Source organism: Schistocerca nitens, chromosome 2, assembly GCF_023898315.1.
Source record: "Schistocerca nitens isolate TAMUIC-IGC-003100 chromosome 2, iqSchNite1.1, whole genome shotgun sequence".
NCBI classification, from domain to species: domain Eukaryota; kingdom Metazoa; phylum Arthropoda; class Insecta; order Orthoptera; family Acrididae; genus Schistocerca; species Schistocerca nitens.
The window spans coordinates 1,467,960-1,612,138 of NC_064615.1; the positions used below are offsets into that span (position 1 = coordinate 1,467,960).

Here is a 144,179-nt window from a genome sequence, read left to right on the forward strand (position 1 = left end):
ACTCACGCCCCGTCCTGACAGCTTTTCAGTTGGTAGAGCACTTGCCCGCTAAAGGCAACGGTCCCGAGTTCGAGTCTCGGTCCGGCACACAATTTTAATCGGCCAGGAAGTTTCAGAATATCGTGTGTTGAATTGACATGCTTGCATGACTTTAGGGCGCGGAATCTACGACCAGATCAATTGCGTTTTAGGTGGACGACGGTCTAACAGAAAGGGTATTAAAGTACGACTATAATTTTCAAGATTCTTTATTCATTGTTTGAGTTGTACTAGCTTTGAATCCCTGTGTTCTTTGATTCCACATCTGAACGTTTAATTATTGTTATTTGACGAAATGTTTTGGTCTGACGTCACCAGTATTTGTCTGTCATGTGGAACATTCTTTACTTCTTCACACTCCTGAATGGTGCAATTTCCATGGGGCTGTTGCAAATAGCACTGAAAGTAGACCAAAAATTCCTGTTGTGTGAGTAATGTGGAAGAGGAAAGCATGTTAAGTATACTAGACTGGTTGCTGCTTAAATAGCACATCTCAGTGAATAATATGTCGAAAAGTGGACTGGGCACATTGTATGTGGAAAATATGTGGAAATAACAAGCAGGTTTCGACAAACATCCTTTGTCTTGACAACTCTCAAAGAGTATTTTCAAGTAGGGTAACTATAAAGAAGGTAAAGCGCATACCATGCTGGCTGCACCACGTATGAGATTCGTGAGTGGAAAAACCTATAGAGTTAATCATGCACCTGAGTGGCGCAGTGCAGTATGGATGTCTCCAGAACCTAGCGGGATGGTGATCGAGGGCAGAGCTGTCCTGAGGAAGGCTGAGGGGGAGCAGTAATTACTGTGACGTCACACGCTGCCGCCAATGTGACCCAGCGACTAGGGAGGTCCACCAGTGGGCCAGCAGTCCCACTCACAGCCTCACAACGGTCTGAGGCAGTTGTAACAGCGGATTCCTGACATGACGACACGGTGGTGCCAGTGGTGTCCAAGCGAACCACTTATTCACTCCGAATTGGCGATAAGGGAGGTGACTGGCTGCTGCCCTGTAGACAGCACTCAGTGAAATTTGCATCCAGTGAAATCTGCACCCAGGGAAGGTCCAATAATTTCCCCCTCCCCCCTTCCACCAGCGCAACTCCGCGACTTGCCCCGCAGGTAGAAGAGCTGAGGGCCTGCCCCTTCCCACCCATAGGGTCTACCAAGCAGTTACCGGTGTCCACACACAGCCGGATGGCCTGGCGAGTGGATCGGGCTGTCAGTGGGCGCCTTACGTGGTGTGCTGATGAAGAGGACTTGAACTGCTCGAACAAGAACTGTAATGCCAACATTTTTAAAATCGGACGTGATTACAGCTCTTTATTTTCTGTCGGAGCAAAATAATAATTTATTTCGTACTTACGTCCATATCTTCAGAAAATACGATGGAAAAGTTTAAAACTGAATTACAAAGACAAATTTTAAAAGTCGTTTCTCTTATAATCATACAATGAAGGCTTTCACGACCGGATGGTACTGTTGTTGATAATTCTTCCGGGTTACGTGGCCGTGGTCCATGGAATTCTTCTATACCTAACGTTAGTCCAATACTACGTTGGACATCCTCAGAGGTATGGCTGGTCCTGTTGAAGAATTATCAACAACGTTTCTCTTCTATACTACAAAACATACTTTAAAATGAAACATGTTCTATAGCCATGAATCAGCAAATGGTACGTGTAATATGCATAAGATGTCATTTTAAGGGGACGTTGTATGTATTATGCCGCCAATGTTAAATTATCGAATTTTGTGACGCATTATCTTGGAAACTTCTTAAGACACCAACTTACAGCGTAATTATTGAATGCACCTTTCTAGATACACTGAACTAGAATTATTACTAAAATTGTATTGTGGGGCATGTTATCTTTTTTTTTTCAAACATTAAAAATTTTGACAGAATTTTGTAAATAAATGAACATAAAAACAAAACAACTCAGGATATTTTAATTATTCTAGTTCCATATGTGTTGAAACTCACACTTGGCATGCTGTGAAAATTTCATGTCTGTACCATCAGTACTTTTTTAGAAAACGGCCATTTATTGTAAAAAATGTAGTTCAGAGATATTGAGGTTTAAAATATTTTTTGTTACAAAACTCTTATATAGACTTACATTTCTGCGTCTTTTATACAGTAGAATTGCCCTTCATCAGTGTCACAACAGACCAGTGCTTGCCTCCTCCTTTTCTTTTTTGCTTCTTTTGTCATTTGCCGAGCAGCCAACTCTTCTTCACACACTCTAAGCTCATCCAGTTCCCACAGTCCTTTGGCTGTGTTCTGTCCAAATCTTACCCATTACAGCATCAGACACTGCTAACGTTACAGTCATAAGGCCAACAAATACATTTTTAGGCAAACGGCACAACACAACGTTACTGAATGACTCATTCACATTCAGCATCTTGCCATGTAAACACTTCTTTAGTAGCTCAGGATTTGGCAAATCTCTGTAAATAGCTTTGATTGCCTCCATTACCGCCAAAGGAAGAGAATGTCACCCATTTCTAAAGTTACTTTCCTTTTCGATGCACTAGGGGGTGTGGTCACTTCAGAAACATTATCGTGGTGTTCTTCGCTACTAGCACACGTGTTTTCAAGTACTTCAGAAGAAAATGCAGGTCTCACATATCTGTTACCCGCAAATTTGCGTTTCTTGAAGTTACTTTTACGCTTAGTCATACATATAAAAAGCAATAGAAGTTACCTTACTACAAAAATAGCCGATAATCACACAACTTTCAACAAAAATAGTATCAGAAACAAAGGACTGGTTTGTTTATTCGTAATGCCAACTTCTGAGACGTAGCAGTAGGTACCAAACAAAGCAATTCACAGCCTTGTAGACTGTGTAGTTCCCAAACTATGACTGCTCACCTCTGGCAGTATATGTGTAGCTGCGAAATTTGACAATAACATGTCAACATTCAAAATATTGTTTGAAAGTCTCACAACTGTCTGATTTTAATGTATTATACACCAAAGTGTTAAGGAAAGTCCAAAGTACATTATGGAGTAGAAAACGGAAAATGTCAAATTCAACGAATTTCACATATAATGTCCCCTTAACGAAAAGGCCATTATGCATGTATACAGGATGAACCAGAACCTCGCCGACAAAATTTCGGAGGATTTTCGTGGATATCTTCCGAGAATTTTGATATAACGTAATCGTGATCTCCAGGGATTGATTTTCGTTTGATTTCTTACCCCTTGTATTCGTATTGTTTTGAAAAGATATGCACAATAGTGAAAATGTTGACGGTATGCACCGTGTATCTTATTTGGAAACGGACTTGCTCCGTTCACTCACGGTACTTTCTGTTGGCAACAGTAAGGCCTACTTTACTCTTGGCTCTCAAAGACTGCATTCGTAACTGATCGGCCAAGTCTCGGGTTGGTTTTTCCAGCAGTGTTAGTTCTACAGTAAGTATGAATAGGTTTACTGATCAAAAATCGGCAGTATGCATCTAGTATATGGGTTCAGTGAATGCAATGGAAAAACGGCAAGACGACGACATGCTCAGCTACTCTGTATGTGACGTAAACACGAAAATAATTTTTATAACAGTAATTCTACACCTAAACCATAATGTGCAAATCACTGTGGTGTGCATAACACAGGGTACTTTCCATTGTGACATTTATTAAGGTTCCTTATCGTTCCATTCACGTACGGAGTGCGGAAAGAAAGATTTCCTAAATGGCTCAGTGGGCGCTATATTAGTCTGAACTGTCGCGTTCCCTACGGAACCGATGCGTAGTAGACTGTAGTGTATTCCTAGATTCATCATTTAGAGCTGGTTCTTGAAACTTTCAAACTAGGCTTTCTCGGGCTAGTTTTCTCCTTTGTGTACTGGTTTCATTTCCCTAGAATGCTAGCAATGAGCCAAAGTTCGTCCCTTGTTTCACCTACGACGCAGCCTATGTCATCGTTCCACTTTATATCCCTGCGAAGTGCTACACCCACGTATTCGTATGTATTCACCGAGTCCAGTTGTGAGTCGTTAATATAGTAGTCACAGGATACGACGTAGTTTTCGTTTTGCGAAGTGCACAATTTCAAATTTCTGAACATTGGAAGCAAGGTGTCAATCTTTGCACCACTTCGAAATCTTATCAGGATCTGACTGAATATTTTTGCAACTTTTTTCAATCTCATTACAGATAACTACATCATTTGCGAAAAGTCGGACATTACTAAAACATGTCCGCAAGGTCACTGACCTACACAACATTAACAGCAGGAGTCCCAACACACTTCCGTGGGCATCCTCAAAGTTACTTCTACAGCTCTCGATGACTCTTCATCCAAGAACATTATGAATGACCTCCAAGAAAAAGACGCATTGACACATAGTCAGCACGGATTCAGTATAATCGTTCTTGTGAAACACGACCAGTCCTTTGTTCTCAGGAAGTAGTGACTACTATCGATAGGGGATCTGAAGTTGACTCCATATTTCCAGAATTGCAGAAGGCTTTGACACCACAGGAGACTATTATGAAATTGCTTGCCTATGGAGTATCGCCTCAGTTGTGAGACTAGATTCGTCACTTCCTATCAGAAAGGGAACATCTAGTAGCAATCGAAGGTAAGTCACCGAGAAAACAGAAGTAATGTCTGAAGGTCCCCAAGAAAGTGTTATAGGCCATCTGCTGTTTCCGATCTACGTAAACGTTTTAGGAGAGAATTTGCGCAGCCCTCTTAAATTGTTTGCGGATGATTCTGTCATTTATGATCCTGTGAAGTAATCAGATGATCAAAACCAACTGCAGTTTGCATGGTGCGAAAGCGACAATTGACTCAAAATAATGAAAAGTTAAAGTCATCCACATGAGTGCTAGATGAAATCTACTAAAATTCGATTACACGATAAATCGCACAAATGTAAAGGCTGCAAATTCGGCTAAATACGTAGGGAACTAAGTTACAAATATCTTCAATTGGAACAGTGGCACAGATAATGTTGTGGGGAAAACAAGCCAAAGACTACAGTCTACTGAAAGAACACTTATTGAAATGCAACAGGTCTCTTTAGTAGTCTGCTTATACCACGCTTGATAGCCTTCTGCTATAGTATTGCTGTACAGTGTGGGGTCCTTACGAGACCGGACTGACGGAGGACGTCTAAAAAGTTCAAAGAAGGACAGCTCGTTTTGTATTACGGCGAATAGGGGAGAGGGTGCCACGGATATGATACGCTAATAGGGGTGGTGGTCATTAAAACAAAGGCGTTCTTCGTTGCAGCGAGATCTTTTCAGGAAATTTCAAACTCCAGCTTCCTCCCACGATTGCGAAAATGTTTTGTTGACGCCCACCTACATAGAGAGCCATGATCATCGTAACAAATCAGAGCTCGTAGGTGACTTCTTTCTCGTGTGCAGTTAAATGTGAAGCCATAGAGAAATGGCGTGAAAGTGGTTCCTGCCAGGAAGTTTCGTATCAGCGCACACTCCACTGCAGAGTGAAAATCTCATTCTGGAAATGAAATGAAATGTCGTGTGGCTAGGTCCTCCCGTCGGGTAGACCGTTCGCCTGGTGCAGGTCTTTCGATTTGACGCCACTTCGGCGACCTGCGAGTCGATGGGGATGAAATGATGATGATTTGGACAACACAACACCCAGTCCTTCGAGCGGAGAAAATCTCCGACCCAGCCGGGAATCGAACCCGGGCCCTTAGGATTGACATTCAGCTACCGGGGGCGGACCTCATTCTGGAAATATCCCCAAGGCTGTGGCTAAGCCATGTCTCCGCAATATCCTTTCTTTCAGGAGTGCTAGTTCTGCAAGGTTCACAGGAGAACTTCTGTTTAAAGTTTGGAAGGTAGGAGACGAGGTACTGGCAGAAGTAAAGCTGTGACGACGGGGAGTGAGTCATGCTTGGGTAGCTCAGTTGGTAGAGCACTTGCCCGCGAAAGGCATACGTCCCGAGTTCGAGTCTCGGTCCGGCACACAGTTTTAATCTGCCAGGAAGTTTCATCACCTAAGTAGTTTTATTTCATATAAAGCACTATCCAAAGAAATGTTTAGTAGTTCAGAGCTACTTAATGAACATCACAAACGGATGAAAATCAGAGACAACAATGAAATGAAAGCTAACAGAGACATCATGAAATTCTGATTGATGTTATAAGTTTTTGTGTAAGCAGGAGCTAGCTTTGAGAGGTCATGATGACACAGAAAATTCCCTGAATCGCGGAAATTTCTGAGCCATTTTTAAACTTGTGCAAAACAGAAACGAAGATATGAAAGTACCCTGGAATAAAATGGATTGTTTCCAGGAAGTTTCAAAAACTATACGAAATGAACTGATTTAATAAATAAACGAGGAGAGTTGTGAGAATATACATCAAATTTGGATAGAATCATCTTTTATGTCTGCACTGTGGGCGAAGCAACAGACATTTCAGCCAAGTCACAATTATGTATTGTTGTCAAATTAGTGACTGAAATGGCGATGTTCAAGAACATTTCCTTGGTTTTCATGATGTTAGCGAAGCTACAACTGCTGCTGCTTTATTCAATGTGCTGAGTGGTGTGTTTTGGAATTATGATATGAAGAACCAACTGGACAAAAGACAAACAGGTGCACTTCAAGGTATTGGATACACTGCAACACAACTGGCAACAAGATTTTCATATTGACGGAAACTGCTACTTCTTAAATTAGGCGATAACAACTCAGTTCGCCAATTATGGTCAGCATTTCCCAGTAGATGGTGTCGATTCGTTATTAAAAATGTATGGAGCGTCCTTCAGTCGCTCTCAGTTGCGTGTAGAACCGGTGACTAAATTTCCTTCGCAGTATGAAGCAACATTTCACCCTGACAGTCTGCGAGTCGTTATCAAAAGAATGACTGAGAATGGAACGAACCAAATTCTTCCAGAAACATTCAAACTGTTTTGTCTAGTTGCTACCATTCCTGCAATAACTGCTTCGGTTGAAAGGAGTTTTTCTTGCCTAAAATGTGTAAATACGTATTTGAGAGACAGTGTGGCCCAGTATCGCTTTTGAGCTCTTGCTTGTACCTCAACTGAAAGGCAGTACTGCGAATACCCAAGCCGACACGCAAGATATGAAGATGTCATCGAAAGATTCGGGAAGACGGATCGTCGAGTCAACTTTTTTTTACAAGTAACAATGCTGAAACTCTCACTCTATTAGTTTGTTTGTAAATAAAAGTGTATGTTATTATTATTATTATTATTATTATTAGCAGTTGTAGTCGTCGCCTTAGTAGTAGTAGTAGTGGTAGTAGTAGTGGTAGTGACTAGTCGCTAGGAACGCTACGTGTTGTGTACATTAAAATGGAAGGAAGGGGATTTTTCCGATGTGTTTCCTAGTCTCTCCAGAATTTAGGCCTATAATTCGCCAGTGGTATCTACGTGATTTGTATAACGGGGAGCTTTAAAGGATTCAACTGAATTTTCACTCCTTTGTTCATTTTTCACTTATCTACAGTTTACATGTATTAATACATAAGGGGTTTCCCCAGTCGATAAAATATGTGGCAAATATTTCGTTGATCGCACGCGTGTACTAACTTCTGTGAGGTTAGAGTCGCGCTAGTAATCTTTGATACTGTTATTCCAGCCGTGTCTGAACAGAAAACTAGTCTCTTTCTTCCTCCTGGCTTGGCTGCTGCTGGACTTGGCGCCTTGCACGCGACACTTTGTTAGACAGCTTAGGGGAGCTGCAAGCATAGCGTGCAAAGCTAATGTACTCTGTTTATTTCCCAGTTTCACTGTTGTGTAGTAAAAATCATCCATCTTAACATAGAACGTAGTCAGAATCCCTTGTAACACCATAGCTTAGACACTACATACCTTTTGTTGATTCATTTAACTTTGTTTTGTTCACCATCCCATCGTTGAACTTCTGTAATCAGTGTATGATTAATTCGATACTCTAATGAAGTGTAATGTCTGTAATATCTGTAATATGCACAATATGAGCAAATGATATGTTTTGTCTTTATCACATAATCTCTTTGGTTGTCTTTAAAACTGAATAATTTTATTTAAATAATTTTGTGTAGAACTACCAATATGTGCAAATGATATGTTTTCTTTAAAGTGATTGTTTGCTGTTATGTAAACTGCTGACCTTCACTTAGGGTTCTTAGTTATTTTGCATGTAAGAGGTGGTGTGGTTCCCCTCCGGAACGTAACTTAGTAGCACGCGCAAGTTGTGGTTGGAATGGATAGAAAGGGGACAAGCTACCAAACTGCCAACAGCTTATGTAAAAGTCGTGTATCGTGCTAGTGCCGAGAGAGGCTTTTCGTGCCGTTTTCCAATGTGCCAAAGCTTCGTAGGGATGGATTTGTAAGCTAGCTCTGTTTTGGAAATGGTATCTATCATCGCCACCAAGAAACGACAGAGCTTTATCATTACCAACTGTAAATCCACCTGCCAAGATGCACTCGCCACCACACTGCTCAATCACTGAAAAGGAACAGAAGAATTATAGTAATGTGCAGTGAAGGATCAGCTGATTGGATATTTTAGTGTGTTCAAATATATGGTAACTTATACTCGAACTCTTATACCTACCTTGATTTTTTTATCCCCAGTCACACAACCATTTAGGGTCCTTCCGATGTCAAAAATGCTTACCGAGTGTCCATATTGTGAAAATACGAAAGCCCAGTTATTAATTCAATAATAACCACTTGAAGATAGTAAGAAGAAATTAACTTAAAGTTAACGTAGCAGAACTGAGTAATGTAGTAAATGATGTTTGCTGAAAATAATTTTTCTATTAAAACTGCTTATAAATATTTTATTGGCAACTTCAAAAGTGAATGTTCTCAAAACTGTGTCTCATAGAGTTTTGCAAATTAAATTATCACAGTGCAGCCTGCTGAAAATCACCCAAAGGTGAGCTATTGTCTTATAACCACGTCAAGTTGTGTTCTACTGCAGTAAAAGTTGAGAACTATTACTGTTGAAAGTTACATGTTCATGCTTGATAAGGGCTTGTTTCTCTAGTGTATTGAAAGTGTGTTTAGTTTGCTCTGCTACAGCGGTCAAGATTAAGTGCCCCCCTCCATTGAAAGTTGTTCAAATGCACAAAGTTACTTAATTATAGAAAGTTTCAATTACTCTAGCTATTCAAGTCAAATTCTGTACAATATTTGGTTCCTCTTGCGTATTAAAAGTGCGTGTTAATGGTGTAACAGGATCCACAGTTTGTCTATTGTGCTCTTGCTAGATAACGATTAATAGAAAGACCACTATCTATGAAAACAGTAACTTCTTTATTCAAAAGACAGTGGGAAGTAATTTGTTAGTAAACTCCACTTAATTTTCATTCTAAGTAGAAAGGTGTTTAGTAGTGACAGACTTGATCTATGCACAATAACTAATTTTGCTGTGAACCATATCCATAATTCATGTAGGAATATGTTTGAAAAGTAATATTGAACCTATGTCCAATTTACGATTCTACAGTGTATATTAACAGTAACGTTATTGAGACCATTCAGTTTGACTAAGTCTTCAATGTAATAGTGTGTTTCGTTATCTGTTATACTTATGCAGATAGTTTGTTCTGCTCTGTCAGCTCCAATCTTAACGTGAACATATGCAGGTGCCAGAGTTCCTTGCATTCTCGTGTGACAAAGTATAGGCTGTGTTTGGCCATTGAAGTTACTTATTTTCAGTTTCTTGAACACTAATGTTACTCATTCTCATGCCTAATTAGGCTGGCGACCGTTGTTATTATCATTTGGACACTGTGGATAGGTAAATTACTGTTTGTTACTGTTTAAATATGCATGTAATTCTAACTTTTACTTCCGATAAGCCACCTCCGTTAGGCATATCACGGTCAACACAACTAAATTCCTTTCAGAGTGTAACCCTGCTCTGCTTCTTTATGCTGCAATTGCTTTAATAAAAGTAATTTCATTATACGAACTTGCTCCAGCTTTAGGTTATGATATAACAGTAGCAGGCGGTAGTGTTGTATCCTACACTCTATACCTCTGCCCACAGGGATGGTTTAAGGCACCCTGAGTGGTCACTTAAGTATGTGCCATGTAACTCCTGATTTTTCCACATTGCCCTTCAGTTTACACCACGACAATGATTCTTCGTGGATCTTGTGATGTGTGTATTACCACAACGACGCAAACGATTATGGCTCGAATAAATATAGCATTCTAGCAAATGGTTCAAATGGCTCAGAGCACTATGGGCCTTAACATCTGAGGTCATCAGTCCCCTAGAACTTAGAATAACTAACCTAAGGACAGCACACACATCCATGCCCGAGGCACGATTCGAACCAGCGACCGTAGCGATCGCGCGATTCCAGACTGAAGCGCCTAGAACCGCTCGGCCAGCATTCTAGCAGTCTAAACCAAACGAGTCACTTACTACAATAATCACATTGCAGTAACAGGCCAAGAAATTAAATTTCTTATATGAAACTGGGTGCTTATTATTTCATTATATTTTTAATATTCCTTAAAGAGTTAATTGACAAACTAATAATAATGATGCTGGCTGAAGCAGAGAATTGAAATTTGTGCCAACACCAGCACTCGTGCAGAGATCTGTGGCTTACTAGGAAGATGAGCCACGCATTGCGCCACACTGGCGTTCCAGCTGCAGTACCTGCACTCACTACCATACCGTAGTATAGTATGTCCCCCTCCCCCCCCCCCCCTGACAAGCATTCCAGTTCACGCCCCCAGCCCATTCCTGTTCCCTTGTACACATGCATCAGTATTGCCAGCTGGTACTAACTTTAATTCATTGCGTCAGCCTACAACATTATCGTAGATACAGGTGGGACTCAGTATGTCTCAGGAACATCAACTGTATATGTTTAAATTACCAACAGATATGTACAATTACATGCTTACACACACACACACACACACACACACACACACACACACACACACACACACACACACACACACACATATATATATATATATATATATATATATATATATGTGTGTGTGTGTGTGTGTGTGTGTGTGTGTGTGTGTGTACACACACACACACACATATATATATATATATATATATATATATGTGTGTGTGTGTGTGTGTGGATCTTTAATGCCCACTACTATGAAAACTGTGCAACGAATATGTATTTATGTGCTAACTACAGAGGCGACAGGATGTTTATAAGGCAAAGTATATTTTATTGATATAACAAAACATCACAAATACTGTATATATGATGACAAAAATCGTTAATATACACATGGAAATGTTTGATCCATAGCAAAATAAGTTATAAAAATACTGTAATTTATAAATATCATATACATAATATAATTAACATATCTTCTTGATAAATAAAAACCCTTAAGTCTTCTTAGATATAAAAAATACAGCAGTGGGTATTTCTTTTTGAGATTTGTCCTGCAGTGAAAGCACATCAGAATAGAGTTTAAGAATAATACAATTACATTCTTACCTTGTATCATCTTCAGTATTCAGTCTAATTAACGTAGAGCATAGGTCAGAATTTCGAAACTCTCTTTGGTCAGATGCTACATTGCTGAGAAAATAATGGAACAGTCAAAAGCTAAGATTAATCGATTAGATTCCCGTTACGTCATTACGATGGTAGATGACACTAATGGCCCAGTATTCTCATCGTAATTAATTTTTACTCCATATTCAAAACAATTTTAGCAGTTCTTGAGAAGAAGTGATTACAGGGAGCGACTTTCAGTGTCGTATGTCGCGGTTACCCTTACTTGATCGACACGTTCCGAATATCTGCCATGGCTCAGTTTGAATACATTGGACTGCATTCAGTGAAAATCTTCGAGAGTCATCATAGAGTCTTGTGAAGAGACTTTTACAGATGGAGACTGGATTATTTTGATATTTTCATCCTCTTAACTTCTCCTCTGTCATATAACGTATTCTGAGCTTAAGTGTAATAACTACAAATTATTTCTTGGCGCAGTTCGTCGTAGTACGGTAATACTTAAGTTCACTCTCTCGCACGTCAGACAAGTGTTCAAGACCTACGCCGAATGCCAACCCAAGCGCCTCCCTTGATCCCGAGCGACAGGTTGTTGGGTTGGATCACGAGCGGCACGGGCGTCTTCTCCACCACGCAGAAGCTGAATTGAGACAGCAGGTGCGTCATCACAACCTTGGTTTCCATCAGCGCGAACCTCTGGGCTGAAACACGACAGTTGTGGTAAGAAGCAGACTGTATAGTATTGGGAATTTTTTGCAAAAGTGAACATCGGCTTTGTAATCAACACCACGACACGTTTTCCGAAGTTAGTAAACAGGATATCCCAGGAGGAATGGTCGACGTTCAGCGACGTGACAGGAGCGTTCACTCGAAGCAAAGAAGTCCAATAAACATGGGCTCTAGAATTCAAACCTTAACAGCTACGAGTGCTTATTCATGTTTGCCACTGTGAAACACATCTGCAGAACAATTGTTCATACCTCTTAAGATACACACATTAGAGCCCACTTTTACTGCTTTTTTTTTTTTTTTTTCTTTTTTTTTTTTTTTTTTTGCTTTGTATTAGTCCATATTATCACCTCTCAAAAGGTAGAAAGTAAATAGCTTCCTGTAGAAGTAATTCGTTTCACAATATCGAAGATGAGTAGGTGTTCAGATTTGCAGTTAAAGTCAATGTTTACTACACTTTGTAACTTCGAATGATCGTTCCTGTCATTTCACAGAATACTCACCATTCCACCCCGAATTTTACAGACAATTATAGCAAACGAAAATGTAAATGGCTATACTAAACCTTGAAACAATTCTAGAGGAAACAATATTGGTCAGAAACGAATATCATTCTTACAATATTGGCCACGAACATTGGATACGGGGAGCAATTTCAATTACAGAAATGATAAAACCACTGGATCATGGGAATTAAATGTGCAAAACTTCACGTAGCACTACTGCTGCCCCCAAAATCTTTGCTCTTGTAATTGGAGCCCATTTGTTGAAAACCTGGAGGGAAGAGCAAAACCTTAAAAGCCTTTGGTGTGAGTGTGGTGATCGGCTGAAGGACACAGCTACAAATTTACTCGTCCTCGATACTGATCACGATAGACGCTCATTGAAGAGGATTGTGACGAAATATAAGAGTATATGTGGTGTCTATTCTTTCAGACATGTCGAAAAGAACAGACACCGTTTTGATCTTGCAGCTACAATAAATCAAGACTCAAAGGAATGAAAGACATCAGCTGCCAGTAGGCACTGATTTATATCAGTACGGCAAGTTGAAAATTTGTGTCAGACCAGGATTCAAACTGGAGTCTCCTGCTTACAAGGCAGATGCACGGACCTCTACGCCTTCTGGACACGGTGGTCAACGCAGCTGTATGGATCATTGGCCGTCATCGCCTTAGTTATGTGGTGTGTATTCTTTCGGGCATGTCAGAGACCATTTTGGTGCTACAGCCACATGAAAGGAACACCTCTGGCTTGCACTACACATCCCACACGCTGCACGTTAAACGATTCAGGTGGCCATCGGTGGTCTGGGACGCCTTAGATCATCACTTGAAAAGCAACATCGCGCGTCCAGCCTGCTACTGCCAAGTTTCTGTGTTGTTTGGACTATTGTAGCTTTGTGTACCACTGCGAACTAGGGCTGTCTGCGAGATATCCTGCTCCAGATGTCCACGGCATGCAATTCCCATCATAACATTTGCTCAGAAACTGGTTTTGATGGTTGTGCATTCGCTGACAGCAGAAATTGTTGTCGGGTTCGAAACCAACTGACTCACAAGACGTGATCCACTCGGCTAGGATATTACTATGACCGTTGTTGTTACATCATTTTAAATGACTGCGAGTTATATGCCACGCCTTGTTGGCAAGCTCAAGAGTCTGCCCTGATGCGCGAACAAATTTGGCAGTTTCATTCACAAAGTGTTCATAGACACATCTACACACGTGATCCTTAATGCCACTCTGTCATGACTACATGTGTGCTGAAGCTATACAAGCGACTGGGATGTCCACGACTATGTTCGCTTTGGAGCGTACCCGAGCATCTGGTACCAGTTTCTACAGCATCTGCAGTGTTCCGAAGAGAGCAGTATGGGGCTATATTTTGTTCAATTAGATTACAATAACGTAGATCTCTATATTTTGTTCAGTGAGGTTACTATAAGATAGTTAAACCAAGAAAATTAAACTGTTAACTATAAACAGAGTCACATGATTCGTTTTTACCTTGTAAAAGCTCAAGAGAGACAGTAACAGCGAGACACAACAAAGACTTACCGATGCAGACGCGAGGTCCGGACCCGAATGGGTAGTACGTGAACGGTTTGATGAGGTGCTTGTTCTCTGGGCTGAAGCGCTCGGGGTCGAAACGTTCGGGGTCCTCGTAGTTCCTGGGGTCGTGGTGAATGCCGTGGACCGGCACCCAGATGCCTTCTCCAGGCTGGATCTCCAGGCCGGGGCAGCTCTCTGTGGCCGGCAGCTTGTAGGGGCGCACGCACTTCCGGTCCAGCACAGCGCCGGGCGTGTACATGCGCAGTGTCTCTGTGTGCAGCAAGAGAACAACTCTCAGCTAAGCCAGTGAAAATACTGCTGCGGTCCACCACCGGTGGAAGGCAGCATGCGTCTTATTGTTATAACTTTCTTCCGTCCTCAAAAATTTTAAAAAAATTTCTTAAAAGTACTTAGTTTTACAAGCACAGACAAGGTTGAAAAAGTACCGCTGACAGAGCACGTTGAGTCTGTTTTGGGAATTGGAAAAAGCGTTGGCAAAAGGGAAAATCTTTCCAAAACTCTGAAATTCCTATAATTTTTGGACACACTCCGTATCTTAAGTGCTACATGTGAAGACATAATTTGTTTACTGTTTTGGGAATTCGATAAAGCGTTGGCAAAAGGGAAAATCTTTCCAAAACTCTGAAATTTGGCCAAAAACTCACTAACAAACAACGAAGTGAGTGCAGAGGCTTTATTTTTCTTCAAAAGCTATGACTTTTTCTTGCCACAAATCCGGGCGTTTATTTTTATTTTTTATTTTTTTCTGAGGCAAATGTCTGTGACCAGGCTGTTGGCTTGTCTATGGGTAGAGTTCAGTTTTCCTTCGCACTGGAAAAACGAACGTTTAAATCTTTGCGTGTGAGCTCTGATTTCTCTTCGCATTCGGAGGAGATAATTTGTGACAGAAATTTCATCAGAAAATGCTGCCGTAACAAAAATGCCATTGTTTTAATGATTGCCACTGCAATTCGCGTATCATGCGCGTGGCACTCTCTCCGCTGTTTCGTGACAATACAGAACGAGCTGCCCCTCTATGAACCTTTCCTATGTCCTCCGTCAGTTCTGCCTGATGAGGATCCCACACCGCGCAGCAATACTCCAAGAAAGATAAGTGTTCTGCCAGTAAGTCGCAGTCTTTGGTTCCCTTTCCCCACAACATTATCGATGTGATTGTTCCAGCTTAGGTTACTCGCAACTGCAATCCCTAAGTATTTAGATGAACTGGAAGGCTTGTGATTTGTGTGATTTATTCTGTAACCGAAATTTAGCGAATTGCTTTTAGTATTCATGTGGATGAATTCAAACTTTTTATTGCTTAAAGTCGATTGCCACTTTTCGCAGCATACAGCTACCTTGTCTATATCATTTTTGTAGTGCTTTTGATCATCCGATGACTTTAAAAGACAGAAAATGATAGCATTAGCTGCGAGCAATCTGAGAAGGCTGTTCACATTGTCCCCTAAATCGTTTATATAGATCACGAACAGCAGTCGGCCTACAACACTTCCTTGGGAAATGTCAGATATTACTTCTGTTTTCCTCAACGATTTAATTTGAGTTGCTACGAACTCTGACCTTTTTCACAGGAAAACACGAGTCCAGTTGCACAACTGCCCAGTCCCACAACTGAGACGATATTCGGTAGTCACACCATTCGTTCAGAAGTTGCTTGAAAGGAACAGTTTCCGAAGCCTTCCGACAATCTAAAAGTATCGAATCAATCCGAGATCCTCTATCGATAGCACTCGTTACTGCGTGTCGATAAAGAGCTAGTGATTTTCCACATTAACGATTTTTCTGAACACGTTTGACTATTTGTCATTAAATCGTTTCTTTGGAGGTAGGCTAATTTAAAATGCTCGAACACAATATATATCCCAAAATCCTACTGCGAATCGACGTTAGTGATAGGAGTCTCTTAGTCCTATTTCTTCTGATTCTTCTTATTGGCCGTTCGACCTAGTGGCAAGAATTCACGGTTAAGTATGTCATTAAACTCAAGGAACGTAAGTAGCTTTTCCTTCACATTTGATGGCACCTATCATGCTATTTTCCGTCTTGGCGATACAGAATGTTTTCACTGGGGCTGTCACACATTTTAATGATTCCACATTCTTGTGAGCAACATTTAACATTTCTGAACCTTCGCTGCACTCTCTTCCGTTCCTTTAGGAAAATTCAAAACAACTTCGCTGTTCCATTTTTATACAACATAAACAACCGCCAATACTTCAGTTGTAGAATTCTGGAACACGTTTTATGCTCACGTATTGTGACTTTTCCCGAGGCCGAAAATCTCCTCTGCAGCACCCCACAAGGGTTCCGGAAACAACTGTCGCCTGAAACCCAGCTCGCTCACTTCGTGCAGGAGACTCGGGCGCCCAGGTAGATGACGCGTTTCTTGATTTTCGGAAGTCGCTCTACACAGTTCCGCAAAACCGCCTGATGAACAAAATACGAACGTACGGAATATCAGACCAACTGTCTGCTTGGACGAAAGAGTTCCTAGCAAACAGAACACAGCATGTCATTTTCAAGAGACAGAAGTCGTCAGACGTAAAAGTAACTTCGAGTGCGCTCCAGGGAAACGTTAAAGGGTCATTTCCGTTCACAATTTATGCCCTAGAAGATAACGTCGGAAGTTCCATGAGGCTTTTCGCAGGTGATGCTGTTATATACAGAGAGGTCGCGAAGCTAGAAAAGTGTAGCGAAATGCAGAAAGACATGCAGAGGACAGACGCTTGGTTTAGGAAGTCGAAATTGACTCTCAGTATACATAAATGAAATGTAATACCAATATATAGAGAGAAAGACTCTTTATTGCATGATTACACGATTGCAGAAAAGTCACTCGAAGCAATTAATCCCACAAAATATCTAGAAGTATACGTACGGAACGAATTAAAATTAATCGCGAGTAACAGCAGATGCCAGATAGACTCACTGAAAGAGGACTCACGAGATGTAGTTCATCAACAAAGGAAGCAGCTCACAGACCACTCGTTTGACCAATACTGAAAACTGCTCGACAGCATGGGAGCCACGACAGGTAGGACTGACAGGAGGAAAAGAGATCCAAAGAACAAAACTGGAAATCTGTGGTAAGTTCCTAAGGGACCAAAATGCTGAGGCTATCGGTCCCTAGGCTTACATACTACTTAATCTAATTTAAACTAACTTACGCTAAGGACAACACACACACACACACAGCCACGCCCGAGGAAGGGCTCGAACCTCCGACGGCGGAGCCGCTCGAACAGTGGCAACACGCCTTGGACCGAGCGGCTACCCCGCGTGGCTCCAAATAAGAGCAGCGCGTTTCGTTACAGGTTCATTTACTAACCGCGAACCGCGAATGCGTCACAGAGATAATCACCGAATTTCAGTGGCAGGTGCTACAAGAGAGGCGTTCTGCATCGCGGTGTGGTTTATAGCTAGAGTTCCGGGAGCGTAGGTCCCCAGAGGAGTCAACCGATATGTTGCTTCCTCCGATTTATGTCTCCTGAAAAGACCAACGAGCCCACAGGGAGCCTTACCGGCAATCGTTCTTCCCGCGAATTATTCGCGACTGGAACAGAAAGGGAGAGAAGTTACAGTGGTACACAAAGTACCCTCCACCATTCACCGCAAGGTCGCTTGCCGGGTAACGCTGTGCAGGTACTTTTCAGACATGCTCTTCAACATAACAACGAAAAACTAGCTCGTATCGGACTAACATAACATGTGAAATTTTAAACTTCCTGCTAAGTTCTGAACACACTTAGTGTTACGTTAGTAATTTGTTGTGAAAGACGACGATCACACGTGGTTCTTACCCGAGATCACCATGTCGAGGTACTGGCAGCCGACCACCTGCTCGTAGCTGGGCTGGCCCCCGCTCTTCTGCATGAGGGCGTCGACGTCCTCCTGCAGCCGCCGCTGCACCTCCTCGTGGGTGGCCAGCAGGTAGCTGAGGAACATCAGCAGCGTGGCCACCGTGTCGAAGCCGCCGAAGAAGAACAGCATCGCCTGCGCCGCTATGTCGTCCTCACTCAGTTCTGTCACCACAGCAACCGTCGAAACAGTATTGTTAGTAAATAAACATTAACGACAGAAGAAGTTTGGAAGAGGTACATGATTAAGGAATTTGTTGCTAGCGCACTCGAGCAGATGTAATTTCGATGGATTGCTCACGCGCTGCCTGCGATATGTAAGGTATAAGAGAATCTCAGACCAGAGAGCAGCGTTGACTGCAGCAGGAACTGTGTAGCAGTAGCAGTAAGTTGTTGCTAGCGAGCAGTCTGGTGTATCGTGTTGGCTGGGCCGGTCGTGGTGGAGCGATGGCGGTGCCTGAGCGTTGTAGTATAAGGTAAAAGCAGCCTCGCGTATGTCTACTATTGTTATATCAAGTCCCATGTAAATGTTTTAAAAAGAAATCTCTTAATAATAATCTTTCTTATAAAAATTAACTTTTGACAATCATTCAACTCAATTTAAAGAATTTACTAATTTCACCAATCCATGGTCATCCTGATTATTGTAAAGAAAAATCAGTTGTTTCTTTTTATACATGACAACTCTATCGGCCAGCATTGCACTGGGCTGTGCCAGAAAAATCTCTTATGGGAGCAGATATATATACGGGTTATCCGGCGACCTCATTGTGGTAAGAATTTTCAATTTATTCAGAGTGATCTTTCAGGGCCATGACACAGCTCTGCTGACGTCCAAAATTTACCAGTTTAAATTCACAGTCAATTATTGAAAGGTTATAAGTGAGTCACAATTTTATTGAGAGGTTAGTCACGTTATTTATTGGTAGGTTACGGAATAATAAACTGTTGCTAGGTTACACTAAATGCCAATGCTATACATATTTTCACTGTTGGGTAGTTACGCTAAATGTGAATATTATTCATATTATATTTTTGTGGGGAGGTTACAAGTTGTACGCCAGTGTTTGGAGTCACTGAGGCATTTAGTCTCTTAATTCGGAAGAATATCTACCTTGCGAAAAGTGTCTCTTTTACCTTATGCGATGTGTGAATTTTGTGCCAAAGCGTATTCGTTTGTCGTTCTGCGTCTACACTCCGCAAGCGAACAGCGCGGCAGAGGGACTTAAAGGGCATACACAGGCTGTAATGGCGTACTCGTGTTACTAGCGAGAAAAGGGAGGTGGGTGAAACCCTACGCCGACACGTAACCTTGTTGCGTGGAACAATGCCGAGGAGGCCTGCCAGATTTACCAGTAGGCTAGATTCCTGTCGACACTACCACATTCCGTCACACCGTGGCTGCAGGTTTCGGGTTTGGAACAGGACACTGCCGCGTCGCCTGATCAAGAGTTGTACGCCAGGCGTCTTCCCATTGTCAGCCACATCTAGGTGATTGTGGTGTGCGTGCTGTAAGACCTTCGGTACACACACCATCAGATTATTGGACTTGTCGCTCTAACGAAGTAGGCGAGTGTCAGCAATATGTCTCGTGGTCTCATCGTGGCGTGTTTATCTTCTGCCACTTGCACTCTTAGAGTAGCAGATTGACGGTGGCCAACTTTAAACAGAACTTGATTAAATTTTCACACAAATTTATTAAAATAATAAAAATCATAGATATTACGTAACTTGATTCTGGATGCTGTTTACAGTTGACAATCTGAAGTTCCTTTGGTCTTGGTACATTAATCTTATTCTCACATATCTCTGATACTTGACAAAATGTCTATACATTCCTCTTCATGGCTATCTACAGGAATATGGTAATCTTATTAGGTGCAGACTGAAACTTGACTATAGACTGGTAGAGACTAATGCAGACTGGTACAGACTGGTGCAGACAAATGCAGACTGACTAATCGGAGGTCTGTACACTCGTTATAATACCTCGAGCGTTCAGGTATCACTGCGCGAGTGTGATCCGCGAGGAGAAAAGGTTCTACGTTAGCAGCAACCTCATTGGCTGCGTTACATATTAATACGCGGACCGGCGGAACCAGAATTTGGTCCGTCTCTAAGGCAGCGCCATCTCGTGGTGCGGAGACGGACGAGCGCTGCGCCTGCGCTGTTGTGCTTAGCGGGGCGCGCTCTAGTGGAAAGTTGTGTACGCACTGACTATGCGGAACTATGTACACAACAGTGATGAAACTTCCTTCTTCCACAGAGAGTGTAATTGGTCGACACTAGCAACTTCAGTTATGGGCTCCAGGTAGTTACCCAATGTTAGGATTCAAAAGCAGTTTTTTTTTTTTTTTTTTGCAATCAACAATTTATGTACTACCAGCCTAGTTTTCAATAGTTTCGGTATACTCATCCTACACCTTTTGCGACTCTTTACTGGCTGTATTTTCTCCTCCAGATTTTCTCGCATTTCATCCCTGTACAGTTTATTACAAAGCAGAACTTTTCTTCCTTCTTTGCATTTTACCAGATTACTTCATTCTTACATTTGATTGTCGACACATATTTGAAACAATAAGATTGAAAATACGATCTCCCTAGACCGGCCCATGTTGTTATCCCATTAGCGGACTGGTTCTGTCTGTTTGTGAAAAACACTCATTCTTCTTAATTACTTTTTCCAGGACTGTTTCAGCGCCTCTGTGGCACCTTCAGTAGGTCATTATTCTTACTGCATACTTGAAATTGTTAAATACGCTAACAATATGAGTGGTGACTGGAAAATTAGGTCTAAACATTTTACTGCTCTTGTTGCAATTTTTTGCGTTAACTGCAAGATTGCTTCGTTCAGAAGACATTCATCAGTTTTCGTAGAGAGCCAGTCAACTGAAAAGATATACTGTTTTAAGAGGGCGGTTACAAAAAGTCAAATTTCCTTCAATGTAGCTGTTGTTTGAATATTTTCGTAGGTACTGAAGGTGTTATACTCGGCAAAATTTTCGTACCATAACCATACTGAAAGGGATTTCGCTCAACCGCGACACTCGTACTACAACATCACGTTGTCGCAAATGACACACACACTGTCTGGCCAGAACAATCTGATGCGCCGAGCAAAAAATTATAATAATAATGACAAATGTGTTACCCCTATTTTTCCAGTCGTCATTGACCTTATTACGAGTTATAATTCTTCCATATTTATAGTAAAAGGAAGAACTGATGATAGCACAGCGGAGGCAAAACAAGATTGGGCAAATAAATTAAAAAGATTTTGTGTATCGTAAAAGCAAACATTCCGTCCCACTTTTTTCTGCAACCATGTCTATTTTAGAGCATCAAACACCAAGATCTGATTAGCTGTCATCTCATTAAATATAAGCAAATCTTGTGATGCCTAGTAACCAGTTAAAACTCGATTATATAAAAACAGTGGTATTATATTCACTGTTCGAACCTACTATTATGAATATGCTGCTAACAACATTTCTCATCTACACAAACTTGGTAACAGACGCAATAAAAAGTTTAAGAGGCTATATAGTGTATAAAAAATTTATCTTTCCAGTTTCTGTCTAGGTTTTCCATTTTCAAATTTTAACAAGACATTTGGCACATTAAATATGGTACTGCCCAAATGCTTAACGGCTTCAAATAAATTACCTGCAATTATATAACAATCGGTCTCTCAAAATCGTTTTACAAAAAAAAAAAAATCCTGCAAAAATAATGGTTTTCAAGCCATCGTTAAAAGTTCCTTTGAAAAATAAAATTAAGGAAAAATAAAGTTTACTCTGCGTTACAAATCAGTTTTCTTGTGGTTTCAATGTTACTCTTTAATACTGCTGTTGAATGTTGTTACTGATACTTTACAGTTTACTATGAATAACGTTACGTCCTACGTCTAGTTTACAGTCTGCATCAAGCAACATAGCATCTTACTATTGCCACTATTAGCAATAAACATTACAATTAGAAGAAATAAAATAAAGCATATAAGATAAAGTACGATAATTTATAACATAAAAATTCCTTATTCAAACAATGTGAGTATAGATGTGACGAAAAGGTGGCTAAGCCCTGAATTTTGAGTGTAGCACTTTATGGCTGAGAAACGCTGACAATTAGCAAAACCGAAATGAGATCCCTTGAAGTGTTTGAGGTATACCGCTGGAGTGCAGACTCAAGTTAAAGATAAACTGGACAGAAAAAAAAAACACCAACCAGAAATCTTGCAATTGTCTGACGAAGAGAGGCTATACAGGAGACAATACCAGGAAGAAGACTCCAGTGCATTCGTAATTAATACGACACAACCAGTTACTTGTTAATGTCCTACAAGGAACATTACAAGAAGAGATATCCCGCGGAAATTGCGACAGACAAGTTTTAAAATAAGCAGTAGTCCCTAATAATGCAGAAATGAAGAAAGTAGCTTCTAATAGGTCTAGGAGAAGAGGTGCCGACCAATTCAAAGATTTGTGATGAAGAAGACGATTAATGTTAACGATCTTTTAGGTAATTTAACTATTCTGGAAGAATTGTTACCTGCTGAAATTTGAAATACATTACTGAGTAATTTACAGTTACGGCTGCACGGAATACAGAGAAGCACCGTGTAGAGATGCACTGTCCAGACAAGCAGTATACAGCAGCTTGCCGAATACATACGTAGTTGTAGACGTATGCGATGAAGTTTCTCACATAAGCATTCTTTCGGTGGGGAACATAGTTATAGGAAAAATACACCCGTCTCATTTCCCCAAATAAAAACATTATTAACTTACAATATTTTTTAGGAGTGTAAACAAATTTATGCAACCTTTATCGACCCATTAGTTTCATCATATGCTCACAAAAGTAGCAAAGTAACTCGAAATGAGACCTATTTCATATAACTTTTCATATAAAATACTGTGTTCTGGAAATTGTTTGAAAACTTTTTGCTAGGAAACAGTGTAATGTTTCCAGACTGAGATTTTCACTCTGCAGCGGAGTGTGGGTTGATATGAAACTTCCTGGCAGATTAAAACTGTGTGCCCGTTGAGACTCGAACTCGGGACCTTTGCCTTCGCGGGCAAGTGCTCTACCAACTGACCTACCCAAGCACGACCCACGCCCAGTACTCACAGCTTTACTTCTGCCAGTATCTCGTCTCCTACCTTCCAAACTTTACAGAAGCTCTCCTGCGAACCTTGCAGAACTAGCACTCCTGAAATAAAGGATATTGCGGAGACATGGCTTAGCCACAGCCTGGGGGATGTTACCAGAATGAGATTTTCACTCTGCAGCGGAGTGTGCAGGAGAGCTTCTGTAAAGTTTGGAAGGTAGGAGACGAGGTACTGGCAGAAGTAAAGCTGTGAGTACTGGGCGTGAGTCGTGCTTCGGTAGCTCACTTGGTACAGCACTTGCCCGCGAAAGGCAAAGGTCCCGAGTTCGAGTCTCGGTTGGGCACACAGTTTTAATCTGCCAGGAAGTTTCAGTGTAATCAGTAATTAAAACTTCCGGGCTAAGAGGCCGTGGTCCAATAGTAGAAATACTTCTCCCTGACGTTTCGTTGCCAGCTGCGGGCAACATCATCTGAGGTGAGTCTACGACTGGCTGCTAGGCCGTGGAGGTCCTGTTTATATAGAGCGCGTAGAGGGCGCCACCACTCGTCACGTGTTGTCAACAGTAAAACTATCTCTGGCTGGCGTCATTACTCTCGATCGAAGGTAATCGATTGTCACATCTTTGGTACAGAGTCGATCGCCATATCTTATCTAGCTTCAAGCCATCTTCTTTCCTGTTAAAATTATTGTGGTGTTTTAACAGGAAAGAAGAAGGCTTGAAGCTAGATAAGATATGGCGCTCTATATAAACAGGACCTCCACGGCCTAGCAGCCAGTCGTAGACTCACCTCAGATGATGTTGCCCGCAGCTGGCAACGAAACGTCAGGGAGAAGTATTTCTACTATTGGACCACGGCCTCTTAGCCCGGAAGTTTTAATTACTGAAGACGCCGGCCGTGAAAGCCTACACGCTATGATTTCAGTGTAATGTTTGACGGAGGGGAAGCGAAGTGGCTCATGCTGTCCTGTCAGTATGTAGCAGCCATTAGCATAATACTGTACTAGTATGATCGTTATAATATTGAACCCACAGAACTTTCTCCATGGTACGTTAGCTCAGATGCGTGTACATTGTTAATAACAGCAGTTCAGTGTATTGGTTTTATTGTATTTATAAGTACAATCTGTTTACAGAGACTAGTACCCTCTACATCTATAACGGAATGCTAAGTTACATCAACCATCCACCTGGCTGACATTTGGCGCCATCTATGAACTATTTAGTAAATAAGAGGAACAACATTCCTGTCATGATGTTTAAATAAAGAGAGAAAATACAAAGATGAAAACATTTAAATCAGATCAACTCCAATAGTTGCATATAGCTTTCTTGTGTGTTATAACTAATTTTTTTTAAAAGGTTTTATGTATCTGAAGCTGCTTAGTTGTTTAAAGAATAAAACAACTTACTCACAAAGAATGAACCTGGAAATTTCTTATGTACCGGTATATTTCTATATTTACTGGCAAATATGAAATAAGTCAGACAGGAATTTAAAGAATTTTACTTATGTTTCATTTTTTGTAATTCCCATGCAAATTTGAAGTTTTTTATTTTACTCCTCTTAAATATTACTTACATAGTTCACATACATACAACCAGCCGATGTGTTCTCCACACAGCCTACCTTCTTCATACAGTAGTATTAAAAGAAATATGACTGACGCCCGAACAACAGGGACTTATATGCATCGTGAACAGAAAATAATGGTATGTAATATAGAATCCATATAAGTTATGGCATTACTTGTAACTTTTCATTATATCACCTGACTATCTACTTGTATTTTAGCACTGATAATGGCTGGCCACTAGCCGAAATCTGGATTTGCGTAATAAAATCTAAACAAGGACGGCTGATTGCTGCACTCTACAATTTATAAGCCACATAACAGTCGCTGAGTCAGACACTTTCCGAATGAAAGGTAACCTGGTCTATTTTCATGTTCAAGCAGCTTTTGCCTAAGCTTTTCGCAGAGATATAACAAACCAGCGGTGAAGTTTTCTACTCTACAGACAGAACTCTTTTACTGGCAGTGATACAGTATGTACTTACCTCTGCCCTTGGTCTCACTGACTCCGTTCTTCTCTCCATCGGGGGAAGAGAGTTCCCCCCGCCGAGACTGCATCAGCAGGTGAATCATGTCATGGCGGACGATGCCTTGCTTCTCCCTCGTCTCTATGGTGTCCGACACCATGGTCCTGAAGAATCCCACAGTCTTCGGATCGAAGAACGGTATTCCCAGTAACTGCCGAACATAACACAAAAGAGAAGTATTAGTCCCAGTGGAGGTGTTACCGCGGCAGACCCGTGTGACACCTGGCGGCAGGCAGGTAGGGCCCTCACCTCCATGAGCCTGGGGGACATCATGTAGCCGACTCCGACGAGCGGCTTGACGCTGATCAGGCTGCGGCCCATCCTGTAGAACTGGTTGTCGGGGTCCGACAGAGAGTCCACCTTGATGCCGAAGGCCGTCGTCGCGATGATGTCGTTGGTCACGCGCGTGAAGAAGTCCTTCATCTCCAGTGTCAGGGTTTTACCTTTGCCAGAAGAAAACAAACAAACGAGATCAATTACACTCACGTCTCGCTACGAACCGGAAAAGTGAATCAGGCCGTAACCTAGTTTTACATTTATCACGCGAGGCATCCAATAATGTTTCATCTACACACGGCATCTCAAACCTTCTGGGTCAGATTGAAATAGGTCATGGTAGGTCCACAGTCGAGTATATTGACGTATGGAGCCAATGCTCCGAAATGCATTATTTATTGTGTTATGGACGTACGTTAACGATGTATGTAGGCTGTTTAGCTTCTTATGTTGGTAACGCCATGTAGCGCTCTATATGAAAATCACTGACTGTATTGTGTGCAGTCTGTGGCTGGTTTGCATTGTTGGAATTTGCTATTGTAGTGTTGAGCAGTTGGCTGTTAACAGCGCGTAGCGTTGCGCAGTTGGAGGTGAGCCGCCAGCAGTGGTGGATATAGGGAGAGAGATGGAGGAGTTTTGAGAGCGGATGATCTGGATGTGTGTCCATCAGAGACATTAAATTTGTAAGACTGGATGTCATGAACGGATATATATATATATATATATATATATATATATATATATATATATATATATATATATATGACCTTTCAACACTATTAAGGTAAATACATTGTTTGTTCTTTATCAGAATCTTTCATTTGCTAACTATGCCTATCAGTAATTAGTCCCTTCAGTAGTTTGAATCTTTTATTTAGCTGGCAGTAGTGGCGCTCTCTGTATTGTAGTAGTTGGAGTAACGAAGATTTTTGTGAGGTAAGTGATTCATGAAAGGTATAGGTTATTGTTAGTCAGGGCCATTCTTTTGTAGGGATTACTAAAAGTCAGATTGCGTTGCGCTAAAAATATTGTGTGTCAGTTTAGTGATGATCAGAATAAGTAAAGAGAGAAATGTCTGAGTACGTTCAGTTTTGCTCAGCTGTTTGAAAGTCAAATAACGTAAGGGGTTTACCAGCACAGTAATTCAACAATTTTTCTAAGGGGACGTTTCAACGTGACAAAAGACATGGGAGGGAAATATGCACATCTACAGATGGTGATAGGGCTGTGTGTTGGGGGGAGCTACCATTTGTACTCAATTGATTCATGCAAAAAGATTTCCGACGTGATTATCCTCGCACGACGGGATTTAACAGACTTTGAAAGCGAAATGGTACTTGGAGGTAGACGCAAGGGACATGCAATTTCGGAAATCGTAAGGAAATTCAATATTCCGAGATCCACAGTGCCAACAGTGTGACGACAACACCAAATCACGGGCACCACCCCTCACCACGGATAGCGCAGTCGCCGACGGCCTTCACTTAACGACGGTGGGCAGCGGCGTTTGCATACAGCTGTCAGTGCTAACAGACAAGCAACAAGTAACGTCCCACCGGTTAGTGAGTAGTTAAACAGTGGTTTAAACGCCTGTCAATATCTTGCCTTCGGTGCCCCTCGACGACTGCATACACGAGCTAAAATATGCTTGTTCAATAAACACAGGATACCATAATGGATTTCACTACATTGATGTAGGCCACAACCGAAGTAAAGTAAGTACGCAGACTTATTCACTTCAAAACCTGTATCTTATGAGCTCATGATCAGTCTTCGGCGTAATAAGCCTCGTTGTTACTACTACAGCTAACCGATGGTAGCACATACTACACTGTCGATATTAAATAGTCCAGATACAGTAATTTGATAGAAATGCGTGTGTGAGGTCCATTGCATTGTTCAAGACTGATACTCAACAAAGTGCGAATATAAAGTCACATATCATTCTGCCTTTTGCGATATTAAATCAAACTGTTTAACACTCCGAAATAATCCGTCACTGCACTGATCTAATATGCTGTTCTGGACAATGTCCAACACACGACTTGCTCTATTGCAAATCCAAACCTGAATCATGCACCAAGAACTTACCTCAGCAGTACACACAGATCTGTCCTCTAGTGGATCCAACACTCATGTGTCCTAACAATACTCGAGGCCGAGTATTTATAGTCTTCTTACAATGTACTACTGGTTATAATAATGCAAAACATAATTTATAACATGAAATAGTTTAACAACATTGTCAAACACTCTACAATATTCCCTACTTTGCTAGAACAAGTTTAGGACATTTTTTAAACACATAAAAATCACATTATTATTGAAACTGCAGTAATAAGCATTTAACAATGCTAAACGATCAATTATCTATATTTTGTTGATTGGGCTCGAGATTTAATTCCTTCCGTTTGCATTATCCCGAACCGGGATAATGTACACAACTCAGCTCACAGCATACGACTCATGTGACGACCACATGCATTGTAGAGGCGCATTAACCTCTGCCGCACCACGAACATCACTATCCCTGCTTCAGTTGTCCATCGCGTCAGATAGCTTGTGATGTATCCTTGGTGAGGTGTAATACTGTGTGCAGTGCGTAACGCGTAGTCGAAGATTGGACGTTATTCGTCCAGAGAGTTGACAGACATGCATTTAATGCGCCCGTAAAGAACGGTTTCCCAACAGGTGTTATACTGATTGGAAGACGTTTATTTCCGTGTATATCAACTTACGAGAGACGGGCTCGTTCGTGGCACAGAGAGACGGCCAAGGTTCCCTCCAAAAGCGTGTTCCAACACCAGCCTTTCACGGGGCGGTGTTGGAACGATTGGGCGACCACTCAGCAACAAAAACCAGCAAACTTGCCCGTGAAACGCTCACTTCGAAGGACGCAGCGTGGGACGCACGGTGGAACCCCTACCATCAAAGAACGTGTGCAGGCAGTGGGACCCACAGATTTTGAGTCCCATGTTCACTTCTGTCAGTGGATTACCCAAGGCAGTACTGTTCACAGATGAGGCCTCATTCATCCGTTATGGAGTTTTCAACAGCCACGTCTAGAGTGAGGACAATCCCCACGCCAACCACACCGTTGGCCATCAGTAACGATTCTCCGTCAACGTATGGGCGGGCATTGTCCAAGTTCACCTAACAGGATCTTACTTGCTGCCTTCCCCTCGGATGGTCCACGTTACCTGGTGTTACTGCGAGTTGTGCTGTCGTAATTCTTGGAGACTGTACCCTCGCCTGCGAAAGGGTGTGGTTTCAACATGACAGTGCACCAGCCCACTTCGATGTTCACGTCCGCGAGTTCCTGAACAAGTGCCTCTTCGTTCGATTGAAAGGTAGGTCCCACCCCATGATCAGCACCATCACCGGATTTCATATTTCTGGACCCTTTCCTCTGGGGTTACATCAAGACATTGATGTATGAAACCCCCATAGAATCAGGTGAAGACCTGCTTGCTAGCGTCCAAGCCACCTTGAGAGGTGGCATGAGCCCCCTCTCATATTTCTATCTTACGATTCTCCTCTCTAGTTGCATGCGGTGGAGGGTTGCCTTTCCTTAACACGCGTACTTCCCACGCAGCGTCTCTCGTCACCCGGGTGGGCCGGTGACAGGCGGGCTCTGTGGAACTGGAGAGAGTTAAGCCGACGTGTGTGAGGCAGTCGAGTGAATGCTTTTCAGACGCCGACATTGTCAAGAGACACGCCCGCTGGGGTGTGAAGTAGCGGCTGGGCTAGAGGTTCCGTTACTTCAGAGAAACTTTGCGAAAACACTTTCTGGCGGGCTACCAGCGAGGCGTGGGAATGACTTGTGTACCCACGCAGTTGTGGCGGGAAAATTCCCGCACTTTCTGCAAAATCAGCACAGAAATTGGCGCCAAGAATCTCCATTGGTGGAATGGTAGTGCTCCGGCAATGGAGTGGAATTTCCGCCGGTTTTCGAGTTGCTGATTGGAACGTAACCACGGCCACTGTCGTGGGGGCGGGAATGTTCGGTGTTCGGCCTGTGCGGGTGCTCTGGGTAGTCGGCAGTCGCCTTTCGGTCGAGGACGTCGGAGCAACCAGCCCTCGCCTGCGGTACGCCAGATCGTGTTCTGGGAGATAAGAAGACTGTTGGTAATGTACGTCCGCAGCACCGGCAGATAGGGATTTTCCTAGGTGATAATCAGAGCTCAGCAGAGCGCGCCTGTTCATCCTTTTCTAACTTTGTTCAGTTTCGAGTAGCAGCAATTACTATTGGGTTAGCTGTGTGTCTCTCTTGAGATTTGAGTGGAAAGGAATTGGCTCCACATACCACTTCGTCTTAAACCTCACGATCTAAGTTAGGGACAACTTCACCTTTACTGTGTTTGTATGAATCTCCAATTTTAGCCAATTTGATGTTTTATATTTCCTGTGTCTCTTTTACTATTCTGCGTTTAATCTTAATAAATCATATTGTTATTTTGGACAGAACTTTCTTTCTGTTAATCAATAGAGCAACCCTATCATTCCTCACTATGCTAATGAAACCTTTGTTTATTTAACTTATTTATCAAATTAAATTATTGCAGGTGCCAAACTCTCTTCTACTCCACTAGCAGGGTTGATTAGAGTCAGTTCGCGTATTTGTTTTATCCTTGTGCAACAGCAAAAGTCGGAGTTAGAATAGGGGGGGCTTAGAGCATGATTTACACATGTGGATTCTAGTAGAATTTAGTGATAAATACACTACTAGCCCCGGCACCTCGCATAATATGGCGACCCTTGGCCTCGGATCTTTCCTGTGAATCTCTGATAAACAAACAGGATTCTTAGTAGGAACATTCAATTTTTTTTCTCTCTATTTTTTTTAATGATTAATACCCAAGTTTTTTTTGGTAGTTCCGCGTTTAGTTTTAAGTAGCGGCGCATGACTACAGTTTTTGTTTTCAGTGTATATATTTTTTGTTCATTGTTTTTTTTGTGTTTCGCTGATGTGGTGTCTGTACCGCATCGCACTTTGTCGGATTTGTGTGCGGTTTCTGTACCACATCAAATTGTGTTTGTGATTACAGCGTTGGAACAGCGTTGTTGAAATTTTATGTTTATGTGTAAAAAATATATGGAGTAGATTAATTTTATTGTGCATTTTAGATGAATTTGTTTTTATGAATGATAACGAGAAGTAAGGCACGACTATTATCGGGCGAAGCTAAAACAAAAGAGGATAGCATAATGGATAAGGGGCAGTTTACTGACGGGAATAGGTTCGGAGATGAGATGGGCACATTTTTAGCAGGACAGGACGCCAGGGGCATTGATGAGGAAGGTGATTTGGACGCGATCTCAGAGCTGCGTTGCGGCCGTGATTATGATAGTGAAGTAGAGGATGAAACAGAGACAGGCACACAGGTCGAGACGGTAGCAGAAGTTTATAGTCAAACGAACGAGTGCAGACAGAGGCCAGCTCGGTCACGTCAGAGCTCTAGCGCCCAGGTGTCCAGAGTTACATCGCCCATGTTTGAAGAGGATCAAGAAGATGACGTAAACCCAATACTGAGCTTCCTACGATCAATGAAAGAAGAAGCTGACGAACAGCGTAAGAAGCAGGAAGAAGCTGACGAACAGCGTAAGAGGGAGAAGGAAGAAGAGGAGAAACAACGTAAGAAGGAGAAGGAAGAAGCTGACGAACAGCGTAAGAGGGAGAAGGAAGAAGAGGAGAAACAACGTAAGAAGGAGAAGGAAGAAGCTGACGAACAGCGTAAGAAGGAGAAGGAAGAAGAGGAGAAACAACGTAAGAAGGAGAAGGAAGAAGAGGAGAAACAACGTAAGAAGGAGAAGGAAGAAGCTGACGAACAGCGTAAGAAGGACACGGAGGCAATAATTTCGCATATAGGGGAAATTCGTGGGGAATTATTAACAATAAAGAAAGAATGTGGAGAAGCAAAACAAATGTCAACGGTAGCACAAAAAGTAGCAGGCCTTGCCAAAACTGCAGCAACAGGGGCAATGAAAGTCGCGGAAGCAACTTCTAAACTCGCAGGGCGCTTGCGACGTACAACACAATCCCACTCAAAATCCCTAGCATTCTTAAAAACTCAAGGTAATATCGCGGTTGCGAACTCCACGAAACGAATGGAAGAAGTAGAGAGTCGGATAGCAAAACTAGAGCAAAACGGGCACACGAGCACTGCGCGTTCGGATACCCATGATGGAGTACACAGAATTGTGTCTCCGAGGAAAAGCCCGCCGTGCTCTAGCCCAGTGACAGAGTGCGGAACTAACAATGCACACGCAGAAACAGCAAGTAATAGCTCCAATAATTATAGCCCACTTAGGAGAGTGAATTCTGAGTGCCACTTCCACTGTGATACAGAGGTTGCACATCACAGTTATCAGCAAGATAGAACAGGACACTCAGCAGACGTGCAAGTATCGGAAACGAGTGACAACACCAGTGCGAGGATCAGACAGGATTTTGATCACAATCACTTCCTGTCGATACTGAAATTCCAGAAGTTCAAAGAAAATGGAGGGTCGATGCATCCGAAGAGCTGGGTGATGCAGTTTACAAATTCATTACCGGCATCATGGCCAACCCAGGCAAAATTAGAATTCATGTGTGGACACATCGAAGGCCAAGCCGCGGAAAAGATGCGGGGTGTGGCAGTGACGTGTCGGACTTATCAGGAATTTGTTGGTGCATTCCTGCGGACCTACTGGTCAAAGGAAACGCAAGATAGGATTAAAGAGGAAATAATATTTTGTCCTGAACTGGAAGTGTCCGGGCATAGGAGCGCAACCAAATTTCTTGATGATTTACTCAAGAAGAATCAATTTTTAGATAGTCCATATAGTAACGGAGAAATCATTAAATTTTGCTTTTCCAAATTGCCAGTTAGGTACCAACAGACACTTGTCGGCAAGTGTGGAGCTGACATAGAAGCATTCAAGATTCTATTGCGCGAACTCGAAGTAGTCTTTGATAAACAAGACGCAAAGGACAGGAAGAAGGGGCAAAGTAACAAATACCACCGGCCAGGAACAGAAGACGACAGCAGATTGCATAATCGCACTGGTCAGTTAGGAAACCAGGGTTACGGAAGTCAAGGTTACGCTATTCAAGGTTATGGAAACCAAAGACACGGAAACCAGAACGTCAGGGAGCAGGGTCAATCTAGACAAGGAATCTGGGATAGAAGGAATAACGAACGGCAAAGCGACCGTAATTGGAGAGAGCGAAACCAAGGACAACGGTGGAACCAGGAGATTGAAACCAGACCCGCAAATCCTAATGCACGTCAGAGGAGGGGGAGCCTAACTAGGGATTGACGCCAGACTAGTGCGAACACAGGCCGCCGGAATTTCGCACGTAATCTCGGACCTGGCCAACTACGGATGATACATTACGAAGATTTATCAGAAATCCTGCTCGAGGAACATAAAGCAACTCCTCGACATGATCGGCAGCCTCTTATCACAGTAGCAATAGCTGAAAAGAGTCTGAATGCGATAATAGATAGTGGAAGCTACATAACAGCAATATCTGAGGCAGCATACAAGAGGTGCTCTCAGGAGATGGACTGGCCTGTCCTATCGGTTAAGAAAACCAAAATAAAAGGGGCATTAGCGGGTAAATGTACGGAGGTCACCCAACAAACAAGACTGGAATTCTCCTGCCAAGGACACAAAATAGAGTCTAACTTCTGGATCGTGCCAAATCTGGCGATCGACATGATAATAGGAACGGACTTCCTAAATGAACATGAAGCGATAGTTGATCTAGGACGAGGTGAAGTGGTTTTGAGGAAAGGGAATCCCGTCCACATTAAGTTCGACGATCAGCTGATCCCAGCTCAACTACCGTCTAACTGTGTTCGGATAAACTATGCGTGTCTGAAAGACAGAAAGGAAGAACAGGACGACGTTGCGGATAGGGGAGAGGACACGGATGAGAATGAAGTCGGAATAATGGGAGAAATAAAGGAGAAAATAGGAGAAAAAGTGGAAGCAATAAAGAATATAAGGGGCGAACACCGCAAAGAACTTCATAAATTACTAGTAGAACATGCGGAGGTCTTCCTTCCCAAGACAGGATCAATAAAGAACTTCCAATATGAATTTCGTGTACGTCCGCACAACCAGTTTCGTGTGCCACCCTATCCAATCCCCTTGGCATATCGACAGAAAGTAGCAGCTGAAATTACGCGAATGCTGAGTGAAGGAATAATAGAACCTACGGCTTCAGCCTATAATAACCCGTTAAGAGTAGTCGAGAAGGCAGATGGTAGTATTCGTTTAGTCTTGGACTCGCGACAAATTAATACCATAATAGAACCCGAAACAGACAGACCGGAACGATTAGAGGAACTCTTACAAAACTTCCATGGAATATCAATCTTCTCATCAGTTGATCTAAAATCGAGTTTCTGGCAGATCGAGCTCCATCCAAATTGCAGACAGTACACAGCCTTTTTAGCATTTGGAAGATGTTACCGGTTTCGTCGTCTACCATTTGGTTTGAACGTTTCATCTGCCGCATTCATTCGGGGGCTGGACGGCATACTAAGCGATAATTTGAAACGTCATGTCACCAGCTATGTGGACGATTTGCTGATCGCGGAGAAATCTTGGGGAGAGCACAATGCGGTCCTCGGTGAACTCCTAGCGACATTCAAGGAATACGGTGTGACTATCAATATCGAAAAATCGAATTTTGGGACGTCCTCTGTGAAATTTCTAGGACATATCATCACGGGTGAGGGCATTGCGCCAAATCCCGAAAAGATCGAAGCGATTGAAAAGTTTCCCATTCCTACGACAAAGAAGCAGTTAAGGGGGTTCTTGGGGATCATAAATTTTTACAACCGCTTTATACATGTCAAAACTCAGAGCAGTCCTCGGTTGCATCAACTTACAGGAAAGAAGATTCCTTGGGAATGGGATGAGGCGGCCGAATCCGAATGGAAAACATTAAAATTCGCATTATTACAAGCACCCATCCTATCACACCCTAATTTAGCTGAAGAGCTTTGCATAGTAACGGACAGTTCATACTCCGGTCTGGGTGTCATGGTGTTCCAAGACTATGTACATGAAGGAAACAGGGTGTGGAAGACAATTGCGTTTGCTAGCAGAGTACTAGCCAAGAGTGAGAGGAATTACTCAGTAACCGAGTTAGAGGCGCTGGCTATTGTATGGGCGTTTGAAAAATTCAGATACCTTCTGTTTGGTCGCCAGACGAAAGTCTACACAGACCACAAGGCACTCGAGTTCTTGATGACTGCAAAGCTTAATCACAGGCGGCTCATTAGGTGGGCATCATATCTACAGCAGTACAACTTTTCGATAGAATATATCCCCGGCAGTCAGAACATTATTGCAGACGCCTTATCACGGTCACCGATCGGATTTGAGCACAACATGGAAGAAGATCTAGAGGAAAATCACTACTGCCTTTACTATATGCAGAAAGTAGCCTTTGAGAATTTTATTACCTGTAGTATGCAGGACATCAAGAAGGAGCAAGACAAGGACCCTGCCCTAGTGTTATTGAAGCAGAAATGGATAGACAGAAGACACGCCACCATCAGGCAGTTCTACCTCTTGCGTAAAGGCATAATTTTCCACCGAAATTATACCAATGACACTGAATGGGGGGTATGCATCCCTGAACACCTAATAAACAAGGTTATATGGCATACTCACCTTAGCTATGGACACTTCGGACCACGCAAGTGCAATCTCAAGCTAAGGACCATGTGTTACTTTCGAAACATGGAGCGTCGAATTCGGAGGGTACTGTCGGTGTGTAAAGACTGCCAAAAGGCTAAGCACACCACTGTGAGCATGCAGGCACCATTATACCCAATCGTACCGACCAAATTAAGACAATTAGCAGCAACAGATTTGATGGGACCTTTGCCAAGAACAAGAAGAGGATATACTTACGTATTAGTGTTTGTTGAACTAACGTCCAAATACGTTACCTTTACGCCACTGAAGAGGGCGACAGGACGAACTGTATCACGAGCCCTCATCCGGGATTTCCTACCACAGGTTGGTCATGTGAGTAGAATCATTTCTGATAACGGGCCACAGTTTAAGTCAAAAACATGGAAGGAGACGTTGCGTCGATGTAAAATTGATCCCATTTTTATATCTTCACACCATCCGAGCTCGAATGCTGCAGAACGGGTTATTAAAGAACTCGGAAACTTGTGCCGGTTGTACTGTAACAAACAGCACACGACATGGGACGTTTTCCTTAAAGACTTCCAGGAGGTGATCAATGAGGCACCCCATGGGATAACAAAATTGGCACCCATTACAGTACTAAAAAACTGGATTCCTAAGGACTTGATAACCAAGGTCGTAAACTTCCCACCAAGGGCGCGAACGCAGCACCAAGCCATAGTGGATTTGGCTCTCAAGAGGATACGGGCTGCAGCAGAGGTCAGGAAGAGACGTGCCGACAGGGGAGCTCGTCTACGACACTTCCAAGTTGGACAAAAGGTGCTCGTTAAGTCTTTCCGACTTTCGAACAAACAAAAAATGAAATGCCAAAAATTCTATTCTGTTTACAACGGCCCGTACCGTATAAGGAGAGCAGCTCACCACAATGCTTATGAATTGGAGACGCTGAAAGGAAAGAAGTCCATAGGACTCCACCACATATCTCACATAAAGGAGTTCGTAGAATAGTAGTAGTGTAAGAAATGTACATAGTAGAATAGGCAAATATATGAACCTTTGTTCGGGGAACAATAATCGTTACATTAGTAGATTAAGACTGCTAAAGTATTAACACGCTGCGTTGTCTTGCATAAGAATTTACTGCTGCTATCCTCTTTTTGTTTATGTTTGCGATCTCCAATGTCGATGGAGTAGGAGACACTACCTTTTCATGAGCAATGTTTTTGTCCTTTCCTATCTGGTGTCCATGTTAAGGGATAAGGATGAGTGACGAGACGTCGCACAAACGGGCGCATACAAGAACGTGCTCTTAGAAGCGTTCTGAGAGGTCGTGATACGCTCCATAGCGGCCACAACCAGTTCGTGAGACGTTCATACCAATGCTTGCAGGCACGCGTCAGTGCACTGCACGATTGTGGTATATTGCGCGATTTCGAGGGTGAATATGGGCAGTATAGTTTTTGCAGAGCTGCGCCGGTATCGTTGTCTTGCAAGTCGGGGTGAACCTGTGAGCATTTGACTCTAATGGTGCCCTAGACGAGAGAAATGAGGGCATAAAAGCCTACCATGCTAATGTGCTGGTTGGGGATTTAGCGTGCTGCTCGTTTTTGTCACAGATGAATCACCAAGGAATTGTACTTGGATATTCGTGACATACTGTGTAGCTGGCGTGTGTTGGGTGTCTGAATCCTCAACAGGAACCAGTCCTGGCTTGGTCATATTACATTGCTTCTGGAAAGGTGTACTTCGATCGCGAAAACCGCTTCACATAGAGAAGGAAGTTGCAACTATAAATTTATTGTCGTGTATAGCCATGGCTAACCCAGTCTCTGGAGTTTCAGTGAGGCGTAATGAAAACTCGGAGGTCATGTCGTACGGCGCGCACATCACTGTCGTCAATAGCGGCGAGCAGCAAGACATCTCAGCGTAACAGGAACTATGTAAGGGTATTGTATAAGGTAAATAAAAAATAAATAAATAAATAAATAAATAAATAAATAAATAAATAAAATAAATAAATAAATAAATAAAAGGGAAAGTACGATACTAGGATAAGTTAAACTGTAGGATTTAACAATAACTAGATTAATATTGTGGGGGTTTTCTACCACAAGTGTGGCGCGCGCCTGTTGAGTTGCTATTTTTCAGGTCACCAAACCACAGACCCGAGATGGAGGGACGACGGGCGAGCGAAAGTAGCGTAGTTGCATGTTCTTTATAGCACAGTAAAACTTAGACCTGCATAACAACATAATTTAATTAAAAGACGTAGAATGTAGATCGTTGGGATATGGTAGTTAATTCTTGAAGCATGTCTACTGTCGATCTATATAATTAATAGTAATATTAGTGCGGGCCCGCACATTTAGTTGTTCATCCATTACAAAGCATCAGTTATCACACACCATGTACTTACTGAGATCGGTCTCTACACGTATATCAAAATAAATTATTTCCATGTCTAGATTAGATGTTATAATGATTGCCATAGATTAATAACTATAAAAGTAAAATAAGAGTGTCTGAAATGACAGACCATCAATGTTTCATTAGGTAAATTTATTATAACATAGAAGGTCATGGGAAAAAGTTAGGCATAAGACTTTTGTAAGAATTGTACAGATGACGAGGAACGTGGCAATGCAGAGGCCAGCCAGCGCAAAAACAAGAGGTCTTCGGCTACCTGCTAGAGGGCGAGCGTCCCGTCCTACACGCTGACAGTCACCCGGCTGCCTACCTGAGGGATTACACGGGACCCTTGCCCCGCCACAAGCGAAAGTGGGGCTGGCCGTTGACCCTGACACGCGACAGCCTGCTAGCTCTCCGGACGCGGCAGCCGCTTGGAGGGATTCCCTGCGGCAGACCACGTTGTCGTGAGTACACGAAGAAGATCACATATCGTGTCAGAACCTGCGCCTCATGTGCCTCAGGACAGAAAGGGACGCTCTATACTCACCTGTTTGGGTTTTTACAACTCACTAGCATTGGCCGATCTGCATACACAAAGCAGTATCGTGCCACACTAACAAATGTATGGTCTCATGTCTTACTTCTCCTCTCTATTAGAGAGCAGTTTTTAACAATAGTCGCTCCTAGTTCGATCCTGTATGGATGACCTCACACACTTGTGGAGTCACTCCACGTGCCATCATCCCTCGTCGAACTGCAATATTGGGAAACATAAAGTTCTGTCCAGCGAGAGAAGAGACCTAGACTAGTGATGTATCCCAACGAGTAGACCTCAGAGACAATTAATCGACGTGAGGAGAGCCTATCACTGTGTCTTCCTACCGTACTGCCGTGATCATATGCGTGGGTCTGACTACAATCTCAACAGCGTACTGCAGACACTCCAGAACTCCCTATTGCTGTTGCCACAACGTAGCAACAACACCCGACGTTTAGCCTTATGTGATGTCAGTACTGTAGAATTTGTGAAGTGCTACGGATATTTCAAACAATGTGATTTAGTGCCTCATTCTCAGCACAGTCGTGAACTTTGTGCAATGTGCACGCACAATTTGATGCCCCATGAACCTTGTTTTTTTTCTTAAATTTCTTTTTCTTATGTTGTTTTTGTAATGTATGTTATACCTTGTATGCGTTTGTGTTTTACACTGTAATTCTTATTACAGATTACTGTATTGTTCTCCACACCATGTTTTTTTTGTATTTTGTGTTTATTGTTGTGTGTATGCAAACAGTGTGCCTGAAGTCCCCATAAACTGAAGCAGATACCACCACTGTCATTGTGAATGGACCATCAGTTCAGGGAACATTTTGTAAAGGTTATTCTTGCTGCAGGGAGACAGAATGAATCGGAGGTTGTAATTAGATTCTGAAAGCTCACAAAGAGATTGTTAACTTATATAGTATCATGTGTGAGTGAGTTCAGGTTAGTTTAATGATTAAAATTGTTGTAACATCTTGGGCATTTAATTGCGGAGCACTCCAACTCTGATTGTAAAGAATAAACTGCTCCATATTTGGCTCAGATGCCCGGGCCATATTTAGAGAGTGAATGTCTGCGTGAATCGGTGTTTGGGAAGGGGCTCCCTGGGTATGGATGTGTGATGTGAGTGTTAGTGTTCCATATTAAGAAGGTGAAGTTGGCTACATCATAAATAATCCTCCCTCTATGAGTTGCATTTTTCAGTTGCAATGATCTTTTTTATAGAGTGCGGTATGTGGAGTCACTTTGTAAGATTGTTCTTGGGCGATTGACTCACTACCTTGCTCCTAAGTGAGCCAACCGCTCACCAATTACAATCTAAAATGGCGTAGGGGCAATGAGAGGTGGCATGAGCCCCCTCTCATATTTCTATCTTACGATTCTCCTCTCTAGTTGCATGCGGTGGAGGGTTGCTTTTCCTTAACACGCGTACTTCCCACGCAGCGTCTCTCGTCACCCGGGTGGGCCGGTGACAGGCGGGCTCTGTGGAACTGGAGAGAGTTAAGCCGACGTGTGTGAGGCAGTCGAGTGAATGCTTTTCAGACGCCGACATTGTCAAGAGACACGCCCGCTGGGGTGTGAAGTAGCGGCTGGGCTAGAGGTTCCGTTACTTCAGAGAAACTTTGCGAAAACACTTTCTGGCGGGCTACCAGCGAGGCGTGGGAATGACTTGTGTACCCACGCAGTTGTGGCGGGAAAATTCCCGCACTTTCTGCAAAATCAGCACAGAAATTGGCGCCAAGAATCTCCATTGGTGGAATGGTAGTGCTCCGGCAATGGAGTGGAATTTCCGCCGGTTTTCGAGTTGCTGATTGGAACGTAACCACGGCCACTGTCGTGGGGGCGGGAATGTTCGGTGTTCGGCCTGTGCGGGTGCTCTGGGTAGTCGGCAGTCGCCTTTCGGTCGAGGACGTCGGAGCAACCAGCCCTCGCCTGCGGTACGCCAGATCGTGTTCTGGGAGATAAGAAGACTGTTGGTAATGTACGTCCGCAGCACCGGCAGATAGGGATTTTCCTAGGTGATAATCAGAGCTCAGCAGAGCGCGCCTGTTCATCCTTTTCTAACTTTGTTCAGTTTCGAGTAGCAGCAATTACTATTGGGTTAGCTGTGTGTCTCTCTTGAGATTTGAGTGGAAAGGAATTGGCTCCACATACCACTTCGTCTTAAACCTCACGATCTAAGTTAGGGACAACTTCACCTTTACTGTGTTTGTATGAATCTCCAATTTTAGCCAATTTGATGTTTTATATTTCCTGTGTCTCTTTTACTATTCTGCGTTTAATCTTAATAAATCATATTGTTATTTTGGACAGAACTTTCTTTCTGTTAATCAATAGAGCAACCCTATCATTCCTCACTATGCTAATGAAACCTTTGTTTATTTAACTTATTTATCAAATTAAATTATTGCAGGTGCCAAACTCTCTTCTACTCCACTAGCAGGGTTGATTAGAGTCAGTTCGCGTATTTGTTTTATCCTTGTGCAACAGCAAAAGTCGGAGTTAGAATAGGGGGGGCTTAGAGCATGATTTACACATGTGGATTCTAGTAGAATTTAGTGATAAATACACTACTAGCCCCGGCACCTCGCAACCTGTCTCCTGGTACAACAGACACTAGGGATCGTCGAATGCAGCAGAACCACATACGCCGTTGCCATGCATACTTTGAATAGTTACTATGAGTTACGTTGTTGTTATGTGGTGTATGCTGTGTATGTCCACAAGAAAATAAATATGCAATTCCGACCACTGGTTCCTTATCTCAATATAATGAATTGTGGACCAACTATCACCTGTTCCAATTTGACCCAAAAGGTTTGGGACACCCTATATGAACCTATATCCATTACACTCTCTTTTTAGTTTCAGAATATGAACTGATAGACCGGAACTTAATGTTATTTACAAGGAAACAAACAGGTCTTTTATTCACCAACATTTTTACTGAGGCCGTCCTCGAGTGTTTTCGTACTAGGATAACACCTTCATTTTTTCATTCCTTCTAGATCTTTCGAACCAGTTTGTACATGCACTGACCGAAATGAAACTGTTCCAACACGAGCACCTTAACAGAATGCTGCGGACTCATATTCTAGTGTTTCCAGGCCTGTGGAATACGTTGACTGAAATTTCGTCCTTAGTAGTAGGGCCCCGATTCTTTAAAGACTCGAACTCCTATCTATAAAACAGCATCAAACGTCGGGTTGCTTTACAAGTGAGTTAATGCGTTTAATATTATGACTCTAAGCATGTAAGCGAGGAAAAGTTTATGGAAGGCTTGAAATTATACTTAAATTTTGTTGGAAGTCACTAAGTGCTCTCATTATGAAACAGTGGATGAATATTATCTGCGTAATTGTTCGATGTGAGGTCCGCCAGTTATGCAAAACACCGTTTTTCTCAGTACCGATACATGTTTCGGCACCACTGTGCCATCATCAGTGGGTTTTCGTTTTTATTTACTCTTTATATTTGGTGTGCATGAGTTTTCTGGATCACTTGTGTGTTAATTACTACAGGTAGCTTGTCATGTTTTCGTGTGACAAGCACTTCCATTCTCCGCTTAATGCTGAGGTGTTGTTATGCGCACGTAACTGTAACAAGTATTTTCCACAAATAACGTAGTAAAACACTTTTCACTACACCAGAAAACAGTGTGATTGTTATAGTTACGTGTGCATCACAACTCCTCAGCATTATGCGGAGAATGGAAGTGCTTGCCACACGAAAACATGACTAGCTACCTGTAGTAATAACACAAAAGTGATCCAGAAAACTCATGCACACCAAATATAAAGAGTAAATAAAAACGAAAACCCACTGATGATGGCACAGTGGTGCCGAAACATGTATCGGTACTGAGAAAAACGGTGTTTTGCATAAGTGGCGAACCTCACATCCAACAATTTTAACTGCAAACACGGTCAATACAAGGAGCTGCAAATCAAAATGATGGATATAATCTGCATAATTTGCGCTCCATTTTAAGCAAAAACTAGTTTTTCGCCCATCTCCATGTTTATAACGTTATGTCTCCTGAACCAAGTGTCGTAGAATGATATAATTTTGCAGGTACATTCCTTGGTATATGTGGATACTATTTGCAAACTGTGTTCCGAACAGAGTCGGTAGTAAAGATGTAATAAATTAAAACGTGATACCCGATTCTGAAGTTTGATTGCATGACCGGCTAAAATGTAGTAAGTGGTAATTTTTTTCCTTTCATCGTTTTGTTGGGGGTATCAGCCAGAAAACTTTTGTAAAAGTTTGAAATACGTGTCATGTTTGTTGGAAGCAGCTAAGTGCTCACAATCTGAGGCACTGTATGAATGAAGTCCGGGTATTTGCGCGCTGTCAGGTACACTGCATCTAGACAAACACACAGTTTAGTCTTACTGTGTTAAACTATTAACGTAAGATTTCCCTCTTAATGAGTAGATAATGACGGGATTTTAAATTTTTAAATTCGATCGATAACTACGCGAAATATTGAAAATCAGATTTTTTGTCCTTGGAAGCCAATATATAGGCAACATGCATCTGGCTTCTGGAGGAGACGGTCACTACAAAAAAATCCTACAAATGAAGAATGGTGCAATTGCATGCCGGTTGCGGGGTGTGTCTAACTTTACTGCAACTTTTCAGGTGCGCATCAACAAAATGCGTGTCCAGATGACGTGCACTTGCAGTTAATCGCATCTTTCGGTCTTCGAAAGATATCGAATCATGGCATGAGGGACATCGGAACATCATACACGGTCCAGTCACATTAATGTGACTACCTGTCAAAGGCAGAATAAGGAAATCGTTGAGATTCGAGCTGACAAGCGTCGTTTACCGAAGACGCCACACCACAGACATCATAGTATTCCATGGTGTAGACCGAGAGTCAAGTGGAACATTGTGGGTCCTTCTGTTGTGTATGGAAGGTGGCTTTCACTTGTGATGTTCATTTCGCAGATTATTCTGCATATTGAATTAAATAAACCCATATAATAGTTAATTAGTCTTATTAGGTGGATTAGAAAGAGAGAGATATGATGATTAAACACATGTCTGAAATATACGGGCTTGGGTAAAGATAATATTTAGTTGCATGCAAGTATATTTGCCAGTGGAGGCGAGGAGTGGAAGGGCGCAGCCGGGGCGGCGAAGGCCGGCGAGCGCCGGAAGAGCATCGTGCAGGGGCCGGGGGTCCCAGGGGATGCGGGCACTGACCGGCAAGCATCAAAAGGAACATCGCCGAGTGCCTGGTGAGAGGGGGGAAATGGCGAGCAGACAGAGAGCGTCCAACGGACGCGCTGGCGCCGCCCGGGCGCGCGCTGTTTTAGCGGCAAATGGGCTGAGCTCTGACTGGGCAGTTCATAAGAAAGTGCGGGAAACACTGAAAGTCAACGCCCGCTGTTTGAACAGAGAAATTTTTGGATAGGTCGAGAAATTGTCTCACTCCGCGAGGGAGATGTGGGAGGCCTTTGCAGCGTCGGGATTGGCTGATTAGAGTTTGGAGGCAAGATTGTCGCAAGAGCATAGTAAAGAGCGAGAGGTGAAAGGAGAGCGTCTTGTGCCGTGAAAGCGGACAGTCGCAAAGTTCGGTAGCTCTGAGATAGGGACTTAGATTCTGAACACTGTGCTGTGTATGATCTAGAGTCTGCAGCTACAGTAGGTCATCGGCGTCGACGATAGGCATTGCATTGACTACTAGTATAATTGCAGTTGATTCCGCCTTATAGGCTGGCAGTCACCATTGAACGTAGTCAACCAGTGCACAGAGCTGTCATACTGGTATTGCGCGTTAATACAAGACACACTGGGCTGCACCTTTAAGGTTGTTGGGCCAGTCTTGAAAGCGTTGTATACCATTTAGAGGAAATATAGGACTTGTGGTATTAGCAGTTTCTGAGTAGTTTATTCTGCTCAAGATATTTGAGAGAGACCTATCTTAATTCAGCTGCAGTCGTCGCCCCAGCAGTATCGACGGAGCCAGCACGCTGGTAGACGATATTGTACAACTTGCAGCAGCGGCAGTAAAGTTCAGAAATAGTTGTTGGATCGTGTTCTTCCCATCCACTGAGCATCCGTGCAGTTTTTCTTAGGATTCGTTATTGGTTATTTGTCTTTTTGCATGTTGTTTGGTTTGTTTCTTGGTGGTGGTGTCCGAAGTACGTATTATTTCAGACACAAAAGAGATTATAGGAACGCAGTCAGATCGCATTTACCATTTGCTTATCCAGGGTCATAATTAAATCTAATTTCGCATCAACTTAACATTAAGAGCTGAGAGCCAATCTTACCAGTGTAGTATATCTAAGAACAGTGTAGAATTTGTTTAATTTGTTTTCATTCATGATTTTTTCAATATGACCTAATTTCTATCGTGAGATAATTTACAATAAATACAAGTTATTTACAATATCGCTTTTGATTCAGTAGTTAGTGGTAGTTAGCCGTGACTGTCACATTCATATATTTTATTCATGTTTAATATCGGCCACTACCGCAATAAGAAGACCTCCATGTTCAGCGATGAGACTCGACTCTGTCAGTGGTGGTCAGATCGACGCCAGAGTTCCAACCAGATGAAAGGTCACCAGAAGCCACGACTCTCAATACACATACCTCTTCACCCCATACCGCTTCACCACGTTGAAATGTTTTGCTCCCTTGTTTGGGGAGCAAATGGATACAGAAACAGGGCTGAATTAGAGATTGTTTATGACGCTCCCCAGTTTGTGGGGAGTGTGGTATCGTCCATTGATCGAGGAGCCACACCCAAATCGGCAATACATGTCGATATCACAGACGTTAGTGAGAGCTCGCTGCAATCTGCAACGATGTATGGAAAGCACTCCTGAAGACTTCGCCCCCCCACACAGCACTGCAGCGCCCTCATACTGAGGTCAATATAGAGCCGAGCATGGGAGGGAGCTACCCCAGCTAGTGCCCTCAGATGAAGCACTCAACACCACTGAGCAGGGCTGACGAGTGATTCAAAGTTTCAGATGGACTGGTATTTCTGTAAATGTGGAACATTGTACTTCAAAAAAATGGTTTAAATGGCTCTAAGGACTATGGGACTTAACATCAAAGGCCATCAGTCCCCTAGAACTTAGAACTACTTAAACATAACTAACGTAAGGACATCACACACATCCATACCCGAGGCAGGATTCGAACCTGCGACCGCAGGAACATTGTACTTCAAGAGAAGTTTGTTAATTAGTGAATGAAGAATTGCTTTGCTGGTCAGCGACAGTTGTAAATTATCCAGTACTCCTGTGGCAAAGAAGTGTGTCAGAGTTCATCAAATCTTTTATTCATCAATGTAAGAAATTGAACTAATATTTCATGAGGGGCAGTTCCTATGTGTCACCGCGCTGAGCAGTCAAAGAACCCACTGTTATGGCCAGACAAAAGGAGTTTCAGCTGCACACAACAGGAAAAAATCATGACCGACCCTATAGTCATACCCTCTGTGACCAGGGTAGCACATGGCATATTCCAATAGGATGATTCAGTTCACTGCACAAACACCTTATGGTATATCCTGATCCTCGACTGACCTACCCCGATCTCTTACTTATTATCTATAGGGAAAATATGGGATACGAAAACTCCTCTCCACCTGAACAGCCCACGAAAGGCCCAACGGTACCGACCGACCGCCCTGTCACGCTCAGTCGATGGCCGTCACTGACTGCAGGTAGGGGGAGCATGTGGTCGTCACACAAGTCTGCCGGCCATTGTCAGTTTTCGCGACCAGAGCAGCTACTTCTCTGTCAGGTAGCTCCTCAACTGGTCTGAGAAACCAATAGCACTTGGCAGGCCCGGTTGGTCACCCAGCCAAGCCCGACGGCAGTTAACTTCTGTGATCCAAAGGGAGGTTAAGTTTCCTTAACTAACATGGTCGAGTGCCCTCCCGCACACAAACATCAGTTCATGTCTTCAGCTGAAGATGTGAAGTTTGTGTTACGGACAGCTTTGGACTTTGCTAGTGCGTGCAGCTGTGTTACTTATACTGCTATGGCGGTGTAACGGCTAGCACACCTGCCTAGTGAGCAAGAAGACCCAGATTGAGGTTCAGATCCTGGCTGTGGCAAAAACTTTGGTACATTTCTTCAGCTTCCGTCATCATCATTTACTACACGTTACGTGATGAACGTCTCTACAAGATTTGTTGTTCCATGGTGTCACACTTTTCATTTCGATGAGTGTCTATTCCAACCTTTCCTACTTCTCACTTTTCAAAATCGTGCCACCTAATAACTATCCAAGTTTCCTGAATAATTATTTCTAAAAGTGTGCTTTAGTTATTTAATTGCAAACTTTTAGCAACTTTGTGTAGCACCTCATGTGTAGGAAGACTATGGCCTTAGCGCCACCAAGTGGTACAAAACTTCTGTATTGCAATTTCTGAAATCACGTTACCGATCATTTGCTATTCAAGAGGTGTTAGACCTAGCATAACGAGACATGACATCGCGTTCTGAAGTCTCGCTGTAGCAGCTAAACTAAAAGCTGAAACTAAAACACAGTTTGCGTCAGTGAGCGATGGAAACTGCCCAGATTATAAAGCTACAGCTGAAAATTTATTAAATTATGAAAGAACAAACAGTCTTGGTAGCAAAATTGGACTTTTTGTTTTATTTACCCCGCAGTTTTGCAACCAAGACTGCGTGTTGTTTCATGTTGTTAGCACTGGTTGCTGTGTCACACCGCCTTAGATTGGAGAAAGTGACATTTATTAAATTATTTTTAGTACTTTAAAGTCTTGTTTTTGTTCAAAAAATTCTTGATTTTATTGTCTCTCAGTGATCTTTTCGTTCGTGCGAGTAAACTACACTGGTGTGAAAAACTTAAGGAATAAAGTAACTTTCGCGTGATGTGTCACTGGCAAGTACGAGTAATATAGTTCGATGAAACTTGGACCATTGACAGAAAGAAGTGCTACGGTACACTGCCGAAGATAACTCAAAGATATACAAAATGAGACGAACGGAAATGACACTTTTGTTTAAAGACAAAAAGTACACTGAAATCAATGCGATTTGTAATGGCCCCCTGATATTACAAAAGGTGGGACATGTTTGTTATTGGGGTGTGCGACCACTACGGATGACACTGCTCTGCGACTTACTCTCGTGCTGGCGACAACATTCGTGAGGAATTCCTGTGTGGGGGCGTTTCCTTTGTCCACCAGCACGAGTGACAAGTGCTGCATGGTCGGTTGGTGCGTATGGACGGGCTGCAGTACGTCTTCCCACCAAATCTCACGCGTTCTGAGTGGGATTCAACTCCGGGGAACCATCCGCCGAATACCTTGTCGTTACAAGTGCACCCCTGCGCTATTCGATGCGTTCGCGCATTGTCATCCATAAAAATGAAGTCGTATCCGAATGCGCATTTTAAATGACGCATATGAGTAAGAAGTATAGTGTCAGAATAACACTGACCTGTGAGTGTACCGTGTTCAAACATTTAGAGGTCAGTTTACCTAAGCAACATTATGCTCCTCCGCACCATAACAGCTGGACGATGTTCGACAATGTTCCTACGTGCGTTACGTGTTCCTGCCTCTCTCCATGTGAGGGTAGGTCCAGAATCACTATACAGACTGAACCTGCTCTCATCCGCGAAGAGCGACAACGACTCTATGCTATTGAAGTAATCCTTTTCATCTGATTTTACGATAAACTTGTGTAATTGATGTTCTGATTTCTTTTCTTTTTGTTGCATGCCATTATGTTAAGAAAACTGTAAATAAGTTTCAATGTGAATATTAATGTTTATGTCAAATGTCAAGTAATATTGTAATAGAATTGAAATGTAACAAATGTTGAGACTGTAGCAAGATGTTTAAATTTGTAACTGTGCGTCTGGTCCATACGTAGGCAATGTGTTAGGATATGTAGAATGCAAAACCTCGTGTGAACACCCGGTCTGTCAGGGAGCGGTAAAAGGTGGATGGCAGGCGAGCGCGGGAAAATGCACGCGGGCGCTGCACGGCACAACGGGCTCAGCAGTAGTAGTTTGAGTTTGGCACTGGTCTGAGCAACACCTTCTGGAGCGAGGAGGCTCTCCTGGAAGACATAGCTTCACTGAGCCTCGCGTATGCCGTTCCAACGCCCACACAGCATCGCAAAGTTCCATAGGCACTAAATGGAAAAGTACTGCGACGCTAAGAAGAATTAAAGTGCCGACACATCAAGAGCCATAGCTGTGGTTGTACGTGTGCTCTGTGCCTCGCCATCTTGCCGCCCGTCAACCGCCGCATCGATACTAGAAGGTTGAAACTTCTAGTACTGTATTCGTATGGATCAGAGAGTGAACTGTGTTTGTTTGGTGCAATAATAACCTAAATTTTACCAGAACCTTTCCATCATTTAATTATCCTCACAATTAACCTAGACATGGTCCTTTCCAAACGTTGTGCAATCCGAGTGTCCCGAAATGAAAATTGAAAATTGTGTTAATAATAATTATTTGCAGAATTAGCTATATTAGAATGGTGTTTAAAGAAATGTTTTGTTAATGAAGCAGTAAATGAATAGCGAAGGTCTAACGAAGTCGAAAGATAACTTTAGTATTGATATAGTAATTAAGTTTATTATTTCGAGACAGATTGAAAGGCATTTAAATGAGCAGTAAATAAGACGAAAAGAGTAGTAACTTATATACTGGAAATCTTGAATGAATAATAAATTCAGTAATCATTTTTTTAAATACAGCGATCTTAACAGTTTAAGGTTCCCCCCCCCCCCTCATTCATTTGAATTCTGAAGTTTTCTAAATTGGTTTGACCAGCAAAAGTTAAAGTCAATATAAAAGTCAAAATTTATCAGTGTTTTGTGTTTATCAAAACTGACATTTTGTGTGTGGCATGAAAGTACAATTTCTAGGGTAACCTATGCCCGATTTTAATCAGATTAATAGACAGTATAAAGTTTTGTAGTAAACATTATAGTGTAGTGTTGGTATTCGTGATTTTCCATATCAGTATAGAACGTGAAACTATCAGTTCAATAGATTTTCTGATTCTAAAATTCCACTATATTATGCAGTGTTACAACTTATTGTTTTGCATGAATATATACCAACTTGTACAGGGAAGAAACTGAGTTAATGCCGAATTAGGCTGGCGACCGTATTATTGTCACATTGGCAGCATCTTCTCGTTTGCTTTTGATGCATCCTGACGTGTGATGGCATTTCGAACTTACTTGACGGATCATTGTTATTAGAGAGTGGATGTAAGTCTGATTTGCCACCATTCAGGTACACGCGGCCGATATCTATGCGAAAATCCTTTCTCGTAAGGTGGATCCCGCTCACTTACCATACCACAGGCTTTAACGAGTACTGTGCCAGGGATCACAACCCCACTCCTCACTGATACTGTCCCTACGCTCCTGGCATCGACCCAAACGGTGCCGCTGGTGGGCGGCTTTCATTGGAACACAACATACTGGTCGCCAGGCAGATGGACCACCCCCATGCAGTTCAAATGGCTCTGAGCACTATGGGACTTAACTTCTGAGGTCATCAGTCCCCTAAAACTTAGAACTACTTAAACCTAACTAGCCTAAGGGCATCACACACATCCATGCCCGAAGCAGGATTCGAACCTGCGACCGTAGCGGTCGCGCGGTTCCAGACTGTAGCGCCTACAACCGCTCGGCCACTCAAACCCCCCCCCCCCTCCCCCCGCCCATGCAGTCACCGTACCACTGTGCAACGTGATACTGTGTGCCTTGCAGTTCTGTTAAATGTGGTTGCAACTGCACCCGCTGTTTGACGTGGGTCGCTTCTTGCCAGCAATACGACGTGGCGGTGATCTGCTGCTGCAGTTGACCCTGGTCAGCTACCTCCTCTCCTCTGTGCTGCAGTGCCTGTGGTTCGAAGCGCTCCCCACGCACGTGAAACAGTGCTGCGAGCAGTACCACACTCCTCAGCTACTCGTCACTCTCCGTCCTTCTTCCAGTGTCACGACGATTATTCACCGTGGGAAGCCCCTGTGTGTGGCCCGCGTTGTAACGAAGGACGTCACCACAGGGCGCCGTAACAGCTCGCTGATTGGCACATCCTGTCTTCTCCCGTTCCTTCAGCTGCCTCGTGTTGCGGGGCCAGTCCTATTTGGCGCTACAGTCGCAGGTGGTCCCTCGCTTTCTGTACACGACTGTGAGGCGACTGGCACTTTCATTTTCACCGAGTTCTTAATACGTTGTGGTACTTTACCTACCTCGTCCTTACGTTCTGAAAAACAGTGTATTTGGGTGTTCTCGCTAAATATTTTTATGCTATTGTGCATACGATTTCTTCTAGGCGATTAATATCGAGTACAATTCCATTTTTAGAAAAAGCTCCATGCAGATAAGGTACATGAGCGATGTTACCAAATCGATATAGCGTAACCGGTGTACAATAATGAAGCAAGAATCATATGAATCTGCGTCACCCTGTATATTGACAGCATTTCTTTTGCAAGTAGACACAACACACAGGCACTCACCTCCACCATCACCGGTTTCTTTCAGCAGATAATCGACAAGCTGGTGCCCGATCTCTGTCATCAGAACAAACATGTTCTTCATCTTCATGGAAGTGAAAGCGGGGCTCAGGGTAGCTCGCATGTCGTGCCACTCCTTTCCTGAGAACAGAAAGAACGCAAAATAATGTAACATCAGCCGCATCAAAGCTCAAGGTGTCTTAGGTCGATCACACTGCCGCCTTATTATAAAGCTCACGCGTTCGCAATAAGACTGAAGCAGCAGGATAGTGGCAAGTACAGAAACCATCAAAACACTTTTTTACTTGTATATTTACAATATATTTAAGTCTCTTACTTGGTAGTAGCAAGTGGTTAGGGAACGCTGCAATAATTATACACTCCTGGAAATTGAAATAAGAACACCGTGAATTCATTGTCCCAGGAAGGGGAAACTTTATTGACACATTCCTGGGGTCAGATACATCACATGATCACACTGACAGAACCACAGGCACATAGACAAAGGCAACAGAGCATGCACAATGTCGGCACTAGTACAGTGTATATCCACCTTTCGCAGCAATGCAGGCTGCTATTCTCCCATGGAGACGATCGTAGAGATGCTGGATGTAGTCCTGTGGAACGGCTTGCCATGCCATTTCCACCTGGCGCCTCAGTTGGACCAGCGTTCGTGCTGGACGTGCAGACCGCGTGAGACGACGCTTCATCCAGTCCCAAACATGCTCAATGGGGGACAGATCCGGAGATCGTGCTGGCCAGGGTAGTTGACTTACACCTTCTAGAGCACGTTGGGTGGCACGGGATACATGCGGACGTGCATTGTCCTGTTGGAACAGCAAGTTCCCTTGCCGGTCTAGGAATGGTAGAACGATGGGTTCGATGACGGTTTGGATGTACCGTGCACTATTCAGTGTCCCCTCGACGATCACCAGTGGTGTACGGCCAGTGTAGGAGATCGCTCCCCACACCATGATGCCGGGTGTTGGCCCTGTGTGCCTCGGTCGTATGCAGTCCTGATTGTGGCGCTCACCTGCACGGCGCCAAACACGCATACGACCGTCATTGGCACCAAGGCAGAAGCGACTCTCATCGCTGAAGACGACACGTCTCCATTCGTCCCTCCATTCACGCCTGTCGCGACACCACTGGAGGCGGGCTCCACGATGTTGGGGCGTGAGCGGAAGACGGCCTAACGGTGTGCGGGACCGTAGCCCAGCTTCATGGAGACGGTTGCGAATGGTCCTCGCCGATACCCCAGGAGCAACAGTGTCCCTAATTTGCTGGGAAGTGGCGGTGCGGTCCCCTACGGCACTGCGTAGGATCCTACGGTCTTGGCGTGCATCCGTGCGTCGCTGCGGTCCGGTCCCAGGTCGACGGGCACGTGCACCTTCCGCCGACCACTGGCGACAACATCGATGTACTGTGAAGACCTCACGCCCCACGTGTTGAGCAATTCGGCGGTACGTCCACCCGGCCTCCCGCATGCCCACTATACGCCCTCGCTCAAAGTCCGTCAACTGCACATACGGTTCACGTCCACGCTGTCGCGGCATGTTACCAGTGTTAAAGACTGCGATGGAGCTCCGTATGCCACGGCAAACTGGCTGACACTGACGGCGGCGGTGCACAAATGCTGCGCAGCTAGCGCCATTCGACGGCCAACACCGCGGTTCCTGGTGTGTCCGCTGTGCCGTGCGTGTGATCATTGCTTGTACAGCCCTCTCGCAGTGTCCGGAGCAAGTATGGTGGGTCTGACACACCGGTGTCAATGTGTTCTTTTTTCCATTTCCAGGAGTGTATATTTGTATTTGAACATCCGCTGAGGAACAGATTTTGGGTTTACACGAAATTGCAGAATAACATATCTAGATATTCTGTGATTTTGTTGTTTACTCGTCTTACTGTCTTATCTGTTAATACATCACAGAAGTAAATATTTCAGAATCGTATCAGCAACAGCCGACAACATGCGTAAGTTAGAACCAGGTATCCTCGGTGTAGCAAAGCAACTCAAATCACTCAATAATGGCCAGTCTATCGATTCAGATTGTATACCTATTAGGAGTATACCTAGTAGGTATACCTATTAGGAGTAAGCTGAAATAACAGCTCCATGCTTGGTAATAACATGGAAGGGCTCGTTCGACGGAAGGCCTTACCTATGACTGGAGAGATGCGTAGGTCACACCAATACAGAAAAAAGGAAATAGGAGCAATCCGCTGAATTACGTACCCGATATGCCTGGTCTTTCCTGTTTTGATGTATGTCAGCGTAAGTTGATGGACAGAATATATTAGCCGTTAAATACGGTAAACTGTATGTTAATGGTATTTCATTGTGCATAACGTCAGCCATATTATATACCTTGGATATGTACTCGTATCCTGTAGCACGACAACTGGTCTAAAAGAGCACAAATATGGTTTTTGACGATGACATGCCACAAGCACGTCAGACATATATTTACATTTGAACGTGCACTTGCGAACGGCTACAAAGCCGAACTCGTGCTACGAAATCAAAATCCTACTGCAAATCGACGGCAGGAATTTTTTTTAAAAATTTATATTGTACAATCATATCTTGTTTTGACCATTATGAATTACGTCAAATATAACTTCCTATTGATACAGAGCCAGAAAGGATTCAGAAAATATCACTCGTGTGCAGCGCAACTAGCTCTTTCTTCTCTTGAAGTAACGCGTGCTAACGACGTGGAATCTCAAATTCGTTCCACATCTCTAGATTCCCAGAGGGCTTTTGATACCGTTCAGAACAAGCTGTTTCTAATAAAATTGTGTACCTATGGATTACTGTAACAGCTGTGCGGCTGGATTCGTGATTTCCTTTCAGAAAGGTCACATCCCGCAATGGCTGACGGAAGTAAAACAAAATCGGTCCGCATCTCGTGGTCTCGCGGTCGCGTTCTCGCTTCCAGAGCACGGGGTCCCCGGTTCGATTCCCGGCGGAGTCAGGGATTTTCACCTGCCTCGTGATGGCTGGGTGTTTGTGTTGTCCTCATCATTTCATCATCACTCATGAAAGTGGCGAGACTGCACTAAACAAAGGTTGGGAATTTGTACGGGCGCTGATAACCGAGCACTTGAGCGCCACACAAACCAAACATCATCATCATCATCATCAAAACAAAATTGATATCTGGGGTTCCCCAATGAATTGTTACAGGTTCCTCTGCTGTTACAAATCTATATAAATGATTAGGAGACAGTCTGGTCAGCCCTCTCACATCGTCTGCAGGTGATACTATCGTTTACCGCCTAGTAAAGTCATCAGAAGATCAAAACCATTTGCAAAATGATTTAGACAAGACATATGTATGGTGCGAAAAGTGGCAGTTGACGCTAAATGAAGAAAAGTGTGAGGTGATCCACATGAGAACAAAAAGAAAACCGTTAAAATTCGGTTTCACTATAAATCGCACAAATCTAAGGACTGTCAGGTCAGCTACGAACAATTTAAATTGCAGCTATCACACAGATAAGATTGTGGTTAAAGTGAACCAAAAAATGTGTTTTATTGGCAGAACACTTAGAAGATGCAACAAATCTACTAAAGAGATTGTCTAAACTACTCTTGCGCGCCCTCTGCTGGAGTACTGCTTTTCCGTATGAGATCCTTACCAGATAGGATTGACGGAAGACATCGACAAAGCTCATAGAAGGGCAGTTCGTTTCGTACCATTGCGAAGTAGGACAGAGAGTGTCACGGATCTGATACACAAGTTCACGTGGCAATCATTAAAACAAAGGCGAAATTACACTCACCAACTTTCTCTTCCGTATGCGAAATTAAGCAGTTGACGCCCACCTGCATACGGAGACAGATCAACATAATAAAACAGGAAAAATCAGACATCGCCTGGAGTCTTCAGCAAGGTCCTGGAATCCATCCTCACCCGACGCATCCACCAGCATCTCCGCCAGCACCGCCTCCTTCCCGTTACCCAGTGTGGCTTTCGGCCGTCCTTCTCTTCCGACGATCTTCTCCTTCACCTCACTCATCTCCTTTCCGACCAGCTTAATTCCCTTCGCTCCGCAATCTTCCTCCCCCTGGACCTCGAACGTGCTTATGACCGCGTCTGGCATTCCGGTCTCCTCTTCAAGCTCCAAACCTTCGTTCTTCCCATTAACTACGTCCGTCTGATCGGCTCCTTTCTCTCCCACCGTCCTTCCTACGTCACCATCCATAACACGGATTCCTACACCCTTTTTGCTCTCCGCCGGTGTGCCCCAAGGCTCCGTCCTCTCCCCCCTTCTGTACCTTTCGTATACGGCGGACATGCCGCCGCCGTCACCCCCCGTCCACCTTCTCCAGTTTGCCGATGACACCGCCTTCCTTGCCCTTGCCCCCACCCTGCAGCGCTCCCAACACCTTCTCCAATCCCATCTTGACCGGTTCACCGCTTGGTGCAACCAGTGGTTGCTCAAGTTCAATCCCTCCAAAACCCAGGCGATCATTGTAGGCAAAACCACCCCTTCCTTCCGCCTCCTTGATTTCTATCTCACCATCTATGGCCGTCCTATCGCCCTCACCCCCACCCTTAAGTACCTTGGCGTCACCCTCGACCGTCGCCTCTCCTGGACTCCCCATCTCCGGACAATCCAAGCCAAGGCACACTCCCGACTCCATCTCCTTAAGCCCCTTTCCGGCCGTACGTGGGGTCTGGAACCCTCCACCATCCACCGCACCTATAAATCCCTCATCCGCCCTATCCTTTGTTACGCCCATCCGGCCTGGATCTCCGCCCCCCCTACCTTTTATAAATCCCTCCAAATCCTTGAACGCCATGCTCTCCGCCTCGCCTATCGCATCCGTCTCCCCTCCCCCACATGGATCCTGTATGATCTCATCCCCCTCCCCCACCTCCTCCTCTTCCTTGAAAGGATACGGATCCTGTACACCTCCCGCAAACTCGATCCTCCTCATCCGCTTGTCTCACCCATCCTCTCCCACCTCCACCTGCTGCCGCGCCTGTATTCCCACGTCCCACCCGGTCTCCATCTCTCCACCCTCCTTACCCTCTCCCGAGGTGGCTTCCGCCAGCTCCCCCTCCCTGATGATGTCCTCCTCCCCTCCATCTACCCCTCCTATAAACCTTGATCCTCCCTCCCTCTTCCTGTGTCTGTTCCTTTGGGCACCCTCTGTCCCTCCTCCCCTTCTCCCCACTCCACCCCTGGGCCCCCCTCACCTGTCCCTCTACTCCTCCTCCAATCTCCTCAGCCATTGGCATCTTTGTTCTCCCCTCTCCACCTTCTCCACCCCCCTTCTTCTGAGGTCATCAGTCCCCTAGAACTTAGAACTACTTAAGCCTAACTAACCAAAGGATATCACACACATCCATGCCCCGAGTAGGATTCGAACCTGCGACCGTAGCGGTGGCGCGGTTCCAGACTGTAGCGTCTAGAAACACTCGGTTACTCCGGTCGGCCAAGTCTGAAAGTGACAGGGTAGCTAGAAAATCTGAAAAGGGAAATACTAAGGCTCAGTGTAGGTATTGGGGGCGTCAGTGCAGTGAAATCAAAAGAAGACAATGATTTTCGGTCAGATGGGTGTAGGATGATAATATCAACAGCAGGAGAAAATGGAATAACGGGACTAGAATTGTGAGACCTTAACTTTTCCCGGCGAATTGAATGTTCAAATAACTTACGGGTTTGCTGCCGGGTGACTTCGTCGACCACCGCCGATATTTCGACAGGAGCACACCCTGCCATTCTCAAGGCACAACTAGAAGGAGGAAGCAGTGTGCACGGGAATTTAATATCTCGGTTCACAGAGGAGAAACAAGGAAGATACCACACACAGAACAAGTAACCACAGAGTCAACACACAACCAAAGATAACCAACATCTGAAATACCGACAGTGACTATTAATCAACAGGTGAGGTAGCACTAATTCTGTCCCTCTGTGTTTTGATGAGAGACAGAGCTGGATTCCAAGCAGCATTTAAACAAAATCCACCATCTCTGTTTATGAGGTTGCTTGATAGTTTGATTTCAACAACTTCCTTAATAACACTATCCCAACAGCTGGACGTGCAAGCCAGAATCTCCGTGTTGTTGTATTCCATAGGATGACCGGTGTCAAGGCAATGTTCTGCAATAACGTATTTGCTCGGCTGTTGTGTGTGTGACGCTTTTGTTCAATACACCGGTCTTCCACAGTCCTCACTGTCTGACCAATATGTGACATGCCACAAATGCAAGGAATACGATAGACACCAGCCTTACGCAAACCAAGATCATCTTTTACGGACGCCAACAGGGCCTTAATCTTAGATGGTGGTCGAAACAAACATTTCACATTATATTTCCGCAAAATACGGCCAATCCTGTTGAAAATGCTTACTGCGTAAGGCAAAAAGGTCGTAGACTTTAGCTATCGTCACTCAGCCGACGCGCAGGAGGCTGATAGCGCAACGCACTTTTTATCTGCCTCCCACTACAACCATTCTGACGAAAGGTGACTTCGAGACGTGATAGCTCAGCTGCCAAACTTTCAGGGTCTGAGATAACTTGGGCCCTGTGAACCAAGGTACGAAGTACTCCTTCACGCTGAGCTGGATGGTGACAACTATCAGCTCGCAGATACAAGTCAGTGTGAGTAGGCTTCCTATAAACAGAATATCCCAACGTCCCATCACTCTTCCTTCTGACCAACACATCAAGGAAGGGAAGGCATCCATTCTTTCCCACCTCCATAGTGAACTGAATATTCGGGTGTATTGAATTCAGGTGTTCCAAAAACAGGTTTAAATTCTCATTACCATGAGGCCAAACAACAAAAGTATCGTCTACATATTTGAAAAAAACACGCAGGTTTCAAGGTCGCTGACTCCAATGCACTTTCCTCAAAGTCCTCTATAAACAAATTGGCCGCAATAGGTGACAACAGGCTTCCCATTGAAACTCCATCACTCTGTTCGTAGTACTGACCATTGAATAAATTGCGGAGGTTGGATAAACTTCGCAGCAGTAGAGTAAAGTTGGAATGTGCATTATCGTTTTTATTGAAGTGTCGAAATGATAGTGTGGTTGCAACGTTTGCTAAGGTTGTGCATCATATTAATTCTCCTGCCGCCAATCGCATCAAGCGACGTGCTGGTTTAGCTCTTGTTCGTGAAAGGATCCACTATACTCGCCGTCAATTAGATTTTGTTTCTAAGGAATTATTTCAGCTTCATTTAATGTAATCCTGGCGGACGTCTGTAGGTGAGTCAACATACAGATATTCGTCTACGAGTGTGAGAATGTTCACGTTTCACAACTGATGCAGCACATCCAGCTTGTGAGGCAGTTCTACCATTCAGAAGGCCACAATGTGACGTCTTCAAAACTCGCTCAGTTGGCTGTAGCGAGAACGAGAGCGTCTCCATGGTACAGTTACCCGCTTGCTTCACACATATACAGCACAGTGAGACATCTGGTTGTGAGCATTCCTATGAAATGGTAGAGACACATGGCGCTCTGGTAACTATGCCACTGCCCTATCTGTTGGCGGACGACGTTGAAACCATTAGCAGAGTATTTACCATCCCCCATATGGCACATGTCATCGGATCATAATCTATGTCGTCTTTCCAAGTGTATTAATTTTTTGTTCCGGATGTGTATTTTGATAATTGCAAACCCACTTATCAGAAACTATAGCCTTAGTTCCTGTCGACCTGGAATCATGATGTTTGGCAGAAGTAAGGTTTCACAGTACAAGCAACGAAAAATATATATATTTCTTTTACCAGTGGTTATCCGACTGTCTATCTGTTCTTCTGTGAAGACCATTATTCTCAGGAATGAGTAGAGGTACATCTTACTCGTATCGATGAGAAGGAAAAGTCGATGAGATTCTCGATTCCCAGGATAGATGAAGTATCTATATAAATAGTTAAGTTTGTGCAGAGCGAGTCTTAGAAGCAGTTAGCCGGATTTGTGTTTCGGATAATGTGTGCAACGTATACTGCTGCGCAAAGGAGCAGATGAATTGAGTCTTGTATTTCATTTATTCAGAAACAAAGGAAATTCTATTACTGTATGTGTTGACAGTTGTCTTGCAAAATACAGAAAAGCAAACAAAATACCTTAAACAGAAAGACAGACGAAAGTAGTCTACACGATGGCTGCTCAAGCATAGGTGGTTTTCGCACGTATATTTACTTCACGAGTTTCAGGGCGAACTCAACGATGAGGGTAATTATTTTTATGAACGTATAATTATCTGAAAGAAATGACTGTAGTTCCGTCGTAAGTTGCATTAAAAAGTAGCTTTTCTATTTCTTGATGGCGACTAGTTTTGGACACCTGCATGCATTTTCAAACCATCCATATCCTAAGTGTGGCGAGAGCCTATGACCAAAAATTGCCCCTGCAGTGATGATCACAGCATCAGTATGGCTGATTCAGCAACAGTTAACAGACAGGACAGACACTGGCGCATGCTGCAAGCTGGTATAAGAGTATATTTTGATGCTCGTAGCTCCTAGTAAAATGCGGAAAAAAACTTCTATGAGGAGAGCAATTTCTCCCCATGAGCGGCTGACAGTGATGTTAAGATTCGTGGCAATAGGACGTATAAGGATCTAGATTGTGCTACTGCAATTTCGAAATAAGCATTGAGTGTGTGAAATCATAAACCAACAAACGTGACCTATTTACGCTGTCATGGAAGGATGATTTCATGAAGGCAAGTAAAGTATTGTACCTCAATTCCGTCAAATTATAGATGACATTTTTACAGTTTTAGACTTGTTTGAGACAGTATATACTTGGCCAACGAGCTATAGTTTGGTTTGTTTCTAAGTAGAATTTTCAATTCTGTGACTAAAGTCTACCAGCAACTATTGCAACAGAAAAGAATATTTCATTCTGAACTCTAGATAGGTATTCATAGCATGTCTGGAAAGTTTTAGTTGTACTGTGGTGGTGGTAGTGCTAGTGGTACTGAATTCTACAGTTGACCTATAAATCACTCTTGTTATGACCCAGTTATTATACTAAGAAGTAAAAGAAGTCTATTAATAGCTATGTGTCTGATGGCACTGTTCCGAGGTTTTCTATTATCAGCTGAACACAATATTGTGACTGCACTGTTCTTTAGAACAAACTTTTTTGCGACACTGTCACAGCTGGTATTAGAGTAGGCAATGGTCGGGTCTGAGTGAAAGTATACTAGGAGTCACACGACACCAGATAGAACAGGTTTAGTTACTTTGCTTCGTTCTTTGCGCTAATCAGTCCGCAACGAATTTTTTTTTTTTATTGTGTACCGTTTCGCTGTTTGCCGTAGTGTCAACCGCTCATAATTTCTCTCTTAAAGAATTATAAGCAGGTGCCTTGTTACCCGTTTCGCTGAATTCCCTACTTTTTAATTTTCCACAAACATGTATGATTCCCATAGAGGTCGATACAGTCTCGAGGACAGTGACGTGAATTTTAAAATTCACTCTGCACCTATGACGACAAACTCATACTCAACAAATAGCTGACTAAAATTCATTTTAGTGCCACATTTGCGGCGATCTTCTGTCCACATAGTCCAGCCTGTCTGCGCAGGTGTGTTTTGAACCCAGATATATGGGCAATTTCGTTCACGCCTCCAACTCCAATTTCAGATTTACGCACATCTCAAATCTGCGCAAATGTCCTGCTCTCACGGAACGATCTGTCTGCGCAGATGTGATGTGCGCAGACAATTGAGCAAACAGATCGTTCCATGTGGAAGGGCCTTAAGATAATTTTGAGGTATACCATCTTTGTATTAAAGCAAATTAACGTCCGCTTTCTCTTCTAGTCTACTTGTGGACAGAATATCCTCGCAATTTACTATTAATTTTGGTTTTGCAGGAGATGGACCAGTAAAAATGCTGATAAGTTGCTATCAAAGAAAGGAAACATAGCGAATCAGAAAGATAAAATGGTATCTTACCTTTCAAGGAGAAAAGCATCTTCTTCAGCAGAGGGTTGGCCTTCTTGCTGTTCGTCTCGAAGCCCACGTGGTCAGTGAAGTGGTCAAAATCTTTGACGGTAATGGCGCGTATGATCTCCGGGTCCCTGACCATGAGCAGGGGCATCGTGAAGTTGAAGACGCCCGCGTACGGGTGCGGGTCGAGTTTGTCGTACAGCTCCGCGATGACGTCAGGGATGGCCTTCTTGCCGAGCGTCATCTGCAGCATGTTGCCGACGAGGGGCAGCGGCCGCGCGCAGGGCACGCCGCGGCGCGAGAAGTGCGTGGCGTAGCGGCGCCACAGCACGGCCGCCAGCAAGAGGGCGCCCGCAGTCAGCGCCGCCCACAGCGACCACAGGTCACGCGACATCCCCTGCCGGCACGACACGCCACGTGCACACCCGTGTAGAGAGGCGGCGAGTGCGGCGCTGCGGCCACCCCGTATCCGTACACATACATGTGCATCTACATCTACAATGATGAGCCGACACATTATGGCCACTGCCCAAAGCGAGGTTGGATGCCGCCTGGTAGCGTTGGGGGCACGTGACGCGGTAACAAAAGTGTGTAAGCAGAGCAAACACGGACGGAGAATCACCCTAGCGAGGATATGTGCTGTGAACAAGTATCTGAAAAACGGCGAAGCTGGTCGAATGTTCACGTGCTACTGTCGTGAGCGTGTAAGTAGGCTGTTTAGGATTTTATGTTGGTAACGCCACGTAGCGCTCTGTATGAAACTCTCTGGCTGTGCTGTGTGCAGTCTGTGGCTGGTTGGCATTGTTGTAATATTCGCTATTGTAGTGTTGGGCAGCTGGATGTTAACAACGCGTAGCGTTGCGCAGTTGGATGTGAGCCGCCAGCAGTGGTGGATGTGGGGAGAGAGATGGCGGAGTTTTGAGAGCGGATGATCTGGACGTGTGTCCATCAGAGAGAGTAAATTTGTAAGACTGGATGTCATGAACTGATATATATATATATATATATATATATATATATATATATATATATATATATATATATATATTATGACTTTTGAACACTATTAAGGTAAATACATTGTTTGTTCTCTATCAAAATCTTTCATTTGCTAACTATGCCTATCAGTAGTTATTGCCTTCAGTATTTAGAATCTTTTATTTAGCTGGCAGTAGTGGCGCTCGCTGTATTGCAGTAGAACGAGTAACGAAGATTTTTGTGAGGTAAGTGATTCATGAAAGGTATAGGTTAATGTTAGTCAGGGCCATTCTTTTGTAGGCATTATTGAAAGTCAGATTGCGTTGCGCTAAAAATATTGTGTATCGGTTTAGTGTTCATCAGAACAGGTAAAGAGAGAAATGCCTGAGTACGTTCAGTTTTGCTCAGCTGTTTGAAAATCAAATAGCGTAAGAGTTTTATCAGCACAGTAATTCATAAATTTTTCTAAGGGGACGTTTCAAGCGTCCACGGAGAGAGGTAGAAGGCCAGTTTAACTGCCACTATGGGCTAAATCGTTGGACGTCCATGATTCTACACAAAACATGCGGTTCAGAGGCTTGTTTGCTCTGTAAAGTAGGATAGATGGTGATCTGTTGCATCTCTCGCGCGGGAGCCGCGCGGTCTTAGGCGTTTTGTCACGGTCCGTGCAAATCCCCCCCGTAGGAGGTTCGAGTCCTCCCTCGGGCATGGGTGTGTGTGTGTGTGTGTGTGTGTGTGTGTGTGTGTGTGTTTCGGAGAATACCGTTCATAATACATAGTTGGACATGGACTCGCGCAGCAGACCATCCCTACGTGTTCACATGTTGGCCCGACGACGTCGTCAATTCCGACTGCAGTGGACGCGGAACCATGGGGATCGACCGACGATCAATGGAAACGTGTCGGCTCTATGGGTGAATCACGTTTTTGCTTCATTAGGTCAGTGGTTGTCTCCGCACACGCCGTGGTCGAGGTGAATGTTGGCTCGAAACGTGCAGCGCCCCACAGGCGCAGGCTGATGGGACCAGTATTATGCTGTGGGAGACATACTCTGTGCTCGCATGCGACCTCTGGCGGTAGTCGAAGACACACTGACAGCCGAGGACCGCTTGCATCCCTTCATGCTTGATGTCTTCCCCGACAGCGAAGTCATCTTTCAGCTGTATAATTGATCACTTCTCGGAGCCACAACCGTGCTACATTCGTTTGAGGAGCATTATAGTGAACTCACGTTGATGTCTCCGATACCGCATTCGCCACATGTAAATCCTGTGGTACCCATCTGGGTCGCTACCGGGCGCCATCAGGGCGTACGCAAATCAGCGGCCCGTTATTTACGCGAGTTACATGACCTGTGCGTAGACATCTAATGCCACATACCTCCACAAACCTACCAACAAACAGTCTGATCCCTGGTACGCGAATTCACTGATGTATTTCATTTCAAAGACGGACAAACAAGCTATTGAGCAAGTGGCCATAACGTTTTAACTCATCAGTGTACAAACAAACACTCCAAGATACCATAAAGTGGCTGACGGAGAGTTACTCTAGCCACTACTCGTCATTTCCTTTCCCGTTCCAATCACAAAAAAAAGTGTCTGAAATCTTGTGGGACTTAACTACTAAGGTCATCAGTCCCTAAGCTTACACACTACTTAACCTCAATTATCCTAAGGAAAAACACACACACACACACACACCCATGCCCGAGGGAGGACTCGAACCTCCGCCGGGACCAGCCGCACAGCCCATGACTGCAGCGCCTCAGACTGCTCGGCTAATCCCGCGCGGCCCACTCACAAACAGAGCGAGGGAAAAACGACTGTCTACAAGTCTCCGAATGAGCCCTAATGTCCTTTATCTTCGTGGTCCTTACGCGAAATGTATGTTGACGGTAGTAGAAGCATTCTGCTCTAGGCTTCAAATCCTGGTTCTCTAAATTTCGTCAACAGTGTTCTTCGAAAACAACGTCGCCTTCCCTTCAAGGATCCCCGTTTGAGTTCCTGAGGCATCTCCGTGAACCTTACCAGTAACGAATGCAGCAGCAAGCCTCTGAACTGCTTCGATGCCTTTTCTTAATACCACGTGGTACGGATTCCAGACACTCGAGCATTATTCAAGAATGTTCGCATTAGCGTCCTATATGTGGTCTCTTTGACAGATGAACGACACTTTCCTAAAATTCTTCTAAAGAAGCGAAGTCGGCTACTGGCATTCCCTGCCACAATCCTCACGTGCTAGTGCCATTTCACATCGCTTTCCAACGTTACGCAAAGTTGTTTTAACGATGTGAATGTGCCAAGCAGGACTCCACTAATGCTGTATCCAATCACTATGTTTTGTTTTTCCTACTCCTCTGCATCAACTTACGTTTATCTCCATTTAGATCTAGCTGCCATTCATCAAACCAAATAGAAATTTTGTATAACACGTCTAGCATCCTCCTACAGCCACTCAACTTCGATACCTTGAAAGGGGGCTACACTGAGCCACAGCGCCAGAGATCGCGCCAGAGAGTATTATTCAGCCGCCTCCACTGGCAGTGATTATTGAGAAGTAGTGGTGGGCAGTGCTTGCCGAGATGTCGTAGTGGAGAGTGCTTGTCGAGAGGTCGTGGTGGAGAGTGCTTGTTGAGATGTGGTAGTAGCGAGTCGGTGTGGAGATGTTTTAGTAGTGAGTGCTTGTTCCATGTTTTATGCAGTTGTTTGATGGGCTAGACAGCAGATGTTGTTCCAATGGAGATATTGTAATGATTAGAGTGCTTTTCATCAATATATATGAAGGTAACAAAACTCGCTTTATTTCTCATTATTTCAATGTCTTGAATAATGCGTCATTACAGGTTCAGTCAACAAAGCATCTGGCTTGTGTTCTTGTATTAGAGTGTAATTCTCGTTTTCTTGCGCAATTATAGTATTTCTATTTTTTTAATTACTTCAGTATAAATGATATTTAAAATTTCTTGTCTTATTGAAGAAGAACCGTGCCAGATGTGTGCGTTGAATCACACTTCCACACTCAGAACAGTTACACTTGTGCTTTGTTGTTGCGTTGGTTTTATAGTTGCTGGGGACTTAATTAATTGTATTAACGGAAATTTTCTTTCATTCTTTGTTGTTATTCTATGCAGTCAGATTGCGTACTAAAACTAGTCAGGGCCAACCGTTTACGACACTTCGTAATCGGACAGACAGCTACAAAAAAATTAAAAAATATTTGCATTTTATATAATTAAGCCCCCATGCAACCTCACCGTTCGCCACAGAATCAGCAGCAAACAACCGCCCATCCTGTCCGCCAGACTTTTTCTGTGTGTAGAAAATAACAGCAGTACCGTCATACTTCCCCCCGCAGCACCCCTGATGGTTGCCTTCTCTCTGATCAACACTCGCTGTCGAGGACAACATCCTGAGTTCTATTACTTAAGAAGTCTTCGAGCCCCTAGTATATCTAGGAACGTATTCCATATGCTCGTACCTTCGTCAACAGTCTACAGTGTGGCACAGTGTCAAATGCTTTCTGGAAATCCAGAAATATGGTATCTGCCTGTCGTCTTTTATCCATAGTTCGCATTATATCATGTGAGAAGCTGAGTTTCGCACTAGCGATGCTTCTTTAAAACCGTGCTGATTCGTGGTCAGAAGCCTCCCGGTATCAGGAGTATTTATTAAATTCGAAATGAGAATGTGTTCAAGGACTCTGCCGTAGACCTGTGTTAGGGATATTGGCCTGTATTTTTGCGGGTCTGCTCTTTCGCCCTTCTTATATGTATCAGTAACCTGCACGTTTTTTCAGTCGCTTGGGACATTGCGCTGGGCGAGAGATTCGCGATAAATGCAAGCAAAGCACGGGGCCAATGCTGTAGAATACTCTTTGCGAAAACGAATTACCACTTCATCCTGACCTGGCGACTTGACTCTTTTCAACTCCTTGAGTTGTTTATCTATGACGAGGATGCTTATTAGTATGTAGGCCGTGCGAGTGTATATTCGGTGGCCAAACGAAGGTATGTTTGTGCGATTCTTCTGTGTGCACGAATTCTTAAACGCAAGATTTTAAACTTTCGCTTTTGTTTTGCTATCCTCAACTGCCACAATAGACTGGTCAACAACTGACTGACTGGAAGCCTTTAACTCGCTTAGCGATTTTACATAGGACCAGGATTTTCTCGGGTTCTCTGCCAGATCTTTCCTTGCATGTTTCCAGCACATGTCTTTTCACAGACGCACGGATCTCTGGTAACCTTTGCCTGCTGTAATTTTTGTGTTCTCTTTTGAACCGAGAGTGCAACACTCCTTGCTTCCTCCACATTTTGCAAATTTCGTCATTAGACTATGCTGGGTCTTTTTCATCCTTAATCCACTTATTAAGCACATACGTCTGCAGACCACGATTTACATACAGTATGTTTAAACTTTGTCCTTAATACCTACACATCTATAATATGAAGGCACCTGATGGTGTTTGACGAAGGGCGCGTGTTGTAGCACATTCATTTCCTACAGGGGCTGAGCCGTCACCAATACAGCTTTAGAGGCAAGTCAGCTGAGGACACAATTAATAAGCCGATCTCGCTAGCGACAGGTACTGATTTTACGTATGCTCTAGCGATGATGATGGATATTGCTGCCGGTTTCGATAACCTATGGTCGCAGTCTTTCTTTAGTCGCCCTAGGGAACTGAAATGTCTAGAAGCGCTATACAGATGCATGAGAGACTATTGCCGAGCGGGACATGCAACGTTAATACCCCCATCGAAGAAAATAAATAAGACGGTAACAAAATGATCTTTGATTATTAACAGATGGTTCCACTGAAATATATTATCACTAATTTTTGCCGTGAATCACAGAGTACAAGTCAGTACTTCTCACAGAAATTCATAAATTACAAAAAACAGTTAACTCAAACAATGAAATGCAAGAAGTGGATAATGCTAAGTTTGTGAGACTACAGGTAGGCCATAACCTAAATTGGGAAAGCCCAACCCTAGAACTAATGAAGCGCCTTACATGAAACGAACACGTTGATCGTCATTTTTTCTGTTTTCCGTGTTTATTTAGTTGCTTTAATTTCGTGGAGGTATGTTCCGTCTATGCAACTAACATAAGCCAGTTTGTTTATTGCTGTACGCGTTTCGATTTCTTTATTTGGGAAGCATCTTCAGTGGCGATTTCCAGCGCTGTTAACTCGTGCGTGTGGTCCTGGAGATGTATTCGTTACTTTTCATGCTCCAGCTGGCCGATTTCTGGCGTTCTTTCGCCCACCCTTGTCGCATCGCATACATCACTTCCACTTTAAATCGCCCAGCTGGAGCGTGAAAACTAACGAATACATCTCCAGGACCACACGCATGAGTTAACAGCGCTGGAAATCGCCACTGAAGATGCTTCCGAAATAAAGAAACCGAAACGCGCATGGAAATAAACAAACTGCTTCAATTAGTTGCATAGACGGAACATACCTCTACTAATACACAATGAAGTCAAGCGTTCGATATCAGTACCGAAAACATTCCGCAATCTTACAATAACGGATCAAACCGCTAGCAAATTGTCAAACTGCCGGAGTACATCGCATGTCTAGCGAGTGTTACGGTCGAATTTAAAGATTATATTAAATGCCCCTCTGCTGGTCATGTCCTACCACTGCTGTGACTGCCTCCGCCGCTGAAAATCGTCTCTCCTGTGGAGTGGTCCCACTACTGCCTCTGTGTGGCTGCCTCTTCACCTCAGTGTAGTCCTCGACTACTTATTACTCCAAGCTCTGTCTTCAACAACAGTTTCTACCCTTTTTGTCCCGTATGGTTCTCTGTGCTATCATGGAAGATATTTAAAATAAATCCCGATACTGAAATTAAAAATACGAGATAACAGTTGATGCATTTTCTATAGGAGATTGGGAAAATGCCATACCGAACTCTGGGTGCAGGGATAGATGAAAAAATGATGTGATGTAATCAGAAAAAATTCTAATTACGAGGCGGAGAAAAGTAGTACGATGGGATCCTCACTGAAAAGCAGTCGTTTAAAAAACAACAGGAAACTTTAACTGAGTTTAACGTTACATGCAGACGATTGTAGATCTTCCTTGGATGAACTGCTTCTCGCAGTACTAGGTATGAGGACAATCTGCATGCCAAACTGAACTTAAAAAACAAAAAGGACTTCTGTGATGTTTTGTCTTTTCAGCATACGACCATAAGTTGAACAAAAATATAGCAATATTGACGATGTGACACTTATACTCTACCACACAAGACATTTATTTGAACACTCTGCTGTATTTTCGTTATAGCCCGTTGCACAGAAGTCGAAAGATATACCGGTATTATCACCGACCAGAGTCAAAGGTCTCAGGATACTTCACCGACGTCCCAGATTCTCTGTCGTCCGTTTTAGCTTCCTACCTAACTAAGGAAAACATTCCCTTATAACTTTTGAAATATGCCCGGAGGCAACACAACAGATATCATATAAACAAGTATGTAATATTGAAATAACTCTTACATATTTCAGGTCACGTTACTCATTCGTATACTTTTCAGTTTCTTCGGACGAGCATCTTCAGATGAAGCTCTAACGTTCCGATGCCACAAGTTTGCAGGATTTCGATAAAATAGAACCATGGACTACAGGGATACATTAGTGTCCTGTGTAAAACGCCATGTTAGTTTCTCTTAGTAATTTTGTGGTGCTAGTACATTAATTTACTGCTCGTTCTACCTGCTTGTTCGTTGTTTATGTGCCTTGTACCATATAGTTTCTCCTAAGATTTTTTTTCGACCTATTATCTGCTGTGTATTTTTTTCCGAATTAATTATTATAAATACTATGACAGGCGAACAATAGCTCTAGCAGCAAATGCAATATTATCGACAGTGGGAAATGTCGGATGTCTAATTCATCATTATTGTTATTACTATTACTAGTACTATTGCACTATTATATAAAAAAGGTAACAATATTTACTGCTAACATTACATATGCTGATTTCATGTACTTTTCCGCGCAAAAGAAACAAGACTCTTCGTATTAGGAGGCGGTAGTTTCCGCGATATGGTAGAGAGACCATCTAGGAGGACCTCCACAACACCTTCGGGATAGGTTGCGCTGCACGTGAGACTGTCAGAACAGCTGAACATGAATGAGACTGCGTCGAGGTTTGTGATATAACTGTTTCAAAACAATCAGAAGTAACAAAGCTTGCAAGTCTGCAGGTTGCTGCTTCAAGACCGTACTAACATTCTTTGAGTCACTGGGGAAGAAAGTAAGCAGCAGTCGTCAGAATAGAATTGTCCTTCTCGACCACAAAAGAAAAATATTCGACAAGAGTAACATTAAGTCCTTCATGTCGATCTACTGTTTTGATATTAGTGAGATGGTCATAAAAAGCTGATAAATGGCGTACGAACTACTGAGTATTTCACCCTGACAATTGTAGATCGCCTGCAACCTGCAATACTTAAGAATTTTTGACTCGCAAGATTTAACTCAATGTGATTTCATCCTCTTCCCAAATACGTAAGTCAGGCTGAAGGAGCGAGGTTTTGTGCAACGGAGCAGGTTCAAGTGGAATCGCAGAGAGTACTAAACAGCCTAAGAAACACCTCTAGGCTGCATTTCAAACGTGACAGAAACACTGGGATCGTTATATTCGCTCCCGATATAAAAGTGATTGTTCCGATAAAGACATAGGTGAGACATATTAATTTTAATGAATTTATTCCGTGAAATTTCGGATACCTCCTCATATTTATCGTGGCGCAATAGTTCGCGACTCTTTATCGGAGTCGAACTATATCCTTGTGCTGTGAGAAGTTTCATCGACGTAGGTCAGTGTCGTTTTCCATGAGACTGCGAGAGGGCTCGGCCGTTTTCGCCGTCTAATGGAGCTAATTGCTCGTCCACTGTCAGTGGGTTAATCACTTTTGATGAACTTGTTCTGTACCGAGGACACAGTTCAAGGTCGGAAACAGTCGAACACTAATAGAGCTCGATAAACAATTGCTTAGCAGTGCCAGCAGTGTCGTTTCCTTTTGTGAGGAATTTCAAATACTGCTGTCACAACCTAATGTTTTTGTATCCTCATCATTAATTTCACACTGAAAATAGAGACCATTAGCTACTCTCCTTGGGTGTACCATAGAATAGGAATGGAGAAAACCCGGTCTGCGTCGTATATCGGAAGGTGGACTTCATGGTCCACTAACTTACAGTATTCATTCATTGTTCGTCACGAAAAATATAGGCGAAGTATTGTCCGAATGGTAAACACGTAAAGCGCAGTGTACGGAACACGGAAAGCTCTCGTACGTCAATGGGAGGGCGATTGATTAATTCTGGGGAGAAGAGTCGCGCAGATCTTACTGACTGTTTCCAGTGTTTTTCCAATATCTTTAAAATTTTATACGAAGGAAGTTCCTTGAACGTTGCCACAGTCGGTAGCTTTCCCTAACGTGGTACAATCCCAGCTAGCTCCACGACTCTCATGACCTCGGCAGCGGTTGGACTTACTTTTCTTCAAAACAGTCAACTTCAGCTCTGTTCTTAGATACTATGTTTCACAGAGGTAATCCGCACGTAGAGGGTAATATTTGGGTATGGCATTTCGCCTTTCAAGCCAGAAGTAGAGTTGTTCGTCGCTGTAGTACGGAGGCGCAGTAAAAGGACCAGATATGAACCAACTGCTGGCCGCAGCAGTTGCAGAGCAACCAGTCAATGTCACGTTCTGTGTACAGTCGCGTATTTAGTTTACTTTGTGTACTAAGCAAACTGCACTGAAGTCCTTTGTGAAATTATTGTACTGTGCATCTATCTAAAGACGATAATTACCTAGTTGTTTTTCTCCGACGAACGTATGTAATTAGTAAACATTACGACAGCAATGAAAAATATGAAAAACACGAGTAAACAAGTTTTGGCACTAGCCATACGTGCGGCCACCGCTACCTTACGTAAGCGAAATCAGTACATGGACGTCGACAGGCCATTTCGCATCAACAACCCCCCCCCCCCCCTCCTAACTCCCACTCCGGCCTCGCTCCATCCGTGGTAACAACACCAGCGGTAACAGGAGCAAACGAACGTTTATTATGCATGACGACGGTGGTCACTATTGCCAACGTAATATTAGTTAATCTGAGTAACTCAACTTAGACAGAAAGTCTGAGGGAAAAAAATGTTACTAACGGGCCGATAACCACTATATGTGTGGTGTCCCATTTAGCTTCATCATTCCAGATAACGTTTGGTCTAGAATAAAAAAATACATCAAGCAAATATTGTTTAACTACCGTGATTACTTTTATTATAGTTTTGTTAATAAAGAAGATATGAGCAGCCTCTTTGTTTTAAATAGGGCCCTATATTTTTTGTTCTGTAACCCACTTCATCTCCTCAAGACCTGTTCAAAAACTATCACAGGGTAGCACTCACGTAAACATGACTTTATTAAAATCGTAACACAAAACTGACTTTGACTCTTCTCTATTAGCGCACAGCGCAGATATCCTGAGCTAAGCAACCCGTGCACTTGCTGGAGTTGACAGTAAACAGGTGGAAACACAAGGAAAACGCACACCACACCGGTCGTTCAGTCAACTGTTTCTAGCTGAAGATTTGTGTGAGTACGATGTACACCAACGAAGGTGCTCAGCATATCGTTTAAAACATGTTATAGTACTAAACTACAAGAATCCGTATTGTAAATAAGGTAACATTATCGCAGTCATTGCTCTGCTAAATTACATCCTCCATAGATGAGCAGCAATTCTACCTTCTCTTGAACTGAGAGACGAGTGTCAACTTTCCTCGACTTTCCATATGTTTACTGTGAAATCCAGCAAACATGGGTACCTGCAATGTGACAGGCGAGTCAAAGTCACCTTATTGTTACGTTTTTAATAAAAAAATGTTTGCAAAACGGTAGACTGTGACACGTTTTCGCATCGACCTTGAGGAGAAAAAGTATATTACAGAATTAAAAACAAAGGGTGATATTTAAAAAAGATGTTCTCCTGTTCATATTTTCGTAACGAACTAATTTACAAGAGAGGCAGTAATGCTGGTTAATGTCCCCCTGGCAGCTAAACAAAATGTTCTTCATACTTTTTTTAAAATTTTGCTTCTGGACAAAATGTTCTTTGCGGTGATCAAGTCAAAAGCGACCGACGTCAGAAAATCTTGAGGCCGAGCTCGAAAACTGTAGTCTCTCAAGAAACTTCAGTTACAGTCGATTGCTGAAATACTCGTTGTACTGACGTCACACCTCTTCCAATCAGCCACACAATGCTGTCAGTACTAAGTGAGCCTTAATAATAACTACACAGGCTATCGAAGGTCCACCAAACTGAAAAGTCATACCAAAATGCACTCATCCAGTGCAAACGAACTTATCACAAGACAAAAATGCACAATATTGATACAGACCATTACTTAAGAATTGTGGTCGCCTGTCTAGACAGGGAAATACATGGAAATGCATAGTACAGTGAGAAATATGAACATAAACAGCCATCAAGGCCCTCTCACCTGTCACGTGGAAATGCAGTGTAGTGAGAAGTACGAGCGTGAATAGCCGTCAAAGGTTGTCTCACCTCGGCAGCTCCTCTGAAGCAATTGGTAGCGGAGGAACCGGCCGTCTGTTGATATAGTTAGGCGAGCTGCTGGACAGCTGCGGTGGGATGAAGGGTGTGGGGGGGTGGGGGGTGGGGGAGGGGAGGCGAGGAAGGGGAAGGGATTGATGTCTCAGCAAGGCCACCTCTGGCCTAGGAGACTCACATGACGCAACAGAGCGACGCGTGGAACTACAGCCAACTGCATCTCAATTTCCGTCTCTTAGTCACCCGCGGTTAGCATGCCGATTTCTAGCACCCTGTCCGCACCCACAGTGATAGCACTAAATTCAAATAATAATCCAGAATCGTAACGTAAATTTTATGTCACTTATTCAAAGATGGCAGAATTGCATTTCACTGCGGTTAAAATGCAAAAAGTGTTACACTAGTATCGGAATAAGCTGTACGCACTATTCGTCAGTGAGAGATACAGGGGTTGGACAAAAATATGCAAACACTGCGAGAAATGCATGCTTGAACACAGTTCAGTCAGTAGGTTGCGCTGGTGTGTGTTTGACCACGAACGGCACCTGTTCGGTGTCCTCGGTACGGTACGTTGCAAGCGTCAGTCGGGGTCTGAACAGGGGTCTGAGCGGTTGCGAGCGCGCTATGTCGGAGCGAAGTGAAGTCGAACGAGGGCTGGTATGGTGGATGCTTCCGTAATCAAGGTAGCCGAAGTTTCTGGTGCTTCAAGAGGCATCAAATCGAAGACTTATACAGCATACAGGGAAAGGGCAGCAACATCATCCGCGAAGTCACGAAGCAAACGAAATTGACAGACGATCATTGAAGAGCATTGTGACGATAAGCTGTAGAACTGATGATGATGATGGTGATGATGTTTGGTTTGTGGGGTGCTCAACTGCGCGGTCATCAGCGCCGTACACAGACCCAGTCTTTACACAGTCCAATTTAGCCACTGTCACAAATGATGGTGATGATGAAATGATGACAACATAAACACCCAGTCCCCAGGTAGAGAAAATCCCCAAGCCGGCCGGGAATCGAACCCGGGACCCCCTGATCCAGAGGCAGCCACGCTAGTCACTAGAGCACGTCCTGCGGACGAGCTGTAGAACTGCATTCGCGTTCCCTGACGGCACCAAAACAACGCGAAGGTAGCTCTGTATACATCAAACTTGGTACCAACGCCATAGAACCTGTACTATGTAGGAATGGAAGAAAGTCATTCGGTCGGATGTGTCTTATTGCACACAGTTTCCAAATTATGGCCGAGTTACGTCCCAGGACTGAAACATGGCAGGTGTTCGGTGATGATTTGGGCAGCCAAATCGTGGTATCGTATGGGCCCCATAGCTACTCTGTAAGGTCGTATTACTGGCCATTTTGGCTGAGCAGGTCCAAGTTATGATTCAGATCCCGACGGCTGTGCTGTGTTCCAGAACGCCAGGGCGCCTATTCACACATCTCGTACCGTCCAGGTCTTGTTTCGCGAACTCGAGGATGAATTCTTGCACCTTTCCTGCCCTCCATAGTTAACCGATCTCAATATTATTGAGCCCTTTGGCGAGATCGCTGTTCGCCTTCATCATCGCTAAGTGGACTTGCCGCTATTTTGCAGGAAGAAAGGCCTCAGATACTCGTCATAACCGTACAAGTGCTGTATTTGTCCATTCATAGATGACTGAAGTTGTTTTAAATACCAACGGTTTCCCAAGGCGTATTAGGGATGGTAATGTGTCGTGTTTTTGTTGTTTCCATGTTTGTTTTAGTCCACAGTGGCTGTTAACTGACCGTCACTGTTTCAGATACTTGTAAACGATTTTCAAGACCTCTACCCGTCACAGAATTTATTGATTACTTAAATTATTTAAAAAGGTAATATGTTTAAAGTTATAAATATAATCTTCATTCTACAATGGCAATTCAGAAACAATTTAATAAAAGTATACATAGATAAGACAGTTGTTCTGTACAGTCTCGGCGTTTGCTGTGCTCATTCTATGGAAAGAAACGATTAGCTATATGAGGGAATATTCACCTCCTATATTGATCGGTTGTTCACATAAAGAATTTAAACAATCACTCACTTTTTTCGTTCTAAATGGCTGCCTTTTGTGCTGTGTTCGGTTACCTCCATTGCTCTGTGACCTTTCTAAAATTTCTACTTAAAAAGCGTGAATAGCAGCAATAAAAAATGTATCTTCCAGCATAATCGATACAGATACAGAGAGATAGGGACTATGGACTCGTATTCTGGAGAAACGGGGTTCGATCCCTGTCCAGTCATCCTAAAATAGGTTTTATTGTGTTTCCTTACAATCGTTTCAAAAAACTGTTGTAATCCTGCCCATGTACCATCATCAGCTTATTGTTTTATATTCCGTTTCTAATAACCTTGAAATCAGTAAGAACTCCAAGCCGCCTTTTACTTTTTCCACTTTCTTACCAATCAGCTTTATACATAACGCCATTTAAGATTCAGGCAACACGTTTCGCTTCATGTCTGTAACCAAATTATCAGGAGCGATCCAAAACAACTCACACGAAATAAAACGTCCGGGGAATGTTATCACTTAACGCAATGGCCACGTATACATCCAAAGTGATGCGGTACATGTCTGTTTGTGTCAGGTTCAGATCTCGAACCGGTATTTCATATTTTCCATAAGCTGTCGCCTCAACCATTAAGCTAGTCGAGCAGTCTCCTACGAGTGACTAAAATTCTCAGTGCACTCAGTGCGTCTCTCCTGATTTCCGACTGACTTACAGGATCAGCAATATTGCAAAGAACGTAGGCGGCGGACTGCCTGCCAGGTCACGAATAGTGTCAACACAAAATAACGATTCTATTAATCTCGCCACTTATTGCAGTGTCTGCCTTAATATACACCTGAATTATTATTTCGCAGTCCTATGTGTTCATCATCTCCGGTTCTTACATAGCAGACAGACAATGCGCCAACGTTCCTTGCAGTAGTGTTCAAAACTTATACACGTAATGGTTCGACAGTAGATGTCCATCAAGAGACAAGGCGAATTTAGGTCTGAGAAGTGTGACTGAATGGTACAGTCTAAATTTCAAGAACTAAGAACTTGATTTAACATGACAGTACACTCACTCAAGTTCCCTTGACCTGAATAACATTAAATAATTTTCTGGGTGCCGTTTGGTATCACCAGTACCTCAGTATAGCGATATCCAATGGTCGGATTTTATTCTTGTTTTTACAGTTCTTAGTTGTCACGCTAGTTCTGTAGTAGTGCTACACATACTCGAGGCTATTATGGAACGTTTAAATTTATTGATTTTTTTGTTTATGATTGTAGGTGAGGCGCATACTATCCTAAAATAATCAGTTTAATTAAATATGCTATTTTAAAACTATAATAAAGGAAAACCTGAATTATACTGCAAAGGTATAACATAACATTAATTACTCCATATCAAGGACGAATCTGTTTACAGTCATAAAACGAATAATTGTGGCTCGGAACGACCTAGAATGAGTCCGCTGGCCGTTTCCCTACCAAATTACCTACATGCTAAGCTGTTGCAAAAGTGTGCAGTGTAATAGTAAGAGCTGTATTGACACGAATATTGAAAAGTGTTAACGTACTTGATCAAACAGCCCATCTGTACTATTATGCATCTTCACAGCGTAAGACATGATGCAGCAAGCGCTACGCCTCCACCTCTATGACCTTGCTGACAGAACCCTGGAAGTGAAAATATTGTTTTCCTCCGTGACTAGAAGTAGTACCACGGGCGTGGTGCATTCGGCGTGATTTGACCACGGTACATTCATAAATACGTCACGTAGACCTAGAAGAATGGTGTCACAACATGCACTTTATCCAATAATGGAGTCGTTCGAAAAAATAAACGAAAAAAGAAATTGCCGGCTGTTGTGATCGAGCGGTTCTAGGTACTTCCATCCGGAACCGCGCTGCTGCTACGGTCGCAGGTTCGTATCCTGCCTCGGGTATGGATGTGTGTGATGTCCTTAAGTTAGTTAGTTTTAAGTAGTTCTAAGTCTAGGGGACTGGTGACCTCAGATGTTAAGTCCCATAGTGCTTAGAGCCATTTGAACCATTTTTTGAAAAAAAAATTAGAACTGATAGTGTGAGAAATTGGCTAAACACAAACAGTAGACGAGAAAGTAAACAGAATGTCAGCTGTGTAAACCAAAAGGATCTTTGCAAGTACCGTACAACAAAACGCGTACCACCTGTTTTTATCAAAAAAGTAGACAGAATGGGCGGTGAGGATGTGATGAATGTGAGACTGTCAAAACAATAAGCCGCCTTTGATAAAATGACAGCTTTCAAAACAGCGAAAAGAAGAAACTGTTTGTCATAGTTGAACGAGCTGTATCGTGCCGATTGCGTCACCCTTCGAAATTCTGACACGGTAACCCCCGCCTACGAACCTCACGAATAACAACTGAAAACACAGCACGCCCTCGAGATCCAACGTAGCCAATACAGTGTTTTGAGCAATGGTTTCAAATATACACTGGGTAACAGATCTAAAGGACCACTCTTTCGAAACCCCGTATTCGCCTCCCACTGCGACCAGCAAATTTCAAATTTCTCTCAACGGTGCCTACGCCCTTCCTCTGGAATGAGCCTGATGATGAAAAGACCGTTACACCCCCTCTTACCAATATTTCATGCCTTCCTTTGCGATGGAGGTCAGAATCGCGACGCCCAGCGTTGATCCCCACATATTTCGCGGTCTAAAACGACAGTGAAGACTTTCTTCACTACTCTTGACACTACAACCTATTAAATGTGATCGCATGTCCTCAGAGAAGAACTGAACGACAGACGCCGTATGTAGTTTGAAAGGTTGCCAAGGATGTCGCCTGTTGCTGATCGCAGTTCAAACCGTCGTTTTCGAAATATGTGGAAATCAAATCAACCCTCCGGGAGGGGGCGGGGGGGGGGGGGGGTTCATCGACGCCCTTTGTACCTCGTCCGCTTTTGAGCGGCAGTGTGTCTGGCGTGTTTTCGTCGGCCGCTCGTAATAAATCCGCTAGGTTTCGATGCTGCCCGCCTTGGCACTGACCTCCATCGCAGAGGTGTCAAAAGAAAGAGTCAAATGTAAGAGAGACGCTGGGACAACTTTCCCTTCCGTCACATGCTCATGGTGGCGTTGGGCAGAATTGTGGTGAAACTTGGTACCGATGTAACTCGTTAGCACACCTTAAACGTCGCTTGAACTCATGAGCTGTGGACTTTTTTTTCATGCGTGGACACGTTGCTGTCTGAAGCTTGTTCGAAACCGAGGGCGATGTCGCAGGGCGCCGCGCTTTTGCATTGTTACAGAGGAAGGTTGTAAGCAGCTTGGAGCCAAATTTTAAACTTAGGCGTCGTAATGGGAGTCAATTATGGGTTTCGAATAAGTGATTCTTTAATTCTGTAGTGCAGTATACTTAACTTCCGTTATCACCCGCTGCTTTCAAGAGCAACGTACTCGTCTTGTTATTCATGGGCAAACAGTAGAATCTCGTGTCTAGCCTAGAGGATACTGAGACCGCTGTTTACACTACAGCAGACAAAGCCATTATCTCTCATTAGCTGGCAGTGTTCGGTACGTCCGCCAGGAACTTGGGGACTGCTTAAACCGTTATTCATAGCGCCAGGGTAGTTCAGAAATTGTATGAATGTGACAAACATTCTGGCACTCTGCCGAACGAGATGGGGCGTTGGTTAGCATAGATGATACGTATGTAAGAAAATGGTTTTTAAACTATCGTCCGGTCATACAGGGCTAAGTTTCTATTGGTTTCTTTAAATCGATCAGAGCGAATGCAAGGATAATTCCATCGCAATAAAGAAAGAAAGAATGTAAAGTGCAGAAAACTCCTGCATTTACTGATAAAAAAATTCGGACTTTTTCAAACATTTTAAAAATCCCGCTGCAAAGTGAAATGTATCCTTTAACTTCCTTGGCAAAATGTCACATTGCTCCACTGACATCGTTCTTGCATCCTTGCAATTAACTTGCAGGTTCTAGAATGACATTTTCACTCTGCAGAGGAGCGTGCGCTGATATGAAACTTTCTGGCAAATTAAAACTGTGTGCCGAGTTCGAATCTCGGTCCGGCACACAGTTTCAATCTGCCAGGAAGTTTCAACTTACGGGTTCATTTGCATATTTAATCACCATGTTCGCCATGCGTCGATTTAATTCGTTTTATCAGAATCGCGCGCGACAGGACCCTAGCCTTTTTTTTTCCAGGAGGAACACAGTTCAAATTCCTGTCAAACCAGCCTGACTCAGTTTCTACATGCCCTCTTTTTATTAGTTCTGTCTCTCGCTAAAGCCCGCCCGGATAGCTGCACGCGTTAACACGCAGCTTTCGGGGTTTAACGACGAGGACCGGTGTGTCGAGCAGACTGCATGCGGTTTCTCACATCCCACCAGGCGAATACCGGGCTGATCCCGAAGTCTCGCCTCACTTACACGATTGCAAATATATTTCTCTCTTGAGAAAAAGCAATTTACAAAACAAAAATGATTTCACTTTTCTTTTGCGCTTCAAGCGTTAGGCACTTGCCTGTTGTGACTGTCATCTTTTACGCTGTCTTCTTTCTTCTCCCTTTAGGTTTGTATTCGTGGATTTGATTTGGTAATCTATAGGTGTTCACTCTACTGTCAACAATCATATATCTGATCTACTTTATCATTTTACTGCTCTGAGAAATCTCATTTCTGTTGCCTACGTCTATTCTCATATTGTTCATATGTGAGTCATTATTCCCTATACTAAAGTATAGCTAGTTTCTGCTTTGTATCTCCATTATATTCACGTGTCACATCCTTGGCAGTTAGCATGTTCTAGTATTTCATTATCAACAACTGTTTTTGATCTTTTTGGGTCTTTTCCCTTAAAAGCCACGGTTTTTTGTTTTCCTGTTGATATGTTTACGATGTATAGTTTATACAGGATGTAACAAAAATGTACGGCAAAAATTGAGGACACATTCCTCACACGTAGACGAAGAAATTATGTTACATGGACAAGAGTCTGGAAAGGCTTTTTTCCCATGTTACAACTCGTTTTCCCCAACTCACTGATCATGGGAAACACACACAAACAGAACGCACCAGCGTATCACATGAAACTGGTGTTCAGTATGCCCTCCGTGGGCATTGGTGCATGCGTCAACACGTCGTCGTACTGAATCTCGGATGCACGTATGCACCCCGGAGTGTTTCGTGTAATTTCGCAGTCTTCCACGAAACAGTCACGGAGACTCTGAATATCTTGTACTGGGGTTCCATACGCAAGAGCTTTCAAATGCCCCTACAGATAAAAGTCCATTGGGCTTAGGTCTGGAGAGCGCGGATGTCAGGCAATCGGTCCACTACCTCTACCTGTCCACCTGTCACCGAATCTGTCATTTAGAAGCTGAAGGACATTAACGCTAAAACGAGGGGGTGCTCCATCGTGCGTAAAGTACATGTTTTGTCGCACAGCTAAAGGCACATCTGCTAACAGATCAGGTAGACCAGTCTATACGAAATTATGGTAACTTTGTCCGTTGAGCATGAATGGAAGAAAGTGAGGCACTACTAAACAGTCACCAACAATGTCGGCCCAGACATTGACAGAAAATCTTTGTTGATGAATTGCTTCAACAGTCGCACGAGGATTGACGTCTGACCATACATGCCGATTGTGAAAATTTACAATCTGTTCTCTTTGAAACTCGTTGGAGAAAATGAGTTGTAACATGGAAACAAAGCGTTTCCATATCCACGGTCATTTAACACAATTTCTTCGTGTGCGAGTGAGGAATGTGTCCTGTAATTTTTGCCGTAAATTTATTTTTTATCTTGTTTATTACGCCCAACATGTTATTGCTTTTTATAGCTTATGTTTTTAAGATTCAGTTTATTTTAAGAACTATTTGTATTTGTCTCCGGTATCGTCAAGCTACTACGCAAGTGAGCGAACATTTTTATGGTTGCAAAATTGGTTTCTTCGGATAAGTGTCCTCCTTCTCTATAGGAACAAGGTTAAAAACCGTGTGGAGTGAGGTACGGTTTCATTTATAGCCTTGTATTAACGAATGTCAAATTGTGACTGATTATTAATAGCCAATTTCATATAGGAGAGAAGTATGATTAGCCTACGATTTTTAAGCATAATTTCTTTAGCAGTAGCGCCCGGAACTAATATCCCCTACGACATTACTAAACACAAATATAGAATAACGTTTCCATTTCGCGCCACTTTCGGTAATCACAATCGTAAGAAAAGCTGCTGAACTGGTTTCCCGTTTAAATTTTTGTCAACACAGAAATTTAGGAGAATGTTACGTCACAATGAAACTGCCTATTCTTTTGTATGTTCCGTTTCCCTCTGTAGAACGTGCTTATTACTCATCCACAGACGCAAAAGTATGACGCTGGTGGAGTGGTCTCGTGGCCAAAGCTGTGCAAGACCATTCAGAAACGACTGTCACATGTCGTGAGAGTAGTTCCGGGTAGGCAGTTAATGGGTCTCTTTCGGCATTTTCCTGCCGCTTTATCGCCGTCGTCGTTGGCATCTGTTTAACATGGGAGACAAGTTACCTACTGCTCGTGTGATGCTGGTCAAGAATTAGCAATGTGATATCAGTAGAATGTATTCTCCAACACTCATCTCGCCTGCTTGACTCTGTGAGAAAACGCCAAATGCGGAAGGATAATAACAAATTTAACAGCATTATGTCCTGCGTACAATACAATGAGGTGACAAAAGTGATGGGATTCCTCGTACTATCATGTCGGCCCGCCTTTTACAAAGAGTGAAGCAGCAGCTCGAGTAGTATGATCACAACAAGTCTTTGGCAGTTCGCTATAGAAATGTCGAGCCATGCTGCCACTACAGCAGTCCGGAATTGCGAATGTGTCGCCAGTGTAGGATTTGTGCATGAACTGACCTCTCGGTTATGTGCCATTAAAGACCGAAACCGGTAATCTGTTAAACAAAAAAGATTGTGAACATATACGGAAATTAAAGAAGCTTATTACATATACGGGTCACTGTGTTTTTTCGCGACGACGTCGCAGCTTGTGAACACAATAAATGTCCAATTATGGACGTATTAATCACATCGGGAACTGCATGGTATCAAGTGTTCCGAGTGTCTCATGCGTAAGGTAAACAACACCAGTGAATCACTTGGAAAGGCTATTCTTGCGCTTCGATCTCCTGTAAGATCACTGACAGAGATCAGTCAAGAAACGATACCATATCTGGTAAATATTCTCGTTGGGAAATGACTAACTATCCTTATCTAAAATAGATGTACTCTCAAGATAGAGTGGTGAAATCTTATAGTGACTCATAGAAGGTTATCTGCGTGCAGAGATTTTATAGTTAAGGTGAAAGTGATTAAACAAGATTTTCAACTCGAAAGACAAAAGAAGTGTACGATTCGTCACTATGAGCTATTTGTTATCTTCTAACATTCTGCGTGGTGTCTGTTTGTTCTATATCGTGTCTCCATACCACTTTCGCGCAACGACGCTCTGAGCGTGTTTTTTAGGGAATTGACTAGTTTGAACCTGGGACCTGTTGCTGGTAAGGAGACGCCAGACGACACATGACATGTAGAATTCAGAAGAGGTCAGTGAGACTAGCGATGATATAACCAAATACTTAATGATTTCAGCGTCAGCTCCACTGCACTCCCTGTAAAAGAATCTTAATACTAACTAAATTTAGTGGAAGGGGTTCAAGGCTTTCCTATTTTTAGTTAGCTGGTAAAATAACGTCGAAAAAGCAGTTAAGTTTACCATTGGGAATTTTATTCTATTCACAAAACATTGTTTATAAATTGCACTATTGATAAAAGGAAATGTTTTAATACAGGATGATAAAAACCGACTGCGTTCAACAAAAATGTGATCGAATATTCCCTGAATGGTTTTCCAAGTTCTACAATGGATCGAAGGATGACCTATGCCATATCACATCTATAATCTAGGTTTAAATTAACTTTCACAAAAGAGAAAACTATCAAAATTGTCTACAGTGACCCTCAATTATCTTTAATTACTTATCTAACTTGTCGTAAATTACAGTGGCTGATGTGGCTTCTTAATAACTATATAACAGAGAAATCATCGCGCTTCAGATTTTTACTTGAAGTGGCAAATGTGAACACCATGAGCTTTAATTGACGATCGACACTAGTATTACGTAAAAAGGGTATGTAACAGATGAGACTTCTGCAGTTCTGAGTGAAGCCTTATGCGCTCAAAAATGCGGCATCGCGTGTGTTCATTACCTTGTCGGTGTTCGTCAGGGGCCGGCGGGCAGCACAGCTCCGCTCACCTCGCCGTCTCCGAAGCAACTCTCTCCCAACTTCTCCTTACTACAATTTACCGAAGTTAGTTTAAAAAAAACTATCTGGCTGTGTTTTCATCTGACCAATCAGGGTCTCAATGTTAACCTTAAGCTCTGCCTACAAAAATTCTGTCTATCCAATGAGAAACATTATACTTTTCGTGGTGGGGCAATGTTTTTAAAGTTTGCAACGTAACAGAGATGCGAAAAAGTCTCACGCGAAAACTTGCAGCTGGTGTGGTCCTTTTAGCGTTATCGTAAGATCTATACTGTTCTTCTGGAGGGCTCTATCTTTTAACATGGGCTGGGGGGTGGTCCTAACATAACAGAGACGTGAAAAAGTCTCACTCTAAAACTTGCGTGTGGTATAGCCCTTTTTGTGTTATCGTAAGATCTATACTGCTCTTCTGGATGGCTCTACCTTATTGGCTGCGGGGTGGTCTTGACGTAACAGAGACGCGAAAAAGTCTCACACTAAAACTTGCGGGTGGTTTGGTCCTAGAGGTTAGCTGGCGACGTGGGTGTCCGTCCGTCCGTCCCTTATCGTAGGGCCTTCCAGCTTAACACAGTTCTGCTCTCGGCTTCTGTTCTCGTTCTCCCCTGGGAACTGCGTCTGTCTCACGGTGGAAAGGTATGACATGCATTTAGGCATTCTTGTGTTACTCTGTGGTATTCCATTTGCTCACTCGTTACTCGTATTACTTTGGTTAATTTAATGTCACGATTTATTCGGAGCTATGTGACATACTACTGGATTTGCTTATCATGTCAGGGTTTTCATGGAAGGTGTTTGATTTGCCTGACACCTTACATATCACCACCCTTCGAACTTAATTTTTGCACTGAATTTAGGCAATGATTGAATCGTTGTCTAAGTCAGTCAAAAATTATTTCTTTATCTAAATTTTGTTGCCTACTGTTCAGCCACGTTATTCTGGTTCTATGCTAGTTTGTATTATTAATTTATGTTTTTATATTCTTCCACATTATTCTCAAAAATGACAAGAGAAGAATATTTTAATGCTATTATTAATTTTTAATTATTTTCTTTCTTTATTTAAGTGTGAAGTTTGTTATCGAAAGTTAGGAGTCTTTCACATCGATTTTCTTAGATATATATATATATATATATATATATATATATATATATATATATATATATATATATATATATATATATATTAATAAATGTAGTAATTAAGTAAAATTTATTCCTTACACATTTTCTAAATATCATGTACAAGTAAAATGTTTTTGTTTCTGGACACTCATTTCAACATTGTTACACTAACAAATAAGAATTATTTCCAAGAATTGCTTGGACAAAGAAATATACATACACAAGTATTGAGATATTATCCTAACAAATGGTACAAATGTTAAAGAAAGGGAAAACATCCAACAAGATAATTTGTTTTTATAAGGAGAAAATAAGTAAAACATAGTTATTCTTTTATTTTTATAGGGAGAAAATAAGTGGCATATAGTTTTAGTGTTTATTATGCCTTACTTGTGTTCTTTATATACTGTCCATTTCAGAACTAATGACTTATTTTTATCGATAGTCTATTTTTTACTTAAGTCCATAGTCAATGACTGTTATTTTGTAGTTTATTAGCTGTTTGGTGTGCTTAACTTATTTAGTTTTCCACATGTTTCATTTGCACAATTCCTAAATCACATAATTTGATTTCACACATTCACACAATCCTATGAATGTTTAAGCATGAGGTTGGCGAATGTTTTTGCATGAAGGTGATGGACTTGAGCGAGATGGATGTGGGCAAGTATTTGATGTACAGCTTCGTTCGTCGTTCCTTGTTGGCTTTGCAAGTGTGTGTTGCTGTTGTGGAGGTCCCATAATGGAATGGAGCTGTGAGTGCAGAATCTCGTGGTTTACTGGCTTTGTATGCGTGAAAGTCATTGTTATGTGTCACTGAAAGCGGTCGTTTTTCGTTGTAATACTTGGCAGACGACTAGTTTACAATAGGATAGGGATTTGGGAAGGTATGTCGTCTATTCTTCACCCATCTTCTTTCTTGGTCTCAATCTTGTGAATCTTCAACTTCTGTTCTTCCTGCTTTTTCTCTGCTTCTTACTTGCTTCTTGGTTCTTCTCTGGGCAGGATATGGAAATATTTATTGATAACTAGTTGCTTTGAAGTTCTCCTCCTAGTAAAAGTTTGATAAATGGTTTGAACATGTCATTTCTACTTTGTGGACGTTTTCTTCAATTTCGTGCATCAGCGTGCTGTTTAATAGCGGTATTGTGACTTTTACACATATTTCTTTTGCCAGTGGTGGCTTGCCCAAGCAGTCTTCTCGTCGGGCCGTTTTTTTGCTCGCTCCGTTCATTCGGGGCGCTCGGAGACCCTTCCGGTGTTCGGCGTCCCGTCACGTCACTGCAGGGTGTTCCCTCCCAGCAGGGTTCCGCCTAGCGGGCAAATTTATTGCCCACTCTACGAGGGCCCTCTGTTGGTCTCACTGTCCTTTCCCTTCTCTCGACGCTTCTGCCTTGTAGGAATCGTGTCTTGCTAATTACGTCCTTTTCTTTATTGATACTTCGCGTGTTGCAACTTGTGCGTCGTTGCATCTGGTCTTTGCTGGAGTTTTTACAATGGTTCTTACAAAAAGTTTTACTTATAATCATCTAACATATGTCTAGTACCTACATTGTTTTACGCCTTCTTAAAAGCTTTACAAATTTCGGCGCCCTTTCCAAGTTACAATTCTAAGGTATTATGAGTCTTAACTTCTACAAAAATCCTCAAATTCGTTTTTTATTTTTGTGTAGTGTCGTGGTGTATAGCATTTTAGTATTTCATGCTGTTAGACTATCTACGCTTTATCCCTTCACCTCAATCTATGGTACTATTGGTGTTATTTTTGTTTTTGTTTTTATTGAAACTACTTTCTTTTTCCCACCTTCCTCTCTCTTCATTCTTCTTTCTCCTGACGATCTTATCTGCAACATAATCTTGAAATATTGTGCTGATTATTTACCAGTAATAAAATTAATTCAAAAATCAACTTGCTCTGAGCACTATGGGACTCAACTGCTGAGGTCATTAGTCCCCTAGAACTTAGAACTAGGTAAACCTAACTAACCTAAGGACATCACAAACATCCATGCCCTAGGCAGGATTCGAACCTGCGACCGTAGCGGTCTTGCGGTTCCAGACTGCAGCGCCTTTAACCGCACAGCCACTTCGGCCGGCAATAAAATTGATCTTCAAACTTGTACTGAAAGTGTCTAATACTGCCAGTCTTACGTAAAATACCCTCTAATTCTCTTTTACTGTAATCCGAAATACCTTGAACTTCTTGCAATTTTTCGTCGATTTCTTTATGGACTTCTAAGATGAGTTGAGGCGATTCCCCCTTTTGTGCATACCATTCTAATTCTTCATCCTCTTTATCTCGCATCATTCTTAATTGTTTGTTTATGACTGGTATTTCTTCTAATTTTAGCTTTTGCTCAAAGAGAAGTGTGACATTCCCGAATGTTACGCTACCTTTCCCCATATCTATTATTGCTCGTCTCTCATTTAAAAAATCTGCACCTATAATCAAATCTACAGTTAGTTTAGGTATAATCACGAAGTTGGCTTCGATCTTTTGACCTTGGTACGAAAAAGTTAACCTTGTTTGTCTCGTAACTTCCGCAGCATTGTTTCTAATAGGACCTCTTACTTCTAATCTTACGTGTTTTCAGAACTGGCAATTCCTCATTGGCATTACACTGCATGAATAAATTTTCTGAGATCACAGTCAGTTCACTTCCACTATCAATTACAATATTGACTGGGATATGCATTACCATGGCCTTCACAATTGGTTATATTTGAAAGGGTTGGTTGTGTTCTTCTTCTTCTTGCATCAACGAATCCTCCACTGAATCATACATGAGTCTTTTTAGGAATTTCCCTTGTGAATTCGAACTTTCTGTAGAATAAGCTTCGACTGCTACATCTCTCTCTTTTATTTCCTCTTCTCTATTTCTTCCTTCATTTCAGCTTTCTTCAACATCCTCTACTTTTTCCTCATCCTCGTCTATCTTCTTCTTCGTCGCTACTTCCACATAATCGCATCTAAATGCTCTAATTATCGCTTCATAACTTCCTTCATTATATACGTTGTGTTGTGTGCCCACTCGTAACTTATTTTCAACTTCTGTCGACTGTGCATTATCCTCATTGAATTCGCTTTCCCTGGTTTCCATCTCAAATAGCTATGCAATACTCATTACTTCGTCCTTTCCTCCAACATTCGTTGTGCATGCCTCTGGTAATTCATCTTCCTCGTCAGTATTCTCCCAATTAATTTCGTCCCAACACGATATTGTTATTTTCTTGTCTTCGTTTTCATCTGGTTCCTGCGGATTTGTTTCTTCCTTCTTCTCTTCTCGTGATAAGGTATTTACTTCTCTGTTCAAGGTGCTGCAATTGTCCTGGGTCGGTGCGTCATTCTCTTTGGCATGGGCGCTTAGCTGTCATTTCGAACGTTTATCGGGGTTTGGTGGTCTTACCTCCACCTCTGCTATCTGTATTCTCTTTTCTTGTTCCGCTTGTTGATAGTGGTTTCTTTGTTGATAATTTGTCGGTCTATTGGTTCTCCAATACACGTTCCGGTTGTCGTTATTCCCTCTGTAATAGTTGTTGCCGTTCCTGGGTGAATTATAGTTATTGCCATATTCTCTTCTAAATCCATAACCGGTTCTTTGTTGAAATCTATTGTCGTTTCTTGGTGCGAAGTTATCACATGGTTCGTAATTATTGTTTCTTCGTGCTGTGTCTTGTGGATTCCACTGCTTTTTGCTTTCGTTTTCACGTGCGCTTCGTCGTTTTCTTGCGTCATCTTCCGAAAATATGAACTCTAGTCCCCTTAGAATACCTTTAAATGCTTCGACGTCATTGCCTCCGCGACCTACTAATGATTGCTGGTATTTCAATGGTAGCTTCATCGCGCATAATTTAATCAACTCTCCGTCACTGTATGGTACATCTAAGCATTGATTTTTGTTTGCCATTGCTTCGAAAAATTTCACGGGACTCTTCTCTCCTGAATTTTCAAAATATGGGTTCTGTAATAATTCGTACTTCACTCTGTTCTGTGCTTCGCTGGACCAATATCGTGAGAGAAACTTCTCTCTGAAATCTTTGTACGATCGGCATGTCGCTGCAACATTCTGCATGGTTTCTGCGACTGTTCCTGACATGTGTGCACATATAAAGCCTAATTTGTGTGCTAGCGTCCAGTTTTCTGGTAATCCTACTCGGAATTGATCAATAAAAGTTCGTGGATGTAATGAGTTTCCTTCTCGAAAGTGTTGAAATTTTCTGACTGTGAGGAAATGATCGTTGTCGTACTTCGTCATAGTTCCATATGAAATTCGCGATTCTTCGCCACCTTTGTTTCTGATCATTTCTCCTGTCGTTCTTTCCGGTTGTGGTAGATCCATTGGATATTGTCCACTGTAACTTTCGCCTACCCTTGCGTAGTATCGTTGGAGTGGTACGCAATAATTTTCTTCCATCGGTTGTGAACGTGTAGCTGGCTTTCCATTGTCACGTATGTTACTTTCCGCCTGTGATTGGAATCGCAAATCCGTAATATCTTCGTTGATTGCTTGTTTTTCCGGTGCTGTTACAGATACGGATGTGGTTGCAGACTCTGTGCTTGTTCGATCCTGTTCACTACGCTCTTCAATGGAATGCAACAACTCTGTTCGCAATTTCTGAAATTGTCGCTTCGTTTGCGCTTCTATTTTGACTATGCGGTTATCATATCTTTTCAGCGCTGCTTTTGTGATACGTTTGCGTAACACACTGTTTTCAACAACTTCACGCACTGTGCCTGCTGCTTGTCTAGTAATTACGTTTATCTGTTTCTCTAGTTTCTTGACTTCTCCCTGGGTGTTGTTACGTAATGTTTTGATCTCGTCCTGAGTGTCATTACGCAATGTTTGTACGTCCGCTTGTACCTTGTCAATCTCTGTTCTCAATTGATTGTGACCTGCTATTAAGTTTACTATCACTTCTCGAGATTCTTTTGCCTCGTCTTCAATATGACTTAGGTGTAACTGAATTTTTTTGTTTTGTTCTTTAATCGCACGCATTTGTCTCGTGGTTTATCCATTTTGTTTCGCCATTTCTGCATTCTGAATTTTAATTTGTTTCGCAATTTCTTTATTTTGTCTTGTCATGGTTTCCGTCATTAATTGTAATAATTCTGCCAGATTGGTGGTTCCTATTGCGTTTTCTTCCGACGTCCTACGCTCTGTGTTTTCGCCCAAGTGTTGGTTTGCAACCGATTGCACTGAACTGTGCGGTGACACGTTTCTGCTCGAATTCCTTGTACTCTGTGGTGAGGGAGCTCTGATTACTTGTACTATGGGTTCTACGTATTCAAGACGCAAGTTACAATCCTCATCGACTGTCTCTCTACTTTCCTGCTCCTCTGTCGTATGCTGACTTACGTTTTCTATGCCTTGACGTACATTATCCTCGTTATGGTGCGTCATATGTCCTATTTCTCGCGATACTGCAGCGTCTGTTGTACTGTCCTCTATTCTCTGTCCATTATCATGCTGGGTCTCTACCTTAATTCGGTCAAGGTCTCGATTTGCCATTGCTAATCTTTCCGAATCCCTTATTTTCTGTTTTAAAAGCAATTCACGCGCCCTACTTCGAGTCAACATGCGCTCATACGATCTCACGCGTTTCATAAACTTTTTGTTCACACGACTTGACAAACCATTCACATACTTGTTGGGTCAGAACCAACTTGTCAACGATGTATCCGCCACCTGTGCGCTTGCATTGGAGAGAAAACTTAATTCTAACAATATTAAAATTCATAACTTAATTATGCTATTGTCTCTTCTAGAATGTCTATCTATTGAATACTTTATTACTATCTATCGCTGCAGCTACTGTTTTCGACTATTTATAACGTTAAAAAAAGATTTTCTTTAATCACGAAAATTTTTCAACAGGATACTTTTCTGACCTAGTTAGGCATGTGGTCGACCTTCAATCATGGTATTTTACCATCCTGGCAGGGTCGCCATTTTCTAACATTATGCGTGGTGTCTATTTGTTCTATATTGTGCCTCCCTACCACTTTTGCGCAATGACGCTGTGAGCGTGTTTTTTAGGGAATTGACTAGTTTGAACCTGGGACCTGTTGCTGGTAAGGAGACGCCAGGCGACACATGACATGTAGAATTCAGAAGAGGTCAGTGAGACTAGCGATGATATAACCAAATACTTAATGATTTCAGCGTCAGCTCCACTGCACTCCCTGTAAAAGAATCTTAATACTAACTAAATTTAGTGGAAGGTGTTCAAGGCTTTCCTATTTTTAGTTAGCTGGTAAAATAACGTCGAAAAAGCAGTTAAGTTTACCATTGGGAATTTTATTCTACTCACAAAACATTGTTTATAAATTGCACTATTGATAAAAGGAAATGTTTTAATACAGGATGATAAAAACCGACTGCGTTCAACAAAAATGTGATCGAATATTCCCTGAATGGGTTTCCAAGTTCTACAATGGATCGAAGGATGACCTATGCCATATCACATCTATAATCTAGGTTTAAATTAAGTTTCACAAAAGAGAAAACTATCAAAAATGTCTACAGTGACCCTCAATTATCTTTAATTACTTATCTAACTTGTCGTAAATTACAGAGGCTGATGTGGCTTCTCAATAACTATATAACAGAGATATCATCGCGTTTCAGATTTTTACTTCAAGTGGCAAATGTGAACACCATGAGCTTTAATTGACGATCGACACTAGTATTACGTAAAAAGGGGATGTAACAGATGAGACTTTTGCAGTTCTGAGTGAAGCCTTATGCGCTCAAAAATGCGGCATCGCGTGCGTTCATTACCTTGTCGGTGTTCGTCAGGGGGCGGCGGCCGGCGTAGCTGCACTCACCTCGCCATCTCCGAAGCAACTCCTCTCTAATTTCTCCTTATTACAATTTACCGAAGTTGGTTTAAAAAAAAACTATCTGGCTGTGTTTTCATCTGACCAATCAGGGTCTCAATGTTAACCTTAAGCTCCGCCTACAGAAATTCTGTCTATCTAATGAGAAACGTTATACTTTTCGTGGTGGGGCAATGTTTTTAAAGTTTGCAACGTAACAGAGATGCGAAAAAGTCTCACTCTAAAACTTGCAGCTGGTGTGGTCCTTCTAGCGTTATCGTAAGATCTATACTGTTCTTCTGGAGGGCTCTATCTTTTAACATGGGCTGGGGGGTGGTGTTGACATAACAGAGACGCGAAAAAGTCTCACGCTAAAACTTGCAGGTGGTGTGGTCCTAGCGGTTAGCTGGCGACGTGAGTGTCCGACCGTCCCTTATCGTAGGGCCTTCCAGCTTAACACGGTTCTGCTCTCGGCTTCTGTTCTCGTTTCTCCCCTCGGAACTGCGTCTGTCTCACGGTGGGAAGGTATGACATGCATTTAGGCATTCTTGTGTTAGTCTGTGGTATTCCATTTGCTCACTCGTTACTCGTATTACTTTGGTTAATTTAATGTCACGATTTATTCGGAGCTATGTCACATACTACTGGAGTTGCTTATCATGTCAGGGTTTTCATGGAAGGTGTTGGATTTGCCTGACACCTTACAATCTGCTTGAAACTGGAAACTGGATCTGGGCAAAGAACGAAGACAGCACCTTAAATATTTTGAAGAGTCTTATATTTCACTGTAATTAGAAGTGTCAAAGTTATACGGTTAGACTAAGACGCTTTGGAAAATATACCAGGAATAAAAACCTATCATATTTTATTCATTACGCATAGATCTGTTTTTAATAGGCTTCGGCCTAAGCCATACTGATAGATGTTTGGGATGAAAAAACCTAACAAATACTTAAGATTGTTGTGCAATTTAGATGCAACCTGCGTATCTTGTTTTGAAATATCTCATACAAGGTGTGGCAATTTTTCGTGTTAGTACAATGCTTCATAAATCTTACAAATGTTAAAAGCTTTGTAATTCAGTTATTTCCTGGTTTTCCGAGAGGAAAACTCCCGTGGGGCTCCAATTAGCACTAGCGCATGACTGCGATAGTATATGACCCCTACATACACATGGTATTTCTGCACAGAGGTTACAGACTTTCAGTAGGAACAGAGTAAACCTAGGCGATGGAAAATCACATAGCAATGCACGGTCGGAAACGCGTTCCTGCCGCAGCAGTGACGGGAAAGAAATAGCACGAAATGAAGTACGAAAACAGGTTGAACAAAATATTTTTATTATACACGGACGGAAAAAAATCGCGACCCCAAGGAGTCTGCGACATAAACAAAAGCTGGTAGTCGTGTTTCTAAATGTGAAAGATGATTGTTTAGATTTTGAACCACTCGCGTAACAATGGCGCTAGTAGCGCCACTGTGAAGATGAAAGTCAGGTTTGCTTTAAATACTTGCTGTAATGGCCGTGAGCGTTAGTTAGCTCTGAGATTCGATTCCGTAAGTTGATGTTAGTGAAGAATGCCTTTAAAACGACGAAGACACCATTATCAACAACTCATGGAGTATGAACGAGGTCGTGTAACAGAGCTACGAGAAGCTAGATGTTCTGCGACACTGCAGAAAGACTTGACTGTAGTGTACATGACTGCTGGCAGCGGCGGTCACGGGAATGTACAATAGCAAGAAGAGCGGGCTCCGGACGGCCACGTGGCACTACAGGGGGGGAAGACCGCCGTGTTGAGAGTGTGGCTCCGGACGGCCACGTGGCACTACAGGGGGGGGAAGACCGCCGTGTTGAGCGTGTGGCTCCGGACGGCCACGTGGCACTACAGGGGGGGGGAAGACCGCCGTGTTGAGCGTGTGGCTCCGGACGACCACGTGGCACTACAGGGGGGGAAGACCGCCGTGTTGAGAGTGTGGCTCCGGACGGCCACGTGGCACTACAGGGGGGGAAGACCGCCGTGTTGAGAGTGTGGCTCCGGACGGCCACGTGGCACTACAGGGGGGGGGAAGACCGCCGTGTTGAGCGTGTGGCTCCGGACGACCACGTGGCACTACAGGGGGGGAAGACCGCCGTGTTGAGAGTGTGGCTCCGGACGGCCACGTGGCACTACAGGGGGGGGGAAGACCGCCGTGTTGAGCGTGTGGCTCCGGACGGCCACGTGGCACTACAGGGGGGGGGAAGACCGCTGTGTTGAGCGTGTGGCTCCGGACGACCACGTGGCACTACAGGGGGGGAAGACCGCCGTGTTGAGCGTGTGGCTCCGGACGGCCACGTGGCACTACAGGGGGGGAAGACCGCCGTGTTGAGAGTGTGGCTCCGGACGGCCACGTGGCACTACAGGGGGGGAAGACCGCTGTGTTGAATGTGTGGCTCCGGACGGCCACGTGGCACTACAGGGGGGGAAGACCGCCGTCTTGAGCGTGTGGCTCCGGACGGTCACGTGGCACTACAGGGGGGGGGGGGGAGAGCATCGTGTTGAGCGTGTAGCTCTGGCGCATCGTACTGCATCTGCAGCAGCAGCCTGAGCAGCAGTTGTCGCCTCAGTGACACAGCTAACTGTCACAAATCTTTTACTTCAAGGACAGCTCCGACCCAGACGCCCTGCAGCGTGCATTCCACTGATCCCAAACCACCGCCAATTGCGACTTCAGTGGTGTCAAGCGAGAGCTCGTTGGAGGTCAGGGTGGAGGTTTGTTATGTTTTGTGACAAAAGCTGGCTTGTTGTTAGTGATGGTGCTATATTGGTTAGAAGCAGGTCAATTGCAGGCCTGCAGACAACCTGTCTGAATGCCAGACACACTGGACCTACAGCTGGAGTTAAGGTCTGGGGCGCGATTTCGTTTGACAACAGCAGCCCCCTCGTAATTATCCCACGCACAATGAATGCAGTTTGTACGCCTGGTGATTCGACCTGATGTGCCGTCATACACGAACAGCATTCCAGGGGGTGTTTTCCACCAGGATAATGCTCACTCACATACCGCTGTTATAACACAACGTTACAGAGTTTCGGCATATTGCCCTGGCCTCCTTGATGGCCTGATAAGTCTCCATCTACATCTACATCTATACTCCGCGAGCCACCTTACGGTGTGTGGCGGAGGGTGCAATCGAGCATCACTGCACCACATCTCCAGCGTTGTCCACAAACAGCACTAACCGTCTCTGTATTGACCGATTAGGGGCAACGGGCATGGATCTCACTCCCACAAACTGGCATCCGGCACCTGTTCAAGGTAACGGACGCACATCTGCATGCTTGCATTCAGCGTGCTGGCGGTTACACCTGTTGTCAATGGACCAGCATTTCGCACTTACCACGGCTTATCTCGCGTGTAAATTAACCTGTGATTATGCAACGTTTATCATTTCAGCGTGATCGAAGTCATTCCCTCATGTCTTACCAGATGTCCTATCATCCTGCCCCTTCTCCTTATCAGTGTTTTCCATATATTCCTTTCCTCTCCGATTCTGCGTAGAACCTCCTCGTTCCTTACCTTATCAGTCCACCTAATTTTCAACATTCGTCTATAGCACCACATATCAAATACTTCGATTCTCTTCTGTTCCGGTTTTCCCACACTCGATGTTTCACTACCATACAATGCTGTACTCCAGACGTACATCCTCAGAAATTTCTTCCTCAAATTGAGGCCGGTATTTGATATTAGTAGGCTTCTCTCGGCCAGAAATGCCTTTTTTGCCATAGCGAGTCTGCTTTTGATGTCCTCCTTGCTCCGTCCGTCATTGGTTATTTTACTGCCTAGGTAGCAGAATTCCTTAACTTCATTGACTTCGTGACCATCAATCCTGATGTTAAGTTTCGCGCTGTTCTCATTTGTACTACTTCTCATTACCTTCGTCTTTCTCCGATTTACTCTCAAACCATACTGTGTACTCATTAGACTGTTCATTCCGTTCAGCAGATCATTTAATTCTTCTTCACTTTCACTCAGGATAGCAATGTCATCAGCCAATCGTATCATTGATATCCTTTCACCTTGTATTTTAATTCCACTCCTGAACTTTTCTTTTATTTCCATCATTGCTTCCTCGATGTACAGATTGAAGAGTAGGGGCGAAAGGCTACAGCCTTGTCTTACACCCTTCTTAATACGAGCACTTCGTTCTTGATCGTCCACTCTTATTATTCCCTCTTGGTTGTTGTACATATTGTATATGACCCGTCTCTCCCTATAGCTTACCCCTACTTTTTTCAGAATGTCGAACATCTTGCACCATTTTATATTGTCGAACGCTTTTTGCAGCTCTACAAATCCTACGAAAGTGTCTTGATTTTTCTTTAGCCTTGCTTCCATTATTAGCCGTAACGTCAGAATTGTCTCTCTCGTCCCTTTACTTTTCCTAAAGCCAAACTGATCGTCACCTAGCGCATTCTCAATTTTCTTTTCCATTCTTCTATATATTATTCTTGTAAGCAGCTTCGGTGCATGAGCTGTTAAGCTGATTGTGTGATAATTCTCGCACTCGTCAGCTGTTGCCGTCTTCGGAATTGTGTGGATGATGCTTTTCCGGAAGTCAGTTGGTATGTCGCCAGACTCATATATTCTACACACCAACGTGTTACCTAGACAAACGTAATCCCGAAATTTCATTGCTCCGTGTTAATTAGTTTTGGTGCTGCGGCTTTTTCGGTCAGTATAGTACAGTAAAGACGAAGGGCTTGCCGCTGTGGTAACGCCGGTTCTCGTCACGTCACCGGTATTACGCGTCGTCGGCCAGCTTCTGGATGGGCGACCGGCAGGGTCTGCTGACCGCTGGTGGCTAGCAGGCTGCACTCACTCCATTCTGAGCTGATGCCTTAAAAGTAGCGGCTCGCGAAAACTGACAACGGCCGGCAGAAAGGTGTGCAGACCACATGCCCCTCACTATCCTCATCCAGTGACATCTAAGGGCTGAGGGTGACACGCCGGTCGGTCGGCCCCGTTGGGACTTTCGAGACCAGTTTGGACGGAGAGAGAGAGAGAGAGAGAGAGAGAGAGAGAGAGAGAGAGAGTGTAGTACGGCAGTAACCAAGAAGTACGGACAAAAATAGATAACTATCGTCATCAAAGAAGGTGTTCGAAATTACCAGCCCGGACCTGATACAGGACCTCTCCGAGGTCGTAATTTCGGACAATTAATTTCATGACTATCGCTGCCCATTTTTGTTCTTATTTCTTGGTTTCTGCTATACTGAACATAATAAACATGTTTTCTCATCCTGTTCCTGTCCTTCCTTTCTGATATTGTTTGTCGTCCCTACCGTTCCAGGAAAGCGTTCCCGACAGTACATTATTTGTGATTTTTCACCGTCTAGTTGTACTCTGTCACTCCTGAAGGTTTGTAACCGCTATTCCGAAACACTCTAATATTTTTGCAGATGATTTTTTAATTTGCTTCTCACTACATGCTTCTCATTTGGCCATACGGGTTTCTGATGACGTTTCAGGCCGATATGGCTTTAAAATACAATTTACTTGGTTGTAAATAAAGTGTGATTTGGACAGTATCTTTTATTGAAAGTTTGAATATGATCAGGCACCTCTACTCCGATATTCTATTCTGTACTGCTCGTTGGCAGGTAGGAGTAGGCAAAATGCAACAAGGCATAACAATATTAATCTCCTAATAGTAAACTGCAGGAGCGTCTATAGAAAGGTCCCAGAACTGCTCTCATTAATAAACGGTCACAATGCCCATATAGTACTAGGGACAGAAAGTTGGCTGAAACCATATGTAAACAGTAATGAAATTGTAAACTCAGATTGGAATGTATACCGCAGAGACAGGCTGGACAGTGAAGGGGGAGGCGTGTTTATAGCGATAACAAGTGCAATGGTATCGAAGGAAATTGACGGAGATCCGAAATGTCAAATAACTTGGGTGAAAGTCACGATTAAAGCAGGCTCATACATGGTAATTGGATGTCTCTATAGGCTCAGCAGCTGTTGTGGCTGACCACCTGAAGGATAATGTCGAAAATATTTCGAGTAGATTTCCCCACCATGTTATAGTTCTGGGTGGAGATTTTAATTTGCCGGATATAGACTGGGAGACTCAAACGTTCATAACGGGTGGCAGGGACAAAGAATCCAGTGAAATTTTTTAAGTGCTTTATCTGAAAACTACCTTGAGCAGTTAAACAGAAAACCGACTTGTGGCGATAACATATTAGACCTTCTGGTGACAAACAGACCCGAACTATTTGAAACAGTTAACGCAGATCAGGAAATCAGCGGTCATAAAGCGGTTACTGCATCGATGATTCCAGCCGTAAATAGAAATATTAAAAAAGGTAAGAAGATTTTTCTGTTTAGCAAAAGTGACAAAAAGCTGATTTCAGAGTACCTGACGACTCAACACAAAAGTTTTGTCTCAAGTACAGATAGTGTTAAGTGGACAAAGTTCAAAACCATCGTACAATATATGTTAGATGAGTATGTGCCAAGCAAGATCGTAAGAGATGGAAAAGAGCCACCATGGTACAACAACCGAGTTAGAAAACTGCTGCGGAAGCAAAGGGAACTTCACAGCAAACATAAACATAGCCTAAGCCTTGCAGACAAACAAAAATTACGCGAAGCGAAATGTAGTGTGAGGAGGGCTATGCGAGAGGCATTCAGTGTATTCGAAAGTAAAGTTTTATGTACTGACTTGGCAGAAAATCCTAAGAAATTTTGGTCTTATGTCAAAGCGGTAGGTGGATCAAAACAAAATGTCCAGACACTCTGTGATCAAAATGGTATTGAAACAGAGGATGGCAGACTAAAGGCCGAAATACTAAATGTCTTTTTCCAAAGCTGTTTCACAGAGGAAGACTGCACCGTAGTTCCTTCTCTAGATTGTCGCACAGATGACAAAATGGTAGATATCGAAATAGACGACAGAGGGATAGAGAAACAATGAAAATCGCTGAAAAGAGTAAAGGTCGCTGGACCTGATGGGATACCAGTTCGATTTTACACAGAGTACGCGAAGGAACTTGCCCCCCTTCTTGCAGCGGTGTACCGTAGGTCTCTAGAAGAGCGTAGCGTTCCAAAGGATTGGAAAAGGGCACAGGTCATCCCCGCTTTGAAGAAGGGACTTCGAACAGATGTGCAGAAGTATACACCTATATCTCTAACGTCGATCAGTTGTATAATTTTGGAACACGTATTATGTTCGAGTATAATCACTTTTCTGGAGACTAGAAATCTACTCTGTAGGAATCAGCATGGGTTTCGAAAAAGACGATCGTGTGAAACCCAGCTCGCGCTATTCGTCCACGAGACTCAGAGGGCCATAGACACGGGTTCCCAGGTAGATGCCGTGTTTCTTGACTTCCGCAAGGCGTTCGATACAGTTCCCCACAGTCGTTTAATGAACAAAGTAAGAGCGTATGGACTATCAGACCAATTGTGTGATTGGATCGAAGAGTACCTAGATAACAGAACGCAGCATGTCATTCTCAATGGACAGAAGTCTTCCGAAGTAAGAGTGATTTCAGGTGTGCCGCAGGGGAGTGTCGTAGGACCGTTGCTATTCACAATATACATAAATGACCTTGTGGATGACATCGGAAGTTCACTGAGTCTTTCTGCGGATGATGCTGTGGTATATCGAGAGGTTGTAACAATGGAAAATTGTACTGAAATGCAGGAGGATCTGCAGCGAATTGACGCTTGGTGCAGGGAATGGCAATTGAATCTCAATGTAGACAAGTGTAATGTGCTGCGAATACATAGAAAGATAGATCCCTTATCATTTAGCTACAAAATAGCAGGTCAGCAACTGGAAGCAGTTAATTCCATAAATTATCTGGGAGTACGCATTAGGAGTGATTTAAAATGGAATGATCGTATAAAGTTGATCGTCGGTAAAGCAGATGCCAGACTTAGATTCATTGGAAGAATCCCAAGGAAATGCAATCCGAAAACAAAGGAAGTACGTTACAGTACGCTTGTTCGCCCACTGCTTGAATACTGCTCAGCAGTGTGGGGTCCGTACCAGATAGGGTTGATAGAAGAGATAGAGAAGATCCAACGGAGAGCAGCGCGCTTCGTTACAGGATCATTTAGTAATTGCGAAAGCGTTACGGAGATGATAGATAAACTGCAGTGGAAGACTCTGCAGGAGAGACACTCAGTAGCTCGGTATGGGCTTTTGTTGAAGTTTCGAGAACATACCTTCACCGTGGAGTCAAGCAGTATATTGCTCCCTCCTACGCATATCTCGCGAAGAGACCATGAGGATAAAATCAGAGAGATTAGAACCGACACAGAGGCATACCGACAATCCTTCTTTCCACGAACAATACGAGACTGGAATAGAAGGGAGAACCGATAGACGTACTCAAGGTACCCTCCGTCACAGACCGTCAGGTGGCTTGCGGAGTATGGATGTAGATGTAGATGTAGGTATTTTGAATTCTATACTTAATGTTGTTTCAGAGGATTTCCTCTTTGTATCAACCGTAATCACTTAACATCGAATCACTGCACAATTTTAAGTCGAAAAACTGATGATTTATTTGAATATCTCACTCTTAAGCAGATAAATATATTAGTGTCAGAACTGCTATTTTAGAACTGCATATTTTATTCAAAGGAAGTCGTAATTTATAGTTTATGCACTAGTTAATTATAACTATAAGGTCTCCAGTGGTGTAACACATAAAAGTAACTACAAAATTTCCTGTTTTACACACTACACTGACAATACCAGATGGGTGGCAGTCGCGTATTGGTACCAACTGCACTCGTAAATTTTACGAGTATTTAGTAATCTCGGGTTCATTAAAGCTGAACTTTCTTGGTATCGGATATTTTATACAGTGGTAATTTTATTTGCTCTCTGCTTTTATTTATACTGAGTGTTATAATGTGTACTTGCATACATGACAGAAAGAATACACCGTTGACGTTCCACAGCTGCATGAAATAACTCGCCATTAATTCGCCGAAAACGAATTCGTTGACACATTAGCTGTATTAGCACAAAGAGTTTTTCCTGTGGGGCTGCCGCAACTGTGCAAGTCCATTTTCTACAAGGAATACACCCCCGCACAACAGCAACAGGTTGTTGACTTAACAGCTCTTGACCTATGTTAGTTACATATAGATCTAGTACCCAATACTGACGTATGGAAATTTATGCCAGAATGGGTCTCGAACCCGGATTCCCGACTTAACCCGAGCGTTCGCCTTAAATATTTCGGTTATCCGTACACAGTCCACGGACCGATGGAATGTTCCACGGGCCACACAGTCTACATCCTTACACTGTAGTCACTGAATTCATGGTCGCAGCAAAAGTGAGAATGAGACAAAGAGGAACTGAAACAAATGCTATCACCGTGGGTAGCTGATCTACACCTAATGCAGCTGATGTCTTGGAATTCGCTTTCGGCGATTTAATGTAGAAGTATTTTGTACAGTTGTGGATCGTCAACAATGTCTGCTCTCTCTGACATCCATGTATTACCAGCTTAGGGGGGGGGGGGGGGACGCGACGATAACAACATTGGTCTCGATTCCTCGTCGTCTCATCCTACCTGTTGCTGGAATCGAAGTAATGTTGGGAGGTAATGAAGTCAGTGGATCACGATGTAAGGATGTAGAGAGTGCGGACTACGGAAGTGTGCGTCATTACGGGTAGCGTGCACCGATAGCCGATGCTATTAAGGCGACCGCTCGCGATAAGCGGGAAACACAGGTTCGAGTCCCAGTCTGGCATAAATTTTCACACCTCACTTTCCGGTAGTAGATCTACACCTACTACAGTTGTCAAGGAATTCGCCTTCAGAAAAATAATGTCGAATAATAGTGTATAATTATTCTCTGCTTTAATGTGTTTTAAAAAATGTTCAAACGTGTGTGAAATCTTATGGGACTTAACTGCTAACGTCATCAGTCACTAAGCCTACACACTACTTAACCTAAATTATACTAAGGACAAACACACACACCCATGCCCGAGGGAGGACTCGCCGGCCGGTGTGGCCGTGCGGTTAAAGGCACTTCAGTCTGGAACCGCGTGACCGCTACGGTCGCAGGTTCGAATCCTGCTTCGGACATGGATGTGTGTGATGTCCTTAGGTTAGTTAGGTTTAAGTAGTTCTAAGTTCTACGGGACTGATGACCACAGAAGTTAAGTCCCATAGTGCTCAGAGCCATTTCAACCATTTTTGAGAGAGGACTCGAACCTCCGCCGGGACCAGCCGCACAGTCCAAGACTGCAGCGCCTGAGACCGCTCGGCTAATCCCGCGCGGCAATGTCTTATAGTTTCATTGCTTTTATTCTTAGTGGCTTTCTTTATCACCGTGTGATTTAATTACTTTTAAAGAGTCTAGCATTGTACGCAGGAAGTGGTATGTTGTTAATAAATATACTCTACTGGCCATTAAAACTGCTACACCACGAAGATGGCGTGCTACAGTCGCGAAATTTAACCGAGAGGAAGAAGAGGCTGTGATATGCAAATGATTAGCTTTTCAGAGCATTCACACAAGGTTGGCGCCGGAGCCGACACCTACAACGTGCTGACATGAGGAAAGTTTCCAACAGATTTCTCATACACAAACAGCAGTTGACCGGCGTTGCCTGGTGAAACGTTGTTGTGATGCCTCGTGTAAGCACGTTTCCGACTTTGATGAAGGTCGGATTGTAGCCTATCGCGATTGCGGTTTATCGTATCACGACATTGCTGCTCGCGTTGGTCGAGATGCAATGACTGTTAGCAGAATATGGAATCGGTGGGTTCAGGAGGGTAATACGGAACGCCGTGCTGGATCACAACGGCCTCGTATCACTAGCAGTCGAGATGACAGGCATCTTATCCGCATGGCTGTAACGGATCGTGCAGCCACGTCTCGTTCCGTGAGTCAATAGATGGGGACGTTTCGAAGACAACAACCATGTGCACGAACAGTTGGACGACGTTTGCAGCAATATGGACTATCAGTTCGGAGACCATGGCTGCGGTTACCCTTGACGCTGCATCACAGACAGGAGCGCCTGCGGTGGTGTACTCAACGACGAACCTGAGTGTACGAATGGCAAAACGTCATTTTTCGGATGAATCCACGTTCTGTTTACAGCATCATGATGGTCGCATCCGTGTTCGGTGACATCACGGTGAATGCACATTGGAAGCGTGTATTCGTCGTCGCCAAACTGGCGTATTACCCGGCGTAATGGTATGGGGTGCCATTGGTTACACGTCTCGGTCACCTCTTGTTGGCATTGACGGCACTTCGAACGGTGGACGTTACATTTCAGATGTGTTACGACCCGTGGCTCTACCCTTCATTCGATCCCTGCGAAACCTTATATTTCAGCCGGATAATCCACGACCGCATGTTGGAGGTACTGTACGGGCCTTTCTGGATACAGAAAATGTTCGACTGCTGCCCTGGCCAGTACATTCTCCAGATCTCTCACAAACTGAAAGCGTCTGGTCAATGGTAGCCGAGCAACTGACTTGTCACAATACGCCAGTCAATACTCTTGATGAACTGTGGTATCGTGTTGAAGCTGCATGGGCAGCTGTACCTGTACACGCCATCCGAGCTCTGTTTGACTCAATGCCCAGGCGTATCAAGGCCGTTATTACGGCGAGAGGTGGTTGTTCTGAGTAATGATTTCTCAGGATCTATGCACCCAAATTGCGTGAAAATGTAATCACGTGTCAGTTCTAGTATAATATATTTGTCCAATGAATACCCGTTTATCATCTGCATTTCTTCTTGGTGTAGTAATTTTAATGGCCAGTAGTGTATGTTGTTATTTTGGGTTCCCAGGTGGCTGGTTTAAAATTGAAGTCATTTTAGTGAAGTTTTTGCAACCTGACATTGTACGTAGTTTCTAAATAAAATGTTGAAACGATGTTTTTAGTCACAGCTGATCCCAGCACTACTACTTCCACTACCACCAAAGCACAGCCACACTGAGGTGACAAAAAGTCTCGGGATAGCGATAGGCACATGTACAGGTGACGGCGGTGTCCGCGTGCACAAGCAGCGTACTGGCAGGGCAGCCGTCTGTACTCGGGTCATCCACGTGGGAAGGTTTCGGACGTGATTATGGCCGCACGACGAGATTTAACAGCCTTTGAACGCGGTGAGGTAGCTGGAGCTAGACGCACGCGACATTTCGTTTCGGCGCTCCACAGTGTCAGCTGGAGTGTGTCGAGAGTTCCAGGTTTCAGGCATTACTTGTCACCACGGACAACGCAGTGGCCGACGGCTGCCAGTTAACGACCGAGGGCAGCGGCGTTCGCGTCAGTGCTAACAGACAAGCAACACTGCGTGATGTAACCGCAGAAATCAACGTGGGACGTACGACGGCCGTATACGTTAGGCCAGTGCGGCGAAATCTGGCGTTAATGCGCTTTGGCAGCAGACGACCGACGCGAGTGCCTTTGGTGACGGCAGACATCGCCTGCAGCGGCTCCTCTCGGCTCGTGAGCAAGTCGGTTGGAACCTAAACGACTGGAAAACCGTAGTCTGGTGAAAGCTGGTAAGAGCTGTAGGGACAAATATAGGGAGAGACGGGTAATGTACAATGTTGTAGCCTTCCCGTATATAAAAGTTTGCTGTACAAAATCGACTGAGAATTGTAACTGATAAATTTTGGATGTAAGCAGCACTATGTCATGGCCCTTTGAAATCAAACTGAATAAACTGAAAAATTCTTACCTCGTAATGGTGTCGCCGGATAACGCTGTCTATATATCTGCTCCTAAATGGCACAGCTTAGTGCAATTCTGGCCTATCTACTACTACTGAACAACGTTTGTCTGAGATTTGCATTATTAGAAAAAAACTGACTTTGCTTGTTGACACAGCTGCATTGCTGGTCCTCCGATTGTTAAACAACACATGACTAAGATCTGGGAAAATTTGTAAAATATTTAAATTCAAGTAAATGATTGGTAAAAAAAAATTCTTCTGGAAAACCTTATTATTGAAAACCTTTCTGCAAACCATTACATAAAAAATTGAACATTACAAGTCTGACTTAATTAGTGCTGACAAATCACAGAAAGATGGAAACAAATTCGTATTAACATCTCAGACAACAAATTTAAGTACGCGCATGGCGACGTAGAATAATAAAGTTTACCTTACACTACATGGCAATGAACTGGGCTGCACCAGCGGCGACTGCTATTGCTGTTACACGGCTACCAACTGTACTGCAGCGCTGAGCCACTACGACTGCACCGTGGCAGTCAACTATTGCGAGCACTCCGTAGCAACGAACTACTGCGGCTACTCTGTAAGACCGAGCGATTGTTGCTGCTGCCGACATTGCAATGACCTGCGATTCTTTGCAGCAGAGATGTTTTATATCGCACGCAGTGTGTGAGCAATACATCGAAATTGCGTTTGCTCCAGTAGGGTAGTCAACAAAAAAACTCTTATATAATGAACCCCTTACAATGTGTACAAGAGCCAAGATGGAATAATAAGAGTGGACGACGGAAATCGAAGTGCTCGAATTAAAAAGGATGTAAGACAGGAATGTAGTCCTTCGCACCTACTGTTCATTGTACTTCGAAGAAGAAACTCAAGTTTGCACTTGTGTCGTTATCGAGAATGTTGGCCTGGTAGAGTGTACCAAATGAGCCATTTTAGATGACTGACCTAACACTGCCTTTGAAAATAACGGAAAGTCGAAACGCGTAAGGTTGTTGGAAAAATAAAAATGTGGTCAATACATAAGAAAAGTTGCTAAAAGTGCATCCAAATGACCGCATCATCTCACGCCATCTTCATGCAAATTGCAGTAGCGCGTTTTGCGAGTTAACTAGCACTCAGATTAGCCAATCAGGCCGTCGAGCTGACAAATTCAAGCGGCCCGCCAGATACCACTCGTGTGAGTTATTCTCATAGCGTAGATGACAGCGCACGAGGCCGCTTCGGCTTTGCCTCTGGGTCCATCCTCCCTACGGTCCCACGATCAGTTTTTGTACCGCGCTCTTGTTCGGTTGTAGGAAACGTAACAGAGCACACGCTTGGCGATATAGCCTCTAGTGGCCACTTGAATTCGTGCGTGCAGCGGCTTGATACGCTAATTTCAATGTGGTTGACAAGGAAACGGCGCAAGTATCGAACTTTTTTCCTTAGAATTATTTCTCAGCACAACCTTACATGCAACGCCCATACAGGCTTTGCGGACTGTTTCTGAGCGTCATGTATAAATAAGCTAGAACACAGCGTCGGTAGGGCTATCAGACTTCGCAAGTGATGCGGTTGTCGGTCAGAAAGTTGCAACGCCAGAAGACAGTGTCGATTTACAGAATGAACTGCAGAGGACAAGAATGGCGCAGGCTCTGGCAGTTGACCCTGAATGTGAATAAATATAGGATATTGCGTGTTGTGTTGGCAGAAGAGCCAACACCGTGTTACTAGAGGAGGCCGAAATGCACGCGTTTTAGCTCACGCAGGCTGGCGTGAGGGGGAAGGACTATACTGACGTGAGGTCTGGAACATGGCAAGGAATGAGAATTCAGAAAGCGGACGTAATTAGTTTGATACTTAACTTTAATCCATTAATGATGAACGTCGCTCTTGACGATACATGATTCACAATATTATCTGTTCAGATTATAGTAACTGAATATGGCGCCTTGCTAGATCGCAGCAAATGACGTAGCTGAAGGCTATGCTAAACTGTCGTCTCTGCAAATGAGAGCGTATGTAGGCAGTGAACCATCGCTAGCAAAGTCGGCTGTACAACTGGGGCGATTGCTAGGGAGCCTCTCTAGATTAGATCTGCCGTGTGGCGGCGCTCGGTCTGCCATCACTGATAGTGGCGACACGCGGGTCCGACGTATCTAACGGACCGCGGCCGATTTAAAGGCTACCACCTAGCAAGTGTGGTGTCTGGCGGTGACACCACATTGCGCATACAAAGAAATCCACTACCGCACAACTACACTGTTGATGGCATAACTGTTGTAAACAGTTTGTACCCTAAAATATCCAGGAGTTACTATCCAGTGCGATCTTAGGTGGAATGGCCACATAAAATGAACACTAGGAAAACCAGATGCCAGACTGAGGAAGAATCATAAGAAAATGTAACAGATCGTTGAAAGAAGTGGGTTACAGGAGGCTTTCTCGACCATTACAAGAGTGGCGGTGTGCATCACGGACAGGCTTACTATTGAAATTTCGAGGGAGCCCTTTCCGGGAAGAGACGGGCGGCATATTACTTCCTCTCGCACACACCTCGTGAAATGATCACGACGAGAAAATTTGAGAAATTAGAGCCAATACAGAGGCTTACCAACAACCATTTTTGCCACGCGACGCGCCATTCGCTAGAGGAACAGGGAAGAGGGGCGGGAGTGGGGAGAGAGAGAGGGGGGGGGGGAAGAGAGAGGAGTGGTGCCAGAAATCCTATTCTACACACCGTTAGGTGGCTTGCGATGTGTGATGTAGGTACAGATGTGCATTCACATTTGAGAAGAGAGGCATTCATATCTCCGTTTGGCCATACTGATTTAGACTTTGTGTCATTTCTCCAAGATACTTAAGGCGTATGATAGGAAGGCTCATTAGATTAATCGGTAGAATTTGCCGTGTAGAATGACGGCATACATTACGGGACCTTATATTATAATTTTTTTTTCCTCATGTGATTGTCTCTTCGGGATATTCTGTGCAACCACAGATATCATAAAATACTGTACAAGTACTTATCAGTATTTGACAATATGCATACAGCTCAACCTTTATTGACAACGTTAAAAGAGCACTTAGTTCTTGGTCTATCGTCGATTGTCTACTGTGATCGTCACATGATTTAACTAGAGATACCGTTAACAGAATTTCACAGTTTATAATTTTCTTACATAATTACAACTGACATACTTATCCACGTGAGTGCGGTTAAGTTGATTCGCAAAGAGTGTCCTTGAGAAATCGCTGTAGTTTAGTGACTGCCTGAATGTTGCTGCTTTCAAACTGAAATTAGCATTTGGTCATCGACTTCGTCTGTTCTGACGAAATGCAGCGTATGTATGCGATTACAGACTTTGTCGCCTGATTTGCGTACTAGAGAGCCGGACAACTGCGTTGCATTCTTGGAAATCGGTTCGTGACTGTCCCACTGCGTTGGCAGCTTGTGGCTACACCCGGTTCTTCACCGTCTGAGTCCCACTTCTGTCGTAACGAGTCGCAAGCGATGCCTCTCGCTGTTTGACTTCCATGCATCTCTCTTGCCTTTAGCTAAAAATACATAGATCTAGGAATGTAGCTCCTGGATTGTAGTCGGCTTTTGTGCCTTTCACTGTTCTTCTATATTCCAGAACTGGCATTCGCACACTGCTGCACTCCTTCCGTAACGCTGCATTTTTCACTGCCATTATAAATTCTTTTGATGATGAAAGATTTTCACTTTCGTCCGGTTTGTACGTAAAATCTGATTGTTTCTGGCACGTCTCTTGACAGAACGCCTTTACTTCTCCTTCACATTCAATTCTTACAACCAAAAATTCGTTATTTTTCTTTCTGCTAAACTTCGCTACCTCCATCGTCCTCTTTTTCATAATAACACCACAAAATCTTTCATATTATATCCCTGAGTCCAAGGCGATACCTTCATTGAGTAGACGGACGAGCATATGTTTACAAGCGCATCTTCCCCCATTAATGCCAACTATCAAGACCCGAACAACTACCTCTTTTCTATTAGGTCCTCAACCGTGCGTAAGTGCAAAGCTGTCTTTTATCACCAGAAAGAGAAAATCCTTGGCTATGAGTCGTCCGGAACGACGCTTGTAAAATGCTGAAACTCGTGGTGAAAACCAACTGCAAAGCCAGAGAATGTTAATGTCGTTTGTTAAATGTCACGCTCATTCTCTCCACATGATTTGGTCGAGTTGCTTATTCCAAGTAGCACAAGGAAGAAAATATTGAAGATTAACTGTTTTCGTTGCAATAAACTCATTTTAAGGAGACCACGTTCATATTTTCGCGGAATTACTCTAACTACAGTTTCCACTTCAACGATATAGAACAATATTTCAGCGTTTCAAAACTGACATCCAATTCAGAGGCCTTACAGTTAGCTGCCAACCAGAAATTCTAACACTGTGGGACACCAGTTTCAGTGAGATGGGGTAGCGAAGACTGTTTACTCCTGCTCTTTCTCAGCGGAAAATGCGCAGTTAAGATACTGGGCTCTATAGCTATACTACAACAGTAATTTCGTTTGCAAACAATGCATACGAATTGCAAAATTTAACAGTGCCGCGGCTTCCTGTTCTGTGCATTCCTGACCTGAACTGACTGTATCATTTCGGGCCCCAGGTACTGCAACATCATGTAATTACCGAAATAAAAGTTACATTACCTCCTAAATGAGTAGTTTTGTTTCGTTCCTCCTTTCCTTGTGGGAGATTAACCTTCTGTTCAATGAGCTTACTCCCTTCTATCCAGCGAAAATTGGCAAAATGCAGCCAGTAATAGCTTCACAAAGTATATTTAGTGCTGTTTGATTCCTTTTCATGCAGTAATAGATAAAGGAACTCAGTTTAATTTCAAGACATCTTAAGCAGCACCGTTCATAAATTTACCATGTAAGAAAAGCTTATTGTCCAGGTAGAAGAAGATTTAAAAACGAAGTCTAGACAGTCTGGTCCAGGTTGATCTTTTCGTCTGATAGCACTGCATTACAGTTTGCCTAAGATGTATCATACGTTGTGTTCCTGTAGCTGTGGAAATCATTAGTTGAAGCGGAGTTTAACATCTAAGTGTATGGTACTGCTAAATATACTAAACGATTAACAACCGAAAGCTGAGTTCATCCTCGAACTCAGGTGTATTAATAACAGGGAAACCGGAGGAGACCATTTGTCCTCGCCTTCCTCGAATGAGCACTGGAAACCATATACACAAATGTTTACGATACAACTAGTACTTTCAACGTTACACTCACGTTGTCCTCCTAAATTAACATTCTTTGTTTACAACGAATTAAAATTTGTAGAAGTGGCAGAATTCGAACGCGATGACAAGAGGTCTGTGACCTTCACCGTTTTATCTGCTCTACTATTCTCCCATTTGTATGGCGCGCTGTTACGGGAAACACAGCTGACTAAAATACGAGCAGGATTACCTGCAACACAACGTGAATGTAAATTTGAACTTCAGTCTCTGAAAACGGTCTCATTATTATGTGTAATGTTTAGAGACAAAATACAACTACACGATACTCGAAACAGTACTCAAAGCAACTAATTTATGAAATGTTGTTTCAAAGCATGTAATCGGGAATTAATTTGACTTCTGACGCCAACTAAGTGCTCTCCACCTTGCACCGCACTTCGTTTCTCCTGCCTTGTCAGTAGGTCCCTACTTGAAAAATGTCAGAGCTCAAGCAATATGATAAAGGTCGCGTTCTTCACCTTTATGAAGGCAGGTGCTGTATCAGGACATTTCCCCTGCCCTAGGACAGAGAAGAGCTGCGGTATATTTCTAGGTGAAGAGTATGGTCCACTTCTACCTCGGAGGATCAGAGCAATAGGATACTCCACAGCAATGGCGAAGACCCTTTCAGGAATAACGCAGAAGTTAGGAACATCCTCCAGGTAAGTGTAAACAGGTCGGCCATTCGTCATCATCTCAACGCGAAAGGAGCGTGTGGACGAAAATCAGCGTTTAAGGAAATGTTCAAGTAGCAGCTTAAGGTGCCAGATTAGATTTGGCACTGGCGTACTGCAGGAAACCACTTCCGTGCTGGGAGCAAGTTATATTTCCGGCGAGCTGGTGTTTTCTGCTGCACCAAGTACTGCAGTCCACGTTCGTCGACCAAGTGGATGGAGATTCGACAGCAAATATGTCATTCAGACGCTAAGGTGTGGCCGAAATGCCGCCACAGCTTGGGGACGGATATGAGCAAGTGGTCGCGGCGTTCTGTGACAACTGGGCCACCCGTTTCTCGTCGTTACTACTGTGAAATACTGGAGAACGTGATGGTTCCTTCTGATCGTCTGAGATTGTCTGGAGGCACAATAATCTTCCAACATAACTATTCTGCTGTCAACACAACGAAGTGTGTAAAACACTAGTTTCGAATGGATACTTTGAGCTGTTGGACTGGTCTACCAAAGGCGCTGACCGCAGTCCCTCAGAGCACGAGTGGCCAGAGATGAAGAAATCTGTAAGGTGCAGAAGACCAGTATCGACAACCAAACCGGCAACCGGCGCTGTCCGAAGCACTCCATGACCCATGCGAAGACTTCTCACAATACCAGATTCATCCGAAAATTTGTTGCCTCTACTTCCCGGCGGGCAAATGTCGTTGTAGAGGAGGACGGAACCTGAACATGTTACTGAATTATAGGCAGAGAATTTTGTTTATGACAAATGGACGTTTTGTCTTCTCTCAACGAAGAGGAAAATTATTTTGATTTAAAAAGAAAAACAAAAAGAAGCAAAATACACATTATCACTAGGCTATATATTTCGCTCTGTTTGGTACTTAAATAGACTCGTCATTTTAAATTATTTTACGACTATTCATCAGAAAGATTGAGACAAAAATGAAACTAATTTTTTTTGTCGCATGGTGCACGACAACAATGCCATTGGAGGTATGAATGGAAAAATATTTAGTATTTGCACACTGATAAAAAGCATCGTATTAATTTTTCTTCTCTTTATTTATACGCAGGCAAAACGCCAATCTCGCTGAAAGCACAAAGAAGATATCATTTGCTTTTAATGCCAACAAGAAATCACAACACATGAAGAGAAAAAGTGGTGCAGGACCAGACGTGGTGGGCGTCTGCATCCATTACAGCCCTAGTTATGCACTTATGACTTCTTTAAAGTTATGAATACATAATAATTCTCGTTGTCCTTCTAAACCAAAAACTTTTACCACCTGTAGATTACAGACTGACCACTACCCCATTCTACCAATCACATGTGGTATACTTAAGATATGGTGTGATATGATCTGAGATGTCACGCCTCTTGCACGAAAGGGAAGTGATATATTGAGTGAAAGTGGTGCAGTGAGTCTTTGACGGACACGCAGACAGCCCATCTGTCTTTGAATTCCATAAACGGAGCTATGAAGAACGTAAGCTAATTGAAATGGTGAAATGGACACAGTAGATATTCTGACTGGTTTTATCAGAACTGCTTGTTTTGTAGATGCCGTGTGTGGGAGAGTGTGGAAACATAATACCTGCTAATGCGTCATAAAATTTCGACACAGCGAAGGCAAAGTTACTCATGCGACAATTCCTGATGCGCAAAATGGCTTGCGAATCTTTGAAGCATACAGTCTATCACTATGACTGAAATGTATCAGAAAATGCAGCTGAACTATAGTTTTATCATATCTATCTTACGACGAAAGTTTTATGTAATGACAGAAGATAGTTCTTTTCTGTCACAGCTATGAACTCATTCAAGTATATCACACAGTAATCAAAACGTATATTTACAAGGAAGATGTTTCTCTTCTGATGTAGATACAAAAAGAAAGATACGAGAAAGAGTGCAACTCTGCTGTTCAGTACTTTTTCACCTCCAGGTTTGCCTCAGTATGTTCGTCTTTCTTGGGTGATGATACCCTAAATGACAAGCAACAAACAAATAACTGCCGTTTATGGTCCCTTCGAGCCTTTTCTGAGTCTTTATGGAGAAGCAGCTCAGTATTTCCAAAACAGACACTTCTGCTCACTCCTACAAAGTGTTGAATGGAGGTTGTGAGACAGCTTATGATGCAGAGTTTGTCTTACGATTTAATCACAGAATTTCACTCTGGCGATTTGCAAATCGAAAATACAAACAATAAAAAGACTTTCAAACTGCAGCATTTCTCCAGCGAGATCCAAACCAATTTTCATATCAACCCATGCATTGGAAATCGGGCGTGTTACCGGTAAGCCAACATAACACTGCTGTGCTATACCTTTTTCCCTTACGTCCATGTCCCTTAATGTAGATTACTCGGAACGTCATAGAAAGCAATCGTAGTTTAGTTGCCAGACGTCAGATCTGGAATCAAACAATGAATTTTACTTACTCAGCGTCACATCATAGATGGAAGCCATTCAGAATATTTCATCGAGATGACAAGGAAGTGCAGTATTAGACATACCTGGCCGCTGGGAGGCTGCCGCAGTGACAAAGTCAGAGTCATTCAGTTAGGGCGGCCAATACTGCTGGCAATCCATCAGAATTCTAAGTTCGGCAACACTGACGGCGCGGCAACATTGTAGGAGCCAGCCGTATTTCCCTGTGCCTCTCTTTTACCTCTTCTGTGGTTTTTATTTCTGCTTTAATCCCATGTATAGCGCCTTTCACACTTATCCATCGTAAGACATGTGAGACAGAGTGATTGTGGAGGGTCAGTGTGAGCGAGGTGGGAGTTAGTGAATGAGCGTCAGTTTACAGGTTTCCTACTCAATGTGTGACAGCTATTTTAGTCAGTTTATTCACATTCGTTTGTTTTTATATGTGTAAGGACGCTGGTAACCTCAACGTTGAGTGGCAATAAGTTGAAAACACACACACACACACACACACACACACACCACACCACACAATACCGTAGAATGCGAAAGTGTATCTAGGAAAGTCTGTCGGTCTTCTCTAGCTGTTACAAAAAACGTATCTGCTCATGGTCAGGTGGTAAACTTTGTGCTCTGTAAACATAAAGTCGCGCATTTGAGTCCTCTCCGCTCCCTAGGCTCTTAAATCGCGATCAGATATCTGCTTAAGTTATCAGGCTTATGGAACTTCAAACATAATTCGTTTCATTAATAGCAAAAAGTTTCAGAAACATTTCCGCTAAACAGCTCGTGGCTGCGTTAAGAACTGTACAGTTATCCGCTCAAGGGTTTCCTCAGCCCTCAGCAGTTGCTGGATACCCTCAATACGGCTGGCGCTGCAGTCAGATGTCTTCGACCACGTGACCGACTCACAGCACTATGAGTGTATTTATCAACGGCCATTTTCTTATTAAAAGTTGTCGTATTTATCTCGCAGTAATTTTTCATGCCTGGAGATAATAAACACTGTTGAACACCGTACAAGTGTGATGAAATATGGTCGCAAGCAACTTCGAATTCAGCTTCTACTAACGTTAAAGGAGAGGCAGTTGTTATCAGAAAGCGGAACAAGGAACACAAAACACTGACAGTAATGTCTAGACTAAGTCATCCTTGAGAAAAACTAATACTCAGTCCATAAATACTAAGAGATAGATATGTATCATACTTTAGTAATGATTAAAATGTGTCGGCTCCTGATGCTTTGTCAGTAAAAGCGAAAAGCGCGTATTTTGATAAATTTTCTGTGTGCCATATGCTTGACACAGAGAACGTACAGTAACAACTGGTTCATCAAGCTGCGTATGCTGCTGAGATTATGTACGTCGCTTGCGCAGAATGTTATTAATTTAGCCTCTACTGTTTTAAGATGAACGACCCTCCTAGGGTACCACAATACTGATATGAGAACTTCAGAGTTCTACAGCAGCAGCAAAGATGGGCAGAGGATCCTAGAATTTGCAGAAACGAGCCATATGCTACTGAATCATAACGATGATTAAAACATGAAATGATAGGCCATAGTTAATTTCTATATGTGAAAGGACTGCTCAACTGTGGGTGAACAGCATCAACACCACTCACCCCTGACTCTACGCACAACATATTCCCAGTGTAGTAGCCAAAGTGAAATACTGGCTAAGGTGTCAATCCTAACGAGACATTGCTCCACGTCAGCAGAAGGCACCACTGGACGTTGATTTCTGGCATCTCACTAACACCATCTCCCCCCCCAAATACCCCTCGAATAGGAACTTCAGCAGTGAACAGCGAACAAATCATTTCTATGTTAAGTAATGATAATTTATTTTTCCTTAACAGTTTTCTGTTCGCATCACCTCCTGACGATGAGCAAAACATGATTCAAACGCGGTGCAGTATGTTAAATTAAAATTAAGTTAAATACTTAAGCTGCTTCTTTCTGCCTTAGTCTGTACTACACCAAAGAGAGAGTGTTCACATTCTTGATTCCTCAGCAACTGCTAAAACGGTAGCTTGTGGTGCCATGACTAATAACGAGATATATTTTTTTCCTTTCTTCTACTACCTTGTTCTTTATAGATATATTTCTGATGACGTAGAATATTTTTCATTTGGTTATTAATGTATAACATGAAGTGTGACTATGTTTACTTTGTGTTTTTCTATACGAGTTCCTTATGTAAAGACATGGATTCTTCCTGATAATCTTTCAAATAGTTTTATTAATTGTATTTGTGAAACGGAATGCAATAGGCAAAAGTGTTGTAAGAACTGTGGAGCGAGATAGCTATCGATAGTTGTCGGGTCGAACAGTGTGCAAACAGTTGCGGATGGCGCTGAGCGTGGCGGTACGAAAGCAAGTTTGTGTGTAGCGACATTAATACCGGACTTTTGTGTGTTAGACACGGTTTGAAATTTGACTTTATGATTGACATTCTAAACGGACGTCGTATTACGCGAACGCTGTTGGTTTTTGCAGAATGATGCTTGTGGCAGCGTCAATGCACTCGTGAGGAGACAGTATTGTCGTAGGCATAGAATTGAACTGCATTACTTGAGCCGTGAATTTAAGGTTGCTTATTTTTTCTTGACACCGAAATGTGACGTATGGTAAACCACTAACCGCCAATGTGGAAACTATGAACTGTGTTGCTACTTAAGTGACTGTTTTCGCGGGAACAGAGCCATCACGAGAGTGGTTCCAAGATGGCCGCCGAGTAAGTGACGCCAGAAACCATTTCCAGAAAGCTAAGTGATTTAGACAGTAATATAATTTAGTTTAACGCCGACAACAAATTAAATACGTGCATTAGTGTATCGTTTAGTCTTGCCATTAAAGGTTTCACTTTTCTTTGCGTATTTTTTCAGAAAACACAAAAAGATCGTAACTTCGCGAAGTCGCGCTTAGGCTTAAATTTTGTAAACGTGTTTGTTTCTTGTTTCACGGTAATTTAACTAGTTTCTCGGTAACAAATAAGTAAACTACCGCAAATAGCGTATAACTTCATTGTTTTAATACAGATTTCAGAAAAACAGCGTAACTTTATATCAGAAACTTGCCTATATACATTTGTTTATAGGCCTAATTCTCGTAACGTTTTTGGAGAATCAAAGTTAAAGTATCTCGTTTAATTGTCCTTTTTTTCATTCCATCGAGTGAAATATATAATAAATAGCGTATACCTTCATTGTTTTAATACAGATCTCAGAAAAACAGCGGAATTTTAAATCAGAAACTTGCTTATATACATTTGTGAATAGGCTTAATTCTTGTAACGTCTTTTTTGATTTTCGGTAATTTAATTGATTTATTCTAGCTAAAGTATTATTTTTGCCATGAGTGAGAAGTGCCTGACTTGCCGTAGAATTGTTAGTTCCGGGGTTTGGTGTGATGGATGTAGTAGTTTTTTTCACTGGGGGGACTGCAGTGGCGTGGGTGTTGGGAAAGTGGATCAGGCTCATCAGTGGTTATGTAGGATTTGCAGCAGAGATAGGAAGATAGTGGAACAGGAGGGGAAAATTGCTGCCCTTCAGGCTGAGCTAGATCAGGCTAGGGAAGATCTGGACAGGTTAAGGAGGGAGAAGGGCAAAGAGAGGTGGGAAGTGGCAACAGGTAGCAGAAGGAACAGGCCTAGAACTAAGTCTGACAGTTTTGTGGTGAATGTCAAAAATAAGTTTGACCTGTTGCTTCAGTTAGAAACTGATGAGCCTCAAGCAGAGGTAGGTGTAGACAGGACACAACAAACTTTCAATAGGAAATTGAAAAAGAATGTAGGAAAGTTATCGAAAAGGAAGAAAGTTTTGTTGTTAGGCAGTTCTCATGCCAGAGGTGTAGGCCAACTTCTGCAGGAGGAATTAGGACCAGAATACCAGGTCACAAATTTTTTCAAACCAAGTGCTAGTCTGGATCAGGTGACAGAGGATTTAGGTTCACTCTGTAAAGGATTTACCAGGGAAGACACCGTGGTTATTGTGGGAGGGCCAGGGAACAGCATTGACAGAGATCCTGGGTACAGTATAGAGTGTGACCTGGTAAAGATTGCGTCGGCATCGAGACACACCAATGTTGAATTTGTATCTGTCCTGAGACGTCATGACCAGCCTCATTTGGACTCTTCTGTTGGGAGAGTTAATTTGGAGTTGGAACGGCTGCTTGGGTCGGGTGCGGGGGCTCATATTGGTGTGGTTCCTGTTGATTATCTCAGTAGGTGGGACTATACCAGGCACGGCCTACATCTCAACAGGAAAGGGAAGGGGAAACTGGCTGGGGTAATAGCAGGAAATTTAAGGGGGGGAGGCACTGCCATGAATGGTAAAATACCAGTGGTTACAGGTGTTGGAGCAGCACCTTTTTTAGGATAGGTAAGACAGAAAGATGTCAAGTTCTACGAGAGGTCAGGATTGAAACAAATCTTCAGTTTAGGAAAGAAATTAAACAGCACAATTCTAGCACATTGGATCACCAATCACAGCTATCAATTATAAATTTTCACCAATCACCAGAAATTTTATTTCCACCAAGTTGTAGCTCAGTCCCAGGTAATTGCATTGATGAATTAAAGTCACCCAACCCAGTTGACATAATCTGCCTCTCTGAACACCGTGTGACCACTGGTATAGGAACTAGGCCTAAGCACAATGAGAAACTCAGACAGGAGAGTACTGCAAATGTTAGAATAAGGAAAGGTTCTCATAAAGGTATAATTAAAAATAATGTAAGTATAGTTCATCAAAATATTGGGAGTTTAAAGAATAAAGTAGATGAGCTTCTGGTTTGTTTAGAAGATTTAGAAGCTGAGAATGAAATAGATATACTATGCCTGTCTGAGCATCACATTGTTACTGATATGGATAAGGTAAATGTAAGTGGATATAAGCTCTCTGCACATGTAATGAGAGAAAATATGGAGAAAGGAGGAGTTGCCATATATGTCAAAAGTTATCATTGTGCAAAAAGTATAGAAACAAAAAAGTTTTGTGTAGAGAAACATATAGAAGCATGTGCCTGTGAGCTTAAATTAAATAAAGGCACATTTATAATTGTAACTGTATATAGGTCCCCATCAGGAAATTTTCATCTATTTCTGAAAAATTTGGACTCCTTGTTGTGCTATCTGTCAGACAGGGGGAAGCAAATTATTATTTGTGGGGACTTCAATGTAGATTCTCTGAAAGAGGGTAATAGGAAAAATGACCTTGAAGTATTACTTGGTTCTTTCAATTTGACACCCGTTATTGATTTTCCTACTCGGGTGGTAAAGGATAGCAGCTCACTGATAGATAACTTCTTTATAGACCAAGATAAGTTTAACCAGATAAATGCTCAGCCTGTTGAAAATGGTCTTTCTGATCATGGTGCACAGCTAGTTACAATATATGACATAGCTCCATTCAGCAATACTAAACAGTCCTCCAAAGTGGTACGTTCAGTCAACGATTTAACAATTGCAAATTTCAGGGAAAGCCTACAGCAGTTAGACTGGGATGAGGTGTACCGTGAACCTGATGCCAATTTAAAATATAATTTATTTCATGACATTTTTGTAAATGCATTTGAAAACTGCTTCCCCAAGAAAATAGTTAAATATACTCGTAAGAAACCTTGTAAGAAACCATGGCTTACTAAGGGTATAAAAATATCTTGTAACCGCAAAAGGGAAATGTATCTGACAGCAAGAAAGAGTAGTGACCCAGAAACTATCAAAAATTATAAAAACTACTGTGTTATATTAAGAAAAGTTATTAAAAAATCCAGGAGTATGTGTATCATGTCTGAAATCAGCAACTCTGATAATAAAATTAAAACAATTTGGAATATTATTAAAAGAGAAACAGGTCAACCAAGAGCAGAGGAAGACAGTATTACCATCAAATTGAATGAAAACTTTACGAACAAAAAGTCAGAAGTTGAAAATATTTTTAATAATCATTTTCTAAATGTTGTGGATATAGTAGGATCCAGGTGTTCATTAGAAGATGCTAGGCTGTTAATGGAAGAGGCCATACCTATGCAATTTGATACAATTGAAATCTCACCCACTTCTCCCTTTGAAATTAGGAAAATAATAAACTTGCTTAAAAGCAAAAACTCACATGGAATTGATGGCATTTCCAGCAAAATACTAAAAGCTTGTTCTCAACAGATAAGTAAGATTCTCAGCCACCTGTGTAATAGCTCTCTGGAACAGGGCATTTTCCCTGATAGACTGAAATATGCTATTGTTATACCTTTGCATAAAAAGGGGGATAGATCTGATGTCAACAATTACCGTCCAATCTCCCTTCTAACAGCTTTATCCAAAATTTTTGAGAAAGTAATGTATTCAAGAGTAGCTTCACATATCTGCAAAAATGAAGTACTAACAAAATGTCAGTTTGGTTTTCAGAAAGGTTTTTCAACAGAAAATGCCATATATGCTTTCACCAGTAAAATTTTGAATGATCTGAATAACCGAACACCACCCATTGGGATTTTTTGTGATCTCTCAAAGGCTTTTGATTGTGTAAATCATGAAATTCTGCTAGACAAGCTCAAGTATTGTGGCATGAGTGGGACAGTGCACAAATGGTTTAATTCGTACCTAACTGGAAGAGTGCAGAAAGTTGAAATAAGTAGTTCTCGTAACATGCAAAGATCAGCACATTCCTCAAACTGGGGAACTATCAAGAATGGGGTTCCACAAGGGTCAGTCTTGGGTCCTTTGTTGTTCAGCAAATAAACAATTTTTTCAGCCTTCAGTTGCAAGGTAATTTTACTCGTTTACCTAGGTTTCGATTCCAGTAATGGAATCTTCCTCAGAACCTATAAATTAAACATACGGACATATATTACTCACTAAAATGCATTATCTGTCTAATGATTGAATATTAAAGAAATTGTGATACTTACAAAAAATTAAATTATTTTGTGAGCCAAACACTGGCCATGTCACAGGTTAAAATTAAAACAATAACGACGCATAATCATAAGATTATGTCAGTCAAAATTAAAACCATTAAGGCGAACGTAGACGGAGCTACGCCGGCCAGAAATCAGGACCACACGTAAGCGGCTCGAAAACTAGGCGTTGTGAGCAGTTACGCGGCGAGGCTCGGCCGCGGCCAAGCGCATGCGCAAGCGCAAGCGCAGGGGCGAGAGACAAACTGTCTCAAAATTACTTAGAGCAATATACATATAAACAAAATGTGACTAAAGCCGTCCTACAATTGGACAAACCTATCTATTGGTATAGCAACATTAAACAATTTACCTGAGGACAAACTACAAAGCCAAGGTATAATTTTTTTTTTTTTAATATTATAGTAAGAGGGCGTGGCCCCGCTACAGTAACTAAAAATTAGTGTCAAAAACCATGCGTGCTAAGCATAAAATGTCTTTAACATAAAAACGCCTTAGCAACTATGTGTCATTACCAAGCATATGACGACATACAAAGACACACATGTACAATCGCATTATAATAAAGGGACAAAGCAGATAAGGAAACAGCATCGGCCATTCGAGGCGGACTGTTGGTCAACTCCACTGGAGTAAAGGTTGAAATCCTTCGAAATAACCTCTATTTTTTAATTGCAGCTGATCATTAAGTAAGTTGTCTCTATCAATACTAAGATGTTTAAAAATTTGCAATTCTTCGAGGGTGTCTAACCTACATCCCTTTACTTCATTATGCAACAGCTCTGCGTCTTTTAGAGGCCTGGGAGCATGCGCCTTTTGGACCAGATGTTCAGCAAATGTAGATCCTCGAGTTCCATCACCGCTTTTTGTCGGCAGATGCTCTTTAAACCTAACAGACAGGGCCCTTCCTGTCTGGCCAATGTAATAAGAAGGACATTCAGCACACGTGATTTTATACACACCTGACAGCGATGATTTATCATTACCTTTATCCAGGGAATGAACTAAGTTCTTTTTGAGGTTGTTGGTGGTAGAGTATGAAACTTTACACCCTAGGTTTTTCAATAAACGACCTACCTTATAGGATATGTTACCTATAAAGGGAACTGATATGTATTTCGTTGCCTGGTGTTGATTGTGAGTATCTGAACTGGAAAGGGTGGTAGTCTTCTTTCGTGTTTTTTTATTGAACAACTGTCTCACTATATTGGGATTATATCCATTATTCTGAGCGATGTTTTCGAGGATTTTTAATTCGTTCTGTAAGTTGACTGGCGAAAGTGGAATGGAAAGAGCTCGATGGATACTCGAGTGAAAAAAGGCCATTTTTTGGGCCTGAGGATGGGTGGAATCAGCTGGGATGATGATGTCGGAATAGGTTGCTTTCCGAAAAATTTTAAAATCTATTTTGTTGCCAATAATGGATAGAGTCAGATCGAGATAGTCTAAGGTCCTATCAGCTGTCTGATTTTCTTGCGTGAATCTGATTTTTTCATGTAGGTTATTGAAAGTGGTAAATAACAGTTCTAGCTCTTCATGGGAACCTTCAAACACAAATAGCAGGTCATCTACATATCTCGCATAGAATATTATATTATTTGCCATATCTGGATAATTCCGAAAAAACATCTGCTCCATTGAGTTTATAAAAATATCTGACATGATACCAGCTAACGGGCTGCCCATAGCTAGACCACAGGGTTGCGAATATATTTTATTATTGAAAGAGAAATAATTGTACTTGAGGGTGGTGCGTAACAGAACCATTAGTTCATCGATCTCAGGGGCCGATAATTTTTTATGGTATCGCAAATTAGTTTCTATAATGTCCATCGTCTGTTCAACGGGTACATTAGTGTATAAATTTTTAATATCAAATGATACGAGTTTTGTGATGTCAGAACAGGCTAAAGTTTTAAGTTTGTTGGCCACGTCTACCGAATTTTTGACGGAGAAATTTTTTTCAAACACAAAATTCTCTTTCAATTTACGATGTAGGAACCTAGCTAGTTTGTGGTATGCACTTTTGGTACTGTCAACGATCGGACGGATAGGATGGGAAATTTTATGAACCTTAAACTGGCTTCTCAAAATAGGTGGTTTCGGATTCATGTTTATAAGGCATTTTTTATAAAACTCGCCGATTAACTTTTTTGTACTGCTAAGAGCCGACCTTATCTCTTTTTGGATCACGGGTGTGGGGTCCACCTCGATTGGCACGATGCCATTTTCCTCAAAAAACATTTCCGTTTTACGGATGTATTCGCTTTTGTGGGCGATAATTAGGGAGTTGCCTTTGTCGGCCTTAGTTATTAGTGCTTCATTATTTTTAAGCTTAAGATTAATGCTCTTCAACGTTTGATGTACAGTAGAAACAGGATTTTGAACAGAGTAATCTTTTTGGACGATTTTACAGGCGTCATAAGCTATTCTTGTTTGCGCATTTTTTGCTATTTTAGAACAATCAAGCCCAACTTTGAGGTCGACAATTAAATTTTCTACACTTTGAGAAGTACATTTAGGTTGTACATTAAACTTGAAACCTTTACATAAAAGCTCGTTCTCAGCTTCGGAGAAACAAATATTAGTCTTATTCACTACGCGTTCGTAAAATTGGGTTAGGGTGGACGCCCTTTGACATGTGTTATGAACGCCAGAAACCTCAACACATTTTAATAATTTGGCTAGCTTATTTTCATGTCTAACACTAATTTCGGTTTTACGGTTTGCTAACCATAAACTAATATGCATCCAAAAAGAATCAATTTGAAAATTATAGGTAGTCTTAAAAATTTTTGACAGTTCAAGATACAATTCATAAGCTTCTTCATTCAGGCTGTCTTTCTTGGAGTACAACTCAGCACTTCTTTCATTTAAAATCTGGTGTACGAGTTTCCTTTTAAGACCAGGGGACTTATTACAAACCTTGTTATTAATATAGCCTATAATTTTCAAATTGATTCTTTTTGGATGCATATTAGTTTATGGTTAGCAAACCGTAAAACCGAAATTAGTGTTAGACATGAAAATAAGCTAGCCAAATTATTAAAATGTGTTGAGGTTTCTGGCGTTCATAACACATGTCAAAGGGCGTCCACCCTAACCCAATTTTACGAACGCGTAGTGAATAAGACTAATATTTGTTTCTCCGAAGCTGAGAACGATCTTTTATGTAAAGGTTTCAAGTTTAATGTACAACCTAAATGTACTTCTCAAAGTGTAGAAAATTTAATTGTCGACCTCAAAGTTGGGCTTGATTGTTCTAAAATAGCAAAAAATGCGCAAACAAGAATAGCTTATGACGCCTGTAAAATCGTCCAAAAAGATTACTCTGTTCAAAATCCTGTTTCTACTGTACATCAAACGTTGAAGAGCATTAATCTTAAGCTTAAAAATAATGAAGCACTAATAACTAAGGCCGACAAAGGCAACTCCCTAATTATCGCCCACAAAAGCGAATACATCCGTAAAACGGAAATGTTTTTTGAGGAAAATGGCATCGTGCCAATCGAGGTGGACCCCACACCCGTGATCCAAAAAGAGATAAGGTCGGCTCTTAGCAGTACAAAAAAGTTAATCGGCGAGTTTTATAAAAAATGCCTTATAAACATGAATCCGAAACCACCTATTTTGAGAAGCCAGTTTAAGGTTCATAAAATTTCCCATCCTATCCGTCCGATCGTTGACAGTACCAAAAGTGCATACCACAAACTAGCTAGGTTCCTACATCGTAAATTGAAAGAGAATTTTGTGTTTGAAAAAAATTTCTCCGTCAAAAATTCGGTAGACGTGGCCAACAAACTTAAAACTTTAGCCTGTTCTGACATCACAAAACTCGTATCATTTGATATTAAAAATTTATACACTAATGTACCCGTTGAACAGACGATGGACATTATAGAAACTAATTTGCGATACCATAAAAAATTATCGGCCCCTGAGATCGATGAACTAATGGTTCTGTTACGCACCACCCTCAAGTACAATTATTTCTCTTTCAATAATAAAATATATTCGCAACCCTGTGGTCTAGCTATGGGCAGCCCGTTAGCTGGTATCATGTCAGATATTTTTATAAACTCAATGGAGCAGATGTTTTTTCGGAATTATCCAGATTTGGCAAATAATATAATATTCTATGCGAGATATGTAGATGACTTGCTGTTTGTGTTTGAAGGTTCCCATGAAGAGCTAGAACTGTTATTTACCACTTTCAATAACCTACATGAAAAAATCAGATTCACGCAAGAAAATCAGACAGCTGATAGGACCTTAGACTATCTCGATCTGACTCTATCCATTATTGGCAACAAAATAGATTTTAAAATTTTTCGGAAAGCAACCTATTCCGACATCATCATCCCAGCTGATTCCACCCATCCTCAGGCCCAAAAAATGGCCTTTTTTCACTCGAGTATCCATCGAGCTCTTTCCATTCCACTTTCGCCAGTCAACTTACAGAACGAATTAAAATCCTCGAAAACATCGCTCAGAATAATGGATATAATCCCAATATAGTGAGACAGTTGTTCAATAAAAAAACACGAAAGAAGACTACCACCCTTTCCAGTTCAGATACTCACAATCAACACCAGGCAACGAAATACATATCAGTTCCCTTTATAGGTAACATATCCTATAAGGTAGGTCGTTTATTGAAAAACCTAGGGTGTAAAGTTTCATACTCTACCACCAACAACCTCAAAAAGAACTTAGTTCATTCCCTGGATAAAGGTAATGATAAATCATCGCTGTCAGGTGTGTATAAAATCACGTGTGCTGAATGTCCTTCTTATTACATTGGCCAGACAGGAAGGGCCCTGTCTGTTAGGTTTAAAGAGCATCTGCCGACAAAAAGCGGTGATGGAACTCGAGGATCTACATTTGCTGAACATCTGGTCCAAAAGGCGCATGCTCCCAGGCCTCTAAAAGACGCAGAGCTGTTGCATAATGAAGTAAAGGGATGTAGGTTAGACACCCTCGAAGAATTGCAAATTTTTAAACATCTTAGTATTGATAGAGACAACTTACTTAATGATCAGCTGCAATTAAAAAATAGAGGTTATTTCGAAGGATTTCAACCTTTACTCCAGTGGAGTTGACCAACAGTCCGCCTCGAATGGCCGATGCTGTTTCCTTATCTGCTTTGTCCCTTTATTATAATGCGATTGTACATGTGTGTCTTTGTATGTCGTCATATGCTTGGTAATGACACATAGTTGCTAAGGCGTTTTTATGTTAAAGACATTTTATGCTTAGCACGCATGGTTTTTGACACTAATTTTTAGTTACTGTAGCGGGGCCACGCCCTCTTACTATAATATTAAAAAAAAAAAAAAATTATACCTTGGCTTTGTAGTTTGTCCTCAGGTAAATTGTTTAATGTTGCTATACCAATAGATAGGTTTGTCCAATTGTAGGACGGCTTTAGTCACATTTTGTTTATATGTATATTGCTCTAAGTAATTTTGAGACAGTTTGTCTCTCGCCCCTGCGCTTGCGCTTGCGCATGCGCTTGGCCGCGGCCGAGCCTCGCCGCGTAACTGCTCACAACGCCTAGTTTTCGAGCCGCTTACGTGTGGTCCTGATTTCTGGCCGGCGTAGCTCCGTCTACGTTCGCCTTAATGGTTTTAATTTTGACTGACATAATCTTATGATTATGCGTCGTTATTGTTTTAATTTTAACCTGTGACATGGCCAGTGTTTGGCTCACAAAATAATTTAATTTTTTGTAAGTATCACAATTTCTTTAATATTCAATCATTAGACAGATAATGCATTTTAGTGAGTAATATATGTCCGTATGTTTAATTTATAGGTTCTGAGGAAGATTCCATTACTGGAATCGAAACCTAGGTAAACGAGTAAAATTACCTTGCAACTGAAGGCTGAAAAAATTGTTTATTTGCTGTACATTTCTCAGTTGCTGACACGCTGCAATATGTTAAAGATTTGTATATCCTTTGTTGTTCTTATTATATATTAATGACTTGCCATTCTATATTAATGAAGAGGCAAAGTTAGTTCTCTTTGCTGATGATACAAGTATAGTAATCACACCTGACAAACAAGAATTAACTGATGAAATTGTCAATACTGTCTTTCAGAAAATTACTAAGTGGTTCCTTGTAAACGGACTCTCACTGAATTTTGATAAGACACAGTACATACAGTTCCGTACAGTGAATGGTATGACGCCATTAATAAATATAGACCTTAATCAGAAGCATATAGCTAAGGTAGAATATTCCAAATTTTTAGGTGTGTCCATTGATGAGAGATTAAATTGGAAGAAACACATTGATGATCTGCTGAAACGTTTGAGTTCAGCTACTTATGCAATAAGGGTCATTGCAAATTTTGGTGATAAACATCTTAGTAAATTAGCTTACTACGCCTATTTTCACTCATTGCTTTCATATGGCATCATATTTTGGGGTAATTCATCACTGAGGAATAAAGTATTTATTGCACAAAAGCGTGTAATCAGAATAATAGCTGGAGTCCACCCAAGATCATCCTGCAGACATTTATTTAAGGATCTAGGGATATTCACAGTAGCTTCTCAGTATATATACTCTCTTATGAAATTTGTTATTAACAACCAAACCCAATTCAAAAGTAATAGCAGTGTGCATAACTACAATACTAGGAGAAAGGATGATCTTCACTATTCAGGATTAAATCTAACTTTGGCACAGAAAGGGGTGAATTATACTGGCACTAAAGTCTTTGGTCACTTACCAAATAGTATCAAAAGTCTGACAGATAACCAACAAGTATTTAAGAAGAAATTAAAAGAATTTCTGAATGACAACTCCTTCTACTCCATAGAGGAATTTTTAGATATAAATTAAGAAAAAAAAGAAAAAAATATTAAAAAAATAAAAATAAAAAATAAAGAAAAACAAAAAACACAAAAAAATAAAGTTGTTATATTAACTTAAGTATGTTGTTAAATTAACCTAATTATGTCATGTATTGGAAAATTCGACTCGTTCCACATCATTACGAAATATCGTATTCATGATCCCTGGAACTAGTATTAATCTAATCTAATCTAATCTAATCCACGTGGAGTGGCCGCGCGGTTTGAGGCACCATGTCACGGACTGTGCGGCCACTCCCGCCGGATGTTCGAGTTCTCCCTCCGGCATTGGTGTGTGTGTGTGTGTGTGTGTGTGTGTGTGTGTGTGTGTGTTGTTCTTAGCGTAAGTTAGTTTCAGTAGTTTGTAACTCTAGGCAACGATGACCTCAGCAGTTTGGTCCCTTAGGAATTCACACACATTTTTTTAAATCACAAACCATGACTATTAACGGCAGATGGACTGTCTAACTTTGCAGTTGGCAAATTGTAACAAATGGAATGTTAATTTAAACATGGTGTATGGACTGTGCGAAAGTGTCGTGTGTGAAAGTTGTAGTTGAACTAATACGACCGTGAAGTGCTGCATGAACAGTTACTTTCTTCCGGCCTACGACAAATGGATGCTACGCAACTTACTACCACCGCCAGCGGAAACAGGATGTAAGGAAAGAGGATATATTAATGACACGGACACGACATGATGAACTTACAGGATTCATAACAGTAACTTCAAACTCGTGAAATCTTCTCGGGTGATCAGCCGAGTAAAGGCGTCGTCTTCTCGCAACGTTTCGAAGGGTTTCGTACCCATCATCTTTCGTACCCATCATCTTCGCTTGAAGATGATGGGTACGAAACAATTCGAAACGTTGCGAGAAGACGACGCCTTTACTCGGCTGATCACCCGAGAAGATTTCACGAATGGAATACGCCGAGAAAGTCTCAAATCACAAGTAACTTCAAACTGCTTCTTCCGCCGTAGCCACATCACGCCGACCCAGAACAGACACAATTCAAAACACCTTCGAGAATTTCACAATTGTAACTATTTCTTCTTGCTTTGTAATGGACTATCTCATCACGTTTCTCTGAGTAAACAAAAGTAGTGTAGTGTAAAGATTGTTCACCTTGAGTGATTGTTGACCCCAGCACTAGCAGTAGTTGCTGCCATCATATATTTGTTTTTGGTTTTCAATGTAGTTGTACGAGTCGTTGCATGCGTTGTGTGTGTGTTTCGGAGGGGTGTGCTTCGACGTGTATGTACAGTCGTTTCGGCAGGAGAAATGGTTCAAATGGTTCTGAGCACTATGCGACTTAACTTCTGAGGTCATCAGACGGCCAGAACTTAGAACTAATTAAACCTAACTAACCTAAGGACATCACACACATCCATGCCCGAGGCTGGATTCGAACCTGCGATCGTAGCGGTCGCTCGGCTCCAGCCTGTAGCGCCTAGAACCGCACGGCCACTCCGGCCGGCTTTGGCAGGAGAATTTATGTGTTGTACTGTGAAATCTGGCCAGTCATGTAAGTTGAGGCATCTGCTACTGAAGTTATTTACACTGACCAATTGCAAAGAAGTAGCTTATTCGCCACTCGTGCAAGTTAACTTATTAGAGGGAACTTTGAATCTAACAGCTGTCAAAGTACGCCATCTTTGCTTACATGCCACTTAACGTCTTATATCCATTCATTCATGTTTAGATGCAAATTTATCTGGGTTGAACTGTCACTGATAAGGAAAATTACAGTATACTGTGCCCTTATTTATCAAATAAGCCTCAGATTGATTTACCGTTTTTCACTATCAAAGGATTTCATTATCAGAATTTTAACAGGATTGGGGAGCTTCTCATATAGATGTTTGCTGTTGTAGTTTCCGGAAGTAAAACGGGATCTTGGGGTTTATACAATATTAATTTACTTTATGCAGTTTTTCTTTAAATATTTTCTCATTACAAATTCACGGTCATAGTAAATCTCCAGTAACTGTTTTATTCACAAGTTATAGGCTGAAATCTAACTGGAATAGTATATTTAAAGTCAGATTTTTTTCCTCCTCTTCTATCTTAATTAGCCAACTGCCTCGCCGCAGTGGTAACTCCGGTTCCCGTCAGGTCACCGAAGTTAAGCGCTGTCGGGCTGGGCTAGCACTTGGATGGGTGACCATCCGGTCGGGCGAGCGCTGTTGGCAAGCGGGGGCGGGGTGCACTCAGCCCCTGTGAGGCAAACTGAGGAGCTACTCGACTGAGAAGTAGCGGCTCCTATCTTGAAAATTGATATATGGCCGGGAGAGAGGTGTGCTGATAACATCCCCCCCCCCCCCCCCCAATCTCAGCGTCCAGTGACACCGGTGGGCTGAGGATCTGAAGAACAGTAATTCCAAGTCTGTTATTACTCGCCTACTTATAACATTTACAGTATCTTATCTGTCCTAGCCGGCACTGGAGCAATACTGCTGCAGTATTTCGCTAGCCATGAGGTAACACGTCCGCTTGTAATGTGGGGGCTGTTTTGGTCCCTGCTTCCAGTTTTGATAAAGGGTACATCTTTATTCATTACGTGGCAGAGCTACAGGCAGACAGATCGAAAATCAGGAAGGAAATTTTTTTATTTTATTTTTGAAATGCCACATTTCTGTACTACTTCATTGTGACACAGGACAGCAACTAAGCACAGAACATTTCCAAGTCCAGAATGCGTAATATGTCACTGATTCATGTTGATACAGGCACACTCCTTTTACTGATACTTTATGTTTTATTAAAATAGTATTCCGTCCTAAGGATAGTGTTGTAATTTGAATTTCATTTGAATCAGGAAAGTCCATATATTATTAGCGTTCTCCTTTATTTTATTGAACATGACAGTAAGCACCAGAACCAAATTAATCATCAGTAGTGTATTCTGGCATATTATCTAAAACCGTCTGACAAAATTCAGGTAGTTCATCGATTCCATATTCCATATCTCTAGAAACCTAATGGAGTTCAAAATGTCGTCAAACTATGTTCGTAGTGCTTTTCCTTCCAGAGAGGAATTTTCGTAATTGATTTTCGATAAAGAACTTGAAAGGTAAACATTTGATAGCAGAGGATCAGAAGAATAAGAGCGTGAGGGTTGATTATTCACACTCCTGAATAGTTTTGTTAGTAAAATCGACAGAATACGTTATTATGTAGTATCAACAAATGATGAAGTTTTATAGATCGTTTTTCTTACACTGCAGCCGATATGTGTCTTAATTGTGGGCAAAATATAGTAGCTGCAGTATATTCTCCTTTGGTGAAGTTTTCGTAACGCACAACACCTTTCTTGAGCCAACAGATGCAAAATATTAGGTTCACATTGCCCTTTGCTAGAGTATATGCCTCTTGTTAGGGGTCCGCCATTAATTCTTCTTAAGAATTTAATATAAAGACATCATAACTAGTCACCAGAAGGAGTATTGCACTGGAATTCTCAACTGATGACAATCAAGCAAAAATGCATAGGTAGTACTCCAACCATCAGGTGCAGTTGGCAGTTGATGGTTGGATTGCTGACACATATCTGCCTATCCCGTAATGCTGGCAACTGATGGGTTATGCATGGGGATCATATCAACTTGTACCGCATCAAAAACAGCCTGAAGATGACGCAATGAAGCGTTGAAACTGGTAGCGACAAAATAAAATAAAATCATAAGGACGGCTGTAGGTGTTTTTATTTTTTGTCACGATAGTAAACGGCCGTCGTCCCAGTGACCTCCTGCTAAAACGATGGACGTACAATAGTTTCTTACTTGTAAATATTGGTATGATTCCCATCTCTGTCATGTGTTTTAAACAAACACAAACAGATCTCCACATCTAGTAATCTAAACATTCTGTGTGGAGTCTGTTTGTTCTATATCGTGTCTCCCTACCACTTTCGCGCAACGACGCTCTGAGCGTGTTTTTTAGGGAATTGACTAGTTTGAACCTGCGACCTGTTGCTGGTAAGGAGACGCCAGACGACACATGACATGTAGAATTCAGAAGAGTTCAGTGAGACTAGCGATGATATAACCAAATACTTAATGATTTCAGCGAATGGAGTTCAAGGCTTTCCTATTTTTAGTTAGCTGGTAAAATAACGTCGAAAAAGCAGTTATGTTTACCACTGGAAATTTTATTCTACTCACAAAACATCGTTTATAAATTGCACTATTGATAAAAGGAAATGTTTTAATACAGGATGGTAAAAACCAACTGCGTTCAACAAAAATGTGAACGAATATTCCCTGAATGGGTTTCCAAGTTCTACAATGGATTGAAGGATGACCTATGCCATATCACATCTATAATCTAGGTTTAAATTAACTTTCACAAGAGAGAAAACTATCAAAATTGTCTACAGTGACCCTCAATTATCTTTAATTACTTATCTAACTTGTCGTAAATTACAGTGGCTGATGTGGCTTCTCAGTAACTATATAACAGAGAAATCATCGCGCTTCAGATTTTTACTTCAAGTGGCAAATGTGAACACCATGAGCTTTAATTGACGATCGACGCTAGTATTACGCAAAAAGGGGGTGTAGCAGATGAGACTTCTGCAGTTCTGAGTGAAGCTTTATGCGCTCAAAAATGCGGCATCGCGTGCGTTCATTACCTTGTCGGTGTTCGTCAGGGTGCGGCGACCGGCGCAGCTCCACTCACCTCGCCGTCTCCGAAGCAACTCCTCTCTAACTTCTCCTTACTACAATTTACCGAAGTTGGTTTAAAAAAACTATCTGGCTGTGTTTTCAACTGACCAATCAGGGTCTCAATGTTAACCTTAAGCTCCGCCTACAAAAATTCTGTCTATCCAATGAGAAACGTTATACTTTTCGTGGTGGGGCAATGTTTTTAAAGTTTGCAACGTAACAGAGATGCGAAAAAGTCTCACGCTAAAACTTGCAGCTGGTGTGGTCCTTTTAGCGTTATCGTAAGATCTATACTGTTCTTCTGGAGGGCTCTATCTTTTAACATGGGCTGGGGGTGGTCCTAACATAACAGAGACGCGAAAAAGTCTCACACTAAAACTTGCGGGTGGTATAGCCCTTTTTGTGTTATCGTAGGATCTATACTGCTCTTCTGGACGGCTCTAGCTTTTAACATTAGCTGCGGGGTGGTCTTGACGTAACAGAGACGCGAAAAAGTCTCACACTAAAACTTGCGGGTGGTTTGGTCCTAGAGGTTAGCTGGCGACGTGGGTGTCCGTCCGTCCGTCCCTTATCGTAGGGCCTTCCAGCTTAACACGGTTCTGCTCTCGGCTTCTGTTCTCGTTTCTCCCCTCGGAACTGCGTCTGTCTCACGGTGGGAAGGTATGACATGCATTTAGGCATTCTTGTGTTAGTCTGCGGTATTCCATTTGCTCACTCGTTGATCGTATTACTTTGGTTAATTTAATGTCACGATTTATTCGGAGCTATGTGACATACTACTGGATTTGCTTATCATGTCAGGGTTTTCACGGAAGATCTTGGATTTGCCTGACACCTTACAGTAATGCTAAGTGAAGAACGTGACGTTCCACTGTAGTTCAGAATTTGCATTATAAAAATCATATCTCCTACCAACTGGGGCAGAGCTGGTTTAGGTTGGGCCATAGCTGAGGCGAAATTCGTGGTAAATAGAAACTCTGTCGCCAGTAATCTCTCTTATACTAGAAACTTTATTTCATGGGCCAATGGTCACTTCAGGTCACAGGGATCTTATTTAATTTGAACTGACGCATTGAAAAATGCGGTGCTTGATTGGGATTCGAACTCAGATCTCCTCTTTCATGGTATCTGACCCACACAGAACGATGTAGTTCGATTATTTCATTGTTATCACCAAGACTGCAAACTTCTCTAGGTCTCCACGAAAGGCACATATCTTGGTTCGAATCCTAGTCCAACATAAAAGTATTCTTGGATTCGTTTCAAGACCTAGCATATCCACACCCAAGTACTACAGATGAAAAATTTTAATTTTTTATGTCTGTTCATGTGTTGTGAAAATAACGATAGGTACCGTTATTTCCGCTCAAACATGCACACATTTCACTACTGGTGAGCAGACAATTTGTGGATAGAAGACAATGCCGGTTGGTACCGGATTCGATTCTTGGTCAGGCAAAAAAATAAATGTATCCTCATTTCAGATTCAAACATCTCACTGCTGGTAAAAAAATTCGATATCTAACGTCTGATTTTATGCAGTTGACAATCTAATTACATGCTGGGTTCGAGTTCCCGCCACAAAACTTTACATCATGACGGTTCGTTTTAAAGAGGTGCAATCTTTGTTACTTCAAATTATATTGAATGTCTTCGCGGTTAGTTAACTGGGAGATAAGGGTCTTGACAGTATTCCAGGCAAAGCACACAAATTTTCAAGTTCAGACTTGCTAACTGATAGTGGTGCAAACTTCGATATTTCACAACTCTTTATGCCCAGTGCAATGACGAAAATTGCTATGATCGGGTCTCAGTCAAGCGGGAAAGCTTAAAAAAACCATCAAGTCTTTTAAAGTTCAAATATGTGCACTGGTAACTGCTCAGTGGTGAGTACAGAGAAATTACCGGTGACACGGTGTTAATTTTGAGATTTCTGCAGAGCGCTTGCCGCTGTTAATCGCGTTGCTTTTAACTGGTTAGTTCAACAACCAGTTTATGACAAACCGCTCGTACCAGGAACAGCGTCTCACAGAGGTGAAAAAAAGTTTTAAACAGCAGGAATACTTCGAATTGTAAGAGATCTTTAGTAGGAGTCCAGATATTGTCTCAAAATATGTTGTTCATAAAAATATTTAATTTTGCCTAATTATTGCTGAAATACTTATGTAACTGAAATTCTAATGAGTGCGGTAGTGATTCGGAAAAGTCACTTACTGTAATATAACTTCGTTTATAACGTTAAGGACTGTTTAGTCATTAACGACGTGTTTCCTAGTATTTGCTACACTGCGGTTTTCATTTACATCCAGACTGATTAAGTTGAAGAACAGTGTTCTCTAGTGATCTCTAGTGGTATACATTTCATATAGTCAAACGACTGTGCAGCAAAGAGATTAATGGACCTGCAAGTCAGCGGCATATAAGAAAGGCAAAACGTAATTCAAGTCGTTCGGCTACCTTTGGGTATGAAAGGACATAAAGAAACAAACAAATAATTACGGTTTCAGAAGAACTGAATGGCTTATTCAAGAGAAAGCGCTTCATAAATTGAGTTAATCAATAAGGCGTTAGTCCAAGAATTTATTCGCCTTGGCGTTGGTTTATAGAGTTGTGTTATTCCTGCTGAGAGATAGGGTACCAAAATCTGTCCAATCGGCACGTTAGATCATCAAAATACAAACCTTGTTCAAGGTTCCTGCCCATGATATCCGAATTCTCAACTGGGGACAGATCCGACGACCTCGCTGGTCAGGGTAGCGAAGACGAGCATCAGAAGTTCTCGCCTATGCGACCGGTCGTTATTTCTCCAGCCACATCTTCGGTGGGGAATCTCATTGACTGGAGAAAAGTTTTCTTCAGTGATGAGTACCACTTCGAACTGAGCCTCCACGACCAGCGAAGATGTGTTCCCGATAGCGGTGGGGTATCAACCCGGCTGTCGCCAGTCGTACAGCGCGACAACCACAATGCCTGTCTGGGGTGCTATTTCCTTTCGTAGTAGGATTCCTTTTGTTATCATCCACTGCACCCTTACACCACAGCGGTAGGTCGACGATATTCGACGCCCCTTTTTGTTGTCCTTCATGGCAAGCCATCCTGTGCTTATATTTCAGCAAGATAATGCACGCCCGCACATGGCGAGTCTTTCTACTGCTTGTCTCAGAGCTGGCCAAAGCCTACCTTGGCCATAAAGGTCGACGGATCTCTCCCCAACTGAGCACGTTTGGAGCATTACGAGCACACTGCTACCATCTGGGGGTTTTGAAGATCTGACGTGCCAGCTGGACAGAATCTGGGACGACGCCGCTCAGGGGCACATCTAACAACTCTGTCAATAATGCGAAGCCGAATAACTGCCTGCATAAGAGCCAGACGTTGACCAACGCGTTACTGACTTGCTGAAGCTCTTTCTCTTGAATAAACCATCAGTTTTTCTGAATTTGTAATCATTTCTTTTTCTGTATAAGTACAGCACATCTTCCGATTTCTGTTCCATTCGGATAATTCCTTCATGGCGCGTCGTTTTTATGACTTACAGGCTATTTCATAAGTGACAGGTCGTAATAATCTGTATTTATATAACATTATTACGAAGACACATGTTCTACAACATCCACAATGTATAGATTTAATTTAGTTTTGTTTATTCTTCCTATTGTCAATTTTTTCAGCGAGAGGGATGATAAAAGAAGCCGTATCGAAAGCATTTGGAGTTTGTCACACCATGGCAGAATATTACGTGTACCGACTTTGATGCTCGGAAGATATAGCTTCTGGGAATTCTCAGAATTTCGAGAATCTGTTAGGTTTTAAATCGGATAACAAATGGCAAAGGATCGCTTCGTTGTCCGTCAGTCGGTCTGTGTGTATGTCCGACTGTGAGAACCCTTTTCCTAAGGACCGGGTAGACGTTTCAAGATGAAATTTGTATCAAACATTAAATACTATGGTCCCTCGGCGATGAAAGAAAGTGAAGTTTCTAAGTCAATTTATGTCACATACTTTTAGCAGGCAAAGAGGAATACAAACGTCTCAAAAATGAGGTCTCAGGAACTGCAAAATGGCTAAGCACGGATGGCTAGAGGATAAATGTAAAGATGTAGAGGCTTCTCTCACTAGGGGTAAGATAGATACCGCCTACAGGAAAATTAAAGAGACCTTTGGAGATAAGAGAACCACTTGTATGAATATCAAGAGCTCAGATGGAAACCCAGTTTTAAGCAAAGAAGGGAAAGCAGAAAGGTGGAAGGAGTATATAGAGGGTCTATACAAGGGCGATGTACTTGAGGACAATATTATAGAAGTGGAAGAGCATGTAGATGAAGATGAAATGGGAGATACGATACTGCGTGAAGAGTTTGACAGAGCACTGAAAGACATGAGTCGAAACAAGGCCCTGGGAGTAGACAACATTCCATTAGAACTACTGATGGCCTTGGGGGAGCCAGTCCTGACAAAACTCTACCATCTGATGAGCAAGATGTATGAGACAGGTGAAATACCCTCAGACTTCAAGAAGAATATAATAATTCCAATCCCAAAGAAAGCAGCTGTTGACAGATGTGAAAATTACCGAACTATCAGTTTAATAAGCCACAGCTGCAAAATACTAACACGAATTCTTTACAGACGAATGGAAAAACTGGTAGAAGCCGGCCTCGGGGAAGATCAGTTTGGATCCCGTAGCAATGTGAGGCAATACTGACCCTACGACTTACCTTAGAAGCTAGATTAAGGAACAGCAAACCTACGTTACTAGCACTTGTAGACTTAGAGAAAGCTTTTGACAATGTTGACTGGAATACTCGCTTTCAAATTCTGAAGGTGGCAGGGGTAAAATACAGGGAGCGAAAGGCTATTTACAATTTGTACAGAAACCAGATGGCAGTTATAAGAGCCGAGGGGCATGAAAGGGAAGCAGTGGTTGGGAAGGGAGTGAGACAGGGTTGTAGTCTCTCCCCAATGTTATTCAATCTGTATATTGAGCAAGCAGTAAAGGAAACAAAAGAAAAATTCGGAGTAGGTATTAAAAAACCATGGAGAAGAAATAAAAACTTTGAGGTTCGCCGATGACATTGTAATTCAGTCAGAGACAGCAAAGGACTTAGAAGAGCAGTTGAACGGAGTGGATAGTGTCTTGAAAGGAGGATATAAGATGAACATCAACAAAAGCAAAACGAGGATAATGGAATGTAGTCGAATTAAGTCGGGTGATGCTGAGGGAATTAGATTAGGAAATGAGACACTTAAAGTAATAAAGGAGTTTTGCTATTTGAGGAGCAAAATAACTAATCATGGTCGAAGTAGAGATGATTTCAAATGTAGACTGACAATGGCAAAAAAAGCGTTTCTGAAGAAGAGAAATTTGTTAACATTGAGTATAGATTTAAGTGTGAGGAAGTCGTTTCTGAAAATATTTGTATGGAGTGTAGCCATCTATGAAAGTGAAACATGGACGATAAATAGTTTAGACAAGAAGAGAATAGAAGCTTTCGAAATGTGGTGCTACAGAAGAATGCTAAAGATTAGATGGGTAGATCACATAACTAATGAGGCGGTATTGAATAGGATTGGGGAGAAGAGAAGTTTGTGGCACAACTTGACCAGAAGAAGGGATCGGTTGGTAGGACATGTTCTGAGGCATCAATGGATCATCAATTTAGTATTGGAGGGCAGCGTGGAGGGTAAAAATCGTAGAGGGGGACCAAGAGATGAATAGACTAAGCGGATTGAGAACGCTGTAGGTTGCAGTAGGTACTGGGAGATGAAGAAGCTTGCACAGGATAGAGTAGCATGGAGAACTGCATCAAACCAGTCTCAGGACTGATGACCACAACAACACAACAACTTTTATACTCGAAAACTCACTCACCTATATGGTATCTCCCGTTGAACTACAATCATGAAATTTTGCAAAAGACAAGGTTTCACAGTACGGTACAAGTAATGAAAAAAGTTCAAAAATTGTTAGTCGCTAATTATATAACACGAAAAAATGTTACTTTGTCTTTCTTTATCCGTCTGTTTGTTTGTCTGTCTGCCTGTTACGACCCCTGTTTCTCTTGAACAAATTGGCGTATCAAGTTCAAAATTATTTCCCATACTAAGGTCTATGGTGCCTTGGCGGTGTAAACATTTGAATCATCTATGTCAATGTAGTCAAAAGATACGGCCATTTGTGTCACTAGAAAATTCACTCATCAAAACCTATGGGTATCCCTGTTGACGTATAACCACAGAAATTTGGCAATATACAAGTTTTCACAGTGAAAGTAAAGTAAAAAACTCTGAAAAGTGTTAAACTGTAATCACATGAAAAACCTTATTGCCATTAGAACATATAGCATTCATCTTCCTTTAAAAGTGTACGAGACGAACAATACTGTTTGCAAACATGAAATGTAAGTTGTAGTTATGCCTTAGTAAGTAAATAAAATGTTTTATTAAATCTTCTCTCTCTGTATAAATATAAACTGGAGTCTCCTGCTCGCTTTATTTGTATGTCCGGGCTAAGGAACTGCCGTAGAGATTCTGATAAGGTCTTGCAATTTTCGGGGCCGGTATCTTGCCAGTACCTACATCGAAAACAGGCAAAAATCGTTGAGATTCTTGATTGCCAGGGTGGTTGAACTACCTACATTCGAAATTGTGTGTGTACAACCTTACTCGTACTTGGCCATTTTTCCCCTTTACTTGTTCTGTGAAGCGTTGCTTCTTACCAGATTTCATGCTTCTAAGAAAACGGAAGTACGGTACGGGTTTTGATAAATGAGTTTGCGAGTACCAAAATATGTGACGTTAATGGCCCATCTTTTGATTCCAATGACGTAGCTTACGTTTTTTACACCACCAAAGGACCATAGTCCTTAGTATGCAACATAAATTTCAACTTGATACGTCTATTAATTAGCTCCTGAGAAAAGGGGGTCTTAACAAACGGGTGGAGAGACAATCGGTTCAAAAAATGGTTCAAATGGCTCTGACCACTATGGGACTTAACTTCTGAGGTCATCAGTCCCCCAGAACTTAGAACTACTTAAACCTAACTGACCTAAGGACATCACACACATCCATGCCCGAGGCAGGATTCGAACCTGCGACCGTATCATCGCGCGGTTCCAGACTTTAGCGCCTAGAACCACTCGGCCACTCCGGCCGGCCGAGAACAACCGGATAACAAATTACTAAAAGAAATATCTTTTCAAGTGATATAAGTATAAATTAGTTCAAAAATGGTTCAAATGGCTCTGAGCACTATGGGACTTAACATCTATGGTCATCAGTCCCCTAGAACTTAGAACTACTTAAACCTAACTAACCTAAGGACAGCACACAACACCCAGCCATCACGAGGCAGAGAAAATCCCTGACCCCGCCGGGAATCGAACCCGGGAACCAGGGCGTGGGAAGCGAGAACGCTACCGCACGACCACTATAAATTAGTACTTTCCAGATTATTTGCTTTCGTTATACTGTGAAACCTTGCTTCCTGTCAAATTTCGTGTTTCGACGTCAGATGGGAAGTACCATATAGATTATGATGAGTGAGTTTTCGAGTATCAAAATATGTTACATGAATGGCCATGTCTTTTTGTGTTCATTGGCTTAGAAGCTTACATTTATTGCGTTGCCGAGGGACTGTAGACCTCAGTATGTGACATAAATCTCGACTTGATACGTCTACGCGTAACTGAGAAAAACGTCTCTTAACAGACAAACAGAGAGTCGGCCCACAAATGACAAAAAATTTTATCATGTGACACATTTACAAATTAACATTTTCTGACTTTTTTTCCTTTACTTGTAATGTTAAATTTTGCTCCTTGCCAAATTTCATGATTGCACGCTGACGTGAAGTACGCTAATATATTTTGATGAGCGATTTTGCGAGTATCAAAATATGTGACATAGATGGTCATATCTTTTGATTTCACAGACTTAGAAGCTTACTTTTAAGACGCCGCCAATGAGTTATAGACCTTAGCATTTACCATAAATATCAACTTGATACTCCCGACCGATCCTGAGAAATAGGGGTCTTAAACAGATGGACCGACGGACACATCCGTATAACAAACGACAAAAAATTTTCTTTGTTTGATGAGTTAACACTTTCCGTATTTTTTCCTTTATTCGTACTGTGAATCCTTGCCTATTGCCAAATTTCATAATTGTAGGCTAACGGTAAGTACCCTATAGGCTTTGATGAGTGAATTTGCGAGTATCACAATATATGACATAAGTGAGGGTCGTATGTTTTGATTGCGCAGACTTAAAGCTCACATTTATGACACCGCCATGGGACCATAAACCTTGCTATGCGACATAAATTTGAACTTGACACGACTACCCGTTGCTGAGGAAAGGGTTTTTTAACAGTCAAACAGACAGAAAGACAGACGGACAGATGGACAAAAAAGTGATCCCATACGGCTTATGTTTTTACCGGTTGAGGTACGGAAGCCTAAAAATATATCCGTAAATTTTTTGTGCCTAGACGCTGATGGTTTACGAGTACAAAATTTGCTAGTTGTTTACATTCACGAATTAACCTTACAGAAATCATCAAGGAGACACGACTTGAAAAAAAAACATATATTTTAAAATTTTCGAGAGTTGGTGCTTGTCACACATTTTGTATCTTGCAATGTGAGTAATTGTCAAAGAGCTTCTATAAGAATGTCCTTGTCGGTCTAGTCTCAGAGTTGAGCCTGGGGACCGTACCCACCGCTGCTTATAACAAGCAGATTGGAAGCAGTTAGTCCAATAAAGACTCACACTGCAATGTCAATTCACTCAGAGGACATCAACGGTAATGGTGCACGGTGTGGTACTTGGCGACCACGCGAACGGCGCAGTAACCAGTGGCAGAACGGCGCAGATGGGGACGGGCCAAGGGGACTCCTAGTTCAGAATAATAAGCGCCAATGGATGACTTAAGACCCAAAAGACTCTTGACGTAGCATGCAATATTATTTTACTACTTGTATGTTAATATCTCACACAAAACACAGGAATGGCGCTCATATAGTGAACCTATGTCCGGATGTATATGAATCTGTTGTCAGTCACTGAATCGTATTTTTCTACTTCGAATTGAATGAAAGATACTACACTTACAAATAAATTCAAGATGTCTAAGACAAAAATACTAAACTTTCCTTCGTATGTTACATAATGAGCACTTGTTGCTGGACTGTAGCGTACTTCTACCGACAAGCAGATCCACAAATCAGTTGAATCCTTTCTAAAATAACATAGCATTATACTAATACTCTTTTTTACATTTTTATCGGCCTGCTGTTTGAATAAATCAAAGAATCGTTTCTCCCTTTCAATGCAACCGCATGCCACAGCAATTCTTAACTGAAAAGTTCCGCCTTGGTTGCATATAGGCTCTTTCGTATGAAGTCTGGTACTTCATTCTGAAATGAAACATTTTCGCCAATCTTTAAATGTACGTGAAACTGCATGCAGTTGACAGTACGTTACATTAGTGAAATCATCAAAACTCGATGGGACCTCGAGTGATTTCCGCACTTAGACGCAAATGCCGAACACTAATTTTTCCCAAAAGAACGTAGTCTTCCATCGCGGGATTTCCATTTGAGTTAACGAAGCGTCTCCATAATGCTAGCGCGTTGACTGAACTTACCGGCAACGTATCTAGCGGCTCGCATCTCAACTACTTCTACGGCTTCCTTTAATGCGATAGGGAGGAGGTTCCAAACACTCCAGCAGTACTCAAGAATGGGTCGCACTAGTATTGTATAATCGGTATTACGAGAATGTGCTGAAAAGTAATGTCTCCAAATATTTATGCAGAAACTGTTACAGCTTCTTAAATAAAACAAACGTTATTAATGCTCTACATCTTTATTCTTCGTGTCTACGTATTTGCAGCCGCCTGCTGCCAAGGGGCTCCGAATTGTAGCGTGTAACTTGGCAGCGGGTAACGTAAAGATGTCGACGAGTGAGAAAAGCCGCGTGCTGTAATCGAGCTTATAATTCGAAGTGTTCGTCCACATATGGAGCACCTTCCCCTTTAACAAGACAATGCAAGACAATACAGGAATGCCGCGACATCTGCTACAATCCGACACCTTACGTTCACTGTTATTCCATACGGTCCTGACTTGTCCCAATTCGATTGTCATCTCTTTCCAAAACTTAAAGAACACTTTCAGTGACTTCACTTTGATAGCGATGAAAGGGTGCAAGCAGAGGTGAGCCTGTGGCTCCGTCTACAGAGTCAGACATTCTACTGTGACGGCGTCAGCAAACTGCTCCCTCGGTGGGAGAAACGTGTTCGAGCCTCGCGCCAGCACCACCCCGCACACGTGGCTCGTAGTACCGACCCATCAGTTTTGCTTACGTTGGCGCCGTGCCCACCTTCTATGACCTCTACGGCATGGAAAAAGAAGGGTGGAGCGTCTCCACGCCCACACCGACGTGGTGGCCATCTCAAATGATCTACTACCACCTATACAGGGTGAAAAGTATTTAAACCGACAAACTCTGGGAGGTTGTAGGGGACATCAAAACAAATATTTTTCCCTAGTGTCATTTTCTCCTATGAGGATTATTTAAACCGGTGGAGGCCGTATTACGCTCTTCAAATTTATAGAGTTCGTACTACGATCTTCAGTTGTTAGAGGGCGTATTACGCGCTTCCGTTGCAGGTAACTGCTGTCCACCAGTGTAGTAGTGCATTGTCTCTGTTTACTAATGGAGCGATACAACTGGAGTGAATACACTGATATGGTTGCTGCGTACTACGTAGCGCACCACAAGGGACGAGCTGCACACCGGGTTTATCAACAGCAATATCCTAATCGCCATATCCCGCATCATACGACCTTTGCTGCTGTGTACCAACGTCTGCGTGAGACCGGGTCATTTAGCAGATTACCTGGACAGGGACGCCGTCGCACGGTAAGAACGCTGCAATTTGAGGAATCTGTCTTGCAGCATGTGGAGCGGGATCCTTCAATCAGCACTCGTGCAATTGCACGTAACATGGGGACGAATCAGACGAATGTAAGAACAATCCTTCGAGAGTAATTGTTACATCCATTTTACTTACAGCGTATCCACAATCTGGAATCAGTTAATTATCCACTCAGAGCACAGTTTTCGCAGTGGTAACTGGAACAGTGTGAAATGCATCCTACATTTCCATCCTCTGTGTTGTTTACCGATGAAGCAACGTTCGGGCGTGATGGAGTCTTCAACATGCACAATTCGCATGTTTGGAGTGAGGACAACCCACATGCCACAGTTACTAGCGCTCATCAAATGCGGTTCTTCGTTATATGTGGGTCGGTGTTGTTTGGGGCTGTTTAATTGGGCCGTATCTGCTACCTAGGCCATTAAATGGCAGGCACTATTACAATTTTCTCTCCAGAGCATTGCCGTAATTGCTGTAAGACGTCCCGCTCCCTACAAGAGAACACATGTGGTTCCAACATGACGGGGCGCCGGCACATTTCAGTCGTCGTGTGCGTCGATTGCTGGACCGACGGTTCCCAGAAACGTGGATTGACAGAGGTGGTCCTGTAGCATGGCCTGCTCGATCCCCAGATATGTCCCCATTTGCGTGGGGAGAGATGCACAATCTTGTTTACGCAACTCCTGTCGCATCAGAAGAGGATCTGGTTGCCCGGATAGTAGCAGGATACTCCTGGGGTTTTTGCCCGTGTCAGACAGAACATGATCCGACAGTGTAACATTTGTTTACGTCTCAATGGAGGCATTTTTGAAAATCTACTGTAATTGAAATTGGGTTTTGTTAATGTGTTGTCTCTTGGTCATAAAAAAATGGAAAATTGTTTCTTGGTTTAATTAATTTTCTGCCAGAGAAATCTTCCTCTACCGGTTTAAATACTCCCCATAGGAAAAAATGACATTAGGGAAAAATATTTGTTTTGATGTCCCCTAAAACCTCCCCGAGTTTCTCGGTTTAAATACTTTTCACCCTGTATATATTTTAGTCACTAATGGAGGACTTGACGGTATGTGGGGCAATAATCTTACCCCGGCGTCTGGGTGGGATTACACATTAACACTGTCGCCTCGAGGACATAATGGACGAAAAGCGAACGAAGGGTAGCGGTTTTAAGGGCAGAGGGCGAAAAAGGTGCGAAGGCAAGCGCCAAGGGAAAAAGACCTCTGCGAAAGTCTGGTCGGGTAGTAAGAGCAGCAGCGGTTTTCTTGCCATCTCCGACAGATCGTGCAAGGGTAGGGTGGTTGTTAGTTTCGAGTAACGTACAGCGCTCGGTTCCGTTAACAGAGCTTAGGTCGTCATAGAGAGTGCCAGTCCTTTCGAGGTGCGGTACTGTTGGGCTGGGCACCTGTGAAGCCTCCTGGGCCAGCTGCAGTGTCTTTACCTTTAAAATGGGAAGTCTGTCACGTAAGCAGGCGATTGGTCATAAATCGATCACTGTGTTAGTGTCCTGGTTGGGTTTGTTTGCGTTTAGTGTGCAATACGACTTACCTGCGTTACCGGTTGGTCGGCTAATTTACATCTGGTACTTCCAGTTAATTTTTCTGTGCTGCAGGGGTTCACCAGTGTATATCAAGTTCGTGTGTAAGTGTTATTCATAGGTAGTTAATTGTCCGCAAGTAGTAGTGTTTTTGAGCGATTGTGTTTCCACCTATGGTTATGATCGTAGTTAGCCAGATTGAGAATGAAAGGATTGTTCGAGTGTCTCGTTTTCTTTTACAGTCGTGTGGCAAGTTTTTTGAATACCTCTGGGAGACTCTAAAGGCTGTATGGTAAGACATTCAGGACTCTATTATACTTCTCTCTCGAAGTTAAGACACGCTAATGTGGTATTTTGAGTTACTTGCCATAATTAGAGGGGAGTCAGAAAATTAAATTGTTTTATCCGGCTACCTCTCACAAATGCAGCGAGTTTCCAGTCACTTTTACCGCACTGTTGGTTCTATCTTAACAATGAACGGTGAGAACTGGCTCGTAGCGTTTACCTTGCCGCATCTTGACTGTTTAAAAACTAAAGAAACTTGTGAGTACTCAGCTTTCATTGATATACGACATTTTATGGTATGACACATCTGTAATTCTTCAGTGTTTCTATTTCTTGCACAGATCACTTAAAGATGCATCTCCGCTGATGCGAAAAAGGTCGTGACGTTTTAGTAAAAGCATTTGACAACCTGTGTGGAAGGTTTTGTTCACCCTGATCACCGTCGCCAGCATGTCTATGTTGGGAAACAGATGTAGACACGAAGAATAAAGATGTAACGTCCCATTAACGGTTGTTTAATTTAAAAAGCTTTAAAAGTTTTCACATACAAAATTCGGAGTTATCACTTCTCAGCACGCCCTCGTATATCGTTACATGCTTGAGTCTGAGTGTAAACTTCAACCGTTCGTTGTAAAACATGTCAACTTCTACAGCTCTCATTATTAGAAATCTGTTTGGAAAACGGTGTCAGCATGGTGGATGTATTGCCCATTGACATTCGTATGGCCTGTTTTCTTCATCTATCTCGTTATCATTTGACGTCCCCTTGTACTTTTGACACTATCTACAGCGCCCCAAACGATCAGAGAGCTCCTTTGAAGGAGTGACTAATATTTTGTCCGGAGTTTATGATTGTCTAAACGACAGACATCTCTTAAACAGGCGAAATATTTTTCTTATGGCTTTTACGCTGCAATGCCCAGAGCGTGGTTCACAAACTACGCACAGCGAAACACTTTGAAGAATGGAAAACTTGATCCACCCAAAGTGCGAGACTACGCGAGAGAATAAGTCCAACATTTACGACTTGTAGCATAAACAATGATCAGTAACAAAGGAATAGATTTTTGGATGGAAAATTTATTACGAAGTAGCTAAAAAAATGGTCATTCATCCAAAAAGAAACACTAACCACTTGATTGCAATTCAATCTCATGCACATTGATGTCTTGAAGACTCATCCTTCGCAGATCACATTCTACATCTATATTCTACGCGTATACACATCTGCAGCGCTCTGCCGCTAGAGGATTCCGAATTGTGCCTAGTCG

The 144,179-nt window shown here is 42.6% G+C and overlaps 1 protein-coding gene and 1 pseudogene across 1 annotated transcript; one reads left to right on the top strand and one right to left on the bottom strand.

Moving 5' to 3' along the window:
• Window positions 1-11,277: 11,277 nt before the first annotated feature.
• LOC126235661 (cytochrome P450 9e2-like) lies at window positions 11,278-72,353 on the bottom strand. Its single transcript, XM_049944381.1, has 8 exons — window positions 72,249-72,353; window positions 60,742-61,132; window positions 50,797-50,934; window positions 25,640-25,833; window positions 25,349-25,541; window positions 18,121-18,342; window positions 14,309-14,572; window positions 11,278-12,219 (listed from the first exon to the last, which is right to left on the bottom strand). The coding sequence occupies exons 2-8, from the start codon at window positions 61,127-61,129 to the stop codon at window positions 12,053-12,055; spliced, it is 1,566 nt and encodes a 521-aa protein (XP_049800338.1). The 5' UTR covers window positions 61,130-61,132; window positions 72,249-72,353; the 3' UTR covers window positions 11,278-12,052.
• Window positions 72,354-127,545: 55,192 nt separating this feature from the next.
• On the top strand, window positions 127,546-127,663 carry LOC126237807 (5S ribosomal RNA; annotated as a pseudogene).
• The last annotated feature ends 16,516 nt before the right edge of the window (window positions 127,664-144,179 follow it).

What these genes read in the sequence shown, in the direction of transcription:
- LOC126235661 (XM_049944381.1), bottom strand. Translation starts at nt 61,129, where the DNA reads ATGTCGCGTGACCTGTGGTCGCTGTGGGCGGCGCTGACTGCGGGCGCC. An exon ending in GATGCTTTTCTCCTTGAAAG is followed by an intron (nt 50,935 to 60,741) that starts GTAAGATACCAT and finishes TTCTGTTCTCAG; the next exon opens with GAAAGGAGTGGCACGACATG. An exon ending in CCTCGACATGGTGATCTCGG is followed by an intron (nt 14,573 to 18,120) that starts GTAAGAACCACG and finishes TGCTGCACACAG; the next exon opens with AGACACTGCGCATGTACACG.